General features: G+C 41.1%; 2 protein-coding genes across 2 annotated transcripts; one reads left to right on the forward strand and one right to left on the reverse strand.

Moving 5' to 3' along the window:
- Window positions 1-34,403: 34,403 nt before the first annotated feature.
- On the forward strand, window positions 34,404-93,883 carry CCDC9B (coiled-coil domain containing 9B). Its single transcript, XM_032213593.1, has 13 exons — window positions 34,404-34,424; window positions 43,245-43,358; window positions 50,242-50,346; window positions 54,037-54,195; window positions 57,269-57,418; window positions 68,926-69,000; window positions 75,820-76,004; window positions 78,509-78,564; window positions 79,343-79,396; window positions 82,158-82,263; window positions 90,204-90,261; window positions 92,837-93,352; window positions 93,806-93,883. Exons 1-13 carry the CDS (start codon window positions 34,404-34,406, stop codon window positions 93,881-93,883), a joined length of 1,677 nt encoding a protein of 558 aa, XP_032069484.1.
- A 31,822-nt stretch (window positions 93,884-125,705) lies between these two features.
- INAFM2 (InaF motif containing 2) lies at window positions 125,706-129,107 on the reverse strand. The gene has a single exon (XM_032209267.1). The coding sequence runs from the start codon at window positions 128,667-128,669 to the stop codon at window positions 128,313-128,315; it is 357 nt and encodes a 118-aa protein (XP_032065158.1). The 5' UTR covers window positions 128,670-129,107; the 3' UTR covers window positions 125,706-128,312.
- Between the last annotated feature and the right edge of the window lie 15,072 nt (window positions 129,108-144,179).

Raw genomic sequence — 144,179 nt, forward strand, 5'->3', positions numbered from 1 at the left:
AATAAGCAACATACATTCATCATTCGGGAGGGGCGGCTATCCTTATCCCCAGGCCTGACGGGCTAGCCAGTTCTTAAGGGCTGTGCGGAAGGCCTGGACGGTGGTGAGGGTACGAATCTCCACGGGGAGTTCGTTCCAAAGGGTCGGGGCTACTACTGAGAAGGCCCTCCTCCTTGTGGTTGCCAGCCGGCACTGGCTGGCCGATGGAATACGGAGGAGGCCCAATCTGTGAGATCTAATTGGTCGCAGGGAGGTAATTGGCAGAAGGCGGTCTCTCAAGTATCCAGATCCACTACCATGCAGGGCTTTATGGGTGACTAATAGCACCTTGAAGCGCATCCGGAGATCGACAGGTAGCCAGCGCAGCTCACGGAGGATAGGTGTTATGTGGGTGAACCGAGGTGCACCCACAATCACTCGCGCGGCCGCGTTCTGTACTAGCTGAAGTCGCCGGATGCTCTTCAAGGGCAGCCCCATGTAGAGCACATTGCAGTATTCCAGCCTAGAGGTCACAAGGGCCCGAGTGACTGTTGTGAGCGCCTCCCGATTCAGGTAGGGTCGCAACTGGCGCACCAGGCGAACCTGGGCAAATGCCCCCCTGGTCACAGCCGTCAGGTGGTGGTCAAACGATAGCTGTGGATCCAGGAGGACTCCCAAGTTGCGGACCCTCTCTGAGGGGTATAAAATTTGACCCCCCAGCCTGAGTGATGGAATATTGGTCAATCTTTGGGAGGGAAACACAACAGCCACTCGGTCTTTGCTGGGTTGAGCACAAGCCTGTTAACCCTCATCCAGTCCATAACGGCCTCAAGGCCTCGGTTCATCACGTCTGCCACTTCATTGAGTTGGCACGGGGCGGACAGATACAACTGGGTATCGTCCGCATATTGATGGTATCTGATCCCGTGCCTACGGATGATCTCTCCCAGCGGTTTCATGTAGATGTTGAATAGTAGGGGGGATAAGACCGAGCCCTGAGGCACCCCATATGTTAGGGGCCTAGGGGACGATCTCTGCCCCCCCACTAACACCGACTGTGACCTGTCCGAGAGGTAGGAGGAGAACCACCGCAACACAGTGCCTCCCACTCCCACCTCCCGCAGTCGTCGCAGAAGGATACCATGGTCGATGGTATCGAAAGCCGCTGAGAGGTCAAGGAGGACCAGGATGGAGGAATGTCCTCCATCTCTGGCTCTCCAGAGATCATCGGTCAATGCGACCAAAGCGGTTTCTGTGCTGTAACCGGGTCTGAAGCCTGACTGGAAGGGGTCAAGATAGTTTGCTTCCTCCAAGGACCGTTGGAGCTGGAAGGCCACCACCTTCTCAACAACCTTCCCAAGGAAGGGAAGGTTGGAGACTGGGCGATAGTTATTAAGAACAGCTGGATCCAGAGATGGCTTCTTTAGGAGGGGTCTCACCACCGCCGCTTTCAGTGCGGCGGGGAAGTTCCCCTCCCGAAGAGAGGCGGTCACAACCGCCTGGATCCAGCCTCGTGTCACCTCACTGCTGTTAGTAACCAGCCATGAGGGACACGGGTCCAGTACGCAGGTGGAGGCACTTACAGCCCTCATGGCCTTGTCCACATCCCCGGGGGTAACATCCTGAAACTCAACCCAGAGATGTTCTACTTGATCCTCTTGTGCCTCGGCTGGAACTGCGGGGATGGAGTCCAAGTCCGACCGAAACCGAGCAATTTTGTCCGCTAAGAATTGGGCATAATCCTCAGCTCTGCCCTGCAAGGGTTCCCCCGCTTCCCTTTTATTTAATAGGGAGCGGGTTATCTTAAACAGGGCGGCTGGGCGGGACTCAGCGGACGCAACCAAGGTGGCTATGTGAGATCTTTTCGCTGCCCTAAGTGCCCTGGTGTATTCCTTGGTGCAGGTGGTTACCATTGCTCTGTTCGATTCGGACTTATCGGACCTCCATCGGTGCTCTAGGCATCTCCTCCGGCGCTTCATCTCCCGGAGTTCCTCGGTGAACCAAGGAGGTCTCCGGGATCCGCCGCCTCGGAGGGGCCGTAGTGGCGCAATCCGGTCGAGGGCCTCCGATGCTGCCGAGTGCCAAGCAGCAACCAGAGTCTCTACCGGACTGTGGGCGAAAGTATCAGGAATGACCCCAAGCTCCGTCTGGAACCTTAACGGATCCATAAGTCGCCTGGGGGGAACCACCTGGTCGGTTCCTCCTCCCTACAGTGGGGGTTTGGTCTCCGTAAGTCGAGCCTCAGTAGGCAGTGGTCTGACCATGACAGGGGTATGATGTCGTTACCCCTCAGACCAAGGTCACAAATCCACTGCTCCGAGAGAAATACGAGGTCGAGCATGTGACCCGCCGAATGGGTTGGGCCCCGAATTACTTGGGTCAAGCCCATGGCTGTCATGGAAGCCATGAACTCCTGCGCCCCATCAGAGTTTTCACCGAGCGACGGCAAATTAAAGTCCCCCAGGACCATCAACCTAGGGAACTCAATTGCCAGCTCGGCTACCGACTCGAGGAGCGAGGGGAGGGCTGCTGCAACGCTGTTGGGAGGCAGGTACGTTAACAGCAAACCCACTTGACCCTTGAGGTCCAACTTTATCAGCAGAGACTCACACCCGACAAGCTCCGGAGCAGGGACCCTACGAGGAACTAACGACTCCCGGATAACAACGGCCACACCCCCACCCCTTCCCTGGGCTCTCGGCTGGTGCAGCACCTGAAATCCTTCTGGGCACAGTTCTACAAGGGGGACTCCTCCCTCTGGGCCCAGCCAGGTTTCAGTAATACATGCCAGGTCTGCCCTCTCGTCTAAAATTAAGTCCCGGACGAGAGGAGCTTTATGTACCACAGACCTGGCATTTAGCGACAGCAGCCTGAGTCCAGGGTCCTGATTACTTGCGCCATCTGGTCTCGGAGTGGGACTCATAGGGCCGGAAGGAGGGATCTCTGTAATGTAGCGAACCCTCCTTCCCCGGTAATGGCCTGCCCTAAAGTCCCCGCCGTATCTGCCCCTCCCTGTTACGACCGTAATATCCCGACCCTCTCCCGTGTCTCTGGTCCCCTCAACCACCCCCATGGCCCCCGCATCTCCCGGCAGGTCCTCCGAATCATACATACCCATGCACTCCCCCAGACAATCCCCACGTAAGAGTTAAAAACACAAAAATTTACAACAATATAATAATAAAAAGTGGGACATTCATTCATCTCATACGTATCTCATGCATATCCCATACAAAGAGAGAAGAAAAAGATGAAAGAAAAGAAAGAAACTAAAATAGTTGCGCAGTTGATTAAAATTTAAGGTGCGAGTTCAGATTGCTGCCATCGACTGTCCACCCGCAACCCAGGTCCAAAGTTTCCTTCTGGGGGTAAAACCAGTATAATAATGATGGTAACAGTCAGGGCTAAGAAAAACAGGATCACAGGCCCTAAATATATGGGTGAGGGAAGTCAGACAGTCAAAGTCCAGAGTGGCAGGAAACCAATGTTGGTAAAAAAGGTAGCGTTGGTAGAAAAGGCAGCGTTGGAGAAAAAGGCAGCGTTGGTGAAGGAAACAGTGCTGGAGCAGGGGGCTATGTTGCTGAAAAGAGCAATAGTAATACCAGTGGCAGCGTTGGTAAAGGGGACAGCATTGGTGAGAGGAGCAGCGCTGTTGAGGGCAGTAGCATCGCTGTAAAAGCTGAGCTAAATATGGAGGGGGGGGGGAGGCATCCGGAAAAGGCTCCAGCCACGGCACACACAGTCAGCCGCCCGCTTCGCCTAGTCCAAATAAAGCCCCCGTTCGAATTTCCCGGTTCCAAAAGATAGCAATAGACAGTTGACACAGTCACAGTCACTATAAGCTCCCTAGGCTCACCGAGCTGTTCACCAAGCTTCAGTACTTGTAAAGAAGGGGTTAAAAAACCCCACCGCTGCTGAAGCCGCCGCAAAACGCCCTCAATCGCCTCCGCTTCCACCGCCACCATAGGGCCGCTGCACCCGCCGCCAAGAACGCCCAGCCACGTCGGAGAATCCGAAGCCCCAGATCGACAGAAGGCATCGGCCTCCCTCAACTTCTGGCCCGCACACGTCCACCGAATCTCTGTCATCCCGGAGGACCCCGGCAAAGGCGGTAAGAAGCTGGTTCCAAGGGCTCCCAGCGCTTTTTTCGTCAGGTCGTCTACGACGAAGGAGCCCTGGCCGCCATTCCGATTCTTCGCACATGCGCACAAGGGAACCAACTTAGCACCTAGGCATTCTGGTTTGTAATACAGGCAATGTGTTTTTTTAAAAAAAACACCATCTTGTTGTAAAGATATTCCTAGCAACATTCTGTGTGCGCTTGAGGGAGCAAGGGACAGGCAGAACCCTCTAGGAAAAATTATCTATCTATGTATTACCAACAAAAGTCAGTCTTGTCTAAGAACAGGATCACAAGGTAAGCCCCTTATCAGTGGAGATACTGCAGCATCCTGGATTTCTTTCAGCGTCTTACCTCCTCGTGGCATTTTTGAAGTTGACGGATGAAAATATTACACTCTTCAGTATGAAGGTGAGGCGACAAGTTCGGATGCATCACGAATTAGAAGCCGCTCATCAGGAAGTGGGTAACCCGGAAGCGAACGCTTATCCATCCGGAAGTTATTCTGGGTTAACCTTTCGTCACGAGTGGTGTTCTGCCTGGTCGGAGGGGGGAGTTGCCAGGCGGCTGCTCCCTTGCGAATGGGCTCCCAAAGAGCCAGGCACAGCCTCAGGGGCGAAGCCTCCATGAGGTGACCACACTCACGAGCAGCCGACTGGCAAACCCCCTCTCCAGCCAGGCAGAGCACTATTCACTGACCTAGGAGGTATCCCTAAGGCGTCAAGCCACGTAGCGCTCTGCCCACCCCCCAGCTCCCACGCTTGTGGACCAGTCTTCCAGCAGCCAGCCCACAACCATACAGAGCACTCCTAGAGCAGCCGCTGCTGGAAGACTTGGCAGCCGAGTTTTGGAGTTTGGAAGCTGGAGAAGAAGTTACGCTCGGAGCGCAGCGGGGGCAGAACAAGTACTCGCGCAAACCCCCTCTCCAGCCAGGCAGAGCTCCATGCACTGACCTAGGAGGTATCTCGAATGTGCCAAGTCATGAGAACTGGGGAGCGGGCAGAATGCCACATCGCTTGGCACCTTCGGGAGGGGGTCTTTCCCCCCGCACTTAAAGCGGCGGTGGTGAGACCCCTCCTGAAGAAACCATCTTTGGATCCAGCCGTTCTTAACAATTATCGTCCAGTCTCCAACCTCCCCTTTCTGGGGAAGGTTGTTGAGAAGGTGGTGGCCTTTCAGCTCCAGCGGTCCTTGGAGGAAGCTAGCTTTCTTGACCCCTTCCAGTCTGGCTTCAGGCCTGGTTACAGCTTTGGTCGCATTGACCGATGACCTCTGGAGAGCTAGGGATAGAGGCTATGCCTCTATCCTAGTTCTCCTTGACCTCTCGGCGGCTTTCGATACCATCGACCATGGTATCCTTCTGCGACGACTGCAGGAGGTGGGGGTGGGAGGCACTGTTTGCAGTGGTTCTCCTCCTACCTCTCGGACAGGTCGCAGTCGGTGTTAGTTGGAGGGCAGAGATCGACCCCTAGGACCCTAACATATGGGGTGCCGCAGGGTTCGGTCCTGTCCCCCCTGCTTTTTAACATCTACATGAAACCGCTGGGCGAGATCGTTCGGCGGCACGGGATAAAATACCATCAGTATGCGGACGATACCCAGTTGTATCTGTCCGCCCCGTGCCAACTCAATGAAGCGGTGGACGTGATGAACCAGGGACTTGAAGCTGTTAGGGACTGGATGAGGGCTAACAAACTTGTGCTCAACCCAGATAAGACCGAGTTGCTGTTGTGTTTCCCTCCCTCCAATTCGGCAAATATTCCATCTCTCAGGCTGGGGGGTCAAACACTACACCCCTCAGACAGGGTCTGCAACTTGGGAGTCCTCATGGATCCACAGCTGACTTTCGAACACCATTTGTCAGCTGTGACCAGGGGGGCATTTGCCCAGGTTCGCCTGGTGCACCAGTTGCGACCCTACCTGAACCGGGAGGCTCTCACAACAGTCACTCGTGCCCTTGTGACCTCTAGGCTGGAGTACTGCAATGTGCTCTACATGGGGCTGCCCTTGAAGAGTATTCGGCGACTTCAGCTAGTCCAGAATGCGGCTGCGCATGCGATTGTGGGTGCACCTCGGTTCACCCACATAACACCTATCCTCCGTGAGCTGCACTGGCTACCTGTCGATCTCCGGATACGCTTCAAGGTGCTACTTGCCACCCATAAAGCCCTCCATGGTAGTGGATCTGGGTACTTGAGAGACCGCCTACTGCCGATTACCTCCACGCGACCTATCAGATCTCACCGATTAGGCCTCCTCCGAGTTCCATCTGCTGGCCAGTGCCGACTGGCGACCACGCGGAGGAGAGCCTTCTCGGTAGCAGCTCCGACCCTATGGAACGATCTCCCCGTGGAGATTCGTACCCTCACCACCCTCCAGACCTTCCGCATAGCACTTAAACCTGGCTATCCCGTCAGGCCTGGACTAAGATTGTAACCCGCCCGAATGGTATGAATGTTGTGTTCTTAAAATTGTATTTTTTTATATGTCCAAAGTTTTGTTTCTTCTCCCCCTTCCCTTTTTAAGTTGTAAGTTGCCCTGAGTCCCCCCAGGGAAAAGGGCGGCATATAAATTTAATAAAATACAAAAAAATAAAATACAAAAATACAAATACCCCCTAGGTCAGTGAATGGCGCTCTGCCCGGCTGTAGATGGGGTTTGCCAGGTGGCTTCTCATGAGCGTAGTCACCTCATGGTTGCTTTGCCCCTGAGGTGTGCCTGGCTCTTTGGGAGCCAGTTTGCAAGGGAGCAACTGCCCGGCAACCCCAAAACAATAAGCCCTCCCCCTATAATAAGCCCAAGGCCATATTTCATGGGGCAAAAAAAATAAGACCCTGTCTTATTTTCAGGGAAACACGGTAACAAAAAAACCCACTATGATATCTTGGTATTTACTTCCTGTACATGGAATGTGATAGTATCTTGGCCTATTCCTATTTTGTAATAAAGCATAGATGTCTGTGAAGTTCTTTGGAGTTGGGTAAATAGCAATATCAAAAAGTAGGTGATGGGACATTAGGCCAGCTAAAGGTAGTTCTGTTCTAGGCTTGCCCAAATAGCATGAAACAGATTCCTGGTCTCGACAAATTAAATGAATTTAATCTCATTCACATTGAGCAAAGGCCTGGTAAACAGTCTTTCAAACATGAAATTGCCTTATCTAGCTTGGAAAGCTGCCATGTAAATATTTTCCAAATGGGGTGCTGTGCAAAGAAAGACTTGGCACAGAGTTTCTGAGATTCACAGACAGAACTTCACGCTCCTGAAATGAACTAATGAATGAACGAACCAATTGTTTCCTGCAAAAGCCCACTCCTCTTTTACTCCTCTCTTATTTCCTATGGAAGGGGCCAATTGGCATGTGTATGTTGATGGATACCAAGCACCTTAATCGACTACCTGACTTGCGTCCAGAATCCTGACCTTGATTTTCTTGCTTCTTATGAATGACTTGTCAATCTTAAATATTGTTTTTTTTTTTTAAATATAATTTTTATTAACATTATTACCTTTAAAAAACAAGAAGAAAAATACAACGACATAATACAACAACATAAGCAAGACAAATCATACATAACAATATAGAGTAAAACGTACAGATACAAATGCCGTTTTAAACATAAAACCCCCCCTCCCCCCCCCCCACAGTGACAGTCTTCACAGCCCAGTTTTTTCTTTCTTTTCCTCATTATTAGGTCTCTAAGCCACATCTTCTCATTGCAAGATTCAGGGATCTATTACGGTACCTATGTTAACTTTCCCCATTTTAAGTCCCTGCTGTTCTCCTAGTCGCCCACATATACCATAGGTTCCAGCTAAGATAATGTTCTGTTTCTCCTTTGTCTCTCAGCCAGCCCGTCATTCTGTCCATTTCTGCACATTCGTAGATCTTTTAATTATAGCATCTTCCGACGGTATAGTGGTGGATTTCCAAGATTGTGCATAGGTTATTCTTGCAGCCACAATTATATGCAGGCTCAAGTGCCATATTGAACTGCTTATGTTATCTGGTTTGATGCTTAGTAACAGGTTCTCAGGTCTCCATTCAATGTTTGCCCCGGTAACCTCTTTTAACCATTTTTAATCCTTTTCCAATATTTCGTGGCCTCAGTACAGGACCACCAAATATGATAGAATGTGCCCTCCTTTCTTCCACATTTCCAACACAATGGAGATAACCCAGGAAACATCTTGGCTAACCTCATTGGGGGGAAGTGCCACCTATAAACCATCTTGTATATGTTTTCTTTGAATGCAGTGGATGTTGTAAGTTTAATGGTCTTACTCCATAGATCCCACCATTTGCCCATTTCAATTTCATAACCTATGTTTCTCTCCCTACTATTAGAAGGCTTTTGTCCATCTCTTCATTAGTATCTTGGCAGGTCAAAAATTGGTAGATCTTCGATAACATTTTCTTGTCTCCACCAAACAAAATCTTATCTAGCCCTTGAGGGTTTGGGTAGATCCCGAAACGTGCCTTATCACTTTAAACCTGTTTCTAACCTGTAAATATTCCCACCATTCCAAATTCCTTCCCTGTTGCTCTAATTCCATTTTTGTTTTCCATGTTGCCCTCTTCTGTCATGATATCTTTATATGTTATGTTTCTTGTCCAATTAAATAACTCGGATGCGTTAAGGCCTCTAATGGTGCCAACCAACACGGAACCCTAAGATAATATTTTTTCCTCATTTTTTTCCCAGACCCCCATCAAAATCTTCCGAATATAATGTCCCATGAAGTACCTATGGGGGTGTCTCTTTCTTGCCAGAGGGAGGCATGCCATCCCTGGGGGAGGTCATGTCCCTCTATAGCCAATAGGCGCCTTCTATTCAACATCACCCAATCTTTCACCCATGTCATGATTGCTGCGTTATAATATGCTTCCAGTTGGGTACTCCAAGCCTCCCAGTTCTCTGCGTTTTGCAAAGTTTGGGCTTTAATTCGTGCTTTTCTTGCCTTGCCATATAAACTGTGTCACTATTGTCTCCAAGGATTTAAAAATTTTTTTGTCCAATTTAGTTGGTGCCATTTGAAACAAAAACAAAAATTTGGTAATACATATGTCTTGACTGTCGCAATCCTGCCCATCAGAGACAATTGTTTGCTACTCCAATTAGTCATATCTTTGGATACCTGTTGTAGCAATTTCATATAGTTATCTACCTTGATAGAGGAACATCTCTCCGTCAGCCAAATTCCCAAATATTGTACTTTGTGGCCATGTTGATCCCTAACAGGCTTTGTACTTCCCTTTTCTGGTTCAGAGTCATATTTTAATTAACAGTTTTGTCTTCTCTTTGTTTATACGTAGCCCCCGCTATCCTGCCGTACTCCTCTATTTTACGTAAAAGTTGTATCCCAGACGCCATAGGGTCCTCCAGGATAAAAACAAGGTCATCGGCGAAAGCCTGGACCTTAAATTCCTGAGCTTTAGCTTGTAACCCTTTAATTTGTGTATCGCTTCTCACTATTCTAAGAAGGGGTTCTAATGTGAGGATAAACAATAGGGGGGATAGCGGGCATCCTTGTGTTGTGCCTTTACCAATCACAATGTCACCCGCCTCTTCTCCGTTTACCAATATTGTCGCGGTTTGTCGTACATAAAATCTTAATATTGTTATTAACAGATGCAAATTAGAGATAGCTACCGGATGCTACTTTGAGTCCTTTCTTGTTTTGCAACTGATGTCAGCAAGTTTCTTGCTACCAAGTTTTGATAAGGACTTTGAGGCTTGCAGGGGCATGGAGGTCACAGAATCAGCAAAATAACATCTGTACAGTAATTGAACCATTGAGGGAAGGTTCTTTCTTCCTTTTTGTCAGCCGCACTAGGTAAACCAAACTAGGAAATCAACTCCATAGGAAGACTAAAGCAACTGTAAAATAAAACAGAATCATGCAAGTCTAATTGTGCCTTGTCTCCTCTCTCTTCTTATGGTACAGTGAATTAAGAAGGCATTTGCCTGAGTTGCTTCCAAATGTTATCTGGTTGTTCCAGACTTTAAAAAAAATGCTCCAGTAACCCTTTTGTCCAGGCAAGAAGCTTACATATCTCCATCAAAGTCATCTTCCTTATTCCCCCCCACCTACCCACACACTTGCCTTTTATGGATTTAAAGAGCAAATATGACGAGGTTGATATTTTGCTTTTTAAAAGCTGATCCCTTTGAAATGGGGAAAAGATGTCCCAATGTTTGTGATCCATATCAGGATTTTTAATAGGTTCAATATGTTCTGGAAGCATCAGTGTGGTTTACTTTAAGGAACTTCTTTTGGCTCTTAAGTTCTCCCAAAGAGCCACTTCTTTGATCCATTCAGGAGATCCAAATGTTTTCGAAGAGTCAGAAAAGGTCTTGAGAACATACCGGGCCTGTGAACTAATAGTTTTCCATCTATTTTCTTCTGTATCTCATGGGCTAACTTTTGAAATGTTCAGCATTTTTCAGAATATCAGTAATATTAGCTCACTAAACCTTAGTCAATTCCTTGATTATGTCAAGAAGCCCTAAATGTTTTCTTTAGTTCCATTTTTTTTTGGGGGGGGGTGTAAAAACTACATTTTTGCTCATGAATTCCTCCACAGTACCCAGGGCATTTACAGATTGATTGAGAAACATTATTTTCCTGACATGTTGAATTAGGGGAATGATCATGTCAGTCCTGAAGCTGCCCCTTATCCTTCCCTTTCTACCAGTGAAGTAACACTGAAATAAATTTGTAAATGGCTAAATGTTTTGGACTTGATTCCTCTAAAAATAGCTAATGTGTGCAAGAGTGATTTTTAAAGACTATCTGCCATAATAAATCTTTTGATACTAAAAAGATCTTTTAAAAGGGCAAGGGATCTTTTTAAAATGAGAAGTTTCTCTGAAATAATCATAAAATCTTCTTTTCTCAACCCAAGAAGAGTAAACAAAGGAGAGATAATGTACCGAAAGTCAAGAAAATAGTAATAATAGCAGCAGAAGGTCTTTCCCCAACAAGGCACTTCCTTCACAATAACAATGAAATATTGATAGTTCCATCTCTGTCCTGGCCATCAGATCACCAAATGTAACCCAAAGAACTCTCTCAAACATTTCCAATTATTTCTTTTTTTAAATAGAATTTATTTTTATTTTCAAAACAAACACAACACATAAAATCTTCCTTCCTTACATATTGTAGAAAGTGTATCAGTTGGTTAAAAAGGGTTTTCATGCATCTCTTCCACAGTCATCAAGCATAATTCATGTTAACTCAAGTATTTTAACTCAATATTTATACATGTTACCCTTATATCTCCATTTTTATTTGACTATAATTATTTAAACGTCCTTCATCATACCAAGATTTCCCAACCATTTCTTGATCATATATATTTAGCCACTCAGTGATTCTTGGATATTTCCTCATTTTCTCCTTCCTTTCTTTTCCACATTCTGAGTACTTCCTTCTTTGTCTTCCATAATCTTTATGCTTCTGACTAAAGAATAACAGAGTTGGAAGGGACCTTGGAGTCTTCTAGTCCAATACCCTGCTCGAGCAGGAGACCCTATATCATTCCGGACAAATGGCTACCCAATCTCTTCTTAAAAACCTAGTGATGGAGCACCCATAAATAAAGAAGACACTGGTTTTCCTGTTAATTACAGCATAAAATCTTGAGTCCTGCAGATTTGGCATCCTCCCTCTGACATTATTGCCAGCAGTGCACTTTCCTTCATGGGAGAAAAGGAACAACCCAAATTTGGCTGGCTGCTTAGCATCCGACAGTGTCAAGAGATGTCAGTTCAACTGCAGCAACCTTTGTAAACAGCAGCCACCGCCAAAGATGTGTGAGTGGAAGGAACCAACGGATGCAGACACACAATCTTCTTCTCTGCTTCTCAGCCCAGAGTTATGTCATTTCTCAGCTCTCTGACTTTGATGGATGCCAGAACTCTGCAATCTAATAAAAGTCACATATACTCTCTCTCTCGGCAAGCTCTGAGTTTATAGCCTGTTACTCATTCCTCATTCATGACTCACTTAGCAAAGCACTGGCTGTTGGCCACTCTCTGATGGCCTGATAATAGGCAGTTGGCTTCCCCTTCATTCTCCCCCCCTTGCCACTCTTCTTGCCACATTTGCTTCTCTAGAAAGTTCAGGAACACTCTACCACAATTTCCTGCCAAGCAGAAGATCCATCTGCACCTTCTCTCTATGGTTGGTTATTACATCAGGTCTCTTAACTTGAAGATGTGCATACACAAGTTGTCAAGGGGAGTACAACGAAAACATTGACTTTCCAGATGGGTCTGAGGATTAAGTGTTACAATAAGTCTCATTCCAAAAAACATTGAAGTGAAGATAAAGGCTCAGTGTTAGAGCTAAAATTTTGGTAGGTTAAAGCCCCTACCATTGCTTGGCCAAAGATATTCTAGGGGATACATTACTCTGTGATTTAAAAAACCCTCACTAATTTATCACTGTCATGAAATATCTACTAGGAATTATTATTGTGCTCCCTCTTAAAATATATATTGATATACATTAATACAATGTAATGTTCATTTCAATGATATCAGTCTTACAGCAGAAATCCAAACATATGACATACGTAATGTCATATATGACAGACATATTTAATTCAAATATGATACACATATTTAATTCAAATATGATACACATTGGCAGAGATGCAATCTCAATTTCTGGAAAAATTGTAAATATTAATCTCTTACAATAAACTATAGCTATATTGCAGAGGCATAAAATAGATTTATTGCAATTATAATATAGTGAGAATATAAAGCATATTGTCATATTATTTCAACAAGTTTTCAACATTAAATCATTAGCAAGACTATCCATAAAATCTTTTTCATTAATACACCATAGTAAAACCTAGATAGACAGTGTATATCATCAGCAAAAGCAAATATCACAACAAATTGAACAGTCTTCAAACTTCCCAATATGTAAAGATATAAGGCAAGAATGTCGACTTTATCATTTATCATTTGTAATTGCTTTAGAAGAACCAGCAACCAAGATGCAAAATGGTAAACATGCGATAAAAATTCAAATAGAAGAATACAATATGAAATGCTATGCAGATTAGCAAATATTAACAATTATGCAGTCACAAAGCTCCATATAATAGTCAATGCAAGAAATGGCTGTCTTTCTGGATATAAAACTAATGAAAAGAAAACGAGGATAATAAAAAAAGGATTTGCTATCTGACAAAGAATCCTTTGTCAAAAACAAAAACAAAACAGCAGACTGGCTGTGAGAAAAGAAAACACTTGGTGAAATACCCAGGACCACACTTGACACACACACACACACACACACGACAATTACAACAAAAATTATGGGGAAAGCTAAAACAAAACCTGGAAAGGTAGTAATATTAAAAACTTTACTTGTTAAGTGGCATCTATCACATAACAAATATGACTATAATAGCCAACATACATTTTTAAAAATTCATATGACACCATCCCCAATTTCAGATAAAAACCTACACGACTGGCAAATAATTAGACTTACAAGGAAGAGGGGAAAAAATGAGAATATGATTCAAAACTTCCAGCCTGAATGAAAGGGGCAGATAATCACTTCCCAATCTGAGACTGCTTTATAGACCAAGTTGCCTATTATTGAGTACAGAATAGATTCCCCCCCCCCCTAGCTGAGCAGCAATAATACAATGGGACTACTCTGGTAACTGAAAATGCAATGGATCTGCAAACCCTAATACTAAAAGTCAAAGAGCACATGAAAAAGATTGGATTAAAATTAAATAGAAAGAAGTTCAAACTAATGACAATAACAAGCTTTAGAATGGGAGAATTTGAGCTTCCGGGGGAGGAGGCTGTCATCGTCGGGGCTCAACGGAGCTCCCCCCAGAGTTCTGGTCTGTATAGCTAAAAGATCTATAGATATCTCCCCTTTTAGGCAGAAAGGGGCAGGGAGGAGCTCAGTCATTAGAATCTCTTTGAAATTCACAGCCTTTTGTTTTCGCTGTGAACGGAGAAGAGGTTCAACACAAAGCTGACCTTTTTTTTTTTTTTTACTCCAGCCAGATCTTCTCAGCTGTTTTTTTCAGCCCAAGGCATGTCATCCTCCCCCCTCAGAACAAATTTAAGCTATTTAAAATCGGTCTGGGCAGTGACCATTCCTGAAATTCTTTTTTGTTTATCACTATTTAAAATACCAGCTTCAATTTAATCAAAAACTCCTTTGTTTAACTCTTTTTCAAAATGGCGATTTTATAACCTTCGCAGTTGATATATTTAATCAGCCCTGTTTTTCTGAAGACTTCTCTTTACTAATTGCCAAAGTTTACTCAAAGTATTTTATCACAAATCAAGGTGTGTAGAGACTTTGTTTGTTCGCTTTTGTTTTTTTTTATAATGGCTCCTAAGTCCAAAAATTCCAAGCGTTTTCTTAACAATACATCCCAAGTAATCGCGATAAAGCCACAGTCTTCGCCTTCTACGCCCCCTACTGGAGATTTGTTAATGAAAGAATTTCTTTTTGAAACTCTCAGAGAATTTAGAGAGGAAATAATGCAATTTATTTCGGAACTATGTGATAAATTTGATGCTAAGATTGCCCAAACAAGGAAGGATACCATCGGAGTGATAACCGTGATGACAGATTACATTGCAGGAATGGAGGATAAATTGGAACTTTTGGAACAAGACAATTTTAATCTGACATCTAAAATCGAAAAGTTGCAACAGGAAATTGAAAAGGCAGAGAGACAACTCGTTATGACAAATTATAAAAATACTGCGTTTGTAATAAGAGTTAGGGGTTTGCGTGAAAACGAACAGGAGAATTTGAAGCAGACCTTTTTTGAGGCTTTCAGTCGTGTGGTGGGCGGTCCGGGATTCAACTTTGATTGGCAGATCCAAAAAATTTACCGCCATAATTCATGGACAGCAAAACAGAGACAGATTCCGAGAAATGTGGTTATATATTTTGCTACAAAAGAGTCCAGAAACGCGATGCTGCAAGAGTTCTACAACAACAGGCTGCGAATTGATGGACAGGATTTGATCGTTTTTAAAGAGGTGCCTCCCCAGATGTTAAAAGCCAGGAGAGACTATGCCTTTTTAACTAAAGAACTTAGAGATAATCGGATACGGTACAGATGGGAAGCGCCATTTGGTATTACAGTCACACTTAACGATCAGAACATCGCCTCAACTCAGCTTGTGAAGCCCGAGACTTTTATCATAAAATTTTAAAGGCGGGACTTCCTGAATTACCCGGACTTGGACAAATACAAGGAGAAGTACAACAGAAAGAACCAATCACACAACTACAAGGCGGGAGCTATCGTCTTTCCCCTTTGGAAGGGCAGCAGAGCGGAGAACAAGGACTTAGTTATGCTTTCAAAATATTTCTTAATCTTAACTTGAATAACACTCTGTGACTATGTTTTGTAGAAAATGGCATAGCGCTATACCGATCAAGAGACATTAAGGCTGTAAGAAATGATGCTGATCATCTCGGAAATATATTGTATGGGACTTTAAAAAAAAAAAGACTTGACGGACAACTTGGAACCTTTATAAACTGCTTATGTTTTATTCTCTAGGGCAGTGGTCCCCAACCCCCGGTCCGCGGACCGGTGCCGGCCATGGAGTACCTGGCACCGGGCCGCGCAGTGGCCGGGGGCCATGCAACGGCCGACTCTTCACTCATGCAGTGCCGTCGCCGGAGGGGGGGAGCTGCGCGGAAGCACAGGAGCAAGTGAGGCGAGGAGGAAGAATCCCCCCTACTACCCACCTCCGCCCCCTCCCCCAGTCAGCCGTCCCCCAGTGAATGCCTCCGCCTCTTTCTCCTTTCTCGCCTCATCGGCTCGCCTGGAAGCGAGGTGAGGAGGGGGCGGACCATGCGCTGGAAGCGGAGCCCTTGTAGGCCGCTCTCTTCTTTTTCCCGCCCGGCCTTGGCTTGTGGAAGGAACGGCGGAGAGAGAGAGAGAGAGAGAGAAGAGAGAGAGAGAGAGAGAACGTCGGGCAGCCGAGGGCGGGGGGGGGGTCTTTTGAGGGGAGATGGGGGTGTGCGATTTTGGCACCAGATTCAGGCTGCTGCTGCCGCTATTGCAGCGCACGGTGGAAAAGCGGCGGTCTTGCCCACCCCTTCCCTGCCTCCCGCTCGCTCCAGTTGCCGCAGCCAGGGTGGGGGCTCGGTGCCTGAAGTCTCTTGCCTCTCTTCCAAAATTTCGCCAACGGGCATCGGTGAAGCGCGCTCTTTTCTTCCTCACAAAACACATTTCCTTTCCCCCCCGCGTAGTTATTGGCGATATGGACTCTTGGAGGCTGCGCTCCCGGGTCGCGTTTCCTTTTTGCAGCCCACGAGAATGCCTGGTTCTGAGCCTCAAAAAACGAGAGTTCTCTTAAGGCTGCAAAAAAGGAATATACTTTGGTCCTTGAAGCGCTTTTCCTGTTATTTGGCATTATATATATACGTACTACATACGTCGTATGTATATATGCAATATATAATTATATATGTCTGTTAGTCCATAATATAGTGATGATTTAAAAAAAATTAGTTGAGCACATGGAATCTTTTTTCTTTTAGTATATTTTGGAGGTGGGGGCCCACTTTGTTATTTAAGATAGTATCTCCTTTTATATATGGTAGTGAAGATACCTAATACTCCCACCCCCTATTTCCCCCACGACAACCTTGTGAGGTGGGGGGCTTAGATAGAGTGAATGGGCTTAATACTGTATTCTTTTTACATTGCTATCCTCTGGCTTATTTAATTTTGCCCTTGCTCTTTTTATCTTTGACCTTGATTAATTCAGCTGTTTATTCCTTAAAATCTACATACAAAATGGAAGGTGGGATATGATTCAGGTGTTGAATTGGGAAGGTGGATTTAAAAAGTATGTTTGTATTCCCCCATTTTCGCCCCCCCCCCCTGCGCACGTTCAGCGGGCCACGGTAAAATTATCAAAGGCTGACTGGTCCGCGGCGATAAAAAGGTTGGGGACCACTGCTCTAGGGTGAGGAAGGCGGAGATTGTGACGCTTTTGGATTGTGGTTTAGGTTGAATCGAGTTGGGAAGGGTGGCGCAGATGGGAGGGTAGTGAAGGATTAATTAGAGATTTTTGAGCCAGAAAGTAAGCTGACTTTTATAGTAATTTTATTTGAACATAAGCTCCTCTCCTGCGGGTCCTCCCTCGCCGCGCTGATGACGTGTGTGCGCACGGCATGCACGCCTTACCTGTTAAATATCAAGAATATTATAATCTATCGTAAAGGCCTATGCTGCCCCCTGATTGGCTGGACTGCCTGCCAGCCGGCCTGCAAAGCCTCGCTGCCTCCCGAAGAGCTGTCTGCCGCCACTGCCTGCCTTCTGCGAAGCCTGCCTGCCTCCCAACTAGAAGCCCGAGGAGCCCGGGAAGGCCGCCCGCCGCGGCCTCCGCCGGCTGCTACCTGCGTTTCCGCCTGTTTCAAGTGCAGCCCGAGGAGCCCGGGAAGGCCGCCTTCGATGCCTCACTCCCGACGCTGTCTGCATCTACCCGCCGCCTGCCACAACGACCCTGCAGGCTTCCGAAGTTTATGGGCCGCCTGAACTTTTCTATGGGCCTTTTCCCTGCAAGCGGACTCACTGACACTCTGCCCACCGGGCCCTGTTACAGTTAGAAGAGCCTGAGCCTCTCACTCAGCTCCTGGCTTGCAAGGCTGGGCCGCCCCACGCTCACCTGGACCTCCCGACGAGGACAGCCCTTCCCTCACGACCGTGTGGGCTGGACTCGGACGATGACACAGAGAGCCTAGCCTAGGCCGCGCTCCACTCCCGGCCGTCCTGACCATATACGCCGTTTGTCTCTCCGTTTCATGCCGCCGCGGCCTCCGCGCTCCCCTGCCAGCTCTTTTCCGCCACCTCTGCCAGCTCTTTCCCCCCGCCTGACCTCCGCGCTGCCCTGCCAGCTCTTTTCCGCCGCCTCTGCCAGCTTCTTTCCCCCCGCCTGACCTCCGCGCTGCCCTGCCAGCTGTTTTCCGCCGCCTGGCACGCCACGAAGAGCCTTCCGACGTGACCACCGTTCGCTCTAGGGGGGCGAAGTTTCGGGCCGCCGGGACTCTCTGGGGGTTTGTTTCCTCCAGGCATACTCACCAGCACTTCCAACGAATAGGCCTGGTCCGAGGTCGTCTGCGCATGCGCAGAACTGGGGGGATGAATCGCATGAAATCCTGTGCGTGTCACCCCAAATGGCTACGCGTGCAGCACTGCACGCGTGTCATAGGTTCTCCATCACTGCCCTATATGTAGGGGCTATGCAGAAAAAAGCCTTCTCAAAAATATTAGAAAGAATGCATCAAAATATTTTTTTTTAAAAAAACCCTAAAAATAAAATTTGAATTTTTTGCTAAATAGCTTGCAATACATCTATACTAGTCTCCCTTATCTTATTGCTCAGCACAAACACAACAACATGTGTGTGGTGTGTGTGTGTGTGTGGTACCACCACACACACACACATGTGTGTGTGTGATATATATGTAAAAGAAATCATATATATATATATATATATATATATATATATATATATATATATATAATTATATATATATATATTATATATATATATATATATAGATTTCTTTACAACCCCTGGTATGCCCAATTATGGAGGAGAGGTCACACTTCACTGTCCTTCGGCCTCTGTCACAAGAGACATCCAGCAGAAACCCAATATTTTACTGTTGCCTTTTTGTTACATTTTGTGCGTGTTTGTGCTGATAAATAAATAAAGGGAGACTAGTATAGATCTATTTCAAGCTATTTAGCTCTCATCAGCTAGCCATACCATTTATTTATTTATCAGCACAAACACACAAAATGTAACAAAAAGACAACAATTATATATATTATATATATATATATATATATGTATGTATGTATGTATGTATGTATTGTATGTATGTATGTATATTATATATATATATATATATTATATATATATATATATATATATTATAATTTTTACAACCCCTGGTATGCCCAAATATGGGAGGAAGATCACTACTTCCATTCTCTGCTCCTTCGGCTCATCACAAGAGACCATCCAGGCAGAAAACCCAATATTTTTACTGTTGCCTTTTTGTTACATTTTGTTGTATTTGTGCTGATAAATAAATAAAGGGAGACTAGTATAGATCTATTTCAAGCTATTTAGCTCTCATCAGACAAGCCAATTGACAGACGATGGAAGCAGTTAGCTTCCTCCCATAATTGGGGCTTAACAGGGGTTGTGACACTAAATATATACCTTCTTCCCTGGCTTCAGCTGATAAGGAGGAGACCTGTGGTTTAATGGCTAAGACGTTTGCCTAAGATCCAATACAGCACAGGTTCGAATCCCAGTAAGGGTATGGCTAGCTGATGAGAGCTAAATAGCTTGAAATAGATCTATACTAGTCTCCCTTTATTTATTTATCAGCAGTAAGAACAAAACTGACACAACATTGGAAAAGAGAAACACTGCTGATAATATCAAACTGGGAGACCAAAATCAAAGAAGTGGCTGCAATGGCAAAAGTCACAATATAAATCTACAACAGAAGTTAACCAAATTCAAGCAGGAATGACTACAGCACCTTATATACCATAGAAAGGAGATATTTGGAATAATGTTTCTAGGCGTTAAACAGACATCAACAATTAATATTTAATGTGAAGCATAAATATTTAAACTGTGGTTAGCGGTTGGGCACACAAATGGGAAGGATGGAGAAAGTGTGTTAACAGAAAATGTTCTTACTATTTACATATTTTCGTACATTTAACAGTATATTCATTTGTGCCAGCATATTCTTTTTTTTAACCTATTTTGTATTCTGTTATTATTTTTTTTAATAAAAAGAACTACATTCAATGGGATTCGATCACAGAAGAAGCCAATGGTTCAAAAACCAAATTGAAAATGAAGGGAGACAACAATGCCCAGTGAAGAAGTTAATATTATAAAGTTTACTTATGAACAAGTTGAATTCGATACATTACAGATGGAGCTTTTTCTCTATGTTGTATCCTCTGGATTCTTTCTATACTAGAAAGTGGTGGTGTGAACAAATTTGTCATAACTCCTGTTCAAGGAGCTTCACTAATCTGAGTGTTATGCTGGGTAATTAGTAACATTTGCTTTGAGATCTGAATTGATAATTCAGGTAACAAACAATTCCACAGTACATTACATAATTGTATATTGTACTGTAAGCATGTAAATCTGCTTTTTCTAAACTTTATTACTGTAGGTTGAATAAACCACAATTATCTGAGTTGTTACAGCATACCATAATTTATAAAACACAGTATCTGGGTTTCCAAAACACACAATCAAAATCAAACAGATCATATTTATAATTTTGCAGATTGTGAGAACCCAGCCTCTCTGTTCACATCACTTTGTACTAGTCTACAGAGTACATTCTTGGCCACTTTAAGATGTGTGGATTTCAGCTCCCAGAATTCCCCAGCTCTGAACTGTGGACTTTGGAAAGCTATTGGTACCATCCTCTGCATCCTGATCCTTTAGAGTAAAGATTTTTAGAAATTGAGCATAGAATAGTCTGCATACAAAACAAGATCTCTCTAAGCTAGTTTTCTCATAGATCTCAAATAATTAACAGAAACGAAGACTGCAGAAAATCATCTTGAACTGCCAATTTAATGAATCTGAATATAGGAAGAATTGGGCAACCATACTGGCATTTGAGATTCCACACACACATTCATGCAAATTCATTAATTTTATGCCAGAAAGCGCAATCTGAACTGGAAAACCTGGTAAGCACATGCATGTTGTTTGTTTTCTAATAAATAGGAGGTGGAACCAAATGTAATTCCACTCCCTTCAGTTGGGTTCCCTCTTGTGGCTATAATATGTCTTTCAGGATATAGGAAATAGTTACATTCTTACATGGAGTAGAGGAAAGACACCCACATTGGAGAGCTAAAATGTCCTATTGAAGAATAATATAGGAAGAAGTGGTCTTGCCTAGATCTTGTCATGAATTATATTTGCTGAAAGAGCACATTCCCCTAAATTTGAATCTTTTAGTTGTTTTGTTAATGATATTTTTTGTTCCTAACATCTAATCTTGTAAATAAATGAGTAAATGAAATATATTTGTTCACGTGGTTAAATTTCAGCTAAATATCTTCAGTTGCAGTTTTATGATGTGCTAAACTGGACTTGCAGTTCAAGCGAGATGTTTGTGATGATATAGCAGGAGTTGTGTTTGTTCTGGATAGCTATCAAGGCTTCTTTTATAGGGACTTGTGTAAGATCTGACAGCTGCTGACAAACCCCCACTTAAAGGGGAAAAAAAATGTCTGCAGCAGAAAAAATGGAATGCTTCTCCTCCAGTACCATAGCTCAATCAGGTCAAAAACAGTCCACGGCCCAATACAGTTTCAATCCAGGTAGATGGCAACCTAGACATTCCCCTAACATTCCATACAAACATATAAACAAAACACTAATATGAGGACTGTCCAAGTTTTGTCTGCTCTCTCCGCCATGTTGTAACTCTTAACTGCTGCCCGATCTCCAGTCTTCCATAAGAAGCATTGAATAGATGTATGAACGACAGCTACAGAGAATTCTGGATGAAATGAGGAATAGATAACCTTTATTGCAGGGACGTGCAGTCAGGGGAGGCAGGGGAGCAGGCCTCACCAGTGTCATGAGGAAAAGAAAAGAAAAATTAAAAGGAAAAAGGCTAAGGTAGTTGCTGCCAGAGTCACAGTGGATGACTCTGCTTAGTGCTAACTGCAGGAGGAGGCGAGATAACCACGTGCCTCCTTTGCATAAGGAATTTTCAACTTTTAAACCCTTGCTTACTCTGAGCAAGGGTTTAAAAGATGAAAAATTCCTTATGCAAAGGAGGCACGTGGTTCTCTCTCCTCCTGCTCTGGCAGCAGCAGGTCTTGCCTTTTTATTTTTTACATTTTTTACATTTTCATCATGGCAGGTGGGCAGAAGAGAGTTGAATCCTCTGTGACCCAGCTGGAAAAGATATGTGGGTCAGACGGAGGGAGGGGGGAATTCAAAATATTGTAATTTAATTTGTAAGTAATTTTTATTGTGAGTTTTTTGTGTGTGTGCATGTGTTTCTTTCTTCACTTCAGTCAAACAAACTCTCTCTCATTTGAGAGAGAGTTTGTTTAAGAAGACAGGGAACAGAGACAGAGGCAGGGTAGGGCAGCCTTGTTTGAGAGAGAGGGGCAGCCCTCTCCCCCCTACCGGGACCCCCCGTCCTTCTCCCCTCTCTCTTTCCTCCTCCCCTCTCTCCTTTCTTTGCTGGCTGCCGCCTCGCCCCCCGCCGTCTCCATCCCTGCCTCTGTGTCCGACAGGCGTCTCATGTTATGTCTGCCATACATGTGAGACGCCTGTCGACACAGCGGCGGGGTCAGAGAGGCATGGGGCGAGGTGGCGGAGCGCGGCAGAGGCAGGGGAACGTACTTGCTGCTGTGACAACAGGCGTCTCACATTTATGTCCGCCATAAATGTGAGACACCTGTCGGACACAGTGGCAGGGTTGGAGGGGCGGGGGTGAGGCGGCAGAGCTCCTTCATGTTCATCCCTTTCAGGGCTTTTCCCGCCTCCAGGACATTCCTGAACTGTGTGAAGGCAAAGCCCCGGCGCTTCCCATCGGACTTCCTGGGCAGGGAGGCTTCCAGGACTGTCCTGAGACAGCGAAGGTGCACTTCAGCTCCTCTTCCATGCACTTGAAGCTGAGGTTGTGAACGATCAGTCGGGCCTTCTTGGGGCCCCCCTGGCCTTGGAGGGCTCCGGCGCTTCCGGGGGCCTCTTCACTGCTGCTGCCTTCTCCTGCCACCCTCTGCTTCTTCTTGGGCCACGCCAGCGCCAGGCTGACCCAGCAGCCGCCAAAGATGCAGATCTCGTTCAGGGCCCACTGTGTGTCTTCAGCAGGGAGAAGCTGATGAAGCCCAGCCCGGTGCACGTCTCTCCGCCGGGCATCATCACGGCCACTGCCCGCCGCATCGGCCTCCCCGCCTCCTCCGTCCCTGCCGCTGTGTCTGACAGGCATCTTGCATTTATGTCCACCATAAACGCGAGATGCCTGTCGGACACAGCAGAGGGGATGTTGCTTCTCGCCACTGCCGCGCTCTTGCCTCACCAACCGTAATCCTCACTGCTTTATTGACATTTTTTTACTGTGAGCACACAGGCACACATTAAAAATGAAAACCTGTTGCCTGCTCTCAAAAAAAAGTATATAAGGGTTTGCATAAGCGCACCAGCATGCCTACCGTCCCTGTCTTATTGTCCCCTTATATCTTTATTTACTTCCTTTCTTCATGTTTATGTTCATACCTATAGTTGTTATCTTGTACATGTTTAACAAACAAACAAACATCTGCCCATACAAACATACACATCAGTGGTGGATTCAAATAATTTAACAACTGGTTCTCTGCCCTAATGACCAGCAGGGTAGGCGGGGCTCAGTGGTCATGTGACTGGGTGGGCATGGCCAACTCAACATCACTCAGGTCAATGGGCGCTTCGTCTTAGCTGTGACAATGTAATAAGGGTTAACCAGGCAGGCAGTTTTTGTAAGCAGGGCAATAAAGATTAGGCTAGAAACACCAGAATGTTTCCTTCCTGCCTTCCTTACAGGATTAGCCCTATAAAGTGTAAAAAAAAGAAAAGGAGATTTCTTCCAAGAACCAGTTCTCCGAACTGCTTAGAAAGTTAACAACCAGTTCTCCCGAATAGGTGCGGACTGGCTGAATCCCACAACTGATACACATGCTATATACATACACATATATTCTCTCTCTCTCTCTCTCTCTCTCTCTCTCTCTCTCTATCTCTATCTCTATCTCTATCTCTATCTCTATCTCTATCTATCTATCTATCTATCTATCTATCTATCTATCTATCTATCTCTATCTCTATCTCTATCTCTATCATCTCTCTCCCTCCCCTACACACGCTTTTTAAAATCACTGTCCATTTTGAATATGTAGTGGAAAGAGGAAGCTTGAGCGTTCACAAGGTTGATGCTATATGAGACAAAACTGTGACTAAATCAAGATGTTCTGCTTTGGATTCCACAAAGCTTCTCCCAGAAAGTAACAAGGAAAACAAGTCGTGAAGAGGAAGTGTAGCATCCCAGACAATCTTGCGGACTCTACTCAAATATTGCTTATATGCTATATGGATAGAAGGTAGTGAACTACCAATAATCTATTCTGTCATCCACACCACTCTCTGCACCATCTCCCTGTCTGAAGCAGTAATGCTTCCAGACAGTAATACAATATGACAGGATGCTCTCTGGACCTTTTCCAGTCAGTATTCAGCAACGGCACAAATTGTTTTTGTTTTTTTGTCCTGTAGCAAACCAGGATAGGGAAATGTGGGGTGTGTGTATGTGCGTTTGTTTTCTTGGATTTTTTGCAGCTTTTGTTTTCATCAAAATTAAAAATCTCCGCAGTTCTAGACAAGATGCCCGTATTTCAAGAACCACTCCATATATTTTTCTTTCACCCAAAAGTTTTTCTCCCCCCAAAAGAAAGATACCAAATCTCTCTTCAGCCCTCTTTTAGAATATTTGTCCGCCTTTTTCAGGAAGGCATTGTGCATCTGCAAAGAGCATCAAAGGAAGATCCACGTTCGGTTCCCTGCTTGGCCATTGAGTTCACCGGATGATTGTGGGCCAGACACTTTTTTTCAGTGCAAAGTACCTGATAAGCAGGGATGGGTTCTGGATTCTTTGACTGCCAGTCCACTCAGGGATGTGCTCCAGGCACTCACTGGGCGTGCATGCGCAGTAGTGAAAATCAAGATGGCGGCCCCTATGGCGCTGCCGATAGAACCAGTTCGGGGGCGTGGGAGGCCAAGTTACTACCTACTCAGCCAAACCGGTCTGAACTGGTAGGAACTCACTTCTGCTGATGAGGATAAAAATGAAGGGAGACTATTTTGAACTTTTGAGACAAAAAGCAGGATATACATGCAATAAGGAATGAATGGACGACCCATCAACCTAATTGATTTACAGTCCTCTGCTTTATAGGGCATCTTAGAGCCTCCAGAATGAGAAGATCAGATTCAGCTTGGAATTATTCCCAGAGTAGTGTTATGTTCAGTCACTGGAGAAAAAAGAGAGTTTACTGGGATCTTCCTCCCATCAAGCAATAAAGTGAACCATCGATCAGGATATGAGCTGTGCTATCTTTTCCTTAATGTGTCCCAGGCAAAAATAAAGCAAAACAAAACTGGGGAGCTATAAATGTCTATGGAGATTCTCAATCATCCAGGTTGTAGTTGTTCCAAAGGTGCTTTTTCCAAGGGGCAAAAAAAACTTTTTTTCTTTGAAGACGTTTCGCTTCTCATCCAAGAAGCTTCTTCAGCTTCTTCAAAACTGGGGAGGCTAACTAGAATGTCCTTAGACTTCTGGAACCTTATAATTAAACCCCTTACAACTGAATGAACTTTATTTCTCTTGGTGCCATAAAATAACAAAACAGCAGTGTACATATCATCCAGAGCTTCTGATGTGATGCACGGTCTGACGTGCATGATTTAAGCTACAAAGAAGCAGCCATACAAAAAGCCTGAGATGTGCAGCATTGCCTACACAATTATTCCCAGGCGTTACTGGGCCTGCCATGTATTCCCACTGTTATGTGGGCCCTGGGATTGAGTCTCCTGCTATTCTGAAGAGTCTTTCAAATCTCTGGAGCAGATTTTAAAGAGGGCGTAGGGATTTGATGAAGTTTATCTTCCATAACAGGATTGTTTGTATTGTATTTATTAGTTTGTCAAACATGTACAAGATAGCAGATATAAATATAAACATGGACATGAATGAAAGAAATGAAATCAAATAAATGGGGGCAGTAGGACAGGGACAGTAGGCAGGCTGGTGCGCTTAGGCATGCCCCCTTTACGGACCTCTTAGGAATGGCATGAGATCTATGGTAGACAGTTTAAGGTTGAAGCTGCGGGGGTTTGAGGATGTAACAACGGAGTCAGGTAGAGCATTCCAGGCATTGACCACTCTGTTGCCGAAGTCGTATTTTCTGCAATCAAGTTTGGAGCAGTTTACCTTGTGTTTGTATCTATTGTTTGCTAGTATATTATTGAGGTTGAAGCTAAAGAAGTTGTTGACAGGTACGACATTGTAACAGACAATTTTGTGTACTGTGCTTAGATCATACTGCAGGCGGCACAGTTCCAGATTGTTCAAGCCGAAAATTTTGAGCCTGTTGGCATAGGGAATTCTATTGTGAGTAGAGGAGTGGAGGACTCTTTGTGTAAAGTACCTCTGGACCCGCTCAATCGTATTAATGTTGAATATACAGTGTGGATTCCAGGGAGATGAACCGTATTCAAGAATTGGTCTAGCAAAGGTTTTGTATGCCCTAGTTAGAAGTACTATGCTACTGGAGAAGAGAAGAAGCTTTGCAAAATTAGGTTGGCTGTCTTCAAAGTGTCTTATTACACAATAGAAACACATTTACCTGCAGGAGGCAGGTAATGACAAGATGGCTACTGTACACTTTAATCCAACCTTTTCCAGTTTAATGCCCCCCAGAAGTTTCAGCCTTCATAAACTCAAATCTTTGAGTTAAAACTCCCACATCTGGAGATTTACTTGGGTGAGAAAGTCTGACTAACAATTTCTCATGTGAAAGTCCATTTCAAGAGAAAAATGCTGTTTGTTCTTTGTTGCTAGACTTGCAAAGGAATTAGCAAAGGCTTTGTTTTAGAAGCTATGTTGCAGATTCAGAAGATGGAGTGCAACACTGAGACAAAAAAATGGCACCTTATTACAAGCAACGATCATTGGTTCATAAAAGAAAGAGGAACAAGAACAAAAGAAGGAGAAGGACACTTATAGGAGTGGGAAATTCTCAGGCTCCGGTTTCTATGGCGACATAGGGTGGGTCAAATAATATTTATTTCATACCTTTTCAAAGGAGAGAGAGCAGTGCTTGGAAATACCCTTTGTTTCCCATGCTAACGAATGGTGGGAGATTAGATGTGTGGCTAGAACTCATCTTAAACTAGAACGAGAAAATCTGTGATTTTCCACCTAGCACATTGTTGCATTTTCCTTAGTTGGTTCTCTTGCTGGGTGACTGCAGAGACTGACTCTTCACTGTCTTTCCTTTGCCCTGGTGAGTGATATAGGTAGTCCTCATTTACTGACTGCTTGTTCGACGTACATTCAAAGTAACAATAGCCCTGAAAAAGGAGATTTATGACCACTCTCTGAACTTGTGGCTGTCCTAGCATCTCCACAGTCAAGTGACTGCAATCCGTCCACTTGGCACCTGGTGCACATTTATGATAGTCATGGCATCCCATGATCAGGTAATCACCATTGGTGACCTCCACAGCCAATGAGCAAAGTCAATGGGGAAGCTGGCAGGGAGTCACAAGTTGTGGTCACATGGTATTGTGCATAATAATCATGGTGATTCACTTCATGACTGCAATCAATAAGTGGGGGCTACCTGTGCTTCTTTTTTAATTTGACAGCTTTATTTTAGGATGGGAATAATGTCTTCAGGTCTGATGGGATTATGCAAAGCTAGGGTTCGAACCTGATTTTATTTCTTAGGTTTTAGAGTTTGGCCCTGACCTTGTTCCTGAGGTCCTGGGATGGATACTCTGTTTCTGATTTGCCTTCTGAAGAGCTCTTTTGACGTATTTAATACAAGCAAGCAGTAATCAATCCCAAAAGAATAACAATGTTGTTCTGAAACATAGTGTGACCTACAGACTTTAAAATTTGCTGCTTCCCTTCTACTTGCATTCTATATGATACAGTGATGTCATTTTTTAAAAATGGGTGGATGTATTTTTCCCACCTTTCATTTGCAATATGTATAATTAAAGCCAGGCTCCTAAGGTTGGGACTAGACTTTCTGGATCTTCTTCTGAATACACTTAGTTCTTGGTATTTTCGCTCTAGGGTAATTAGAAGTATAGCTTGCTCAGAAGAATGTATGTAGGACTGGAATCTTAATTAACTACAACTAGTCGATTTGGCAGAAGAAGCTAACAACAGCTTAGCTACTGTAAATGAAGCAAAGTTAGGCAAGGTACAAGCAGCATTTACAAGAAAATCAATTTAAAGATTTTTCCTCCCCTTATCATTCCCATTTTCTTTTGCAATTAGAATTGAGTAACTGGAAACATTTGACAGCTTACAAGGAACAAAGCATCAGCACAAAAGGAGAATAGCCATAACTGGAGTTGCATTCTTAGTTGCCACATGAAGAATTGTGCTCTCTCTCTGGTTTGACTTCATGGCAACAACATATAATGACACCCAAAGCCACATCAGAGTTAGGGCACTGTTGGAGTACATTTTTAAAGAAAAACATAGGGGCCAGAGGTGGGTTGCTAATTTTTTGACTACCAGTTTGGGCGCGATTTTGTATGCACTTGTGCACGCTCGTGACACTTCTGCGCATGCACAGGGTGGGTGGGCGGAGCCTCCCATCACTGCTACTACCAGTTCGCCAAATCCAGGCCGAACTGGCAGCAACCCACCTCTGATAGGGGCCCAGCAAGAGGTATCATGAGTTAGCCTAGTGATCATAGTTTGGTTTAATGGTTAAGGCTTCAAGCTAGAAACCAGAAGACTGTGCATTCTAGTCCTGTTTTAGACCTGAAGTAGTTGGCTGGGTAACCTTGGACCAGTCACTCTTCCCCAGCCCACCTCACTTCACTGGGTTGTTGTGGATGAAATTAGAGGAGGAAGGAATATTAGGTATGGTCATCCCCTTGAGTTATTTATAAATAATAATAACAATGGGATAAAAATAAATAAATGAAAATGGTTATCAATGGTACTAAAAGCCATAAGGCTTTTATGAAGACTGCAATTAAAAATAACACATAATCAACACTGGAACTAGAGGTTCATTAAAAGCACAGCAGCCCTTTTGAAAATGTGGAATAATTTTGTTTTTATACTTTAGCGAGCATATTCTGATTTGCTTAAAATATAGCACAGTTGGGATATAATTTAATGATTAAGCTTTGAAATCCTCATATTAACTGTAAGGGGAATTCTACAGGACCACTTTCCTTTTTGGATTTGTTTGTGTATGTGATTATTTTTAGTTTCCATCTGCCTGACCATTTCATCAAGTTAATTCTATATTTCTTTGAACTACCTTTCATCCTGTTTTTCTTTATCTTCGTTAGAATCTGATGTAGTTCTTCCCGTTATTACCAGTCAGAACATAATTAGTTAGACCTCAGCACCCAATGTATGCATCAAGATGCAGATTGTCTAAATGCTTTCAGCAAGAACCATGGGGCAACTGTGCTATGAGACAGACCTTGGTGGCGTAGATGTTCGTTGTAGCGCATGGCTGTATGCCAGTCTGGACTATGTGAGGGCAAGTGAGGGCAACAAGCAAATAAGTGTCCAAAGGAACCCAGATTGTAACAATGCTTCCAAATTCTGTTTTTCTTTTTCTAAAGATGATGTCTATACCATCATCACCAGGAGCTGTGGTGGCGTAGTGGTTAGAATGCAGTATTGCAGGCTAATTCTGCTAACTGCCGGCTGCCAGCAGTTTGGCAGTTTGCATCTCACCGGCTCAAAGTTGACTCAGCCTTCCATCCTTCCTAGGTCGGTAAAAGGAGGACCCAGATTGTTGGGGGCAATATGCAAACTCTGCAAATTGCTTAGAGAGGGCTCTAAAGCAGAGCTAATATTCAGCAAGTTCTGACTAGTTCTGGAGAACCGGTAGCGGAAATTTTGAGTACTTCAGAGAACAGGTAAATACCACCTCTCACTGGCCCCGATCCCATCTATTCTCTGCCTCCTGAGTCCCAGCTGATTGGGAGGGAGTGGGGATTTTGCAGTAACCTTCCCCTGGACTCCCCTGCCATGCCCACCAACCCACGCCCACCAACCCATGCCCACAGAACCGGTAGTAAAAACATTTGAATCCCACCACTGCTCTAAAGCACTGTGAAGCAGTATATAAGTCTAAGTGCTATTTCTATTACTATCACCACCATTATCACCATGACTGTGGTGAACTACCAGGCCAGCGGGTGAACAAATAAATGCATAAATAAACTGAACTAAGAAATAAATAAGGCAGTGGAAAGGATAGAGATTTATAAAAATGTATTCATGTAGGTCTCAAGTGAGATTCCCCATGAAGTAACATTTTAAAATTTGCCTGAAAGTCAGAGTCAAGACTTCCATCCAAATACTTGCCCCTGGTGAAATGTAATCGGAGCCTTCTCCTCTGTCCCTTGCAGGATTGAAGAGTGAATACACCGCCTGCCTGCACCTGTTTCTGCCAATACATTAGATGGAGTGGGGAGGAGAGTAGTAAGGGTGTCTAACCTTGGGTCTGAATTTGAACACCGGGTTGCTTCTGCAGGATTGAAAATCCAACATTTCTGCTTCCATCCTCTGGTCCTTTTAGTTACTGGAAAATGACAAAATGTCATTCTATAATAAAATGAAAGTCAATGTGACTGTACATAGGATCAGTTCTGGTCATCTGAAAGCAAAATAAAAACAGAAAGAAATCTCCTGAGAAATAGGAAAAAAATCCCTTAGAGCTAGTTAGTTAAGCTAAGTAGAAGTTCCTGGTGATATATTTGAGTTGAGTTTTAAATTTTAGTGGACGAATGAAGCAGGGAGAGGGCAAACCTAACCCATTCTGTCTGTGGAGATTCTCAGTCATCCAGGTCATGGTTGTCCCAAAGGTGCTTTTTCAAGAGGCAACTGGACTTTCTGGTTTTTCTGTGAAGACCTTTTGCTTCTCATCCAAGAAGCAGGCAGCCAAGAGCTGAAGAAGCTTCTTGGATGAGAAGCAAAACGTCTTCAAAGAAAAACCAGAAAGTCCAGTTGCCTCTTGAAAAAGCACCTTTGGACTCACCCATTCTGTTTCCATATTTCCACTGGGAACCAATATGAAGACTCGCATCTTCTCTCTATGTAGAAAATCTGATGGAGGTGATATGGGTTGAGAAGGGTAAAGGAAGCCTACTTCCTCCAATCTAGTGACTTCCAGCCATGTTGCCATGTTGGGTAACTGCTCCTTTAATTTGCAGCCAAACACAGTCCTTGGCTGCAGTGTCTCGCAACCAGGGCCACCTCCCCCCCTGCATCTGGAATACAAATTGTGCAAGGCTGGGTTAAGCAGGCTTCTGCTGATCCCACATGTGTCCTGGGGGACTCTGTGGCACTCTTGTCAGCCATGCAATATCGTAAGAACATGGCTGAACAAAGATATGAGAAACAAAGATATAAAAGTAACATTCAAATAGTTATATTACAGTTTGCAAAGCTTGCACATAAAAACAACCTGAACTAACACTCAAGATAAAAGATAAAGGGTAAAAGGAGATTTAGAAGGATGAAAAAGCATAAAGAAAAAGAAAGGAAAGCAAGAATATATGCAAAGAATGATGTTTATAACATCACTTAGCAGGGAAGAATACAACTGATACCATGCACACACTATTTGGTTTAGAAACAAATGCCTCTTGAGAAACTTATTTTTTAAAAAAGAAAGGGGCAAAATTCATATATCTTGTGAAGCTTTTAGTTGATTAATGAAGGTATCTAGAAAAAATCATATATCTTGTGAAGCTTTTAGTTGATTAATGAAGATATCTAGAAAAAAATCATATATCTTGTGAAGCTTTTAGTTGATTAATGAAGATATCTAGAAAAAATCATATATCTTGTGAAGCTTTTAGTTGATTAATGAAGATATCTAGAAAAAAATCATATATCTTGTGAAGCTTTTAGTTGATTAATGAAGGTATCTAGAAAAAATCGTATATCTTGTGAAGCTTTTAGTTGATTAATGAAGGTATCTAGAAAAAAATCATATATCTTGTGAAGCTTTTAGTTGATGAATGAAGGTATCTAGAAAAAAATCATATATCTTGTGAAGCTTTTAGTTGATTAATGAAAATATCAAGAAAAAAATCATATATCTTGTGAAGCTTTTAGTTGATTAATGAAGATATCTAGAAAAAATCATATATCTCGTGAAGCTTTTAGTTGATTAATGAAGGTATCTAGAAAAAATCATATATCTTGTGAAGCTTTTACTTGATTAATGAAGATATCTAGAAAAATCATATATCTTGTGAAGCTTTTAGTTGATTAATGAAGATATCTAGAAAAAAATTATATATCTTGTGAAGCTTTTAGTTGATTAATGAAGGAATCTAGAAAAATCATATATCGTGTGAAGCTTTTAGTTGATTAATGAAGGTATCTAGAAAAAATCATATATCTCGTGAAGCTTTTAGTTGATTAATGAAGGTATCTAGAAAAAATCATATATCTCGTGAAGCTTTTAGTTGATTAATGAAGATATCTAGAAAAAAATCATATATCTTGTGAAGCTTTTAGTTGATTAATGAAGGTATCTAGAAAAATCATATATCGTGTGAAGCTTTTAGTTGATTAATGAAGATATCTAGAATAATATATTGGCATTGGATTTCATGACTTCAGGCAACTAAGCAGGGATTGACTGGGCCACCTGCATAGCGGAACAACTTGCCTCTAAAGATGCCATAGACCACAGTCATTAAATCCTGAAGCTCAGCACTGCCCATTTGTAGAATAAGTTCATCTATTGGGCTGCATCATAACCATATGTTATCCCTTAGGGTGTTGGGAGAACTAGGGAAATGTCTATATTATCTATGACTCTTGCATGTAACTAACCTTCATACAGATGTAGATTCCATCTGAATTGAATGAAGGTGTACTGGGCATGTCTGAACCTGGTCTGCAAAGAGGCTGAAGTTTTATGAAAGCAAACTAGGCTAAAAAAAAACACACTTTACCAACACTTGTGCCTTTTCAACTTGCTATTAATCTTCCTAATTGTTTCATCCCAAAGTGGACCAGGGACACAGAATAATACATTATCTTAAATACAGGATATCTTATGTTAGGTGAATTGACCTGTCTAGTTTGATTCTGTGATTTTTAAACTTAGGGGAGGTGAGGTAATCATAGGCTCACCGAATGATGAAATGGAATGTGTCTTTATACCTCGAGCAGGATTTTATTAAATCATCCCAAGCATCTGAAAAACTCTACTGCTGCATTAGCCAGATGGTGTCATTGCTTAAAACCTATTACCTATCACACCGTCTCCAGTTCCCCTTCTCCATCTCTGTTGCTACATCCTGTTGTTAACTACCAAGTGGCTGATGTGCATACTAGCAGCAGCAATCCAAGTCCACACCCACCATTGACCATCTGGATAGTCTCCTCAGACACCTGTTCCTGCCTGCATCCAGGAAGGATGGACACTTTTACCCCTCTAATTTGCAGAACTCTTTGGAGGTGCTTGCTCAACCAGTTGCAAACCCATCTGGCTGAATGTTATTTATTTTGTTCCATAATCTTCCCAGAATTCCTGTCAGATGCTTCACTGAGAGCAATGTGCACATCATCTGCAGCATTTCTTTAGTCTACTTTGTTGGTTGGTTAGTTAGTTAGTTAGTTAGTTAGTTAATTAGTCCTTCTGTCATAAAAAAAACGTTCTGCTTAGTCTGACACAACATGCTCCTGAAAGCCGAGCTGGCATCGAATAATGAGAGCATTCTTTATAAAAGGCTTGCAAATGTGCTCCTTGACAATATGTTCCTGTGCTTTGCCAAATATAGACTTTTAGCTGGCCTGACGACTGATCCTCCTCCGTCCCCTTTTTTGAATGTAGGTTGGATGTAGGATTCTGTTTTTCTTCTTCAGGCTTCCAGCACTTCACCATCTCTGCTGACGTAAACTTTTACCAAGGAACAAAACAAAAACCTCCGATTGACAGAATCTTCAGGTCTCAGATTGACAGAATCTTCCAAACTGTTGTGAGCATTCATCTAACACTCATTTGTACGTTTAGCCCACGATGCAAATAAGTGCCAAGAATGTGGAGCCGAGCTCTTGATGGTCAAGGAGACTCACCCTCCCAGTCTTTCCAGTTCCTGCTAGTCGGATGCGCCATGTGGGGACTCTGACAACCATAATTGCAAAGGTAATCACAGGAGAAGCAAAAGGGCATGTACATTCTCACTGAAAGGCGAATGAAGAGGAGGACACAAGCGCTTTGATTGCCTGCCTCTGCTTTCGTATATGAGGCAGCCGGTGCTTTTGGCTGGGAGCCCAGGCAGGGCTTTTGTAATCAAAACATGATCCTGTATGCAGTGTAACCAGTACTGAGAAAGGCCGACGGATGGCTCTCCTCTTTTAGCCCTGCTGTGGAATCTGCCGAGCTTCACCTCTGATGTCCAAAATGCACCATTCTGTGAGTGCCGCCTTTGTTGTAACCGGGAGGGATGTGGGGAGCCATTCTTGCATTCTGAAAAGCCAAGGAGTGACTATATTTTCTCTGCTTTTTCTTTTTTAAAATCGCATTGTCGTCTCAGAGTCTTTTGTTTTCAGCCAAGGGATTGTTAGCTGGGTAACTGGGGAGGGCAAAAAAAGGTGGCTTCCTTGCAGTAGATTGTTATGGGACTCTCCTTCCAGGCAGGCAAGTTAGATTCCCTACTCCCCCTCCCCAAACAGAGGGAAGACGTATTTTTTTTAGCAGAAATCAAAACAAAACAGAATGCTGGGTAAGGAAAGATGCTTTCCACCCAAAGACTAGGAGGCTGGAGAAGATGCACCCATCTGTGCAAAGGCTGGCAGTGTGCTGCCTGATTCTGGGAAGTACTGGGCTGAGGCCCTGTCTTGTCACTTCTCATCCCCTAGTGTCCCCACCCCCCAGCCCCACAGCATTTCTCTTTCTCTTTCGGCCTCATACCACCAACAACTGATTTGGGAAGCACCCCGGGAAAATCCTAGTCATAGCCATAATCTGGATACTTGAGAGACCGCCTTCTGCCAATTACATCCCTGCGACCAATAAGATCACATAGATTAGGCCTCCTCCGCATTCCATCGGCCAGCCAATGTCGGCTGGCAACTACAAGGAGGAGGGCCTTCTCAGTAGTAGCCCCGACCCTTTGGAACGAGCTCCCCGTAGAGATTCGCACCCTCTCCACCGTCCAGGCCTTCCGCACAGCCCTTAAGAACTGGCTCTCCCGTCAGGCCTGGGGACAAGGATAGTTACCCCTCCCGAATGATGAATGTATGTTGTTTACTATTTTATTAAATGTCTCTATCTTAACGTCTGTATTCCCCTTCCCCGATTTTATGTGAGCCGCCCTGAGTCCCCTCAGGGAAAAGGGCAGCCTACAAATACTAATAAAATCTTAAATCTTAATCTTAATAATCTGAGAAAAACATCAATAGTATAGAGTCAGTGGATCGGGCAAAATTTCTGTGAAACTTTCCTTTCCCACTTCATGCTTGGTTCTGACTCCCTTCCCACCCCCTCCAACATTTGTCTGATATCAATAAAGGTATTTCTGACTGATAGACTCTCTCTCCCTCCTCATCTTCCAGGGGCCTCTAGGTTGTTGTTTTGTTTTGTTTTTTACCCCCAGCGGGCCAGCAAACAAGCCTTCTCATTCACAGCCACTGCACGTTTCTTCTGCTAGAGCCATTTATAACTCCCTGCCTGAATCACTGTACCATACGGCTTTCTGCTGGCAAGGGCAAAGGGGGTGTCACCTTCCATTTCCAATGCCCACCAAGCCAATGTTCTTTCCAGTAGCCTGGCAGCAAGAAGATCCCCTGACTGCAACACAGCAACAAACAGCCAGAAAGAGAAAAATGCTGACTGTGTGGCAATGCCTGGATCAGTGTGCACCAATCAACGAGTAGCTGGGTTTAATAGAGGGCCTCAAATTCTAGGGCATTTCATTTGAGTCCTTGTTCTCATTGTTTTGGCTCCTGCTGCTGCTGCTATCTCTCTGTGAATCTCCATTCACTGGCATGAAATAATTAAATAAATGATGGGACATGCGATCTCAGGCTGCAATACTGTATATCCTGCTTTCCTGAATAGAAATACTCCTGTTCAGTGTTACGCTAATCATCTAGTTATAAATGTGATATTATATTACATACATACATGCTTGCATGCATACATACATACACACACACACACACACACACACACACACACACACACACATATTGTATCTCCTAGCTGGTTAGATGCGAGAACAGTACTTTTCTTGCAAGGTAATCTCGAGATTGTAGAGTCTAGTTTGGGCAGAAAACTGTGACAATCCTTGAAGTTAATCTGGTTTTTAGCTGCACTTGTAGTATACTGGCTGTAGTAGACCAAAAGTAGCTAGTGTCGTCATTGTTATTAGTAGGAAATGTTGTCTGTGGTAGAGATACCAGTTTAGCAGTTAAGGCTCATAAGCTGGACTACATCTTCTTTGTTTTATTAAAAAGTTTTATTTGAAAGCCTCAGTTGACCAATACAATGCACAAGGGAGTCAATATCTAAAAGGCCTATTTAGTGATTACCATGATATCAGAAAGTTTGGAAGAGGGATAAATATAAATCTGAATTCACCAATGAATGAAAAAATATGTTTTTGTGTGCGTGTATGTGTGTGTGTATGGAGTGTAAGAAAAAGCACATAAAAGAACTCGAATGTGTGTTGTCTCACCTTGAAGCGAAGGTGTAGGTTTATTTGTGAATGAAAAGGCTAATATGTGTGTCAGACAAAATGAATTTGTTTTCTCTAGGTGATTGTGGGTGTGTATGAAAGTAGAAATCTGTAGGTTAATTATAGCCGAGTGTTATGCTTCAGTGAATAATGATAAAGGAAAACCCAGATATGTTTTTGGAAATATTGTGCAATAATATGAATTAATGCAACCCAGAGAGAACAAGTGATCTGTTAGGGTGACAAAAATATGTAGGTGGGACTGAGACAAACACATGAACAATGAGCAATTATGAGACTCAAGAATACATGAAAAAGGTGACTGGTGAATATCTGTCTAGAAAGGTAACGGATAGGAGATTCAGTAGTTTGCTATGAGGAATGAATGCTTGAAAGAAGTAAAAATAGTATGTACTATAGTATGCTTCATCAGTCTTGATACATAGAATGAGAGTTGCGTAAATCAGAAACAACATAAGTTAAATGCAATAGGAATGGGTGCAGGTGATTCTTGCTTTATGACTACAAATGAACTGAAAATTTCTGTTGCTAAACAAGAAGTTGAGTCAGTTTTTGTCCCATTTTATGATCTTTTTGACCAAAGTTGTTAAGTGAATCACTGCAGTTGTTAAGTGAGTAAGACGGTTGTTAAGTGAATTTGGCTTCCCCATTGACTTTGCTTGTCAGAAGGGTGCAAAAGTTGATCACATGACCCTGGGATACTGCAACTATCATAAATATGAGCCTGTTGCCAAGCACCTGAATTTTGATCACATGACCATGGGGATGCTGCAATGATTGTCAGCGTGAAAAACGGTCATAAGTCAGTTTTTTCCCATGCTGTTGTAATTTTAAATGGGCACTAAATGAACTGTTGTAAGTCGAGGACTACCTGTGTTTAAGAACTGTATGGTGAAACAAGAAGAGAGGGTCACGCATGAATGAGTACTGAGTATGGATAGGCTATAAAAGTGAATAATTATAGTAGTGATGTTATTTGATCATACAGGGACGGAAGATCAATTGGCAAAACAAAACTATAAAGGAAGAGTGAACAAATTTAGAGGGAAAAAAGCCTGAGAAAATTGTCATTCAATGGAATTAATTGTAAAACTCCTTCCGTGCCAAAATGTTATGGTTTTGAATTCTTTTCTTTAAAAAAAAAAAAAATCTTGATTGGATGGAACTTTGAAAGCTGGACACTAGAGGGCACCAGAAGGAACTGAAGATTGCAATTTAAAGAGAAGTACATTTAAATTCGACTTACTAGAATGGAGCAAAATATATTAACATTCAACATATTGAAGTGTAGTTTTTGAACAGTGGACCCAGAAATAAATTTTAAAGCATCCGCCTCTATGGATGCAGTAAATTTAAATAATGTTATGGAAGAGGAAGAAGTTTAAGGGTGAAAACCGACATAGACTGCAAGAATAATATGGAGAAAGATGCTACACTGGATATACAAATGAAACCTGTTGATGTCTTAATAATTAAAAGTATTAATTGATTTAAAATAATTAAAATACAAATGATTATTTGTACCTTATGACTATCATTAAGTGTTGTACCTTATGATTCTTGAAGAATGTATCTTGTCTTTTTATGTATACTGAGAGCATATGCAGCAAAGACAAATTCCTTGTGTGTCCAATCACACTTGGCCAATAAAGAATTCTAAAACGAATATACAGATAACAAACCAAAAAAGTGATTCAGATTACTTTCTTATATTAAATTTACACTTATTTGTTAACACTTTGAAGAATTTTGTGAGAAAAAAAGACCTTCATGGCAATTAATGTAGATTTTCATATAAATATCTCCTAAAAGGTGCATTTTTCTAACGTACACATCTTTTGCAAACAATTTCCCTTAATTTAATGAATTTCATACATAATCTTTCTCTACAATCTTTGTTATATTTGGTCCTTATGTGGTGTGTACATTTCATGTGGATTTCTGATTATTAAATTGCTTTGCAAAACTTAAGGGAAAATGTTGATTTCGGGTTTTAGCTTCACCTAGGGTTGTGAATAGATTTCAAAAATTTAAATTAGGTAAGTCTGCATTAGCACGCAAATTGAACATCCTATCCATTGTAGACAAATACCAAGACCTTCCTATATATGTAACAGACAGTTTTCTATATAACTTTAATAACTACCTCTGCACAAGAGTCACAATATTTTTCATTCTTATGGAATGTGGTTGGGCCACCCTATATTTTTGCATTATGTGGCATTAAAAAAGCATCCTTCACAATGAACATTGCTTCAGTTCAATTCTGCATATGTACATACCTAATACTCACCTTCCCATTTCATGATGCATTGCCTGGAGCATATCCACATAATGAATATACAACAGATTTAAAAAATATCTGACCAAGTAGTATTCAAATCAGGTTTGAAGCAGTTGCACAAAAAAATGGTCATGAAAATTCATCAGCTTGCAGAAGTGACCAATTCACTCGTCTTGCAAGCCTGATGGAAGATAATAAAGAATCTTGTATTTCATTCTCCTGTAGGGAAAATTATTCAGCCGAAATAAAATTTGCATATTAAGCTGAAACTCTGTCACCATCAATTTAGGTATCTTTTTATTAAGCGCCAGGCTTAGAATTAAATGAAAAATATGGATGTGAAATTTGCACTGACCAACAATGTTCTCCCAACTCTGTAAATCAGGAAGGGTCTCATTGCAGCCCCTAAGTCTACTTGGCTGTAACCCATCTAGCTCCATAAATCCCCTGGCCGCCTCTTATCCTTGTTTATTTCTTCACTCTAACATTTCTTTGGGGTGACTATCAAACAATTACTCTGAGATAAGATGGATTTAATAAGCAGCTTTAGAAATACAGGTGCATTTCATAGTAGGGGCTCAGCAGTTTGACGTTCATTCTTTGGGCTGGTTTACATTTTTTTTTGTTCCCAACCACCCTTTACGCTATTCCTTTTCTGCTAACCACTCATATTTTTAACTGGAGATTTTCTTTTAGCAATTTTTAAGTGATTTTTATGCTTCCTACCTGGTGTCCACCTGATGTACAAGGAACAAAAGTTCCAGATTATTTGTTTGTTTATTTACATTTATTATAGCCACTGAACTCCAATAGGTAACCTGTGTAGGATTTGGGAAGCTTTTCCTTACCCTGTTTTAGTTTTTTTTTGTTTTAATATGACCTTCATCCTGCTCAATTTTTTCATCTCTCACTGTTCCCTTTTCCTGAATTTATATTTAGATACCCTTTTTTCAGATGTGGGTACCATTATGTGAATTTACATGATGGAATAAGGGCTTAAAAATGAATAAACAAACTAATCAATTAAAAATTGATTCACTTTTATGAGATTGCCAGATCTTGCAAGATTTCAGTCTTGCCATCCAAAATCTCCCAATACTTTGGTATTATTGCCCTGAAACCTTCCAAAACATTTGCCTACAACTCTGTTTCACCTGTACTTTGCAAAATTTAATATCTATCCCTCCATATATGAACATTATCTGTGGACAGCATACCATCTAACAATGCTGCAGTGTTAAACCTGGTTGTGTCTCTTTCCACCTTATTTGGCTCCCAATGTTTGTTTCCTTTTCCCATCAAAGCTGTCAAAAAGTTCACTATAAACAAATGACTAGTGGATTAAGTTCAGATGCAATGGAATTGTAGTTTCTGACTGCAAACATTTGTGTTTAAAGGAGATCCTGATATTTCTATACATTCTGAAATGGTAGGTGTTTCAAATGCTATGTATTCCATATGTGATAGTGTACGATTTCTGAAAAGTTTGAGGAAAATTTACGTACGTTAGTTACAGTCCGTGATGTAAACGAAACTATATTGTTCTACTAGAGGCTGTAATAAGAGACCTAAAAATACAAAATTGTACAATATTTGTGCCTCAGATGCGACCATTTTGCAGCTTAATATATGAATATATGTGACTTTATCTTGATAGGGTTATCTGGAGAAAAAAATCCTTAAAATGAAAAAAATAGTATATTAAAATGTAGACAAATGATTTCCTAGTTGCTGCAACCAAAGTACATCTGTATTTGAGATTCTGTATCAGCTTTTTAACACAGATACTTCCTTTTGCAGACTATCTTGAAAAGATTATGTTCTTTGAAAGCAAAATTAAATTTTGCCTTCAAAATTCAGTAGCAAATTAAAAAAATTAAGATCTCAATGAACCTGGCTTTTAGGCCTAGATATAGTATGATCTCAATCTATTTATAGAGCTCTCAACAACAATCTGTAAAGCCTGCCTCTTGCGGTCAAAAATTTTAATATTTTATTTGTTCAATTGTGCCAAATTGTTTGAGGCTTTATAGTTTAAGAAACAAAATCAAGTTAATAATTAGTGTTTGCCAAAGAAAGGAAGCTTTTCTTCTTTATTTAATTCATTTAATTTACAGGGCTTACAGGCTGCTTCAGTTGTAAACAGCTCTCTGTGTGGTTACATTCCAATCTCTGCAAATTGGGTTTAAACAATATAATAAAAAGAAAACAAATCAATACTATGATGCAACCCCCAAATAGCACTGGGAGCAATCATTAATGCAATTGCAAACCAAAATAAATAAATAAATAAAAATAAACCAAAAGATCTTCCACTGTCAGAGAGAACATGGTCATAGCACAACAGCTCCAAGGCCTGTTGGATGAACTCTGTTTTAATGGCCTTACTAAACATCAGGAGGAAAAGGGACATCTGGATGGCACCAGCACCATTGTGTGGCTTGTCCTGTAAGATTTTTGCCTCAGGGCTCACAGTTTTTAAGTAGCAATAGCAATAGCAGTTAGACTTATATACCGCTTCATAGGGCTGTCAGCTCTCTCTAAGCGGTTTACAGAGTCAGCATATCACCCCCACAGTCTGGGTCCTCATTTCACCCACCTCGGAAGGATGGGAGGCTGAGTCAACCTTGAGCCGGTGAGATTAGAACCGCTGAACTGCAGATAACAGTCAGCTGAAGTGGCCTGCAGTACTGCACCCTAACCACTGCGCCACCCCAAGAAGAACATATAACATCTCCATAATACCGTTTGGCCATTGGTGGCAGTGGGAGGCTCCGCCCACACACGCACGAGAAAACCAATAGTAAAATAAATTGAAACCCACCACTGCTTCAGAAGCTAACAACTTATTCAGATCTGTCAAAGAATTACATCGGTTGGAGTTAATCCTATCATTGCGGGTAGTTCTTAACTTACAACAGTTTGTTTAGTGTCCATTGAAAGTTACAATGGCACTGAAAAAAGTGACATAACCATTTTTCACAGTTATGACCTTTGAAGCATCCCCGGGATCATGTGATCAAAATTCAGATGCTTTGCAACTGGTTCATATTTATTACTGTTGTTGGGTCCCACATCTCTTGCGATCTTTTGACAAGCAAAGTCAATGGGGAAGCCAGATTCACCTAACTCAGTGATGGTGAACCTTTTCTGGCTCGCGTGCCAAAAGCGGAGGAAGCGCAGGGGGGTCATGTGCGGGCTTGCCACACCCATAATGTATGCATAAGACCCCACTGCGCATGCGCACATGTCCAGCGCTCCCCCATTTTTGGTGTGCCTTTTTTGCCATGCCCAGGCTCCAGATGATTTATAGGAGCCTTGGGAGGGTGAAAACAGCCTCCCCCGCCCCCCGGAGGCCCTCTGGAGGCTTCAGAGATTCCCTGAAGCCTCCAGAGCACGAAAAACCGGCCCTATGGGCAAACTGGAAATTTGGGAATGGACTTCCAGTTTGCTCGCAGGGCCGGTTTTAGCCCTATGGAGCCTTCAGGGGCCTTCAGGAGGCTTCCCTGAAGGCTCTGGGGGGCAAAAAATGATCCTATGAGCAAACCGGAAGTCACTTCGGGTTTGCTTGTCGGGTTTTTTTTGCCCTCGGGAGCCTTCACAGAAGCTTCCTGAAGGCCCCTGAAGGCTCCATAGGGCTAAAACTGTCCCTGCGAGCAAACTGGAAGTCCATTCCCGAACTTCCAGTTTTTCTGTAGGGTCGGTTTTTTGTGCTTCTTGAAGCCTCCAGAGGGTGAAAAATGGCCTCAAAAGAAGGCCAGAGTCAGCATGCCCTACGCAACGCCTTGCATACCCTGACAAATGGCTCTGCGTGCCACCTGCGGCACGCGTGCCATAGGTTCACCATCATGGACCTAACTTATCAACTGCAGTGATTTACTTAACAATTATAACAATAAAGGTAGTGAAAAGGGGCAAAACTCACTTAACAAATGTTTCACTTAACAACAGAAATTGGAGGCTCAATTGTGGTCTTAAGTCAAGGATTACTTGTAGTTAAAATGCTCCTGGGGAATAGCAATGGAAAAGTCCTTCTATAATGATACTTTTATACATGGTTTTTTTGTTTTTAAAAACAAGGTTTAATTTTGTTCAGAATGAATTACTGAAGTACTAACAAGTACTTGTCACTGACATGGTCTCAGTAGAATGACAGATATCACACTGGTCATATAATGATAATAATAAATAATAGTCTGTATTTTTGGCCATTGGTGGAACACCACTAAAGATTCTCTTTGTATTTTAGGATGTTGCTATGGATGATGCAGTGTTGCAGAAAAAAGAAGAGAAAGATGTTGAACTGGATAAAAAAATTCTAGCTCTGAGAAAGAAGAATGAAGCTCTCATGAGAAGATATCAAGTATGTATGAACTCTAGCTTCTCCTTTCTAATAGTGTTGCTTAATATAACACTAAGCACTTAGACTTATATACCATTTCATAGTGCTTTACAGGCCTCTCTAAGCAGTTTATAGAGTCAGCATACTGCCGCTAACAATCTGGGTCCTCATTTTACTGACTTTGGAAGCCTGGAAGGCCGAGTCAACCTTGAGCCAGTCAGGATCGAACTCCTAGCATTCGGCAGAATTAGCTTGCAATACTTCAGTCTAACCACTGCGCTCGTAATGTGGTTTCAAATCCTTTAGTTAAAACTTTCATTCAATTTATAACAAGTTGATCTGAAAGCTGTATCTGTTTAATTACCACGAATACTTCACAGCTCAGTTGGTGGCGGCGTAGTTACTACTGGGATTGGAATTTCAAATTACCCTTTTAAAACAATAGTTCTTTACAATAGAATTGAAAAAAATATTAAAAGTATATAAGAATCACATTTTAAAGAACCAAAGCAAACAGATTCACAAGTTCCTCTGCTACTGCCTCATCCCTCTTAATGTTAACTCTTAATTGCTATAAAGCTATCTTCAGGAAACAGAACAATTTAGAACAATTAATCAGTGGAACAACTTGCCTCCAGAATTTGTAAATGCTCGAGTACTGGAAGTTTTAAAGAAGAGATTGAATAACCATTTGTCTGCAAGATAATGGCCGGGATCCAGATTCACAATGTGGTTTTGGGTTTAACATTTTGTACGAACTCATTCAAGTGCAATGTGTTCAACAAAATGGCTAAACATGGTAGGATTTGCTTAACACTCTTACCCACTTTTACTCGATATATTTTATGCTGGTCTTGATTCCAGGTGACTACCTGCGCAAGGCTGCCTGCAGTTTTCTTGGCAACATTTTTCAGAAGTGATTTGCCATTGCTTCTTTCCTAAGGCTATGAGAGAATGACTGGCCCAAAGTCACTCAACTGGCTTTGTGCTTAATGTGTGACTAGGATTCAAAGTTTTCAGGTTTCTAGCCTGATGCCTCTAATAAACTAGTACCCCAACTGGTTCTCTCTAATGCAACTTTTCAACTAGACTAAACTTTGCATGGCACCCTAACTTATAAATCCAATCACTTCTACTGATTTACAATAATACAATAGCAGAGTTGGAAGAGACCTTGGAGGTCTTCTAGTCCAACCCACTGCCTAGGCAGGAAACTCTATACCAATGGTTCTCAACCTTCCCAATGCTGTCACCATTTAATACAGTTCCTCATGTTGTGGTGACCCCCAACCATAAAATTGGTTCCTAAGACCATTGAAAATATGTTTTCCGATGGTCTTAGGCGACCCCTGTGAATGGGTCATTCGCACTGTTCCCTCTAAGGTGCGCGCCTGCGCGGCCGCGCACGTGGCTAGAAACCCCCGCGCAGAGATTTCTAACTGCCGCGCAGAGCTTTCTACCAAAGCAAACGTGGGGAAGTCCTTTGCAGGCGGCTAGAACTGGCCGCCTGCAAAGGACCTCCCCAGACTTGTTTTGATGAGCCGCCCGTGGCAGTGGTGCCTCTCTCTCCACGCGGAGCACCTGAGCTGGCCTCCGCGTTATCCCTCCCCCTTCCTCCTCTGCCGTGCTTTTGAGGCCGCGGGAGCTAGTAGGAAAGCGGCGGAGGTGGAGGCGATGGCAGGGATAACCCAGAGCCCAGCTGAGGTGCTCCGAGCGGAGGGGGAGGCACCACCGCCGCTGCTTTGCCGGTGAAGGAGAAGGAGCAAGAGGACTGGCGGCTTTGAAATGGTCCCGCCGGCTGCAGATTTGATTCGGCGTAAGCAGGGGCCGAACACATGCTGAGCCGACTTTGCGCAGTGAGGCGGAGTAATTCAACCCCCCCCAAAGAACATGTGTGTGTGTGTGTGTGTGTGTGTGTGAGAGAGAGAGAGAGAGAGAGAGAGAGAGAATTGGATCAAAATTGGTGGCCAAAGGAGTGGAAGGAAGGAAGGAAGCAAGCCCTGCCCCCTGTGAAAAAAACTGAAGATGGAGCAGTGAATGAATAAGCCATAAAAGCAACAAACAGTTAATGCGTAAGTAAGCTGAGGAGGAAGTTCTCAACTAAGGAAGCAATATTAGAAAGAAATATAAAAATAGAATATAAAATATAGAAAGAAATATAAAAAGGATCCAGATTCACAATGTGGTTTTGGGTTTAACATTTTGTACGAACTCATTCAAGTGCAATGTGTTCAACAAAATGGCTAAACATGGTAGGATTTGCTTAACACTCTTACCCACTTTTACTCGATATATTTTATGCTGGTCTTGATTCCAGGTGACTACCTGCGCAAGGCTGCCTGCAGTTTTCTTGGCAACATTTTTCAGAAGTGATTTGCCATTGCTTCTTTCCTAAGGCTATGAGAGAATGACTGGCCCAAAGTCACTCAACTGGCTTTGTGCTTAATGTGTGCCAAAAGTGCCAAAACACTTATTTTAGTCTTCATTTAATTACTTGTATTGTAGTCTGATGTAACATGTTTTTAAAGTTAACGTTAGTTAGAAAAGATAGGGTACAAAACTTAAATAATAAAAAAAAATCTACATTCATTTTGAAAAATAAATGCAATACTTGATTAATTTCATATCTTTATTTAAAATAGTTTTGGCATGGCATATCATTTTATTGACTCAGTTGGAAATGATGTGGATGTTGTATCTGATTCTGAGGCATATATATTCTTAAGTAACATAACATATAGCATATTGTCCAAACTTGCTAGACTATTTAATTGATCTTATTACTTTAAAGGGGGAGAGTTTCATGATAAATTATTTTATTACATTTATGTTGCATTTATATATTATATTTATTACATTTATATTCCACATTATATATTTGTATTGTTATTTTAGTGTTTATTGTCAATTTTGATAGATATATTGATATATCAATACTGATTTTAATCATACTAAATAACAATTACTGCTATTATTTATCAGCATTAAATATTTACATTTTTAATATCGAGTTAGTCATATTTTAGAATAATAGGATTATCTTTTAATAGGATAATTGGCAAAATCTAATTCAAATGTGATGGGTTGCATTCCAAAGGAATGTGAGAGGACAGGTTGCCTGCAAAATGCCAGGACCCAGGACCTGTTGGTGCCATGTCTCTCTCTAGCCAGTCTAATGATCTAAAAGCTGAGCAGAAGTCTTTTTTTTTTCAGGGTGAGCGGAAAAGTTTAGTGTTTGAGTAGCACATTTTCATGCCTGGCATTCATCAGGCTGAAACCTCGCTCACAATTGGTGCTTGGCGCTTGGAATGTTGCGCAAATGTCCAGCAGACGAGACAGAAGTTCAAACTGTTGCTCTCTTAGGTGCTCAGGCATGAAACTGTGCCGCTCAAACACTATACTTTTCCGCTCACCCTGAAAAAAAATTAGAGGGAACATTGGTCATTCGACCTCCAAAGGGGTCTCGACCCACAGGTTGAGAACCACTGCCCTATACCATTCCAGACAAATGGCTATCCAACATCTTCTTAAATACTTCCAGTGTTGGGGCATTCACAAATTCTGGATTGATTAATTGTTCTAACTGTCAGGAAATTTCTCCTCAGTTCTAAGTTGCTTCTCTCCTTGATTAGTTTCCACCCACTGCTTCTTGTTCTACCATCAGGTGCCTTGGAGAATAGTTTGACTCCCTTTTTTTGTGGCAACCTCTGAGATATTGGAACACTGCTATCATGTCTCCCCTAGTCCTTCTTTTCATTAAACTAGACATACCCAGTTCCTGCAACTGTTCTTCATATGTTTTAGTCTCCAGTCCCCTAATCATCTTTGTTGCTCTTTTCTGCATTCTTTATAGAGTCTTCACATCTTTTCTCGTGGTGACCAAAACTGTATTCCAAGTGTGACCTTACCAAGGCATTATAAAGTGGTATTAACACTTCACATGATCTTGATTCTATCCCTCTGTTTATGTAGCCTAGAACTGTGTTGGCTTTTTTGGCAGCTGCTGCACACTGCTGGCTCATATCCAAATGGTTGTCCACTAGGACTCCAAGATCCTTTTCACAGTTACTACTATTGAGGAAAGTACCACTTATACTGTACCTGTGCATTTTGTTTTTCTTGCCTAAATGTAGAACCTTACTCTTTTCACCATTGAATTTCATTTTATTAGATAGTGCCCAATGTTCAAGTTTGTCAATATCCTTCTGTATCTTAAGCCTGTCTTCTGGAGTGTTGGCTATTCCTTCCAGCTTGGTGTCATCAGCAAATCTGATGAGTTTCCCATTTATTCCCTCATCCAAATCATTGATGAAGATGTTGAAGAGTACTGGGCCCAAAACAGAACCTTGGGGTACTCCACTGCACATTTCCCTCCATGAAGATGCAGTTCCATTGAGGACTACACATTGAGTACGGTGGACAGCACAAATCCATCTGGTGGTGATGCTGTCCAACCCACATTCTTCTTTATCTAGTAGTAGGTTATGGTCTACCTTATCAAATGCCTTACTGAAGTCCAAGTAAACTATATCGATAGCATTCCTCTGGTCCACTAATTTTGTCACTTTGTCAAAGAATGCAATAAGATTAGTCTGGCATGATCTGTTTTTGACAAACCCATATTGGCTTTTGGCTATTACCTTGTTTACTTCTAGGTATTCTCTAATTCGTTGCTTGATTATCTTTTCCAGACTCTTTCCTGGTATTGAGGTCAGGCTGATAGGTCTATGGTTTCCTGGATCTATTTTTTTCCTTTTTTGAAGATGGGAACCACATCAGCTTTTTCCCGTCCTCTGGCAGTTCCCCGGTGCTCCAGGATCTCTGATAGATATAGTTCAGTGGCTCTGAGATCTCATCTGCCAGTTCCTTCAGAACCCTGGGGTGCAATCCGTCCGGTCCTGGTGATTTGAACTCGTCTAGGGTAGACAGGTGCTCACTTACCATTTTCTTCCCTATTTCAATTTGTGTTCCTAATCTGATTTTTCTGGTGCTGTTTTTGATAGGTTTGACTGTTTTATCCCTTTGTGTAAAGACAGATGCAAAAAATGAGTTAAATAGTTCTGCTTTCTCCCTGTTGCTTGTCACCTTCTTGCCACTTTCTCCCAGCAATGGACCAATTGTTTCCTTAATCCTTTTCTTGTTTTTAACATGTTGGAAGAAGCTTTTTTTGTTATTTTTTATTTTTGTGGCAAGCCTTTCTTCATTGTGAGCCTTAGCTTTCCTTACTTCATCTTTAGAGGCTCAGGCTATTTGCTGATATTCTGCCTTAGTTATGTCCCCCCTCTTTCCACTTTTTATACTTAACTTTTTTGTCTTTCAATTTGTCAGGGAGTTCTTTATGCAGCCATGCTGGTTTCTTTTGGGAGCTGTTATTTTTCTTCTTCATTGGTATTGTGCTAGACTGATCTTTTGTAATCTCATTTTTCAAAATTTCCCAAGCTTCTTGAGTTGTTTTCCCCTTGAGGATTCTCATCCATGGAATTCTTCCCAATCTCTCTCTAAGTTTATTGAAATTAGCTCTCTTAAAATCCAAGACTCTAGTTTCACTTTGTTCTACTACTTGTGTTTGCATAATGTTGAATTACAATATTGCACTGTCACTTGCCCCCAGGGTTCCTATGGCTTCAACAAATGGATTTCATACCCTATGGTAGAGTATATCATACAAATGACTCTCGGGTTAATACAAGGTATAAATCAGACCAGAAGATTGGACAACCATTTGTCGGAAATGGTATATGGTTTCCTACCTGAGCAAGGGATTGGACTAGAAGGGTTGGAAGAGGTCCCTTCTGTTATTCTGTTATATTAATTGATAAGAGCTAACTTGCCTGGTGAAGGTTTTGCGGGGGGATTTGCAACTATTTGATGAAATGTCAAGGACAAGGATTCACATTGGCTGTATATGGATAGCATACTTATCCGTTGATATTTTGATTATGGTTTATTCATTAAACCATTTTTCTAGATTCAGGCAACCTACTGATCCATGAACAGAAAACATGAAGTATGTCTGCACAACATGCTGATTAACTATATGATTGGCTAGGTTGTGCCATGTTGAGAAGTGACTATTGCCAGTCTATCAATGTGGAAGGCAGAGTCTAAAAATTGGGGTAAGAAGTGGTCCTCAAGATCCAGGATATTCAACCAATTAAAATATGGGGAAAATGAAACTAAATTAATGTGAGTTTTCCTGGAAACTATAAGCAATTGTGTAAAAGCAAAGCTAACAATAGTCTACTGGCCTAATCCCATTTGAAGAATATCCAGAATATATAGCTGTAAGTCTATTGTTCCAGGGCCAGGGTAGATGTTCTACCAGCCACACAAATTATGCAAATGCCATGTTATAGAGAGAATAACATGCCCAGGGTCCACAAATACAGATCACTAATACATTCAACTACAAAGTAGCTAACCACATTTTAGCTGAGCATGGTTGTGCAAATACAGCTTTTTGTGATTTTTTTATCCATGCACATACAGTGGTAAAGCCTTGGTGTGTATCAGAGGTGGTATTCAGCAGGATCTGACCAGTTCTGGAGAACTGGTAGTGGAAATTATGAGTAGTTCGGAGAACCGGAAAATACCACCTCTGATTGGCCCCACCCCCATCTATTCTCTGCCTCCAAAGTCCCAACTGATCAGGAGGGAAAGGGGATTTTATAGTATCCTTCTCCTGCCACACCCACAAAGCCATGCCCACAGAACTGGTAGTAAAAAAAATTGATTTCCACCACTAGTATGTATGTATATTTAATGACAGCAAGAATTCTTTGTGGGGAACATGTAATTTTTTTAAGCTTCTTTAAATTTCTCCCTTGGCAATGCTGTTTCTAATGTTTACTTGTTTAGCTGTTGACAGCTGACCTGGTAAAAAAATTATATGTCACTTTTTCAGGAAATAGAAGAAGACAAGAAACAAGCAGAACGAGAAGGAATGGCTGTCACGTCAAGGAAGGCTAGGCCAGATGGCCTTACCATCACCATCACCAAACCACATCATGTAAACACACTCTGCCTTTTCTGCTGAAAATGAAATGTTGGAATAGTACAGGAGATTCTAGCTACATTAGATTATTTTAGTAACAGGAAACCTTTGCCTTTTCCCAAACATTCTTGCACTGTTAGGATGTGGTGCTGTTTCAATGTAGTTGCTCCTTTTCTAGTTACTACTGGGCTCCAAGTGGGACTCCCAATCAGCTTGTGATCCTGGTGGTTGAATGCAAGTCTTCTTGCCTGCTTGTAAATAGCTGCCAATCTACAGATGTCACCTCCACATCTTCATCTGTAGGTTGCTTGTTTTTACCTTTCCTGCTACACACTCTTTTTTTCTATTTTGTCTTAGCATTTGCTTTTGTAAAGTCAAAAGACTGGATGGGGCGAGGCTGCCTCTGGACATCAGTACATCCTTCAAAACATCAGGGTGTGACTCAATTAGCCAGGCAACTGGGATACTCCTGAGAAAATGTAGGAGTGAACATCTGGATGAATGTGGGAAGTGCAAATAATGTATTTCTGATGGCTGCAGTTGCTTTTCCAAAACACAGGCAGCAATTCCAACTTTACTTTCTCACATTTCCTAATCTAGTGCCTATGTGTGATGAATTACTATTTCTATCATACTTCATCATTTTCCATAGGTAAAGATGGAAGAAACTGACCTGAGAAGGTGGGAAAACCTGAATAATCATATTGGTCTTGAGAGAGAAACAGGGTAGAAAGTAGGAAAAACATTACAGAATCAGACACAATGGAAAGTTTCTCTTGTAATGCTGCCAAGAAAACTATATTGATGTGTACATGAAGCTTTCAGTAGTTGAAGATGACTTGACACTTCTTTTAAATAGAGGTGGAAGAATTTGTAGAGCAACAGAGCACAAGGTTGTGGGCAGCTTAAATTGTAGTAAGAAAAATATAAAGTAGCAAGTTTTAGGTTAGTCTCTTAGGAATTTTTAAAAATATAATAGCAATACATAGGTGCACATAATTCTTCTTTCTCATCTTCTGCATAAGGTCATGGCCCACTATGGAGGAAAGGAGATAACTGGATATGCTTAATCTGAAGACAGATGACTGAGAAGGAATATGATGTCACAGTACAAATATCTGAAGGGGTATCATACAGATATACATGTCTGAATTCCATAGCACCTACTCTGGGGTTATATTACCCTACATTTTTTGTAATCTTAAATTACAAAAAGGGGGTGACCTATCAAAATGACCTATCAATAACAGCAAGTTGATAGGAGATTGAAATATTAAATGAGGTGGTGAGATCTTTTCCAGATGTGTTCAAGCAGGAGTAGGACTGCCATCTCTAGCCTGAACAAGAGATTGAGCTCCAGGCTCCTTCTAAGTCTGGAACTCTGATTCTAAACTATCTCCAGAGCTACTGCAGTCCTGATAATTATTTACACTCTTTCCCTAGGCTAATAGAATGTTACAGTATAAGAAAACCTGCAAAGTAAATGCAAAGATATACATATTGTCTCCACTAATTATACTTTAGACTTGTCCCCACTAGGGAAAGACTTTCAAATTATACAGCACATTTAAATAACAGTAGCACTTAGACTTATATACCACTTCATAGTGCTTTACAAACATCTCCAAGCGGTTTACAGAGTCAGCACATTGTCCTCATTTTACTGACTTGGAAGTATGGAAGGCTGAATCAATCTTCAACCAGTCAGGATCAAACTCCTAGCAGTCGGTAGAATTAGCCTGCAATACTGCATTCTAACCACTGCTCTCTTAGTATAGTTTCAAATCCTTTAGTTAAACCATATAAAACTCTATCCTTTCTACTGCCTTATTTATTTATTCAGCTTATTTATGTATTTATTTGTTCACCCACTTACCTGGTAGTTCACCACAGTCATGATGATGATAGCAATAGCACTTAGACTTATATACCACTTCACAGAGTTTTAGAGCCCTTTCTAAGCGGTTTCCAGAGTCCATATTGCCCCCAACAATCTGGGTTCTTATTTTACTGACCTCAGAAAGATGAAAGTCTGAGTCAACATTGAGCTGGTGAGGATCGAACCCCTGGCAGTCAGGAGAATTAGCTTTCAATACTGCATTCTAAGCACTGCATTACTACGGTTCATGGTTTTATGAACCAACTCAATAGATTATACAATCCAGTGATGGGTTCCGGATCCCGTTCCAACCGGTACAGTTGGAAGGGGTCCAGCAGCATCCACATGGACGCACGCAGCGCACACATGTGTCTTAGCACCTCCACAAACTTCCGTGATGCTCCAGCTGCTCAGCGGAGCGTCGCACAGGCGCTGTATGTGCCGTGTGCATGCACGGAAACACCGAAGACTTAAAATACCGGTAAGGAGCTTGGGCGGGCGGGTGGGCCGTCCGGAGCATTGTATTGGAACAGTATCCGGTGCTCCAAGCAGGCTCCAGGACGCCTGTACTGGGGCATACCGCCTGCAACCCACCACTGATAATCCCTTCAACACAATTGAATGGCCACAATTCAATTTATTTCCTTATCACTCTAATACATGTAGCATAATCATTGCATTGGTAAACATGTGGTATTATTTGTAATTTGCATTGGTAAACATGTGGTATCATTTTTATTGTGTAGTGGGCTTCAGAAGGCAGGAACAGACCAGCATAGATATAACAGCATTTATTGACTCAAAACTGGAACTGTGGAATAACAGGAAAATCCCTATAATTTATACTCTGGGCCCACAAGGCCTTAATTACAATACTTGAAAAAGCCCACCCAAATATGAATGTTCTAAGTTTCCCTCCAAAACAGTTGCAGTTAATAGTTAACATCTTCTAAAGGTTAGTTTCACTTTAGCAGGGCTTAACACAAAGCCCCAATTATGGGAGGAAGCTAACTGCTTCCATCATCTGTCCTTTGGCTCGTCACAAGAGTCCATCACGACAGAAACCCAATATTTTTACTGTTGCCTTTGTTATATTTGTGTTTTTTTTATTTGTGCTGATAAATAAATAAAGGGAGACTAGTATAGATCTATTTCAAGCTATTTAGCTCTCATCAGCTAGCCATACCCTTACTGGGATTTGAACCTGGGCTATATGGCATACTAGGCACACTAGGCAGAGATCTTAGCCATTAGGCCACAGGCTCTTATCCGTTTATCAGCGAAGCCAGGGTGAAAGGTATCTATTAGATTTTTTACAACCCCTGGTAAGCCCCAATTATGGGAGGAAGCTAACTGCTTCCATCATCTGTCCTTCGGCTCGTCACAAGAGTCCATCACGACAGAAACCCAATATTTTTACTGTTGCCTTTGTTATATTTGTCTTTTTTTTTAATTTGTGCTGATAAATAAATAAATAAAGGGAGACTAGTATAGATCTATTTCAAGCTATTTAGCTCTCATCAGCTTGAAATAGATCTATACTAGTCTCCCTTTATTTATTTATCAGCACAAATAAAAAAACCCACAAATAAATAAATATATATTGAATATATATATATATTCAATACGTAACAATTTTATTATTTGTTTTTCCAGATTTGGGGCTCTTCTTCAATCTTAAAAAAAACCCTACAGTGTTTATATTGCTGGCAAAGAGAATGTTGGGGCAGATTTTTCTTGGATAAGTTCATATTTTGCTAAAAAAATAAAAAAGTGAAAAATAGTACCGCTCCTAATTTTTGTAACCACCTCCCTTCCGTTTGCAGGAGAAAAGGATTGTGAACGAGAAGTGGGGAAGCAGTTGCTCTTCTGCCTCAAGCTTTGGGGTTGGTAGCGAGGAAGACGATGAAGAAAGTGATCACGTCTTCACATTCAGGATGGGGAAACGGGTTCAGTTGGCCGTGACCATGGACAACAAAGGCAAGGTGGGTCTAAAGACCTTTTGAATCTTTAGAGGTGGCACTGCAATAAAGTAGTTGGGAAAAACCTCTTGCTTACTTTCCTACAAACAAAACTCTGCCCACCTTGTCTGTAGTATTTTTTCCTTTCCCCCCCCCCCCCCAGTTCTCTCGGATTTTGTGTTAATTTTAAAGATCTTATATTATGTATTCAGTAAAAAAAAGAAATAGCTATTACAGATTTCTCTGTATGTGTTTCAGCAGCATCACAAATTCAAGAATAGATATATTAACACATTAGATTATGCTATAAATACTTTAGCTTTTCTTTAGTAACTATCACCTAGGAATTAATTTCCATTCATAGATATACTGTATCGTTCTAGATTAATTAGCTCTTCAAGTTTATTTATTTATTACGGTGCTTGTGACTCTGAATTATGCAATAAAAAAATGAAAATAATAATCAATCAACATGATTCCTAAACACGTTGCTTATCCACTAGCTAAATCAGTGCTAAAGGCATGCTGGAATACATACTTTTTTATCTACTTGGTCCCCAGATCATGTCATTCATATCCACCTCCCAGTTCATGTCTCTATTTGGCCAGTTCTTGGCAGCACATTGTATGGTGATCAGGACTGAGGGGGAAAGACATGGTTCTGGGCACTGTGGATCACATGGGAATATAACTGCAAATCTCATCAAACCTAGAAAAAAGGCTCTCCATGACCTTTGATTAATACATTATTCCTTGTTTAAACAATAGTGGTTAAGAAGGAGGACTACATCAAGAAGACCATATTCAAGTCCTCTCCAACTATGGAACTTATTGGGTGACTTTTAACCTGCCATTATTTCTCTGCTCAATATCCTTTACTTGGGATAAAATGAAGGGAAACTCCTTGTAAATTCCATTATACCACAACAAATAATAAGGTTCTAGCACTTGTAGTAGAGATTCAGACTAAACCAATTCTAGTCCTGCCTTAGCACAAAACCAGGTGGGTAACCTTGTGCCATTCAGTCTGTCTCTCTCAGTCCTAGGAAACAGGTATTGTCAAACTACTTTCAAAATCTTGCCAATCATCAACTATCTCGAAGGCATCAAGTAAAAGCAGTCGTAGTATTTTTATATTGCTCATATCCAAGGATTAATAATACATACCCGTGTTTTCCCCAAAATAAGACAGGGTCTTATTTTCTTTTGACCCCTGAAATAAGCGCTTGGTCTTATTTTTGGGGACATCTTATTATTTTTGAGGTGCAGGAGGCAGCGAGCATGGTCACCTCATGGCTGCTGCTATGTTGCAATATTTCAGGGAGAGCTTATTTTGGGAGGAGGGCTTATTTTAGCACATGGGCTCAAAAGCCCGATTGGGCTTATCTGAGGAGGTCTTATTCTTGGGAAAACAGGGTAGCACAAAATCACTTTTATTTATTATATTTAAAATAATTTACCCAGGCCAGCAGAGACTCTAAGTGATCTTTATAAATCTAAATTATAGGCAATTTAGCTTTCTGGAAGTACATTCTGCTGTACTTGGAAATATTCTGCTTCTAAGGAAATATGCACAGGATTACGGTGGAAATATATTACCCAGTGTCAGCCTCCAGGTAAACCAGACATAGAAATCAATTTGACAAGACGGCTAAGACTACTTTTACTGAGATTATTACAATAACAGAATCTTGCAAGTTTAATTGACTGTACCTCTTCTCCCTTGTTTTGCTCCAATGAATTAAGGAGGGGGCCTATCTGAGGTGCTTCCAAATGTTATCTCATTGTTCTAACCTAGGAATGATTCAGTTTAGGTAATGTTTCTTGCATACAGTATTTCGTCAAGGTAATAATCCTTACTTTCTACATCTAAAGACCTCCAATGAGTTTGATATGAAAGCAGATTTAGCATCCTTCTGTATACTTTCATTTAGTTTTTCAGCGTTTCTGCTAGGAAAGATTCACCCAAGCTTCTTATTTCAAAAAGTTTTAAAACTGATTTCCCAACACAAGTTAGAACATGACCCAACACACTTTATAACAATGAAATCGAGTCATAATGTAGAACACCATTTATTCAAATGCCTTTTAATAGAATCTATATAATTATTAGGAATACTATAATTATATTTGATAATAACCTATTGGTGGTGATCTTTATGTGAGAGTGTTCCACTTATTCAGTGGAGGAAGGTATGCTATAGATTAGAATATATTAGTAGATTTTTTTTCATTAGAACAAAAAGGATCCAATTTGGGTAGGTCACCGGGACCAGAGGTTTAGTCTTCCGAAGCTTTGGACTCCTGCTGGAGCCCATCTTCAGGGAACTTCTCTCTCACCTGAATGTAAACTTCTCTCACACACATTCTGATGAGACAGAAGTTCCCTCAGGATGGGCTCCAGCAGGAGACCGAAAGCTTGGAAGATTAAACCACTTGTCCTGGTGACCACTCAGATTAAATCCTGCAACATTATCCTGGGACATGTATATTTAACTTCATTTGTGAGATCAAAAACAGTTTCTAGCTTGTTGACTTAACAGCAAACATGGAAGATCTGCCCCAGTAATCAGACCGATTAGAGAGAATAGATTTCTGTGGAGAATTAGTTGTGGCAAACTGTGATACAGAAATCAGATTCGTGGCTTTAGCAGTCTATTTTATTTCTCAGCCTCATATCCATTTTCCAAAGCTATTCTTTGGCACCCATCAGAAGTTCAAAAACCTCAGAATTTTCGTAAAACAAAGTAGATGACAATTTATTGTTGACAGGCAGCAACCCAAAACAAGGTATTCTTAATAAAAGGTCAAACCCCAAAATGACAGTGTCCTAACACTACCACGTGTTTGTTGTAGATTGATAGATAAACACTGTGAGTTTATCAGGGATTTTTCCCCCTCCTGGTTTATTGTGCCCGAGCTTTCAATCAGAACCTCTCCAAGCAGAAAAGAAGTGTGACACTTCTACTTATGCTTGGCACCAAAGTTAAGCTCATTTTCTAAGCCACCACACTTCACATGGATTACAAGGGATGCGAAATGGGGTGTGGATTTGTCTGTCGGGAAGAATATGTAATTCTCATTCGTCCCTTTGCAGGGAAAGCGGGTTGTCCAAGAAAAATGGGGATCTGAGGATCCTGGGAATCCAGCAGAGGACCCAGATATCAGCGAAGAAGAGAGGGATAAGCGGCTTGCTTTCTGTAGAGGAAGAATGCAGATTGCTATTACAATGGAAAACAAAGGCAGGGTGAGCACTTTCCAAATTCCTCCCAAGAGTTTCCGTTCTTGTCTAGAATTTTTGTGCTAATTTTAATATATGTTGACAGGGGAGCCAGTTTCTGATGCAGAGACAGCGGCTGTTCTCTTAACAGCTTCTGGGAAGGGGAACCTTTGGAACAGATTCTGCATCTAAATGGCAATAATCCATTTAGCCAGCTGCTTCTTCCCTGTATGGTAGGACAAAATCGATGTCCAGCTTTATTGCAGTTGCACAAGGAGAAAGGGGAGGGAGCTTTTTGCTCTCAGGGACACTTGGTGATCATTTTTAATGATGGCGACTGGTTAAATTTACAGCAATCCTCTTTGGAGTGAGGAAAAACAAGGGTGCTACTAAAAACACCATAGAGACCCCTTCCTGGGACATTTTAGCAGACCTCACTTTATTCCTCTTGTTGCTGTGCTGCACAATTTTGTCCCTCATTGGTTGTAGTGGATCATGCTACTTAGCCTAAAAGATCCCAGGATAAAAAAAAAGGACAATTCATACATCAGCCAGGCTTCATCTCTCAAATCCTTTTGGATTAAGCTTTGTGGCTGTCCCTGGCCCCTCCAGTTCTTTTCCACACCCAGTTTTGCTGAGATGGGAAATGGGCAAAATGACAGGACTCAGCTCTTTGAAAAACTGGTCCATCCCAATGACAGCCTAGAAAGAGATTCATTATAATATACAGTGGCAGAAAATCAGGAGTTTGGTAGCATCTTTTATGACTAACAAATTGTAATAAAAGGCATAAACTTTCATGAGTTGCATCTGATGAAGTCAGTTTTAATTTCAACTTTTAATAAAACATTTTAGGTGGAAAAAGTGCTACTAGATTCCTGCTTCTCCCCGCCCCCCCCCCCAAAAACCCAGAATGATAGGATTAAAATCTCCAGTATAGAAAATGGCAAAAAAATGACAGTCAATATTTATAAGCCAAACTTATGCATACAGTAATTGTGCTTGATATAATTTTAATTTTTCAATTTTATGTGAATTGAAACATTTAAATTACTTTTATAGCTTAGCATATTATATGAACTCAACTGACTGTAGGTTGTTCAATAAATCACAGCTAAAACAGACCATGACTTAATGTACTAATCCAATCAAGTCTATTGATTGTATTCTCTTGAAATAATAATTGCATGATTTTTTAGCTCCAAAATTTCAAGCTCTTACTGAGTTTGAGGATGGAAGACATCAAATTTGGATCTGTTTTTTTTTAGCAACAATACATACAAAGGATAAAGCCCTTTAGGAACAAATGCTAAACATTTTAATTGCTTGATTTTATAGCTTTTAGGTGATTTTGGAAAATAACAGAATTGGAAGGCACCTTGCAGATCTTCTAGTCCAACACCCCGCTTAAGAAGGAAACCTTATAACGTTTTAGTGAAATTGATGTCCAATCTTTTCTTAAAACCTCCAGTGTTGGAGCACCCACAACTTCTGGAGGCAAGTCACTCCATTGATTAATTGTTGTAGTTGTCAGAAAATTTATCCTTAAGTTCTAGGTTGGTTCTCTCCTTGACTAGTTTCCATCCATTGCTTTTTGACCTGCTTTCAAGTGCTTTGGGGAATAAGTTGAATCCCATTTTCTTTGTGACAGATATTTGGAAAACTGCTATCATATCACCCTAGTCCTTCTTTTCATTAAACTAGACATACACAATTCCTGCGACCATTCTTCATGTTTTAGCCTCCAGTCCCCTAATCATTCTTGTTACTCTTCTCTGCACTCTTTCTAAAGTCCCAATGTCTTTTTAATACTGTGGTGGCCAAAACTGGATGCAATATTCCAAGTGTGAGCTTATCAAGGCACTATAAAGGGGTATTAATACTTCATGTGATCTTGATTTTATTCCTCTATTAATGCAGCCTAGGACTGTGTTGGCTTTGCTGGCAACTGCAGCACACTGCTGGATCTTATTTAAGTGATTGTCAACTAGGACTCCAAGATCAGCCTCCAGTCTCCTAATCATCTTCGTTGCTGTTCTTTGTACTCTTTCTAGAACATCATCATCTGTTTTTATATTGTGGCGAGCAAACTGGATGTAATATTCCAAGTGTGATCTTATTTTTCATTGGCTGCAAGTGTCTATAATAAGTTGAGAACATGTTATCCTACACGAGGGAGGATCTGACTCAGAGCTGTTGTTTTTGCCATTACTTGTATGTGATGTATATGTTGTCATACTTAAAAGGCATATCACTACTGGATTGTGAGCAAGTAGACAGAATGAGTTTCTTTATACATATGTATACTTGTGCATCTATATAGAAATGCTTTTGAGCACTTGTGATAAGAGAGAATAATCTGGAACAGCAGATTTGACGTTTTTCACTACCTCCATCCTCAAGTTTGTAAGAGCTTGAAAACTTAAGAGCTAGAAAATGCAATAATTATCCCAAAAGGTGGCAATCAGCAGGTTTGATTCCATTTTCTGAGGCTTATTATACCTAACCTCAGCCGGTAGCAGCACCTGCCTATCCTTGAATCGGCTCAGAAACTAAAATGGGTTATATCAGGCCATGGTTTTGATTTGACATCATTGGGAAATGGGATTGCTGGTTAGCCTAGGAAATGACAACAACAATAAAAACCCAAGACAAGGTAGTGAACAATTATTTTGAAATGGCTCCCGAGAAAAGTATAGAAGTGAAACTTTATGGAAGATTTTACTTTACCAAGTGGTTGCTGCTACTTTTGGTCAGCTGGAGTTTTGCAGCCCAGATATAGCTTGCATAACCAGGCAATAGGTAAACGTTCAAAAATTCTTCAAGCAGAATTGTTCTAAATGACATTTTGTGGTTATGATCAGGGGACAGTTCTAGTCTTATAATGATTGATTGACTGACTGTTTGATACCAAATCAGTGTCAATTCTTAATGACCATACAGATAGATTTTCTCCACAATGTTCTTTCTCCGGCATTTTCCTTCAGATCAGAGTTATAGTAGTAGTCATCACTGTAACACTATCCCCAAATCATGGAGCTGCTTTTCAGAGAGAGTGTTTCCCCTTCTGGACCCATCACTGGAGCAACTAACCAACCAGATCTCTTCTTACAGGAATTCATTTTTCCAACCAGGCATCCATTGCTGTTGTAATTGAATCCACCCACTTTATTCTGGTGGTCCTCTTCCCCTCTCCCACTCTTTCCTTTTACTTTTTCTGGTATTGTAGATTCTGTAGCTCTTGATGTACGTGATGTATCCAGAGTAGGATAGTTTGAGTATGGTCCAGGGGTGTGTTCCTGCCAGTTCTAACCTCTTCTATAGAAGAGGCTCCACAAATCTACAGTGCTGTTTAGAACCGGTTCTAGCTCCCTCCCCCCACCCGTCTGCACATCATCAAGATGAAGAGCGAGAGGAAGAATTCTGGGAGTGGAAGTCCAAAAGTCTTAAAGCTGTCAAGGTTGAACACCCCTAGGGTTTTTTCTAAAGGGCTAGAGGTGCAAGGGTCTTGTAACTTGACAGCTTTAAGACTTGCACACTTCAATGCCAGAGTTTCTGAATCAACATTTTGGTTGCTAAGCAAGAGCATTGTTAAGTGAGTTTCACCACATTTTACAAGTTGGCCACGCCCACCCAGTCACATGGCTGGCAAGCCACTCCAACCCGGTCACATGGCTGGCAAGCCACTCCTACCCGGTCACATGGTTGGCAAGCCACTCCCACAAAGCAGGCCACACCTACAGAAGAGGTTGTAAAAAAATTTGAAACCCACCCACTGGTATGATCATTAGGCAAGAATTCTGGGCTGACTTATTTGGTTATTTTTTTCGTTCTTTTCTTGACATTTGTGTTTGTTTCCTTTCATGGTATTCCCATGGCATTCCCAAAGGCATCAATAACTTTTCTGTCCCACTTCTTCAAATTTTACTTTCACTTCCATGCAGTGGTGGGTTTCAAAAATTGTTCGAACCTACTCTGTGGGTGTGGCCTCCTTTGTGGGAGTGGCTTGCCACCCAGGTGACTGGATGGGAGTGGCTTGCTGCCCATGTGACCGGATATGAAGATGCTGATGACACTTGTCAGAACCACCTTAAATTACCTCACACACAGCACTGGCATGCATAAGAATAGGATGTAAACTTGTTTTTTAAAAGGCATCTTTGGTTTGCGTTAAAACAACTTCAACACACGCAATGTTCTGATTGCACCACAAATGCAGTAATCATCCTTACCTTTCACAGAGGCACTGAGTCATATAAATATGAGCATGATCGTGTAGAATAATCATATCCAAGGACCAGTAGTGGGTTTCAAAAAGTTTTAGAACCTCTTCTGTAGGTGTGGCCTGCTTTCCGGGTCCACTGGTGGAATCTCTTCTAACAGGTTCGGTAGATTTCACGAACCGGTTCTACCAAATAGGTGCGAACTGGTAGGAACCCACCTCTCCTTCCATGGAAAGTCAATCTTGTAATAGTAATAGCAACAGTCAATTTACTGTCTTAAACCATAGTAGGTTACAACCTAAGCTTCTATGCAGAGGTGGGTTCTGCTGGTTTGGCCTAATTCAGCCAAACCGGTAGTGGAATTCAGGCCTGGGTCGCAGAACCGGCATCAACCCAGGCCTGCCACACCCCTGAATTGGTTCTCTTGCTGCTGCTTGGCCGCCGCCATTTTGGATTTTAGTGACTGTGCGTGCGCAGCTCAGTGTAAATTGTTCTGCACCTGCACACAGGACAATTTATATTGTGTACAATTTATGCATGTTGCGCATGGGTTGCGAACCAGCACTAACGCCGGCAGCAACCCACCCCTGGTTCTACGGTGGGAGGTCTCCCTCTGACAGTACACGTCTTAAAAATGCTGCTTTTTAAAGAGTGTATTACTTTAGGCTTCCTGAGCCAAGATTTCCAAACACATTTAAAGCCGCCTGAAACTGATGAAGTCTAAGTGATGTGCTGCTGACAGAGAAGATTAACCCAAGAATAGCACAGTTTGTGTGTGTCCTTTATGCTCTGCAGGGTGCAACGCAATGGCAGTGGGAGAGTGCCCTGGCCTCACTTTTGTCTGAAAAGGGAGAAAAAAATGTTCCATGCCTATAGAGCTGTGCAACCTTAGATGGACCTAGACTATTTTTTTTCATGTGAGATGTTTGATGGACCTGCTGGGAATCAAATGGACACACTGAATCAAAGAGTGTAAATCATGCTGGGAGAGACAGCTAACAGAGCCGGCTCAGGGTTCTCCCTAACGGCCAGTATTTTCCCAGCAACAGTGCGCCATTGTCCCTGAGCCCAGGGCTCCTGGAGGGAAGAACACAAACATTTGATCCTGGCATTTCAAAGGGATATAAACAGTACATTTGGCAGCAACTGCCTTTTTTAATGCAAGTCTATGTGTAACCTAGTGCTGTGCAGACTCTGCCAGATGATTGCAATATGTTAGATAAACAACACAAAGCTGGCAGAGAGAAAAGTGAAGAGGCACAGAAGGACAGGAATCCTACTTTATTTCTAATTGGATTTGCTGCATCTACGGTTTACACACTAAAAGACACTTCATAAAAACTGCTATTCTCGATACCGTCTAGGCCAGAATGGGACGCAGGCAACTCGCAATGGCCAACTCACCACGGAACAACTTGCCACGGCCAACTTGCCACAGGACAACTCACTGCAGGGCAATTCAATTTAATTATTTAAAATAATTTAAGAATTATCTTAATTGTAGCTATTCACATTTTATTTAGTCCCTCCTTTGGCATCCCTTCTTTAAAGATTCTATTGGACTATTTCTTTGATATTAGTGTAACTCCTGTCCCATGGCAAGTTGGCTGCAGGAAGTTGGTTGTTTGAATCGCTGGAACAACGTGGAATTTTTCTGATGGAAGAATACTCTGTAAGACAGAGTTAGCAACAGGCAATAGCAATATATCCCTGACCTGCAGGGGGAACATTGTCCTCTCAGATTCTCAGACTTTTCAGATTTTGTGTCTGCACTCTGCATCAGTGGTGGGACACGAACGGTACGCTCCGGTACGGGCATACCGGTGCCTGCTGGGAGCACCAGGTACCGTTCCGGTACAGTGCTCAGGAGGGCCTGCCCGCCCACGCTCCTTGCCTGTATTTGAGCTGTTCGGGGCTTCCGCGCACGGAGCGTACAGCAACTGTGTGATGCTCCACTGAAGAGCTGGAGCGTCACAGGTGATAAGTACGCATGCACGTGCTGCACATGTGTGCACATTCATGTGGTGGACACCCAGCCCCATTGCACCCTTCCGGTTGCACCAGGATCTGGAACCCACCACTGGCCTGCATGATGCGGTGTGGCTTTTCTTAAAGTAAACAGCTGTTGATTAATTAGTGCCAACTTTTTTACTGAACATTTTAACTGCAGTTTTCCTGAACACATTTTATTTATCAAAATCAGAACAGTCCGACTTGTAAGATTCTTTTATAACCATGCTCAATAAAATCTGCTTTAGTCATCCCATGAAGTTGATTTCATGGTCTAATCTGTCCAATGAGATTGACATCCTCCCCTTACAACTGCTATCACTTATTCAAGAAGGAAAGAAACCACTGCAAAACAGTGTCTTTAATTTCTAATTCTCACAGGCATTCTAAAGGGCACCATAGAAAGACAAAAGAGGACCAGGAGAGGTACATTGTCCCATCAAGTTCCTGACAGAGATCATCCATAGGGTGACCATTGCAATTCTAGCTGAATATCCAGGCCTGACTGAAAGTGGTTTAAATAATTTGTTTTCTCTTCATCAGGTTTCTGTAGTTATACTTCTACAATTAATTAATTAATTAATCAATCAATTAATTAATTAAATTCTGGCCCATCTTGCCAGAAGGCAATTCTTTCCCCTCTTTTGTAAAAAGCCTTTTCTAAACGGGGAAGATAGGGATGTTGCGGCTCAGTGGCTAAGGCCCTGAGCTTGTTGATCAGAAAGGTCGGCAGTTCGGCAGTTAGAATCCCTAGCACCGTGTAACGGGGTGAGCTCCCATTACGTGTCACAGCTTCTGCCAACCTAGCATGTAAAAATGCAAGTAGAAAAATTGGAACCATCTTTGATGGGAAGGTAACAGTGTTCCGGGTGCCTTTGGCATTTAGCCATGCCGGCCACATGACCATAGAGATGTCTTCAGACAGTGCTGGCTCTTTGCCTTTGAAACGGAGATGAGCACTGCCCCCTAGAGTCAGGAATGACTAGCACATATGTATAAGGGGAACCTTTACCTTTAAATGGGGAAGGTTAGAGACTGGGCAACGGTTGCCTAATTAACTAGAGAAAGTTCTCATTTAGAAGAGATATTCAACCACATTCTGCAAGGTTTCTCCTATCCTGAGATGGTGTAGACCAGTGTTTCTCAACCTTGGTCACTTGAAGTTGCATGGATTTCAACTTTCAGAATCTCCCAGCCAGCAGAGCTGGCTGGGAAATTCCAAGAGTTGAAGTCCACAGATCTTCACATGGGCCAAGGTTGAGAAGCACTGGTGTAGACCATATCACAGATTGAGACATTCATCCCCAATTCTTGTGTTTCCCAAAGAAGCCAGGTAAGACATGGATTTAGCCTACATGGGATAGAAATCATCTATCACATTTTAGAATTTAGAATTTAATAGAATTTGTATGCTGCCCAATCCCGTGGGACTCAGGGCGGCTTACAGAGCAAGATAAAAACATTTAAAAGTTTAAGACTAAAAATACAGTTGTTAAAAATTACACACCATTCCATTCTATCTAAGTGGGGCTGGAAATTAATCAACAGCCCCAGGCCTGCCGGAACAGCCAGGTTTTGGTGGCTTTTCGGAAGGCCGGGAGAGTGGTAAGGGTCCAGATCTTTACAGGTAGATCATTCCACAGGGCCGGCGCAGCTACAGAGAAGGCTCTCCCCCGAGGGGCCGCCAGCCGGCATTGTCCGGCCAACGGCACCCAGAGGAGGCCCAACCTGTGAGATCTTATTGGTCGTTGGGAGGTATGTGGCAGAAGGCGGTCTCTCAGGTAGCCAGGTCCTAAACCATGTAGGGATTTAAAAGTAACGACTAGCACCTTGAAGCGCGTTCGGAGACCAATAGGGAGCCAGTGCAGCTTGCGGAGGATGGGTGTAACATGGGTGTATCTAGGTACACCCAGTATCGCTCGAGCGGCTGCATTCTGGACCAACTGTAGTCTTCGAACACTCTTCAAGGGCAGCCCCATGTAGAGCGTGTTACAGTATTAACAGTATTGCATTATCTTCTTCCTTGGAACCAATAGGTCAAAATGAAATCCAGATAATATTGAGGGATGTTAACCACTCATCTCCCGTAACACCATTTATACAAAACCCAAACTATCTCATTCATATCTTTTCACTCACCCATTCATTTTTTGTTCCATTTTCAGCAAAAGACCATAAGACGTTTCCAACCTTTATAAAAGTATTTATTGCCTTCTCCCTGATCAACAGTTCAGTTTCACCATTTCAAAAGTTCTGCCATCTTTATAATCCCAGACTTGGTAGCTTAACAAGGCTGGTTTCTCTATGGTCAAAACATGTCAGCTGATGATTCCATACTTGTTATTAAAAGAACATGACATTTTTAGTGAATTGACAATCCATTCTTTTAATCCAAAATCATGGTACTCTAAGGGAATCCCAGAATCTAGCAAACCCTGATTTTAGCACAACCATCTAGCATCTGATGCTGTTACTATGAGGAAAAAAAGAGAGAAGAACTAGGTTAAAAACTGGCCATCTGCTGATATCCTGGAGGGAAACAAGGAGGACTTTCTTTCTCTAAACTAGAACTAATAAAAATCTGAACAAGGGATTGAATTGGTATATTGGTCATTGGAATCAATTAAAAATATCAGCATATGCAAATCAGTGCCATCTTCTGTCTTTCTTCCTTGTCCCTCAACTTCCTAAGTTGCCCTTCCAACATTATGGATATTGTAATGTAGTTTTGCTGCAAATGTAAGAACAATAAAAATAAGCATTATGTAAACCCATACTTTATGAAAGAGAGAGATTGAATGTAACCCTGAAATGGAATTTCCATTGCTCTGTGTCTCTATGTAAGAACTTTGATGTTCAGATAAAAGGGTCCCAGCCCAGACAATTAGCAGGAGTAAAACTTATTCGTTCCAGCTTGCTCATCTTCTCAGCATCCTGTGTTTAAAAAAAAAACTCCAGGGAATTGAGGTTCTTTTGTATTTTAGTTTTCAAATATAAACCTGGAGGAGGGATTGATTTCACACACATGCAGCTTTCAACCAGGGTGTAAAAATTATAAGAAAGATGTAAAATTGGAAAGACTTTTATATAGGGGGCTTTGAACCAGCTTAGTAGATTGATTTATTAATTTGAGGGTAGGAAGCGTGTTGATTTTTTTTGTCTCTTGCATGGCACAAAATGTACTATATGCTCAGCAGCTCAGCCAGCCAGGAACAGGAATTATAATCATACTGCAGCCCCATTTCGTGCTGCATGTGAAATTACATGTCTTCACCAGCAGCTGACTAGAAACTAGATTTTACCTTGGCAAATGCATACTCCCAGCCTTGCTAGAGAAATATGGGGATGGAACAGGTTTGCAGGGATGCAGCAAGATGTAAGGACATCCTGAGTCCACAAACCCCTTTTCCTGGCTGTCATTGTCCCACCCTGCATATTCAGCCTGTTTTTCTGGCTCAGCATCTGTAAATAAAACTGCTGCTGCCCTTTCTTTACTGCTGTTATTGCCTGCTAACTAGCCAGCCACTCAGCTAACCCAGAGGAAGACCTTCCTTCCCTGCCATTCAGATCTCTGAGGGTGCAGCCATGTATCCCTTTAAAATTGGGGTTTTTCTCTGACCTAGCAATAAGATGAACTAATTGATCATTGTGTTGGAAGGATATGGCCAATGAAGGCATTTTAACTTTCTTATTGGTTGTGCAGCCTCCAAGTAACTGTTGATTTGTTCAACTGTTTTATCAAAGAGATAAAATATTTATCTAATATTTATATTTATACAGCTGCCTGTTCTGACCACCCCCTCTGTACGCCGAGACACTCTGATACAAGATTACTGCCCAGACAATTTATTCACAGTAAATTAAACACACTGACAAGACTTTGGCAGCAATCCAGACTTCCAAGATAAGAAATACACAGGAGAACTTCTCCAGCGTTGGTATATTAGTTGAATCCTGCAAACAGCCTCCTCCCAAAGTCTCTCCTTATGTACTCTCTTGGGAGGAGCCTAATTACAACATAATTGGGTCCAATTATCTTCTGTATCTGCATAGTTGCTGTCGGCGCTTATTTGCCCACCTTTGCCTGGCGTCCGGGACCAACTCCCTTAGTTCCTCCCCACTACTCCAGGGCCTGATCTCAGGGACCAACTCCCTTTGGCTTTCACTGCGGCTCCATGCCTCCGGCGCCTCCTGGTGGCCAACCAGCCTCTCTGGTCCCTGCTCGGAGTCTGAACCCTGTCCAGGGTCCTCCACATCTTCCAGAGCTGACTCATAGGGCCCCTCGCTGTCAGAGTCTGTTTGCAGCTCCAATGGCTCCTGCTGGGCCACAACAGCTGCCCAACTCACCACATGAATCAGGACAATGGCCATCATCAATAGCAATAATAGTCATCAAAAATAATATTATAGCAGAAAGTTGTATGTCTATAGTTTCAACTGACAAAGATAACACTGTGCTGGCTTTGATACTGTGGCCATGATATCCCATCATCTGGGATATATTGGGAATCTTCCAAATCCTAGAATTCCTCATTTGGCCCTGTGGTCCATACCTGGACACACCATTTGGCTTTGTGAAGACTGTAGAGAGTTACTATGTCCAGGATTTTAAAAGTATCTTTCAACTAGTGAATCAAATCAAACGGGAATGCCTTAAGGCCATGTGGAAGCGCTTTCTCTCTATGCATTTTTAATAAATGTGCTGATATAGATAAAGGCTAAGCTTTTAGTTACAGCCCTGCTCTTACTTTCTGCCGGCAGACTGGAACAGAAGGGATTTGCAAGAAGCTTGCTCGTTTTCTTCTTATATGACTTTTTTCTCCGTTGCATAAATTCATGAAACAACCTCGATGGTCCCTTTTAGAATAGAATGGAATAGAATAGAATAAATTCTTCATTGGCCACGTGTGATTGGACACACAAGGAATTTGTCGTTGGTGCATATGCTCTCAGTGTACATAAGAGAAAAGATACATTAGTCAAAAATCATAAGGTACAACACTGAATGATAGTCATAGGGTACAAATAAGCAACAAAATCATATTAGGAAACAATCAATATAAATCGTAAGGATATAAGTACCAAAGTTACAATCATAAGTGGGAGGAGATGGGTGATAGGAACGATGAAAGATTAATAGTAGTGCAGACTTAGTAAATAGTCTTTGTTCTATCCATTCCTAATTTTTCTTAAAAAAGGCTTGATTTTTTTTCTTGCAAGCTCTGCGGGTTTTCCCCATGTTTGTGGTAGTCTATTTGTTTCTGAAAAAATAAATGAGACCTTCCTTCTTTATTTCTTTAGACAGATGAAAGGAAAACCACAGAGAGGAAGTGGTCTGGTGAAGACAACCATCCAAAGACTACGCACCTCAGAAAGGTGAGGGTTGAACCCCACATTCAGTTTTGTTTACTCTCACACACATATGTATTATAAACAGGATCTATTTGAAAGTACCTTATTTTGGGTTCTTTCCCAGCTACAAAAACCATGAATTTAACCAGAATGTTTCTGTTTTGATGTACTGGTAGAAGGTGAATTGAAGGTGACCATGTTTCTTTTCTACACATGAACACCTGAATGTGAAAGTGTTCACTTGTTTTCCAGTTTGCCCATTTTATTTTATTTCTGTTATTGTGCCACTGCATTTTTTCACTTTATAAATCATGTCTATTTGTGGCCAGTAACAGATCAGACAGTGAATAGATAAACCAGTATTTCTCAACCTGACTTCAGTTTCCAGAATTCCCTGGTCAACATATTGCCTATTGTCTGGGGAATTTTGGAGGTTGAGGTCCAAGCATCTTAAAGTTACCAAGAAACACTGAGATAGTCCATCCATTAGTTTACAACCAGTTAGATTTGATTATGAGATATTGTTTTTGATGGGCAAATGCCAATTTACAGAATTCTAGAAAAATCATCATCATCATCATCATCATCATCATCATCATCATCATCATCATCATCATCATCATCTTTGCTCATGCATGGGATATTGTATCATTTTATCCTGACAAAACTACACTGTGAGGCAGATTGGGCTGAGAATGACTGTCCCAAAGTTATGTGATGAACTTTTATCATTGAAGATAGACTTGAATCTGAATCTCCCTTGTCCTATTCCATTAACTTTCTTTACCCTGACAGCTTAATTGACAGGTAATCAATTAATCAGCTGGACAGTACTACACAGCTAGTCAAACATAATTGATGTCAATAAGGTGAATACATTTGTCAATCTAAAGTGTTCATGCTATGGGTTTTAGCATTACCATTTTATATGTTTAAAAAACACCACTTTTATAACTAATTACTCTAGTGGTAAGGCATTGGGCTAGAAACTGGGAGAGTTTGAATTCTAGCCCTGCCTTAGTCACAGACCAGTTGGGTGACTTTGGGCCAGTCACTTTCTCTCAGCCCTAAGAAGGAGGCAATGGCAAACTACTTTTGAAAAATCTTGCCAAAAAAATCCCAGACTTGATCAGGCAGTTTCCAAGAATCGGAACAAATGAAAATGGCATTTATATACTGTACATACACACACACACATCCAACGAATGAAATAACCCAACAAATTATGCGTTCATTTTAGTCATATATATACATGATTGGATTAACAAAACAAATTTGTAGCTGTTCTGAACGAACTTTGTGTGTTCTATTTTCTACAAAAAAGGCACAAATGAAACCGGTGTCGTTCGTAATTACCCATAATACTTATGCTTCTGAGAAATGGGTGAGAAGAAAAAGTTGTAGTCTAAGAGTGATTGTGACAGAATTCAGCCTTGATGGCTTCTGAGCATATTGCAGGTCTGCTTGTAGTCTCTTTCACCACATCAGTCCTCAGCCCTGAGTTAACTATTAGCTCAGGCTGTCACAATGCCATTCAGTACATGTCCACCAGAGGGTGCAAAATGCACGGTATGGCCACTGATAAGGTATCCTTAGCTGAGTGTCACAGTTCCACACTTACGCTTGCCAAATCAACTCTTTAACTTAACCACACTGCAGCCAAGATGTGCCAGGAAGGGAAGGATCCACTTCATTTGATCCATTTGCCCGAGATTTGAAATGTTTGATTCACCTTAGTAATTGAAGGACGATAAAAGGCTCATCTGTGAGATTTTGTGTAGGCTGAGACTCTTTGTACAACGAGCAGAACAGCTTTCCTATGCCATCAAACCATGCATACCAGGGGTGTCATATTTGATTTCACTGAGGGCCACATCAGGGTTGTGTTTGACCTTGGGGGCTGGGGTGAGTGTGATCAGGGTGGGCATGGCCAGCTTGACATCACTCATATCGTGGGCACCTGTGGTGGCCCAAGCGGTCTGCTCCTGAGGCTCCGTTTTCACTGGCAGAGACACTGTGAGCCAGTCTGCTGTTTCCAAGGGATCTAAGCACCTCGCGGACGGGATGTGACCCACAGTCCTTGAGTTTGACACCCCTGATGCAAACCATTCCTTCTCCCAGCTATGATGAGTTGCTTTCTTGGATCTGACATGCTGGGGTCGGCTCAACAACTAAAACTAAGCTGGATTCAACATGCAAGGACTATGTCCTATGAACCCAGAGGGAGAGCCTGGCTCCTTTGAGCCAAGCAATGCTCTTAATTAACTGAGCAGAAATTGAATCAGCCTCCCTTTCCTAGAGATGGTGACTCATTAAGCCAGCACAGATGAGCTCCTTTGCCTGTCCCAGCAGAAGTCAAAGGAGTACAATGAAGCCGGCTAATTTCACTCCCTTACGGCCTAGCAGGCACAGCTGTGGCCAAGCTGAGCTTGAAAGGTAAACAACTCCTTTCCTGACACTGATACTCTCCTGTTCCTATCATTGTCAGAGACCTCCTTCCAGTAAAGCTGCTGTGCTCCTTCTCTCTCATCCAGCCATGTGTGTTCAGCTGAAGATGTGTATACAAAAATATTTGTTTCCTATTCTAAACCCCTTGAAAGTTAATGCTATGTTCTGTAAATAAATATTGTCTCACCCAATAACAACTTATTTTTCCTATCCCTTTTATACTGGGCCTTGGTAATATGCTTGCACGCCGAGATGCCTCCACTTCAGTCCCCGGGGCACAGCTCTTCATTTTTCAATAGGGGAAAAATATTACCGTAAGAGAAGGTTACAGCAATGCAGTTCAAATACAAATGCAAAGAAGGTGGATGCCATCAGAAATGGTTGCAATTGTCACAATTTAAAGGAAACATCTCCCAGTCCTTGGCTTATCGTGGGAAGGGAGCACTTTATTCTATTATTTCCAAGACTTAGAGCAGGGATGTCAAATTCGCGTTATCACGCTAATGTCATGTGACATATTGGGATTTCCTCCCCCTTCACTAAACCGGGCATGGGCATGGCCAGCGTGTGACACATTCGGGCTGTGGGCCGCGAGTTTGACAGCCCTGACTTAGAGTGAAGTGGGACCGAGTGTCTTTTGCATTATTTCATTAGATATTTTTACCTTGCCTTTTAAAATATGTAACTCAAGGTGACAGGCATATCTAATGTTTGCCTGCCTCCTCTCAAATGTGCTTTTTCAAAAAGCAACTGGACTTCGTTTTTTTCTTGAGGAAGACATTTCGCTACTCATCCAAGAAGTTTCTTCAGTTCTGAACTTTCAGAGCTAAACATTCAGAACTGAAGAAGCTTCTTGGGTCTTCCTCAAGGAAAAAAACAAAACAAAATGAAATCCAATTGCTTTTTGAAAAAGCACATTTGAGGTAATCATGACCTGTGTTATGTGCATATAGCAATGATGGCTAATCATTTTATCCTCGTGTGCTGAAAGTGCGTGCACATAATACAATGCACCCCCCTGCAGCCCCGCCCCGCATGCACGTGCGATCCCCCTGTGCCCCATTTTGGGCCTAGGCCTCCCTGAAGCCTCCTGGGACCAAAAATGGAGCACAGGGGGGCGCACCCCCGCGCTCCGCCCTGTGCATACCTATGCTGTTACAGGAGTTATGTTGGCTCTGTATGCAGCTTTATTCCTCTCTAGAATTCATCTCCATTGTTCAGAGAAGCATTTCCTGCCTCTCTAGGATTTATCTCTATCTTCTCCTGTTAGATGTATATTGATGGCTTGTACAGCGTTTTGCAAAGATCCGAAAATCAGCTTGCCGGCGGCGCAAGCTTGGTCAAGGTCAACTGGGGCTTGCGTGCCAGCAGAGAGGCCTCCACATGCCACCTCTGGCACGCGTGCCATAGATTCACCATCACGGATATATAGTGTAGAGTCATCAGTTGAAGTCTTCATTCTGGTCCGCTGTTGGACTGGGAAAATACTCTCTCTTGATTGGTTGTTTGGCTGATCAGTTTATTATAAAAGGAGCTGTGTCAGCCAGGGAGTTCAGCTGCCTCACAGGCAGTATTGAATAAAGAGCTGTTAGCAATCACTCTGGCCTCACCTCCATTCTTCGCCCAGAAATTAACAACCTGGCTGACTGAGAATCTCCAGGCACTCCTGTTTTGCCCTCCTTTTGTTGGGAATCAAGAAGGGAACAACCTGTGCCAAGAACTATTACCAAAGCATAAGAGTAGTTCAACTATGGATTTCCCATGAAAATACCATAGAGATGGCTAGCAACATGGTTTTTCTTGAAGAGCCGATTGTGGCGCAGTGGGTAGAGTGCAGTACTGCAGGCTACTTCAGCTGACTGCTAGCTGCAGTTTGGCGGTTCAAATCTCACCGGCTCAAGGTTGACTCAGCCTTCCATCCCTCCGAGGTGGGTAAAATGAGCACCCAGATTGTTGGGGGCAATATGCTGACTCTGTAAACCGCTTAGAGAGGGCTGAAAGCCCTATGAAGCGGTATATAAGTCTAACTGCTATTGCTATTGCTATGTGTGCCTACAAAATGAACCATTTTAATCTAGCTTGATCAAGTTACCGTCTCAGCTTGTAACCATTAAGACCGAGATGGCCCTTGGGTTGCTTTATGGTTTATTTCCAGACTTGAAATGTCCTAACTGACTCTTCCCAGGTGAGTCTTTATACACAAAGTATTCCTCTGCAATCAAAGTTTCATCCTATACTATAAATACCCCTCTTATTTCTCATGCTGCTTGCTTACTCCCTAAACTCCCAAGTCTGGTAGGTGAGGCATTGTAGATTATGAGAAACAATTAGGAATCAGACAGAAATCAGGATGCCAGAGGGAGCTTTATTATAAATTTATCTTGGGGCTTTTAAACTTAGCAGAGTTTTTCCAATCATGACCTGTCAAAACCGCGCTCGACTAAGCCGCGCCTGATTAAACTGTGTCGCTGACATCATCAACAGGGCGACAACAGCCAGCGCGGAGAAAGAAGGGCGCTTTAAATAGCGCTTTGAAAGCAAGCCGATTCAACTTAAGGTAAGGGTTAGGGTTAGGGTTAGGTTTAGGGTTAGCTTTAGGGTTAGGTTAAGGGTTAGGGTTAGGGTTAGGGTTAGGTTAAGGGTTAGGGTTAGGTTTAGGGTTAGGTTAAGGGTTAGGTTAAGAGTTAGGTTTAGGGTTAGGTTTAGGATTAGGTTTAGGGGGGTTAGGTTTAGGTGTTAATTTTAGGTTTAGTGTTTACAGCGTGCTTCTGTCTCCGCGCTGTTGTCGCCCTGTTGATGACGTCAGCTATGCGGTTTCGTCGAGCGCGGTTTCGTCGAGCGCGGTTTTGTGGTGGAACCTTTTCCAATAGTTCAAAAGGATCTCTTAAACAGCTGCCTTCCCCACCTACATCTGGTTCAGTTTGTCAGGCACTGCTCTGTCTTCTGATAGCAAAGTGAAGCCTTCTTGTTCCTTTCCCCTTGGCCCACCCACACAGGTGAGTCTCCTTGGAAACAGGTTTCCAGGTCTTTAATTTTCCTCCCATCTATTTTGATCCGCAATAAAATAGAAGGAGATTAATTCTTGTTTGGAGGAAAAGGGGGGGGGGCAACCTTTGAAGGGGAAAGAGATGGGATATTGAATTACCCATGGGAAAATAATGTTGTAGAACAAGCTGTATATTTGGGTCCCTACTGGATATCCTTGACTGGGTAGAAAATTGCTGGTTGGCCCCAACTTCAAATGGATTGCAGCAAACTCTTGCTGTGTTGATAGTTTTTCCTTCAGATACATTTTTTTTTGTTTTGAGTTGCATTTTTCACTCTTTGTTGTTATTAAAGTCTTTAAACATTTCAGCAAGACTAGCATTCGGCAATTACAACAATAAATCACAAGGCTACTGGAGGCTGGCAAATAATTATCTCCTCAAGGAACATTGCCCTGGCTTGTGTACTTGTCTACTTGATGGTGTTTAGTACACAGGGCCATCTGAGCTCCCTACAGTGGAAGAAGTTGGCTATGTACATTTAAGGGCAAGAGAATAGTTAAAGGTGTGTGAAGTTCCTGGTTCAAATCCCACTTGCAGCCAGAATCACTGAAACTATCTCGCTATTAAAAAAAAAAGCTTGGGAAATCCACTTTAATTACACCTCTCCTTCGATGTGTCATGTACAAAATCTGAAACATTTCCAAAGTAGGGCCAGCCATTTAAACTTTCAATTTACCATTTTGATATCATAAGAAGTGTCCCTAGTTTTGTACATGTGCATTTTGGAAGTGCAAGTTAAATCCCACTTGTATACTGTAAGTATGAATGGTTTGAATAATTCATGACAGATAACTCAGGCAATAAAAACTTTTCCTCATTACTTTAGGATGGGGTTTCCCAATGTGAAAGTTTTCATATATGGTAGACTACAATTCCCATCTTTACCAGCTCTTACAAGACATGGGGATTGTAATGCAATATAATTGAATGTCACCAGGATAGGAAAGGTATGCTAGGCTCCTAATTTTGAAAAATCATGACACATATTTCTTTACCTCAGAGCCTCCCTATGCAGTTTCATACTGCAATGATCTTTTATAAAACCATTACTATTTATTTGCTGAGCACTCAATGTTCCACGTTTTAAGAACTGTGTCATATTTTGAAATGGCCATGTCCTATAAAATTGACGATAAAAGGGGAAAAGATCAACAGAAGACAAATCAAGTTGTTGTTGAGATTGATAAACCGACTTATTTGATTAGAGAAATTACAATGTTTAAGTCATAAATCAAGTAGAAGCTCCCAGTACTACTAAAAATTATTCCAATAAACCTCTCTTATAGGTCGTATTTGGCATACCCAGGGAATGCTTTCATATTAATTACTCATTCTTTTTTTCTATTAGGAAAGAGAGAACTCTCCTCAGGAGACCCCGGAAGAGAAAAACTGCACCCTGACTGGGAGAGAACGGTCAGAGTACATGCAGTGGAAGAAAGAACGGGATCAGATTGATCTTGAGCGGCTCACCCGCCACAAGAATGCAAGGGGTGAATGGCGACGGGCTTGGGATGTAGAGAAAACCAAGTGCATGTATGTTATCTTCATGTTATCTCCCTTTATGGCATAGGTCCTGGACATCTGACGGACCACCTATCTCCAACTGTTTCTGCCTGTCCAAGATGTTCTGGCAGAGTGGACGTGCTCCAGGTCTCCTCTATTAAGTGTTGCCATTTTAGAGGACCAAGAAAGCATACATTCTCTGTCATGGCACCCATCCTCTGGAACAGTATACCCAGAGAGAGGGACTGTGCCAGTGGTGAAATTCATTTTTTTAAACTACCAGTCCTGTGAGCGTGGCTTGGTGGGCATGGCTTGGTGCATGGCAGGGGAAGGATACTGCAAAATCTCCATTCCTGGCATTTGCTGGTTCCCCAAACTACTCAACTTTTTCCACTACCAGTTCTCCAGAACCTTCATAACCTGCTGGATTTCACCCCTGGACTATGCCCCCTTTCTTGGAGTCCAAAAAGCTCCATTTGGTTGGATTTATTATGGTCTGACTGTTTTAGTACAAGCTGCCTATTTTTATTGTTTTGCATTTTTATGTCACCCAGAGTCTATGAGGGTGGGCAGCTACAATAAATTTAAAATAATAATAAAGCAAATAACAATAAGACCTGGCAATGGCTAAGAGTAAGAAAGTTGAAGAAAGATACAGAGAGGCTGAGTTTGGCTACATAAGACTAAGCCTTAAGAACATTCAACTGGAGGCTAAAACATATGAAGAATGATTGCAGGAACTGGGTATGTCTAGTTTAATGAGAAGAAGGACTAGGGGAGACGTGATAGCAGTGTTCCAATATCTCAGAGGTTGCCACAAAGAAGAGGGAGTCAAACTATTCTCCAAAGCACCTGAGGGTAGGACAAGAATCAATGGGTGGAAACTAATCAAAGAGAGAAGCAACTTAGAACTAAGGAGAAATTTCCTGACAGAACAATTAATCAGTGGAACAGCTTGCCTCCAAAAGTTGTGAATGCTCCAACACTGGAGGTTTTTAAGAAGATGTTGGATATCCATTTGTCTGAAGTGGTGTAGGGTTTCCTGCCTAAGCAGGGGGTTGAACTAGAAGATTTTCAAGTACCTTCCAACTCTGTTTTTCTAAATACATTCTGAGTACAGTACGAAGCCAGAATTGAGAAGACAGCAACAGACAGCAATTGTAACATCTGCAAAGAAGCTGAAGAAACAGTTGACAACCTAGTCAGCTGCTGCAAGAAGATCACAGGGATTGACTTCAAACAAGTGGCAACATTGTTGTAGTGGAATATTCTCAAAAAATGCTGTTTGCCTACAATCAAGACCCAGAGGGACCACAAAATAGAGAAAGAAAAGGAAGAAACTCAAGAGCTCAGAAACTCTAGAATTCCAACAGATAGGCACTTGCCACATAACATGCCAGAGTTAACAATTGTCAATAAAAAAGACAACGAAGTCTGCAAAGTGGATGTTGCAGTACTTAGTGATATGAGAATACAAGAGAAAGAACTGCATAAAACCACAAAAACCAAAGACCTGAAAATAGAAGTAGAATGACTGTGGCATAAGAAAGCAAAAATAGTATCAATAGTAATGGATGAGGGCTGTCAAACTCGCAGCCCACAAGCCGGATGTGTCATATGTTGGCTCCACCCATGCCTGGTTTAGTGAAGGGGGAAAAAGTCCCCATTCATCACGTGATGCCATCATGACAATGTGAGTTTGACACCCATCCAATAGATGCTTTAGGTTCAATCCGAAAACAACTGGAGCATCACTTGAACACCACCAGCACTGACAGATTCACCATCAGACAATTTTAAAAGGCAGTTTTATATCCTGAAACAATACCTTTAACACCATCAAACAACTTCTACCTGTCCCAGGTCCTTGAGAAGAACTCAAAAGGTGGATAAAAATGCCAAATCCAATACAAACATCTGGCTGACTGTGCAACCAGTCATAATAATATCAGTCTCTAAGCATTCTTCATGTTGCAGATTATACAAAGAGGTCATTGGTAGATTTTGTAATCTGGTAGACAAGAAATCACCAAAATTTCAAGAATACATTTACTGGCAAATGGCTTATGATTACTGGAGAAAGGCGATAGTACATCAATGTCTCTTTCTCAGTAAATGCCTTAAATTCAGCAGTCCATAGTGGATATATTATACTGCCAGCTATATGAGAAAAAGGATATCTCAGCATATTTAGAAACAAGGTCTTCACAATTTATTTTCTATACAATTTGTAAATCTCTTTTATTCTCTTATCAATAAACATCTCTCTTAAATCCTATAATGAATTTTTGGTATATAGATTATGGCAAACCGGAAATCATAACAGTAAGGGTTTTCCCTAACCAACTATTACTTCTGGAGACTAAATAAAAATGATTGGAATAGTTCAGAACAGTCTGAACAGAACATTGTATTATGAAACCCTTTGTAATTCAGATCATCATAGTCTTGTAATGTCATTGCCATAGATGGCTTTGAAATACTTAGAAAAGATCAATCTGTCAAAGTTCATGAATTATATTTTTAATTTGCAGGTTTGAGGATATAAGGGATGGAAAACCAGTTTTGGACTGTCCCCAGAATAAAAAAGGTTAGCAAAATGAGTTGAGTTGAGTACTGATTTAAATATATTGAAATTATGAACATTTCACTTCTTGACTATCTTCTTTGTTTTCTGTCTAATCTTTGGTTCTGATTCTACTTCTTTTTTTTAAAAGAGCCATTTTAGGTAATGAGTCATATGTTTAACATTATGATGACTTGAAACTCAAAAAAATGTCCAAAATAAAGGGTAGAAGGCAGTGATGGAATGTGTAGTCCCATGCCTCAAACCCTAATGCAGTCTTGCTTCTATGTGGTTCTATAATAAATAAATATGAGAAAAACTTTAATCTTAAATCAGTGGTTATTAGACCCAAATAACTTTGGAATTTAGTAATGTATCCAGTGTTTCAGAAAAGAAAGATTCCATCAGATGGAATCTTATGTTGTCTTAGAATACAAAAACCCTGATTTCCAAAGAGATACTTCACTTATGTATCTCGATTGCTAGCATAAATCAGCCTGTTTTCACAGTATACAATTTAGCTGCTATTAAAAGTGGTTAGTTTGACAGAGAAGATTTGAAGACATAATTTATAGAGCTTATACTGAATACTAAATGTGGTATTTAAAAGTTAAAATACGTATTCTAATTCATAAAAAGAAAAGATATTCCTTTAAAAAAATTGGAGGTTTCTACCCTGTATGTAGGCATATTGTATTGTCAAGCAAAAATATTTCCTTTGTTTATTCACTATTATCGCAGCTTTTTCACACCTTGCCCAAGTGTACAAATTTTTATATTATTCATGCTTTGTGAATTCAAGGGGGGAAAAGTGTCCGGAAGTCCCAGCTACGAGCTCTACCTTCTGATGGGAAAGGTGAGTAGATCCAAGAAGCAAGTTTGAGTCCTGTTCAGATATACTACCGAAGTGGCTGCTTTTCACAAGCTACTTATCTTGTGGGTGTGGGTGTCTTGAAAAAGAATTATATAGCAGAGGACATTTTATCCTAAGGTCATTATTCAACCCCTGGATGATTCCAGGAAAAAAACCATCAACTGCTACTTGTATAAAAGTCAGTAGATCTGTGATTGCTTTTCTCTTCCAATGCTATAATGCAGCTGCCATTGTTTACTGCACTTTGACTTCATCATTATTGGAGGATATTTGTGCTACTGCTATAAAAAAGAGAGTGATTTTTTTTCTTTCCCAGAAAGATTTATCACTCCTATATAGACTTTCTTTTCTCCCAGTGAAGGCATAACTAGATAGGTAGCTGGGGGAAAGGCTGACAAACAACAGACCATGAATGCAGGAATTGTGATGGTAGAGCATATGCTACCACCAGAAAGGTAGATAAGGATTACAGTTAGTTAGTTTCTCTCTCTCTCTCTCTCTCTCTCTCTCTCTCTCTCTCTCTCTCTCTCTCTCTCTCTCTCTCTCTCTCTCGCTATCTATCTATCTCTATCTCCATCTCCCTCTCTCTCTCTGTCTCTCCCTCTCCCTCCTTTCCTCCCTCTCTCTCTCTCTCTCTGTCTCTGTCTCTGTCTCTGTCTCTGTCTCTCTCTCTCTCTCTATCTCATCTCTCATCTCTCCTATATATTACTGTACTCTAAAATTGACTCCAAATCATTTACAAAATATAATATAAACACAGAAGAAGTCCATGATAAAGAATTTAATTTATTAACTTGCAATGTCTATTGTAAGGGTAAACATTAAAACCATACTAATTTCTATTACTGTCATAAGAACTAGAACTAGGCAGCATCATCATTATGATCAAAAGCTCTCTGAAACAGGCCTAGCTTAGCTTGCTTCTAGAAAGCCATCAACAACAGGGCCAACTTAATTTCGGGTGGGGGGGAGGAGGGGACTGGTTCACCGTCCTAGACCTATAAAAGAAACAAAATGCCTGCTGGCTTCACTGCACCTCCTATGTTTGGAAAATTGACAATTACCAGCAGTTTGTCCCAGAAAGAATCATTCCCAACTGTCATGGCACTCCCTCCTGCCAGTCATTACATCTACTGTTTGTGATTCAAGACCTTGGGGAAATTGAGCAACTTCATTGACAAAGGACTCTGCAAATCAGTCACAGTCAAATGGTAGAAGAGTGTCATTCTCTCCTGTTAAAGGTAAAGGGTCCCCTCACACATATGTGCTAGTCGTTCCTGACTCTAGGGGGCGGTGCTCATCTCCATTTCAAAGCCAAAGAGCCAGCACTGTCAGAAGACATCTCTGTGGTCATGTGGCCAGCATGACTAAGCGCATGGAACACTGTTACCAAAGGTGGTTCCTATTTTTCTACTTGCATTTTTACATGCTTTCGAACTGCTAGGTTGGCAGAAGCTGGGACAAGTAACGGGAGCTCACTCCGTTATGCAGCCCTAGGGATTCGAATCGCCAAACTGCCGACCTTTGTGATCAACAAGCTCAGCGTCTTAGCCACTGAGCCACCATGTCCCTTTTCTGCCCTGTTACAGGAGAGTATCTGGACATTCTAAACAGGCCTACTTCCTTTGAGCAGATGCAGACAATACAATGCAGTTGGCTGTGGTTGATTTAACCTGTTGTCAAAACCAATGATTCTCTGACTTGTTTCTGACTTCTTCTTCTGACCTGTTGTAAAACAACTGAACAAATCATGGAAGGGGCAATTTGTATAACCCAGGGAAGGAATGTTTTGTGACTTGACTTGTAACCCAAACCTTTTCACCCAGAGTCTTTGGGCAGGGTTGGAGTAGTGTGCATAGGCACAATAGTTTGTTTTTAAATTAGATTTTTTTAATTTTTAATTTATTATTTATTTCTGAACTATCCATCTCCCTCAAAGAAAGTATACTGTATCATCCGAACACGATCACAGGGAACATGTACAGAATGTCTCCCACCCAGATAATGGCCAAATTTATATTTGCTTAATTGAGGCATAAGTCTTCAACCAAAGCCCTGATATCTGACGAAAGGTGACATTTTTCATTTTATTCAACATGATTCTCCTATAATCATTGGCTTTCTGCATGGTCAAATGATCCTGTGTAGGCTAGTATCATAGGATAAAGCATGGCTAGTCTGATACTCAGAGGTGGGTTCCTACCAGTTCGCACCTATTTGGTAGAACCGGTTCGTCAAATCTACCGAACCGGTTAGAAGAGGTTCCACCAGTGGACCTGGAAAGCAGGCCACACCTACAGAAGAGGTTCCAAACTTTTTTGAAACCCACCACTGGTCCTTGGATATGATTATTCTACACTATCATGCTCATATTTATAAAACTCAGTGCCTCTGTGAAAGGTAAGGATGACTACTGCATTTGTGGTGCAATCAGAACATTGAGTGTGTTGAAGTTGTTTTAACGCAAACCAAAGATGCCTTTTAAAAAACAAGTTTACATCATATTCTTATGCATGCCAGTGCTGTGTGTGAGGTAATTTAAGGTGGTTCTGACAAGTGTAGTCGGCATTTTCATATCCAGTCACATGGGCGGCAAGCCACTCCCATCCGGTCACATGGGTGGCAAGCCACTCCCACAAAGGAGGCCACACCCACAGAGTAGGTTCGAACAATTTTTGAAACCCACCACTGCTGATACTGAACTGTTTTGGTTCTTAATCTGTCCATGTGGCTTATTTTTCAGGTGGAGAACAACGCAGGAAGAGCAGCACTGAATCAGTTTCCAGAACATTGCTGGTAGTGAGCAGTAAAGCCAGAGGGAAAGACAGGTTGACAGGCAGAGCCAGAAGGTAAGAGAGTAATATTTAAAAAGATTTTACATGTGTTAATCTGTGTCTTCTTTTAAAGGAATCAACCATCCATTTCAGAATGGTATTTCAGTTGCAAACATTTTCACGCATGTAATTTACATTTTAAATGTTCAGCTTTGTAAATGAATATTTTACTTGCTTAGAGCAGTATAATATTTTTCCCTATATATCCATCTAACTTCTTTCACCATGGAAGCAGTTTGCCATTGTCTTCTTCCTGGATGGATGGGTGGATTTCCCAGTTTAGCCTACAGACCTGAAATTTCCTGGTACAAATCTCCCATCCAGGTACTAAGCAGATTTGACATCAAATACTCTTTCATAAAAATAAAGTTTTAAGTTACTTTTTGCATTTCTAATTGTTTTTTTACATTGCCCCTATAGGAAGACCTATACATGCTAAAAATCTATAAAAATTGAATAGATACATGTCCAGGTGAGTAACTTTGTTACTCTTGAAAAAGTATTTGGTATCAAACCTGCTTAGTTATTTAAACATAGCTAAAGTTAGATTAAAAATTAATGTTCATAAATGCACATAAAGTTAGATTAATGATTCCCAAGCACACATTTTAATTTTGAAATAATTAGAAAGTCCAGATGTATATCTATCTGATCATAATTACTACAGCTAAAGTACAATGCTGAAAATCTATATTTTGTGACCCTCAGAGTTCCTGTAGAAAAATTGAACCCTCAAATTGAACATTTTTTCCCAGTTTTTAAATGTCGACTGATTAAACTACTTAAGTGATTAGGTGTTGGAGTAGTTTTAACTCATTTTTTTATCCATTCCTCCTTTAATACACTACTCTTTTTGTTAATAAGTATAATTAATATTTCTTTTTAATTTGTATGAAACTTGATGGGAGTACAGATGGCATTCATTCTCAAGGCACATATTACTTCATTTTCTTTGGTTTTATTTTAGTGCTTGGAGCCTTGTTAGATTAAGCTGCACATAATCTTTATACAGTATAAAGAAATAGTAGACATGATCGAAAGCAACAACATCTTTCATTGTTTAATTGTACTCATAAACAAATTATTGGGAATGGGGAGGGGGCATTTGATTACTGCCTATTTATTTAGAGATATCTTAGGAGTTAGACTTATATACTGCTTCATAGGGCTTTCAGCCCCCTCTAAGCGGTTTACAGAGTCAGCGTATCGCCCCCTCAATCTGGGTCCTCATTTTACCCACCTCCGAAGGATGGAAGGCTGAGTCAACCCTGAGCCGGTGAGATTTGAACTGCTGAACTGCTGAACTAGCAGTCAGCTGAAGTGGCCTGCAGTACTGCATTCTACCCACTGTGCCACCTCGGCTATCTTGGCCTGGTTAGCATGCAGTTTTGGATGCTCTGATCTCCAGAAAGAGTTTAGTATCTCCATAAACAAAGAATTAATTTTTCTCAGCCACTTTATATAGGAAAATCTAATATTTTATATCTGAGTTTGACTGGAACAGATTGTCCAGAAATAGAAATAATTCCTGACTCAAAGGCTGAAGATTTAAAGCTAGCAGGTGATTACTGTCTAGGCAGCAATCGATTTTGAATTTGTCCAAGAAGAGTAACAAGCTATGAGAGCTATGCTATATGGTTAATGGCAGTTCCTGTCCAACGTGTAAATTCACCAGGACAGATCTTATTGATTGCCCCATTTAGAATATTAACCTAGATCTGAATTACTGGGAGTTCTGCAAAATTATAGCATTTCCCTTTAAAAGAGCAAGCTGCAGGGGTGCTAGTAGTATTTACCTCTGCTTTTTTATTAATACAAGTGGCCATTTTATAAGGACCCATCTCATAAAAACTACCTCTTATAATTGCTGTTGTTGATGAGAAGATGGCTCTTAAATTTATTTACTATGTAAGTTAAGGACCCAGTTCATAACATTCTGTAACAACAGCAGATTCAGTGCTGCTGCTATTTATTTGGACCAAAGTAACACATGACATCTTAGTTTGTGGAAATAAAAATGCCACTTCTGAGGATGAGCCAATGTCGTGACGATATGGTCGTGCGGTCTCGATGCTCTGAGACCACAGCCAATACTTTTGCTGCTGGGTGGTCCAAACGGACCTAAACCATCCCGAAGAGACAGTGAACAGGAAGAATACGTCTTGCTGATCTCAGGGATATCAGAAAAGAGGACTTTGGACCACCGAGCAACAGGGCTTTTGACCACTGTGCTTCATTAAGACCAAGGTCAATGCAGCTGTCTACCAGGAGATTTTGGAGCACTTCATGCTTCCTTCTGCAGATGAGATTTATGGGGATGCTGACTTCATTTTCCAGCTGCCCACACTGCCAAAAGCACCAAAACCTGGTTCAACGGCTGTTGGATTACTGTGCTTGATTGGCCAGCAAATTCACCTGATTTGAACCCCATATAGAATCTATGGGGCATTGCCAAGAGAAAGATGAGAGACATGAGACCGAACAATGCATAAGAGCTGAAGGCCGCTATTGAAGCATCCTGGTCTTCCATAATATCTCAGTAGTGCCACAGGCTGATAGCTTCCATGCCATGCCGCATTGAGGTAGTAATTGCTGCAAAAGGGGCCCAAACCAAGTGTTGAGTACATTTGCATGCTTATACTTTTCAGAGGTCCGTTATTGTTCTATGTACAATCCTTGTTTTATTGATTGCATGTAACATTCTAATTTTCTGAGATGGTGGATTTGGGGTTTTCATGAGCTGTACGCCATAATCATTACAATTATGACAAATCATGGCTTGAACTATCTTGCTTTGCGTGTAATGAGTCTTATCTCATATATTAGTTTCACCTTTTAAGTTGCATTACTGAAATAAATGAATTTTTGCAGGATATTCTAATTTTTTGAGTTTCACCTGTAAATGCTAATAATCCTGAGCTGCAGCTAGCTAACATTGATATTTAAATTATTATAAAAATAGCTCTGCATGTGTGCCCCAAGGACTGGAAGAAAAGCCAGCTGCTAGTCACGCAAGAAAATAGGAAAGTTAGATAGTTAGAATCTAATTGTTCTGTAACAGCTTAATCAAGTTAATAAGTGGAGGATGAGCTTTATCAACGGAGTAAACAAAAAATATGATTTTTTAATTCTATAGCATGCTAAATGATGAACAACAAGAAAAAAGCAGACAAATTTATGTGTTCCTGAAAATGGCCTGTCATCAAATATTGGCATCTTTTAAAAGAACAAAATTGAGAATAGGGTTACTACCCTAACACATTTACCTGGGAATAAGTCTTAATAGAATATTCTCTGAATACACTTGTGCAGTAGTGTAAATATAACTCGTGACTTAGAAACCAAATTTGATGCATTAGAAGATCCTTACTTTGGATCTCATCTTAGCCTATTCTAAGACATCATGCTTTCTCCCCCCACCTAAGTTTTTTTTATTTTTTATAAATGTATCAAATCAATGCGTGAACAGGCTGGCACTTGAGTGTCATACATTCTAATACAAATAAAACTAATAAAGTTAATCATAATTATTACATTCAATCAATACGTATGTCTAATAATACACATTTATATTAGGTTGCAATCTATCATTGTTCAGTTGTGTATACATTAGTGTATAAATTTTTATATAATAAAATGAAAGTAATAATAAGAGAAAATGTAGAACAACTGAATCATGCTTTCTATAATGAAGAACAAAGTAAAGCTTTCTCATTCTATATATAAAGGCTGATGGTCAACTCAATGTAGCTCTACCCAGGTGACAATGTATTTATTGTACCCAAATTCACTTAGGAAGACAACATGACGCACCAACTATGTCTACTACCTTTAGTTGGCATCTTTTATGTGATAGTGCCTAAAATAATGCTGTACTGCAGGGGTCTCCAACCCGCAGCCAGTGATCTATTGCTGGACCATAGCCAGTTTGGAACTGAACTGCAGAAGTTTGTTGGCAAGTGCATATGCATTTGTGAAAGTGATGCGTGCACACAAAACCATCTCTCCCCGCCCCCCCCCCACTGCTGACTCCGCCAGACCACCAAGCCAGAAAGGTTTGAGACTGTTGCTGTACTGTATTTCATCAAGGATACAGAATCTTTAAAAACCATGTAGCATTGCTGCTATCATTACTTAAACTCTTCGCCTCGAGGAAATGTTTGAAAAGCAAATATCTAAACGATGAACCTGCATACCAGGAATATCTTGATCTGTCAAATTTCTGCTCATCCAGATCTCTGTTTTATAATTAGAGGCTAGAATTTGGCCCACCCAAACAAACACCTCTTCTGCCCCTTTGAATGAATGCAGTCTAAAGTGAATTTCACAGTAGGATGCCGTCGGATTTTGTACTACTTTGTTCTACGTTAAGTCGAGTAGATTTTATATTTACTAAACTTGCTTTAATTGATCTCAGATTAGTAAACTTTTTTCTGGAAGCAGTGACTCTTCTATTATTGGGGAAACCAGGCAAGATAGTACACTATGCTTACCAGGGGTGGGTTTCTCGCCCCGTTCCAACCGGTTCGGTTGGAACGGGGCCGGCGGCGTCCTCGTGCACGCACGTGGTGCACGCATGCGTACTAGCAACTGTGTGATGCTCCAGCTGCTCCCGGAGGATCGCGCAGGCGCTGTATGCATCCTGCACATGCGTGGAAGCGCAGAACTCGTCAAAACCGGGTAAGGAGCGCGGGCGCGCGGGTGGGCCCCTCGCCGTTCCCGGAAGTTACTTACTTCCGGGTTCGCCGACCAACCGGTTCGCAGGGACCGCCGCGAACCGGTTGAAATCCACCCCTGATGCTTACCCTAAAAACCAGGTATGCTTCTGCATTCTCTTCATGTTTTAGTTCTTGACAAGAGAAAAAGATCAAATGGAGGCAAGACTAGGTTTAGAAAGGAGGCTTAGAAGATGCTGTGAAGACTAGAGAGGCAGCATATCAGAGAGGTTCCTGCTTTGACCAACATTTTTTTATTCCTTGTAGCATTTGAAGAAAAAAAGACTCTTTCCATAATTCCTAGGGCTGGTGCTGAGACAAATCACCTATAGAAGGGACGGGAAAAGAGGCAAAGCAGTGACCATTTCCAGATCTCATACCTTTTGTCATGACAATGAAAGCAGCATTGTGCCGCTGTGGTGCAAACTCTGCCCTTTTTGTGCGCATCACAACACAATACATATTTATTTATTTGAATGTATAAACTGCTCAACTCTAATGGCCTCGGACATAGAAAAGGAGCAGGGCTCCAGTCACCCTGTTTCAATGTTGCTTTAGTTACTTACTTATCTTCGGCAGATACCACTGAGGAGAGGAAATCTTTGGATTTAACAGACACATGGTTTAATGAACACCTGCTTCTCTTATTCTGTTAAATTGAGATTTTACTCTTTCCTAGTTTGCTATCTTATGTACCATTTAAGTGGAAACATAGCTGACTATTACATAAAAATTACATAACTGTACATAACATATATAACAATTATTGACCGTTAACTGCCAGGACAGAAAGTGTGAATTTAGTTGCCAATTTTGTCTCACTACATTGACATACATTGACACATGTGTAATAGAAAGTGCATCACATTCCTCTTCTTCAGCTTGGTTATGATGTCTGGGTTGCAAAAACCTGAACTACCCCAGATGGCAACAAAGAGAAACAGAGCAGTCTAACTCCGTGCTGCCATCCTTTGATCCAGATTTTTGCAGCCCAGTTAGCATAATCCTAATGCATGAGGTAAATCAGATGACTGAAATCTGGAAAAACTAAATTATATACACTATTGAAATTGCAGCCAGCTTGAGATTAATGAATACAGATAAGCTTCTGGAATTTAGAGGTCTTTAAATTCCACTTTAGAACTTTAAAAGGGGATTTAGCTAGTCTGAGTCTGCAAATTCTTATAGCTGCCTCCTCCCTATTGCCATACTCCCAGGACAGGGAGAGGAGAGAAGTGTTCACCCTGCTGCTGCATCTTTTGTTGCTGGTGTTCTGCCTTGAAGATGGGGAGATTCCTCTTTTTCCTTTGGCATGAGCTCTGAAATTTATGTAGTCCCTGGACAGTTGGCTTTTCTACATTCCTTTCACAGGCAACCTTCATTCTGTCCATAGGCCTTGTTTGTAAGCATTGTTTAGCATATATATTTCACTTCCCTTCATTCTAGCAATGTGCAGCCATGGTTACACCTATTAGAAAAGGCACTTAGATGCAAAATTGTTGGCATGCTATCCTTTCATTAGCAATATGATTTTCAGTACAACTGTGGAGGTTCCACCTCCAACATTTTATCAATAGCTCTGATATTTCTATAGGTAAATGCATGTTCTAGAAATATGGAAGGAGTACATTCCTCCTCTCCTTTCCTCTCCTCTCCCCTTTTCCTTTCCCCTCTTCCCTTCCCTTCCCTATGAGAGGAATTGTATTACTCCATGAATTGCAGTCCCTTGGGCAATCCAATTGATTGAATTACCATGTTGATCTGATGCTGGGAGAACACAGATTGGCACATAATGCCTATTCTCTGCTTTCTAAGATCTGCAGGGAGGAAGACAACCAAAACGACAATTTGAGGAGGAAGAAAGGGCCCTTATATTTAAGTGTTCATTTACTCTTTTTCTCTATGCTTTTAGACTATAGTATAGATGCTTTCATTTTGAGTAGCCTATATCCCTCTTTGCATGTGGGAACTTAGAGTGATTCATTTCTCTTTTTGTGTGTGTCCATAAGTCATCTAGCTTTTTAAGAAGTGAAAGAACACACACCATGATGAAAGTGCCCCCTCCAGACTTTAATTGGAAAAGAATGACTCATTGGCAGTCTGAGGCGAGATGGGTTTAAAGAACAGTTTTAGCACCTTTTCTGCTGTTTGAATGAATGCAGTCTAAGGTGAATTTCACAGTAGGATTCTGCAGGACTTTGAAGCAAAGACCAAATGGTGCCTTGGATCATGCAAGGCATTCACATAACATCCACTGAAAATCCTTCAAATAGTTAACCCCCCACCCCCACCCCCAATGATTGTTCATCTGGCTTCTGCACAATATCAAGAAAAGATGTGTTTTGTTTATGCTGGCTTTGTTTCGTTTTCTGAAAACAATGTTTTTTTTAAAACTTAGAATGCAAATGTTGAGTGCATAGGAGGGTAGGATACAGAGCTAGCTAGGCAATAAATAATAAAGAATATTTGCTCTAGATGATGTTTTCTCAGGCTCTTTTCATTTATTGTAAACAATTATTGATACAGTTTTTAGTCCGTGCACCACTCACAATATATGGTGAGTAACTATTACCAGCTTGATTTATTCCAGATGAGTGAAATTTCAAATCTTATAATTCACAGATTTACACGGCTTGATGTGTGTGTGTGTGTGTGTGTAAGTGCATGTGTATACATGTGCACAAACACACACACAAGCACACACATATGTATACACAACTATATATTTGGGTAAGAGAGTTTGTAATTCAGTCAATTTGAGCCCAAATGTTAAAAGCAATTCAGCTGATCAGTTTTGTTCTGGAGAGTTTCAGATTCATGTTTTAAAATATGAATAGTTGGTTTTGCCTAATTAAATAAGTAAATAGGATCTGCTCAGAGAGTCACTTTATAGAGTTAAGATGGGTGGCATATAATTTTAATAATTTTAAAAATAAAATTGTCCTTATTCTGCTACAAGAGTGATCTACCCCAGTGTTTCTTTCCTGTTATTTTTACTTCCTTATCAATCATGAATTAGATAAAGTGAAGGCAAGCTAGAACTTTATGTAGATGAGTGGATGATTACTGACCAAGTAAAGAGAGTCAACTTGCAAGGTTTCAGCTATGCTACAATGAACATTTTGTTCACTTAGGGGCAATCCAGTTAAGATATGCAAAACCTTCCAACGAAGACCAGAATTTGTATTCTACTTTGTGAAAACTGAACAACATTCCCTATTTTATTTTGCTCTTTTACAGATGGGATGTTAAGGAAGGTGATGAAATGCCCTTTTTAAAAGATGAACTTGATAATCAGGTGAGTTAATGAAATATTTGCCCAGACAATATAATACCTGAATTGGATTCATGGTTGAGTTACAGCATGGTTTGTTTCGAGTCATATTGTATTGAATAAACTGGAGTAGCTGGATTCATACAAAACTTAATTAAACCAACAGGTTATGAACCCAAGATACTGAATCTTAGTGCAGTTTGACTCCATCAAAGAAAACTTATTTTAAAGATTATCTAGGCAAAATTCAGGATAAAGACAGTTACTGGGGCTATGAGGTTTTTGTCGATAAAATTAGCAATCATAAGGGTACTTGGCCCTGGTCTTAGTCACTAAGGTACGATGCATTACATTTCAATTTAAATTATATAAATATGTCCAACCATACATGCATATACTGTTTATTAACAAATGCACAATTTATATCAGCATTCATCCATTTCTCTCTTTTTGTTTGAACAGCCCATAACAGCTTGTTCACATATAATGCTAAACCATAAATCTTGGTTTTATGTCTGGGTTCATATATCTTACTGACACAATCACATTGTTTCTTTATCCCAATATTTTTGTGGAAATATATTGCACAGGTGGTACAATACAACATGGGGTTTTTGGCATAAAGTTGGCATATAAATGAAATGAATAAATATTGAAATGAATGAGTGAAAATAGAACACTGGGAAATGTCAGGACTGGTATGGAAATAGATCAGTCAAAGACTTGTCTGGTAAAACTTGTTCCTCCTCTATAACATCTTTTAGACAGTCTCCTTAGAGGCAGACACTCTTAAAATTAACTTCCGGGTCCACTGTTCAAAAATATTTTCCAAGTATTCATCTCCTTTAAGTGTAATCTAAGGATTTTTTTTAGTTCCCTCCAGTAGCCAATCATCAAAGTCCCATCCTATCATGATTTTAAAAAGAAAACCATTCAGGATTGAAGGAAATTCACCTAATGTTTTCAGATTTGTTGATCCAAAAGTTTCTAATAGCTGAAAAGAGTTAACAAGTTACCCAGTGTCTATTCCCTTCTCTCCCAAAGCTTTAAATTTGCTGGAGACTGCTGTCTTGTGGTCTCTTCACAAGAAGCTCCTGTCTGGAGTCTTGTGGGTGATCTCAAGTCCTCCCTCTGTCCAGAGAGAAGCTCTTCTACTCACCACCTCTTCGTTCCACCATTATCCTTTAGTAGAGCCATCTACATTTCTCCATTTTTTTCTTGGAAGCAATGTCTATGCTGGTTGTGATGAAGAAGGAAGTAATTTCTTTGTAATTTACTTTCTTTTGCTTTCTTTTCCTTTACTATATTCTGTTCTATTTGCCTTTTCTTTTTGCACTTCATACTTTTTCTTATTGTTCTTTTTTAGTTTGCATTGTTTTTTCATAAGTGAAATTTTTAATAAAATTACAATTTAAAAAAGGAATCGCAGGATGGCTATTTCTGCTGCTGCTATTATAATTAATTAAATCCACTTTTTTAAAGCTGCAAGGCAGATAATAAAATATTAGTAAAAAGGTATAAAGCATGTATTGCACATTATTAAAAATGGATAAAGTCATATGTATATTATATCAATCTAAAAAGCCCCAGTAAAAGTGGAAAGTCCCCAGGGAATTTCACAGTTTGAAAGCAATACAGTGGAAGATTTCTCTCTTTAAATCTGAAAAACAGATCTCAAAAACTAAGACATCTTTAAGATTCCTGCTAACCTTAACATCTGGACTTTAATGTGTCAAGGCAATTGTTTAGGCAGTTAGGTTTTAAACTGTTTATTGTTTTAAGAATAAAAACAACTTCTAAAATAGGGCCTGGAAAGCAGGGTAGATAAGTCTGTGTAATATGGTTCTGAATTCATATATTAGTTAGCAGTTAGTTGTCTTTTGCAAAAAAAATAAAATTTCTGGACTCCCCTCAAGGATAGCTTCATATAGTGTACAATGCAGCAATTAAGACATTAAAGCATAGGAAATTATTGCCATCTTTGCTGTTGAGGAGGTGATGACAAATTAGGGACATTTACTATCGCAGCTACCTGATCCAATGGATCAGAAAAAGTGGCAGATACACAGTGTAAAACAAACAATATCATTCTTTCCAAATAATGTGACCACATCTGTGGTAACTGGTGAAGTCATGGGACACCAGTATATGTTATGGAATAGTGCCAGAAATTGCAGCTGATGTGAAGATATGATTAAATCATATTAGTTAATTCTGCATATGCATTTTGAGGTAAGGTGCTATGAATGTATGATCACCGTTCTTCTCCACATGTATTGTTCACCATCCAGTTATATGCTTAAGTTGCACAGCTATATTTATTTTTATTGCTAAATAAATTTTTAAAATAAAATTCCCTAGTAAATTATTTAGCTGTGTTGGAAAATAAGGAGAGTCAATATGATAATGATCATCACTTCCATTTTGATATAAGGAAATTTGGGGGCTCTACTTGAGTTTTTCACATCAGTAATAAAGGTGAACTTCACTTCTGGCAGTTCATTACAGCTGACACCAACAGTTTTGAGTGGGTCACTTTAAATGAATAACACAATAAGATTTAATTCAAGTTATTTATTTTTTTCTCCTGTGATTTTAGCGATCAATTAATGTGGAAGAACAAAATAATCTAATTCTGGACAGAGAAGCAGAGAAAGAGCACCATTGCTTACCCGGTCTAGAGAATTGTATAAAGCTAAAAGAATCTAATGTTCCCATGGCAGAGACCAAAAGAAGTGAAATGGACGCAGCTTCAAAAGAAGCCCAAAGCCCAAATGAAAAAACCAGAAGGGGCCTTATCGAGGATGTCAGTAGAGATGAGACTGAGGTAAATCTCAAACTCAATAAGGCAATATCTGGCCCTGATTTGTCTCCTAAGACTAACTATAAGAATAGCTGTCAGGAAATTTCCAGAGTGAAGGCTTCTAGGGACGCAATTCAAGAAATCCATGAAAATTGCTTAGTTAAAAACACATGTTCTGAAAGGCACCCTGAGGAGAATTCTACTGACAATTTTAACAAGCTGCCGGATGTGATGGAAACAGGTAGCAGAGACCAGGAATTGTCAATAATGAGACAAACAGGAGAAATCCATATTGGAAACCTGAAGAAACAGGTAGCTCTTGGGACAGAAAAGAATAACACAACCTGCCTTGCACATGGGGAGGAAAACAAGACTTCTGTTGGAGAAATTTAAGGGGAAATGAATGAATGTGCACCAGAAGGAACAAAAATGTGCAACTTGAAGCAAGAAAACCCCGCGTCATGCAATAAGGAAGCATATAATTAATCTAAGGATGAATTGAGCACCTAGAAGGCTAAAGGTTAGCATATGGCATTTTGTTCATTTATATAGATTTTATAGTGTATACTATCTTAAGGCTCAGGGAAGGCAACCTACTGACATTTAAAAGGTATGGGGTGCAAGCCCCCACAATATTTCTAAAGCCCTATTGATATGAACTATCAAAATGCAAGATCTGAGTAAATATGCCTATTATAAGAACACTGAGATTTGAGAGATGAAGAAGTATGTTATCACTTTAAACTAAGGTGATATGGCTTACAGATTCAGAATACTCAAGGATATGTCAAGTTTGATGAAGACCATGTCTACAAGAAGGCAGCAACAATGATGAAGACTTAGAGATCAAAGCTTAGGAGGAACATCTGAAAAAAATGTATATGCTTATCCTAGAGAACATATCATCAAGAGGTGATAGGATAATTATTTCAAGTTATGTAAGCCTGAGAGATAGCTGATAGAAGAATCATTATTCTGCAGAGCAAGATGCAATCCAGTAGGGCAAATATTAGGAAGATCTTCCTGATGGAAGTGGAGATGAAAACTTTAAGAGATTTTTTTAGCAGAGGTTGGCTGCCTTTCTGTCAGAGTTCTTGTTACAATACTTTTTGCTTTGGTGAAGATTGCACTAGTTGATTTTTGAGTTTTCTTTCAAATATGGAATTGTTTAAATAAATGATTTTTAAAAAAGCTTTAAGCTTTATATTTGGCCTGTTCTGCTTATTTGCAGAGGGAAGATATTCCATTAAAAAGGATCAGATGTGAGAATTAAAAGAAAAATGCTTTCCCTTAATTTTTTAAAAATTAGATTATATTAATATGTCATTGATTACTCAGAAATTACTTAGTATTTTATTATTAGCATTTTATGGCTAGGTAGAATTCTTATTTTTGATTTTACATGTTTCTACATAAGACGGCCATTTCTCTTCAAACCAGTAGTGATTCAACCAGTTCGCACCTATTCGGGAGAACCGGTTGATAACTTTCTAAGCAGTTTGGAGAACCAGTTGTTGGAAGAAATCTTATTTTGTTTTTTCCCACTTTACAGGGCTAATCCTGTAAGGAAGGCAGGAAGGAAACATTCTGGTGTTGTTTCTAGCCTAATCTTTATTGTCCTTGCTTACAGAAACTGCTTTTCCAGTTACCCCTATTACATTTTAAGACGAAGCGCCCATCAACGTGAGTGACTTTGAGTTGGCCACGACCACCCAGTCACATGACCACCAAGCTATGCCTACACAGCTGGTCATTAGGGCAGAGAACCGGTTGTTAAATTATTTGAATCCCACCATTGCTTCAAACTGATACCCATCAGTAGAGTTTTTGCATAAGATTTCATATGGAGAACTATTAATAGTGGTTTGTTTTTAAAGTAGAAAAATGTAATGCTTTCATTCTTTCATTAATTCATTAGTTTAATTTTTTGCAGAAAATTATGAAGTCTAATGAGTTACCTAGTTGGTATGTTGTACCCCTGGGCTCATAAAGCTAAGTCCCCAACTTCATCTCCTAGCAGATTAAATGCACATTTGCTTAACTTTCAGTTTTTCCATCCATAAGAGGTCATAGGTAGGCCTTACCAAAGTTTGTTTAAAATCTCACGAGTCTCCATATAGCATGCTCACTTCTACTTATTTATTTATTTCAATGTTTAAATTGCCCAGTAGAGAAGAACTCAGAGTGTTCTTTTAGAAGAAAAATATATACAACAAAGTCAATAAAATTAAAAAAATAATAGGAAAAAAGAGTATATGTTTTAGAGTCAAACATTATTGTGTAGCCTTAGAAAAATCTCAAATTCAACAGAAATTTGTAAAAACAAGAAACTGAGACAAACTGAAATTGACAGTTTAATAAAAAGTAACCAAGAAAAAATGAAACGGATAGAGTTGCTTATATCTAGTTAAGTTTTCTCTATTGATTTTTTATCAGTAGGTACCCATAACAATCAGTAGGTATCCATAACAATGATAATAACATCAACCTACTGATATAATGTGATTATATACTGTATCTGTGTCGTGAGATCTGATACACATTCAGAAGATGGAGCATATGGGAGATGATATCATGATATATGTGTAATCATATGCACCCATGGGGGCAAACATTTCCTATGTTTTGTTTGTGTGTCTGTTCTACATTATAGGCCAAACAATGTTTCCCATGCTGTGTGGAAGGGAAAGCTTCTTAGAAGAGTGGAGTACAAAAATAGACTGTCTCACATTCCAGAGAATAATGGCAAGTACATGGCATGGCAGGCAAACAGAGGAAAAAGAATATTTTCCTTCACATAGTCCATAAACTGTGACACAGTAGTGACTTGTAGTGTTAACTGTTGATTTGTTCAGCATTTTAACATGATTTAGGGACCAGAGAAGAGAAAGTCATTCATGAGAATGAATGTGAGTGAGGAAAAAAAGATGCTGAAGCACCTAAACATTAATTTTGATTTTGCAATTGCATGTAGACTTATATAACGCTTCATAGCGCTTTACAGCACTTTCTAAGTGGTTTACAGAGTCAACATAATGCCCCCAACAATCTGGGTCCTCATTTTACCAACCTTGGAAGGATAGAAGGTTGAGTCAACCTTGAACTGGTCAGGATCGAACTCCTGGCAGTGGAATGCAGAGTTAGCCTGCGGTACTGCATTCCAACCACTGCACCACCACAGCTCTTTTCCTAAGCCACGATGGTTAACTTAAAACCAAAAGCTCTTCTTTATAACCCCCACAAACCAAAATGGTTTCCACCATTGTAGGGCAAGAATTACAAAGGCAATCTGTGTTATGAATCCTAAGGTAGGTTTAACACATTTTAATAAAATGAACTGTGGGGGGGGGGGAATCAGACATAGAATATTGTCAGGTGCAAGCAACCAGAACCACTCATGGCTAGGCCCAAACAGATATTTTATTGTTGATCTTCTTTATTAGAAGAATTTTGCCAGACTGCCTGCCTTCCATTGGTAAACGGTAGACATAGAACTATGGGTTTGATCTCAGATGCTTCTCCCCTGAATAGACTTTTAAGCTGTAAAGTCTCTTTACTCCCCTCAGAGGTGGCATTCAGCAGGTTCTGACCGGTTCTGGAGAACTGGTAGTGGAAATTTTGAGCAGTTCAGAGAACCAGTAAATACCACCTCTGACTGGCCCCGCCCCCATCTAGTCTCTGCCTCCTGAGTCCTAGCTGATTGGGAGGAAAAGGGGATTTTGTAGTAACCTTTCTCTCTAGTGGGGAGGGAATGGAGTTTTACAGTATCCTTCCCCTGCCACGCCCACCAAGCCACACCCACAGAACCAGTAGTTAAATTTTTTGAATCCCACCACTGCTCCCCCTGGTGGGGGCCCATCTCCTTCACCCAGTGGTTCCACTACAGATAACTTGGCTTGCTGAATTTGCATTAGTATGTGACTCATTAAGGCCTTAATGCTTCCCAAACAATGATTTCATAAGTATGGTCTCTGGAACCCAAAGGTTGACGTAATCAAAATACAGTGTTTCACAATGTCATGCTAACACTTTAAAAACTGACCAAGAAGTCAAAAGGACACAATTTTATATATGATAACTGGAAATTACATTTCACAATGTAAATTTTACTGAAGCCAAAGTCCGCAAAAAAATATTTATTTATTTATTTATTAGACTTATATACCGCTTCATAGGGCTTTCAGCCCTCTCTAAGCGATTTACAGATTTTTAGCAAATTGAGTCAGCAAATTGCCCCCACAGTCTGGGTCCTCATTTCACCCACCTCGGAAGGATGGAAGGCTGAGTCAACCTTGAGCCGGTGAGATTTGAACTGCTGAACTGCAGATAACAGTCAGCTGAAGTGGCCTGCAGTACTGCACCCTAACCACTGCGCCACCTTGGCTCTATCTTCTTTCTTCGTATCTAGATGATTGCTTGGGAAGATTACTATATTATTACCCTTCATTCTTAATTATCGTGTAATTTTTAACTTCATGATTTGCAGAGAACTCTCAGAGAAAAGGTGAGTCTAAGGAATCTATGCTTATCCAGAAGCACTAGGTGAATTCCTTGCTCAGGAACACACAATGTCATTATCTCTAGTTTTTCCACTGACACTTTTTCTCCCAGAAATGTTATTATCTTCATCATTCTCCTCATCTTCTGCTTATGATTGACAAAAAAAATGCTTTCATCCAAAATGGAAACCTAGAATCTTTTTCAAGAACTCCGAAGGACTGCTGAGAACTTATAAAGGAAAAAAACAAATACCCACAGAGACTTTGTCATTCATTTTTCTCAAAATGATTGATTTCAAGAACCAGGCAACACAGCTGGGAAAATATCCAAATGCCCTGGAATTGACTTCAGCCTCCTCTCCTGATATAAGCAAGAACGAGATAGCCAAAGCCTTGCACAGAATGGATCTGAGGATAAATGTACAAAATCAGCTTTAGAATAAGAGAGAACATAAAAGGTTAGCATGATTGAGCAACAATAAATATAAGAAATGGTGGTTTTGCCTCTCCTTAACGAGGAGCTTTGGAAAATGTGAGTAGCAACACAATCCCTTGCAGAATTTAGCTGGAGAAACAAGTGTGATTTGATTTGACCAAAGAATGTTTGAAAATGACTGAATAATTCAAAAGAAAAAACTCTGAAACAAGAAACACAGCTCCAACTGTGCTTCTCCAAAGGTTCTGCTGATTTTTCATCATAGTTAGTTGGAAATTTATACACACAGAGAGACCCAAACACAATTGTTAAATTTTGTATTGATTTCTATTAACGAATGCTGGTTTTGTCCCATCTGGCATTTCATCTAGCTTTGCTTTGTGATTACTGAGCATTAAACATCGGTCAGCAAAATGCAAGCTCTTGCATTTGAAACATAAATACTGCTAAGTGCTAATTCAGCAATTCTGAAAAGGCACCGTGCAGTATCCTGAAGAGAAATCCATTTTCCTACCCTCTCTCTCCCCCTTTCTGGTATTCCACCAAACAGCTTTTGCATGCACATAAACATAAAAGCAGATCTTAGAAGCTGCTAGTAACTTTACAGTTTGAAATAAATAATTATTCTCAGGATTACAATTTCCAAGTTAATACCTTCTTGAAATACATTTGCACAGCGAATGAAATATATTATGATACAGTGTGGCATAATGTTCTAAATAAATATGTACTGTAACACACTGGTTCTAGCTGTGCAAATGTAGGAACAGAGAACAAGAGAAAACTGGCCATTATTTATAACAGGCATGTCCAACCCACAGACCATATGCTATATGCGGCCCTCATGCTCATAAACCTTTAACATTATTAGGTGATTTATATACATTGACTATATATTTTATATGCAGCCCAAGGCAATTTCTCTTCACTCAATGCAGCTCAGGCAAGCCAAAAGGCTGAATACCCATGATTTATAACTAAAGTTCTTCCAATGATTGGGGTGTTTCCCCACTTTGATTCTGAGCTTGAATAAAAACAAATCCTGTACGATTCTGGAAACCTTTGCCCTGTCTTACATGAACACTCTCCTGTGATCCATAATGCAAATCAAGATCTGTTAGTTAAAGCTCAGAAGCCAAGAAGCAGCTTACAGGGGGAAAGAAAGTCAAGAAATTTAAGGGAATAAGAGCAAAGAACAATATAGGCTCAACACTGGCTCACAGACAATTACATTTATATAACAACTGGCAACACAACCACTTGGATATTCTGAGTCTTAAAGGCTATTTTGGACTTAAGGGCTCTATTTTCTGTGTCTAGAGAATAGGTCTAGGTACAGGGCAGTGATGGCGAACCTTTTAGACACCGAGTACCGAAACTGTGCCACGCATGCCCAAACTGAAAGGTGCGTATGCACGGGCATGCATGCAGACATGTGCTCACATGTGCAGCAGAGACCCAAAGACCATCCGCCTGGCAGGAAGCAGGGTATCCCAATATCGGCAGCGCAGCAAGAGGTAAGATTCTTTTCATGAGCTTCTGTTTCTGTGTTTGCAGGGAAACAGAAGCTCACAAAAGAAATGCCACATAGACCTGGGGCGATGGCACGCATGCCAGCAGAGAGGACCCTGTGTGCCATAGGTTCGCCATCATGGGTATAGAGTGAACTACTTGCAGAACAGATGTCAAATAGATTTATTGATCTTGCATCCTGTTTAATGAGATGACTCTTCTCAAGAGATATTTTTAAGATCTATGCTTCCCTCAAACATGATACATGTTCCTTCCTCTTAAGAACAAGATCCCTTTGTGATAGGGAAGAAGGGGAAGTCAGTAAAATAGAATAGATGATTATTCAAGGAAGATATGTTTCAGGTTAGTGGTTTCCCTTTCCTTAGTTTTGTTGCATGCATAGGGATCATTTAGTTAATCATTTAACCAATGCCAAGACGCTATTCACATAACTAACTATTGTATTAGTGGTTCATATATAAGTAAATAGCAATAGCAATAGCAGTTAGACTTATATACTGCTTCATAGGGCTTTCAGCCCTCTCTAAGCGGTTTACAGAGTCAGCATATTGCCCCCACAGTCTGGGTCCTCATTTTACCCACCTCGGAAGGATGGAAGGCTGAGTCAACCTTGAGCCGGTGAGATTTGAACCACTGAACTGCAGATAACAGTCAGCTGAAGTGGCCTGCAGTACTGCACCCTAACCACTGCGCCACCTCGGCCCTTAAATAGGAAATGTGGTGGGCTTGATCTTGATTGGAATCCTAGTTTTCATAAGATTTCTTATTTAAATAATCTATTTAATCACCCCTTTACTTATCAATATTATTTAGTTGGGAATAAGAAATTTTATTCCAATAAATATAATGAAAAATTCATATTTTTGATAAGGACTGTTGCAGGGGACAAAGTTTAACTTTCCCTGGCCTGTTCTCTGGACTCCTAATCTTCATTGGATTTTCAAACGCTACTTATGCCAATGCTAATTGTATAGCACCTTCTCATCTATTTCAAAGGAGACTACTATATGTATACGGTATCTGAAATTGCCAATCCTTCAAAGTTGTCTAGGTCAGGAAATAGATTCCATAGGGAGAGCTATACTTTATCAAGATACTATATTGAGACTATATTAACAGAATATTGCTAGTCTGTGTTTTTTTATTCCTGCTCTCTGTATATCTCACTGAATCAGGGAGGAGTCAGTCTAGGTCTCCTCCTAATACAATCTTCTTTCCCAGAGGTCAAGACATGGCTTCTGTCCTTCTTCTCCCACCACCCTCCAAATTCTCAGAGAAATAAAGCCAAAAATAATCTGAGAGGGAAATATGAAAGTGGCTTTCAGTTTCTTTGATTAAGCACATTCTGTTTTGATCTGGAAAAAAAACACCTTGCGGTTTGGATCAAGCAGGCACATTTACCTCAAAATCAAGTGCAAGTTTGAAGACATAATAAAGTTTTGATAAAGGCTTTGGGTGAATGGAAAAGAAGTCCAAAGACATTGATCATCTTTGTCCTCTCATTCCAGTCCTTAGAAACAGAGCCTTTGGAACCAAATTGAAAGATTTGGAAATGGGAATTGTCTCCCTTCCACTGAGATGCCAGCATGCTAGTTGGGGAATTCTGGGAAGTGAAGTCCACACATTTAAAGGATGAGTTGAGAAGCACTGATGTAGCTCTTTAAACAAATTCTTCTCGTGATGCTCCAGTTTATTGAATGTTTTGCAGTACAAGCATGGACCTGCAAGATTCAGTTTTGTTGACTAGGGACCTATCAAGGGACATACTCCTGCAGTGAAATGCCAATGCCAAATCCGGAGTAATCTGGCTCAATTGCTGTTAGTACCTACGTGAGAAAAAGTATCTTTTGTTATTTTGCTTCCTGGTAGTTGTATGAACAACTCCTATAGTAGATTGCTTCAGTGACTCTATCCAGCCACCTTATTCTTTGTCGTCCCCTTTTCCTTTTGCTCTCAATTGTTCAATTATACAGTAGGTTACCCTAATTACTTTTATATATTTACCTGTTTTTAGATATAGGAAAAGAAAGATTACTACAGTGGCTGCCTTATTACATAACTCTTAGAAAACCTAGGCTTCCTGATACAGTAAAAAGCACATGCTTAGTCCCCAAAACCTTCTTTTTATTTCAAAGGTTGTGAATTATGTTCATTCACTGCCTGTAATGAGTCCCAAATAGTTGTAAAGAGTCCTACAGTAGGCTGCCAAAATCTTTCGGGATAAGGCTGATAAGCACCCACCTTTATCTTCCTTGAAACGCTGCCAAAGATTTAATTGGCAATTAGCTTGGCAAGGCTACATGGAGCAAAGAGTCAAAATGGAGCTTCAGAAGGTAAACTGACCAGCATGAACCAAATTGCTTCCTGCAAAGGCTCACGTGCCTGTGCTCTTCCTTTATGTCATATGGGAGGAGCCAATCACCTCCAAGCCTTACTCCCAAGTCGTCCCTTTTGTCTTAACTGTTCTTGCCTTCTGGCAACTCTGCGCATGTGCACACTGGGAACAGGGGGAGCCTGTTCCTCTGCCTCACTGATATCTGACTCTGGAGGCTCCGGAGGCAGCACATAACTCCCAGATGGCCCTGGCCCACTCTCTGTCTCCGACACAGAGCCCTTGTCCGAGCCTTTCCCAGACTCCAATATTGCCCCATGTTCCTCCCCAACCCCCTCGCTGTCCGACTGCTGCGAGCTCCGCAGGCTGCTGGCGGACCACAACACAGGGATGATATAAGATCTCCAAGACCTCGGAGATCCCTTCCAGTCCTATGATTCTGTGTCTATTGTTTCAGAGTGTAGATTAACAATACTTTTGACCAGCTTGTAACTTATGTCACTTGGAACCAATCCAGCAAGGTTTGATCTCCTCTCATTTAGAAGAATCTCCAGACTTGGCCACTGCAAATTTCTGTTACATAGGATTGCCTTTAAAGGTAGTTCAGAATGTTCAGCAAGCATAGAATGTCACTGCCTTACATCTTGATGGAAGCCAGACAGTCGGTTCTTGTATCACGTACAGTATGCAAGCTGTTGTTTTTAACCTTTAGAAACCCTTCACTTAAAATTGTGGAACTTTTATTCTTCCCTTCCAGCCTGCCTAACTTTCAAATCAGCAACACAGATTCATCTCACTTTGTCAGTTACCAAAGCAAAGGCATTAACAAATACAAGTGAAGGGGGAGAAAAATGACATTAGAGATCTTGGCCTTTGCTTTGAAGGTCCCCATTTGTTTTCCTTTTCATTCTACTGAATAATGGTTTAGCTATCCCTCTGACATTTTGTGTTGGAAAATGGTTTGCGATATTTCTGACCTGTACCAATTTGGGCTAAATTCGTTATTATTTGACTATCTAAGATGCCAATTCATAAGAGAGAATAAATGCCCATCATCAGGCCAAGGTTATGAGTCTGGGGTGAGATTATAACAACAATAATAGAGTTTCCTCTATCGTGACACCTGTCCAGAGGTGGGTTCCTACTGGTTCAGACCAGTTCAGCCGAATAGGTAGTAACTCGGCTGGACATGTGACCGAACCGGTTCTATCCTCGGCAGCGCCATTTTGATTTTCTGTTCTACACATGCGCAGAGCAATCTTAATTGAAAAAATGTAATTCCCACCCTTTTTAAATATTGTGCACATGCACAGACCATTTAAAGTGCAAATGTGCAGGTGCCGAACCGGTAGTAATGCCGGCAGGAACTCACCCCTGCACCTGCCCCCTGGAATAACATCCCCCAGAAGTCCTGACTATTCTCCCTAGTCTTGGGGAAGGATGAGTGATAAACCCTGCCAGTTGCTTCTTTGGGATGCTATAGATGTTTTTTCCTCCTCTGGAACTCTATGAGTCTTTTCACTATTATGTTTTTTTTAAAGGGTAAGACATCCAGAATTGTTAGGAGTTGGACAGCCTCTAAATTTAATTATTTAAGTAATCAAGTAACTTAATAGAGAAGGTATCGCAGAGATTGAAATCAGGCCTGTTTGAAGCCTGGGGCCTAGTAAGGAGATGGATCTATTCAAAATACTGATGGGGCCCTGAACATATTTGATTACTGAGCCTTCTACTAGACAGCTGATGGGCAGCTGACCCTAAAGCCTATAATGGATTAGCCTCCTGGTTAATATAGCTTTGAAATGTTTCTCTTCTTATAATTGTACTTTTAAAAGTCATTAAATGATAGGCCTTGAAAACTAAATTTTCCTTGAAAACCCACATAACAAAAGCTAGCCAAGTGCCCTTCAGTTTTAAATAATTTTTATTTGCTTCAAGAGATACAAGTAGTAAAATAAAGGGGGGATATAAATAGGAAGAAATAAATAAATGTCAGTTAGATATGAAGGGGGGGGAAATTCAGTCTATAATATAGCATTAAACTTTGACCATGTGAAATAATATTGCCCCCTCTTTTCTTGATGTTGATAGACAACCAATTCGTAAGACAGAGCAAACACATCATTATGTCACATTTATGACATGACCTTATCTACTGTAGCAAAAATGAGTTTCCTTATAATGTCTCAGACTTGATAAATTCAAAATTGTCAGTATACAATTCATCATCACGTTGACACCTTGTCCCTTATGCTTTTTCCCAGTACCAGGTTAAGAAATTGTACAGCTCTTGAAGCCCAGTCCAGATTTTCAAGACTGTAACTCCACAGTCTTACTTGTGGTTATACTAACTGGGCAGTTATGAAGTTGCATAATTCTCTTAGGGAGGAATAGCACAGGGTAAACGGGTAAGAGAGGAAAAGGTAAATATTAGAAAAGAAAATCCTTCCTGTTTGAAAAGAGAACATAAGACTGCATGGATCATGTTAGTCAGAAGGGAACTTCACCAAGTTAGTAAAGTGAGAGACATTGTACTCCCAAGACCAAAAATCTCCATTCTGGTGATTAGCACACCCAGACTCCCAAAGTCAGAATCAGGGCAATAAAACCTGGTCCCGGAACAACTGTTTCATTCTGTCAGCCTTTGGCAAGTAACTGGTTTTGTTTTGGGTGGGTGGGGAGAGGAATAGAAAAAGTTTCAGACCCGCTTTTAGTAGGGGCCATTTATATAACACTGGAATTTCTAAGTCAGCTTTCGCCAGCTTTCCTCTACCCATATCGTAATCCATTGCACTAGCTAGACATAATGGGAGTCGAACTCCAAGCCATCTGAAGACCACCAAGATAGAGAAAAGCAGTGATAAGAATCTATAACATTTCTGGATTCTGGATGGGGAAAAATCCCAACTGTTCTTTCCATTTATAATTCAGCAGTCTTTTGTAGACAGATCATTTGGATGGTTTCTTTTGATTTTGAGAACAAATAATTGATAAAGCAAGCCTTTTTACAAAAGGCCAAGAGCACCATCTCCCTCTTTGCCACTGTAGGCAATGTTCATCTGTCAAGCTGGACATACATGTCCTGAAATTGCTTGTTCAATTTTAGCAGCATTCCCTAGCACACATCTCTCTCTCTCTCTCTCTCTCTCTCTCTCTCTCTCTCTCTCTCTCTCTCTCTCTCTCTCTCTCTGTGTGTGTGTGTGTGTGTGTGTGTGTGTGTGTGTACAGCAGGGCCTTCCAAAAAAGAGATGAAACCCTGATACATGTAACGGTATGTCAGAATGATCTTGAAAGGTGAATTGGGGGGAGGGGGGAGAAGGAAGGGATGCTGCATGAGGAATGATCAGATAAGAGGCGACATAGCCCACAACTGCATAACAGGCAGAGAGAGAAAGTCAGAAAGGAACTTCCTTTACTTACCAAACTGTAAGGGCAGTTACAACTTACCAACAGAGATGGGAGGAAAGTTCAGTTTTGCAAGATTCCACTAATGTAGCCTTACAATAAAATAGAATTATCTCATTGTCTAATCTGCCTGGGAACACACTTTTATGCTATCCCAAACTTGGATTTCCCACCTCATATCCATATCGCAGGCATATTACCTGCTGTATGCACTTTATTTTAATTCATAATTAAATTTAATTAAAAGGCAGGGACAATGGATAAACTGTTACTTCTGAAATGAACCAACGTTTCTACTGAGTGTGTTTCTGCTTGAGTTTTATAAATAGTGGACAAGTTCAGGACAATTAGGAAGAAATAATCAGTTTAGTGATAAAATCTTTGAGGTACGTCCGGGAGGCAGGAGAGTTATATTGGGGCTTTGAAGAACTGTGACAGTATGGTGGGAGTGGACAGCAGTGGGCAGAGCAAATTTAGGAGCATAGTTTATTTAGGTTTCCCATAATACTTAATTCTCTTTAACCTCCCTGGTCTTATGCTTGTGATTTATAATTAAACTTCCTAATTTAATGAGGGAAGCAATACTATTAAACGTGAATAGATGTTCCTTGCCTGGCAACTCATCAGAGAAAATTGATGGTTGGGTACATGCACAGGGGACAGACAGTTTAGTACAGTTCTTGGCCATATCATATGATTGATGGATAAATCAGATATGTTTTATATTTACTTTGTGGGTGGCTTTGATATAGATACAAAGACACGGGCATTCCAAAAAAGCAGTGTCAGCATTTCTAGGAAACATTAAAGTTGCCAAGTTTGAAAAATACACTGACTTAGACTTTTTTCAAGAATTGCAAACAAATGTATTGTGAGGGTCACAGTCTTGGGCAGTTTGAAAAAGACATTCAAATGACCAATTCCCCTAAATGAAAATCCTGGCTTCAATGATGTGTGTGACTGATGTGTGTGACATGACTTTGCCCCCTTTGTACCATTATCTGCATTGCCCTGTCCTCCCCCAATTCAAAAAAAGTCTGAAATATCTGCAAGGAGGGAGGAAATAAAGAAGATGATTTAAGGGAGGTGCTTACCCTATGAGCTGTGTATTATATTATTTATTAGAAATAAATTTACTTATTAAAGTTTGATTAAAAACTGATAAAGCAAGTCTGGTTACAGAAGACCATATTCCTACTTAATGCTAGCTTTCTGCATTTGACTGCACCTTCCTGATTCCTGTCGGCCCACCTTCTGCAGAGAAGTCCACCAGGGAATGTCCTGAAATTGTCTATTCAACCTAGGCAACATTCCCCAGAGCATGTTTCTGTGCCAGGAAGAGGCACAAGCAGTGACCATTTATTGCAATCCTAAGCATATTTCCCATCTTTTGCTCTTCCAACGATACATTAAGGTATATTAATTACGTTGTATAGAAGGCTTGAACCAGCCAAGTTGCTTCATTAGATTAGGCTGTTGGAGAATATCCCAAGAGCCCTGGAATATAGCAAGTCATCTTCCTTCAAGTTTTATTTTACTCTAAGTGGAGAGAATTTCGAAATGTTTCTCATGGCTTTTCTAGAAGCCTAAAAATGGTTCTAGGTAATATATCAGTTTCAGAAAGGGAGAAAAGGAAGTCTAGTGTAAAAAAATTCTTGGGTATGAACCTGCTCTTGCTGACTCTGGTCTTGCTCTCAAAAAAGTGCTGTGGGTTTCAGTCTAAAAGATGTTATCCATTAATTCAGTGGTGGGATTCAAATTTTTTTACTACCGGTTCTGTGGGCATGGCTTGATGGGCATGGCTTAGTAGGCATGGCAGGGGGGCACTGTAAAATTTCTATTCCCTCCCCACTCCAAGGGAAGGTTACTGCAAAATCCCCGTTTCCTCCTGATCAGCTGTGACTCTGTGTTAAAATGTTTTTATTTTCCATTTTTCATTTTCATACAGTCACATATATACTGTGCATAACCGGGGCCATACAACATTAAACAATAATCACAGCAATTCCTCTTGTCAACAATACCCCCAGAAATATAAATAAAATGAAACTCAAACTCAAATAGAAACCCAATATACCTCTTCCACTCTCCATACACCTCTTTCTTCCTCCCCCTCCAACTTACTATCTTCCCTCCATCATTCCCCTCTACCCTATTTCCCCTCCCCCTCTACCACTCCTCTCTCCCAGTCCCTCCCTTCCTTCTCACCCTCCCTCCCATCCTCTCTCCTGCCCTCTCTACCCCTCTTTCTTCTATCCCACTCCTCCTCCCCTTGGTGTATTTCCACTATATGTCAATGTATTCAGCTTGTCCTATTTTTACAGAGAAATTAAAGAGAAACAGTATACATGTGAATCGCATTACATTGAAATCTAACACATAGTATATATCCACCCTCCCCCACCCTCCCCCCTAACACCCCACCTCCCTCCCCCCCCGACTTCCCAGAGCCCGTACACGGTATAGATTTTTAACAAACACAGTCTAAAATATATTGAGACAAAAGAAATTTAAAAAAGAGGTTAATAACATCTCTACATTGATCTTAGCTTCTTCCTGTTACACTAACTTTGAACAGTTTAACTCATTCCTGATCTTAAGCATAGACTATCTGGAATTTCTTAGTCCCGTATTTGTTTTGTATATAGTCAATCCATTTTTTCCAGTCTCGTTTATATCTCTCATTTCAATGATCTTTAAGATATGCCGATATTTTAGCCATCTCGTCTAAGTTTGTAACTTTCAATGTCCATTCTTGAGTTGTAGGCAAGTCTTCCTTCTTCCAGTATTGCACCACCAACAGTCTTGCCGCCGTTATTAGGTGCAGAACCAAGTTAGTCTCTACCACTGTAAAGTCAGTACATATACCTAGTAAAAATAACTGAGGAGTAAACTTTATCCTTCTTTTAAAGATATTTTGCATAATCCACCATATTTTTATCCAAAATGCCTTAACCTTTTGTCAGGTCCACCATATATGAAAATATGTAGCATCGAGAGAACCACACCTCCAACATTTAGGCTGTACATTCGGATACATAGAAGCCAGCTTTTTAGGATCTAAATCTATAGAACATCTTATAAAAATTTTCTCTCCGGTTTTGAGCTTGTGTAAATTTCACATTTCTTACCCATATTCTTTCCCATGTATCCAACTTTATTGGTTCTTCAATATTTTGAGCCTACTTTATCATACAATCTTTGACTAATTCTGTTTCCGAATCCATCTGTATTAGTACATTATATATCCTCTTTATATGCATTAAACTTTGTTTAAACAAATTATCCTCAACTTGGATAAAACCAATTTTTTGATCTATTTTCCACCTGGCCTGTAATTGCCCATACTGGAACCATGTTTGAACTACCTTCTCCTCTTTTAATACCTCTAAAGATTTTAGTTGTAGAACCCCCCTTTCCAAAATGAGAAGCTGTCTGTAGGTAGTTCTATCCTGTTTTTGTGCTGTATTCATATTTTCAGTTGCATGTCTAGGAATTGCCCACATGGGTATCTTGTCATTTAATTTATATTGCTATTTTTTCCAGACCCGCAGTAAAGCATTTCTTAAAATATGACTTTTAAAATTCTTATTCAATTTTTTGTTGAATAACAGATAAGCATGCCAACCATATACCAGATCGTGTCCCTCGATATTCAGTATTCTATCATTAGTTAAATGAGTCCAATCACTAATTACAGATAGCGCCACTGCATCATAATATAGTTTTAGGTTAGGTAATTTCAAGCCTCCTCTCTCACGTACATCTTGCATTATTTTCATCTTTACCCTCGGCTTCTTTCCTGCCCATACAAATTTGTTGATACCCTTCTGCCATTCTAAAAGATTCGCATCTTTTACCACCAGTCAGAGGTGTTATTTACCGGTTCGCTGAACTACTCAAAATTTCCACTACCAGTTCTCCAGAACTGGTCAGAACCTGCTAATACCACCTCTGCATTAATTTCATATTGGTTAAAAATGCTGCCTTCTTTGCTTCTGTCCTGCCAGGAACCTGGCATATTCTTCATTTGTGGACATGATTGTAGACATGCCCTTCGACTGTGTAGCAGGCTCCATTAAGTTCCAGGTGAAATATACTTTTGGAAAAGAAAATCGTATTCAGCCTTTTATCCCCAGAGATTCAATGGTAGAATTTAAAAATAAGATCACCAGTAAGAGATTTAAAGACACGGGATGCAATATAAGATATTGCCTACAAGACTCCTGATGCTTGCTATGTATTTGTGCTCCCTTGTTTTTTGCATCACTGCACTATAAAATTGTATCGTTTTACTGCAGTTAAGTTGTTATAACCTTTCTTGAATACTGTAGTTGTGACACAGGTACCAATGATTATATGTCAAGATCTTGACCTCTATACCCTGTCCTACTGTTCATAAACTATAGCTTCCCGAGGAGAAGCAAATACTATAAAATCAATTTTAAGCTACAAGGTTAAATTGATTTGAAGAGCCTGCATTAACCCGATGTGAAGCTTTTATCTTTAGAAAACTACGATGCTGGTTAGTTTGTTTTCCAAGGTTTAATTGAGACCGACATAGCTGACCAGCGAGGGAAATATGGGAAATATTTTTATTGAATAAATGTTGTTTGACAAATGAAGAGTTATGGCTTTTTTAAAAAAAAAAAAGAGTGCAGAAATTTGAGATTAGCAATGTTCAATTAATGGATAAATATAAATTCAGTTCCATGAAATTAAAAGCAAGCTTAACTTGTTGGCGTTTACAGAGGGATGTTCTTTGTCTTCTTCCTGTTCCCAGATACAGAAATAAAGTAGTGGCCCTGCAATTCATCATCCAGAAATCCTTTCTTTGTCCTTGAAAGCAAATGTGCAGTCCCATTTTGGGGTTTTCTCTGATGTATCAGAGGCAATTCAGGTGACCATGTGGTTGTGCTGGCCTCAAAAGATCAAAACACACGATAGCAGTCGATAGAAGCAGTTGAAGGGCCACGGTGGCTCAGTGGCTAAGACACTGAGCTTATCGATCAGAAAGATTGGCAGTTCAGCGGTTCAAATCCCTAGTGCTGTGTAACGGAGTGAGCTCCCATTATTTGTCCCAGCTTCTGTCAACCTAGCAGTTCGAAAGCATATAAAAATTAAGGTGACCAGACATCCCGCTTTTGGCGGGACAGTCCTGATTTTTCAAAATTTGTCCCGTGTCCTGCGGCATGTTCAAAAAGTCCTGATTTTCCAAAAGAAAGAAAAGATGCCAAATCATCAATTTTAAAAAGGATGCCGTTAAAAAAAAAGTTTTTATTTCTCTGAAATGTCGTTCCTGATGTGGCCTTTAGAGAGCAGTGGTTTCCCTCCCTCCACTTGGCTCGATCGCAGTGCCCGACGAGGAGCGAGGCTCCCTCCCCTCCTGCACATGCATGCACTGATGCGCGACATTTTTGCGACAGCCGTCCGGTGGGGGGGGGGCTTTCTGGTGGCAGCAGCGCGGCCAGGAGGAGGCTTGCTCCCGGGCCAAGCGGCTCAACTGTCGGAAGGGGTTTTTTTTTTGCTCACTTCTCTCGGGCGCCGCTCTCCCTGCAGCCATGCCATGCAAGCTGCCGTCAGCAACCTGGTCCGGGTGAGCCAAGGGGAGGCAGGGGGGGATCTGGTTGGGAGAGGCTGTTGATGGGGGTGGCTTTTGAAAGGGTTGGGGGGCATTGGGGGAAGGCAATCGGGGGAAGGCTGCTTTGCAACCACCAGTGAAGTCCCATCTAAACTTCTTGGTTCGCCCTCCCCAGCCCGGAGCAGATCATTCTTGGGAAAGCCGGGTTCTTCCTCCCTCCCTCCCCTCTCTTCCCTTCCTCTCTTTCACCTCTTTCCCCTCTTTCCTTCCCTCCCTTCTCTCCTTCCTTTCTTCCTTACGTCTCCTCCCTCCCTTTTCCATCCTGTAAACTGTTCAGAGAGGGATGTAAAAGCACCATGAAGCGTTACCCCTGCCGCCGTCGCCTCCTCCCCCTCCGCCGTGCTTTTGAGGAGCAACCAACCTGTGGGAGCCAGTAGGAAGGCGGCGGAGGGGGTGGGAGAAGGAAAAAAAGGCCCTAGGGGTTACGCTTCATGGTTTTACAGCCCTCTTTTTTTTTTACAGCTCAGGTGCTCCGAGGCCCCCTCCCCCATCAATGGTGTCCCGCTTTACCCATCTTAAAATCTGGTCACTTTAATAAAAATGCAAGTAGAAAAATAGGAACCACCTTTGGTGGGAAGGTAACAGTGTTCTGTGTGCCTTTGACGTTTAATCATGCTGGCCACATGACCACAGGGACGTCTTTGGACAGCTCTGGCTCTTTGGCTTTGAAAAAGTCGGGAACGACTAGCACATATGGGTGAGGGGAACCTTTACCTTTACCTAGAAGCAGTTCTAGGTCAAGAAAGAGGTTAACCTATTTTTTTAACATCTTTTGATGAGTCCAGACACAAAATGACAAGTGGCTGCTGCAGTGCTCTTGATTAACTTCCTTATAATTGCTGAGTCTCAGTGACACCACCCGTTCCAAAGTTCGCTTGAGAAAGCACAGGCCCTTCCAGAAGGCTTCCAAAAGGGAAGAGCAAAGAAAGATTGGTTTGTGGATATCTATGTATATTTTCAATCATCCAGACTGTGGTTGCTCCAAAGATGCTTTTTCTAAGAGGCAACTAGACTTTCTTGGGGGAGGGGGGGTCCCCCTTTTTTCCCCAAGAAAAAAAAAGCCCCAAGAAAGTCCAGTTGCCTTTTGGAAAAAGCACCTTTGGGATGATCTGACTGTGGACTCCTACTCAACATTTAACATCTCAGGGGAAGAAATTTATCACGTATTTTCTTATCCTGCTCTTTGCGGGTGAGCAGATTATATTTGGAACAGAGGGTTTTGTAAGAATTCCATGCACAGATTGTCCTCGCCTTACAACAGTTCATTTAGTGACTGTTCAATGTAACAATGGTACTGAAAAAAGTGTCCCATGACAACTTTTCACACTTGCGACCCTTGCAGTATCTCCATAGTCACATGATCAACATTTGAATGCTTGGCAACTGACTCATATTTATGACAGTATGGGGTCATGTCTTCACCTTTTTATGACTTTCTTACAAGCAAATTCAATGGGGAAGCGAGATTCACTTAATAACCATGTTACTAACTTAAAAATTGCAGAGATTCACTTAATAACTGGGGCACAAAGGTTGTAAAATTGGGCAAAATACTTGTATTTACTGGCCATCCATTGGTCAAGGATTGGCTGGTAACTGAGTAAAATTTAAGTCATGAAGAACCGTGTTCTCCAGTAGCCTTCCAAACAGCATTGCACTAAGGTGCTGCTCTCAAAGAAAGCAGAATCCAGTAAATTTACCCAGACAACTGCAGGTGCTATGTTGTCAGGTCTTCCGCCATCTTTTCTTTTGGATCTTAGTCCTGCCACACTTTCTATTATTCTACTATGCATTTTCTACTGTGGGAAAATGGGAGGGGGGATTGTAGGAGTGAGATGCGATGTAGCTATAACAAAATTCTTTCTCAAATGCCAAGGTCATCCTTTGTCTTTGCACCTCTGCACCTGACTGGAACTGGATGGCTGGAACTGCCAGCATGGCAGTGGAAGATTGGACCATGTGATGGACTAGGTGGAGAAAACTGGGAAGCTTTCAGATCCAGGTTTTTCCAGATGTGCCAACATGGCTCTCTTAATAAATTGGAACTTTGAGCAATACTTTGATTTACTTTTGGATGCTATATGGAACCCTGACATATGTTTTCCCATATAGCTGTGGCATCATTTTTGTAGCCAACCAATGTACACCCAGCCTGAAAGTAGGAACTTATTCAGTAACTCTCAGCCCAGCCTATCTCAAAGGCTTATTGTGGAGACAAAATGAAAGGGTGAAGGACACCAGCCTGTAAGGAACCTTTTGCTCCTGGAAGAAAGTGGGATTGTAAAACTAATCAATAGGAATGAAGTGCAATATTGGGGAGAAAAATAGCATTGACTGATGCTCTGCATCTAATGCAGACAAACGCTACACATCTACTCTGCAATTGGAAACTGATCATACTTTTTAACCAGGCACTTTGGAGGCCATGGAGGTACTTTCCAGCCACCCACGATCTTCCCTTCTCTTTTTTCTCACTGCATCTTCTCTCAAGATCATTATTTGTCCATTGGTCTTAGCCGACTGAAGTCAATGGCCTTGCAAACTGGAGAATCAGGGGAAAGCCATAAATAAATAATCTGAGCTAATTAGTTTTAATGACTTAAATGAGAAATATTGCTCCATCTAAGTTTTACATTCCAGGACCAGATCTTGGATAATAGGCCCTTCCTTTGCAAGTGATTACATCCTCCCACAAGACTCAGTTCTTCTGTACACTGATAATCCTGCTCAGAAATCTGTTGTGGAGAAAGCAACATCTTCTTGTTTTTCCTAAGACAAGTAGTGAAATCTAATTTCCACCCCCCACTGGTTCTGTGGGCATGGCTTGGTGTAGGTGGGGTGGTTCATGTGGCTGGTGGGCATGGCTAACTTTTTTTTTCACTTTCAGCTATTTTTTTTTAGATTTTTAAAGCATTTTTGCCCAAACAGAAGGGGAAAAATGCTTTATAAATAAAAAAAATAGCTACTGACAATACTCAGAAGCTTTTTTTTTTTTTTTACTACCAGTTTGCAGAACCAAGAGCAATCGTCCCTACCAGTTCGGCTGAACTGGGCCAAACCAGGAGGATTTCACCCAGGAGTGGGTTCCTGCCAGTTCTAACCTCTTCTATAGAAGAGGTTCCACAAATCTACAGTGTCATTTAGAACCGGTTCCAGCTCCCTCCCCCCACCCGTCCACACATCATCAAGATGAAGAGCGAGAGGAGGAATTCTGGGAGTTGAAGTCTACAAGTCTTAAAGCTGTCAAGTTTGAACACCCCTGGGTTTTTTTTTCTAAAGGGTTAGGGGTGCAAGGGTCTTGTAACTTGACAGCTTTAAGACTTTCGTGCTTCAAATGCCAGAGTTTCTGAACCAACATTTTGGTTGCTAAGCAAAAGCTTTGTTAAGTGAGTTTCACCACATTTTACAAGCTGGCCACGCCCACTCAGTCACATGGCTGGCAAGCCACTCCCACCCAGTCATATGGCCATCAAGCCACTCCCACAAAGCAGGCCACACCTACATAAGAGGTTGTAAAAAAATTTGAAACCCACCACTGATTTCACCCCTGGATCAGATTTAATAGAGGCACACAAACTGAGTAACAGAATGGTGCAGAATGGTGCAGAATGGGCAGAGGCAGCCATGCAAAGTCATTCCTTTCAACAGATAGATTGTAGTCCAGAGGTTCTTACCCCTCTCTCCCTTCCCTTCCCCCCTGTGCAAAATGTGGAGGGCAGCAGGGATAATGGTATTGAAACAAATAGTTGTCTTCAGTAAAGACAACTCTTTACTGGCTGGGACCATTCAGAATTAATGAGGTTATCTTTTGGTCAGGATTAAATTAGAGCAAGTTGTTTCTGATCTTGGGAAGTAGGGAATGCTAGAAAATTTCAGAATGAATGTATTTCTGGGAAACAATGTAGGAATACTAAGATGACTAAAAGACAGAAAAACCAGCTATCACAGCATTATTTTTTTAAAAAATGATTCTGCTAGTTGGGCTAGAAACAAGCAAAATCCCTATTTCCTCCCAATTAGCTGGGACTTGGGAGGCAGAGAATAGATGGGGGCAGGGCCAGTTAGAGGTTGTATTTACCAGTTCTCCCAACTCCTCAAAATTTCCACTATCGGTTCTCCAGAACTGGTCAGAACCTGCTGAATACCCTCTCTGACTAAAGGGAAACATTATACATTTATTTTCCAAACATTTAATGCATCTTTTTTGTAGGAATTCCAATCTATTTCAATCTGGTTTTTGAAAATTGGCCCAAAAGATGATCACATGACCATGGGATGCTGTAACGGTTGTAAGTGTGAAACACAGTTATACGTTTTTCAGTGCCATTGTAAGTTTGAATAGTCACTAAATCAATTGTTATGTGACACAGACTATCTGTATTACATAAGCACAGAAAGCTATACAATAAATCAGTTCCCTCCTATTTGCTGTCCTTCTTATGTTGGATTACAGCTTCCATATGTTCTATATGTTCTACTTATCCACTGGCCCTACTGACCCAGGATTGGAATTGTAGTCCAATTCCTTTGGGGGAGGGTGTTATAAAGCATGCATTGCAATGCTACATGCTCTTTATAACTGAACAGTACATCCAGTACGATCCCACAGAGTTGGCCTCCTCAGGGAGCCATCGGTCAGGCAACATAGGCTGGCAGGGGCTCTCCCCAGGGGGAGAGCCTTCTCTGTGGGAGCGCCTTCCCTTTGGAATGAGCTGCCCTCGGAGCTTCGCATAATTCCCGACCTCCGGTCCTTCCGGCGCACCCTAAAAAGTTGGCTTTTCCAGCAAGCCGGCCTGGCCTGAATAAAATTAATTATTAATTTTAATTGTTAATTTTAATCTAATTTCTAATCTCATTGTAAATGTCTATTGGTTTTTTTTTTTTTGAGATTCTATTTACTCTTTCTTTTAACTTTTGTAATATGTGTTTTTATGTTGTACGACGCCCTGAGTCCTTTGGGAGAAGGGCGGCATATAAATCCAATAAACCATAAACCTAAACAGTTGGCCAGTGTGCCTTGAGGAAAGGAGTTGCCAAAAGAACAAATGAGTGCAAATGCACAAGACACATCACACACCTCTTTCCATGTTCCAGTCAGTCATTCCTTATGATTGCTACCAGGTTTCCTTAAGAGAAACTTGATTCACTTCAAGCCTGATAGAAACTGTCAAAACTAGAACAGTTGGTTTCAAAATAACTGCTAATCCTCTACATTCCTGAACCCTGATTTTGACCTTTTCATTTTGGTAAAATAATAATAATATAGTAATCGGTGGAACAGCTTGCCTTTTGTGGATCATCACTGGAGGTTTTAAAGAAGAGACTGGACAATCACTTGACTGAAATGGTATAGGGCAGGGACAACTAACCTTTTTGTCGTTGCATGCCGAAAGCGTATGCACATACGTGCAACAGCCTGCCCGCACCCCCTCACTCATAATACAATGCGTGTGCAACCCCCCGTGTGCCCTGCCCCCCGTGCATGCATGTGTGACCCTCCCATGCTCCCTCCGCCCCCAGTGCATGCACACACGACCCTCCTGTGCCTTGTTTTGGGCCTAGTAGGCCTCCCTGCAGTCCCCTGGGAGCAAAAATGGGCCACGGGGGATGCGTGTGGCATCCACCCCCATGCATGCACAGCAGAGATCCAAAAATCAGCTGTCCAGTGGGAGGCGTGTGCGCATGCACAGTGGAGCTGAGCTGGGGCGACGGCTCGCGTGCCCGCAGAGAGGGCTCTGCGTGCCACCTGTGGCAGGCATGTGATAGGTTTGCCATCACGGGTATAGAGTCTCCTCTAAGGTCCCTTCCAGCTCTATTTTAATTCTGATTCAAGATAACCACAACTCCTGTTTGCTTCATGTTTATTTAGTTTTTCTAATCACAGTATGCAATAGGTTTCTTCTTGCCTTTTGGCAGGATGATGATGATGATGATGATGATGATGATGATGATGATGATGATGATTTTATTTTCTGATTCAGCTAAATAAGGTGAACGTTAACTAACCCATTCCTGCTTATTTTCCAGGCTACGACAAGATGAAGGAAGGGCTACTACATGCTTTAGTTATTCAGCAGAGTCTTTCTCCCTCTTCCTTTTCAAACATTCCAGCAGATCAAAATCTAATACAAGAAGAAAAAACCCTGAGCCAAATCCCAAAGACAGCCATGTGGTAGAGCAAAGACTGAAAGAACGCAGTTATAAAGCACAGGTTACCTTCTTTGAAATCTCCAAAAGAAGAGAGGTTTTATTGCCTTACTATTGAGAAATAGTGCTCCATCTAATGTGTAATAAAAGAAGTATCATCCACAGTAATAGACCATTGCACATCAGTCATGAGAAATGACTGGTAGTTTCTAAAAAACTACCACACTCCTAGCCTGCAGACTCCCACCCCCATGAACTGTGACAAGGTCTAATGGTGTCTAATATCTAAGTTGGCCTCTTTTAGAACAAAGGTGCTCCAGAAATTAACAGATGAGAGGGAAATCCAATTCTGATGTACCAGCTAAAAAGAAAATAGGATGCTAGGCTTAAATTCATTATTTCACCAAGTGATAGTTCAAAAAGCAAGGAGATCAATACTGTTTCAATTACAGTTACACAGTTGGAGCACATTGGCAAAATCTTGTTTTGGAACTCTTGGCTGCTGTGCTTTACATTCAATTTATCTAAACGTGAACTACTGTAGAATTGGATATTTCATCACACCAGAAAAAGATAGCTCTTTTAGGGCACTTTTACAGCATGACGCCTTAGTAGAGTTATGTTGTAAAATTACAATTTCGTTGCATCAATTTCACTGCAACTGTGATATTAAATCATTTCCCTCCCACATCATTTCCTCCTTGGACAAACTGGCACTAATGGGTTTGCTAGCCTGGAGAAACCTATAAAGCCTTTAATTAAGGAGCACTTCAGTATTTAAATGTCAAAACCTTAAGTAAAAGACAGGAAGGGCTATTGAAAGCTGCCAAAGCTGCAACAATGCTCGGTAAGGCATAGCTACTCCATTTGCCATGCAGGAAAGTAGACAGCAACTCAGAGAGGAAGTGGTCTTATCCAACTCTAACAGACATGTAGTACTCAGGGCTGATTCCATTTTTTTGCAATTTAATATAAACTGCAGAATATAAAAATGCACATATGCAGTAGGTAATGTATATTTCTTTCTGCATTCTCCCCCTTGCCCCTCCCAAAAATAGATGCAGCAGGCAGGAAAGGATGAAATCTGGAATTTCACCACCGTTGACAAAGAACACCTGTATTTTGCATTTGGGGTCCTGACTCCTGAGTAAAACCCAGGACATCAGAGCCTCACCATCATCTTAAAGCAGTGTTTCTCAACCTTGGCTACTAATTGAATTGAATTCTGGGAGTTGAAGTCCAGACATCTTCAAGTGGCCAAGGTTGAGAAACACTGTCTGAAAGGAATGCTAGTGCTGCTTTATGGTTACTCAATCAAGCCAAGCCCTGTGTCTAAATTAAAGAAAAATAAGAATTAAACATATTTTTAAATGCTTTGAGGGATGAAAGATTGGGAGCAACAGTGGTCCAACAGATGCCATAAGTAAGAATTCATTATGATGGTTCCATGATGGCTGGGAAATTCTGAGAGTTGAAACCCACACATCTTAAATTGACCAAGGTTGAGAAGCACTGCAGCAATAATGTTTGCAACATTGGATAATGCCTGAGCTTGATACCCGAGAATTCCTTTTAAAATACCAATTCGGAAGAGAGTCCCCTGGCCTTTCACCTTTCATGATAGAGGATTGTATGAAAGTTAAATCAGCAATTATTATTGGTACTACTGTATATACTCGAGTATAAGCCTAGTTTTTCAGCCCACTTTTTGGGCTGAAAAAAGCCGCCTCGGCTTATACTCGAGTCAGTGAAAAATTTGCCCGAAATGGAGGAGAAAAAGGGGCGGGGCCATGCCGCTGGGTGACACTCGTGAATGGCCCAGTGCCCCTGTGAGTTTCCCCTCCCTCTGTGTCAGTTTGCTGCGCAGCGCGCACCGCACCATCCCCCCTCCTCACGTTCTAATGTAATGCAGGGCTGTCTTACGATTCCCCTTCCTCCCCCTCCTGCTGCTCTGCAACGATGTCCCACCTCCTCCTTGTTATGGCAAGCAGCCACATAGCGATGTCCCACCTCCTCTGGTACAGTGATCCAATGATAGGAATCACTGTGCCGTGTGTCATAGGAAGCGGGACATCGCTCCCGCGGCTGCACGGGACATCATCATCACAGCGGGACATCAGCATCATGAGGTGAGTGAAGTATTTCATTGAATACACCGCTAGTTTACTGTTTTTCTTTGAAATAAATATTCAAAAACATTATTGGTATCTATTTTTATTTTTGAAATTTACCGGTAGCTGCTGCATTTCCCACCCTAGGCTTATACTCGAGTCAATAACTTTTCCAGTTTTTTTGTGGTAAAATTAGGTGCCTCGGCTTATATTCGGGTCGGCCTATACTCGAGTATATACGGTATATGAAGAGTGAAGCCGTCCTTTAAAGTGGGATCCTTTTGTAGACAAAACCTCATTTGGAACTGGAACAAAATACCATATTTGCAGGAATGCCTGGCTGTAAGGGTAGGAGCAAATGCAAAATTACAAAACTAAAAGAAAACACTTGTTTTGGAGGAAAAAATATTTTGGAAAAAGGCAGACAAAATGTTTGATTTAACAATGTAATGAGCACTTCATGGCCTTTGTTTTTTCTTTCAACAACCATTACACCATTGCTACTACATGTCACCTGGTTACAATATGAGTCCCCCCACCCTTTGTAATCCAGTTGATGCTTCCCTTTAAAAATCAGCTTTCCAATTAACAGTTTTGGCCATATTTATATTCCCAATTTAGCAACTGACACTGACTGGGTAAGTTTATAGGCTGAATTATAAATGGCTGTTTCTACCGGAGACTGCTTTCATATGTCACTGTCACTATGTAGGGACCGCTTGACTGATTTTTCTTCATGCCATCACAATTTCTCCTCCTTGAATGTTTCCAGCAGTAGAACTCCTAGCATCCTGTACCACTGATTTTCCCTTCAAGGGATGCTGGAAAGGTCCATCTGGAAAACTACAGGTTATTTCTGTAGGTCTGAAACATATGGGATGCTATAGGTTATGCTTACAGTTATTTGTTGGTTAGACAACAATAGCCCATAATTAGATCAATAACTTGGTGTGCTTATTGCACCTGGCCCCTTAATTTTCCCTACAACCCTGTAAAGTAGGTTGAATTGAGAGTAATGGAAAAGCACCTACTGAGGTTCTGTGGTTGAAGATGGACCAGACCCTGGTTTTCCCTGGTGCCTATGACACTATGGCACTAAGTGCTGCACAATGGCACATTAAGTACTATGCCGCACACTGAATCAGTTCTGAACAACACGAAGGGATTAATGTATCCCTGAAGATGAAAATGTACTATTTCTACTTTGAGCTATTTTATCTTTGATCCAAAGCTGAGCTATTTCAAAAGCAACCCACCAAAACCCTGATGTTTTTTGTTCTTTGTTCTCCCTAGTCGGTTGTTTCTCTTGATTGATTGAGCAAGGGCCAGAACATATGTCTCACAGGGTATCAAAATACATCACTTATAAGCCTTTGTATTACAGAATCTTCACATCAGCCCTGCAGGCTCTTGATGGATTCTGAAACTAAGGCTTCTAGGCACACTGTGGCCATCCCTATTATAAGCGCATTTCAGTTTCTACAATCACCTTCTGAAGTTCTGGGGAGGTAATTTCACAAATTTGCCTTCTGTCTCAATCAAGCTAAATAGTAACTAAAAACTACACATAGCTGCCTATAAAATTGGGAATCTCACATCACACAATTTTCTGCATCACACAATCTTATTCCTCACTTGTGCATAACATCATCTAATTATCTCTGTTAAAAGCTGCTCTTCTATTGCAGGAAATATCACCATTTCCCACACTGGGTACCTGAGAAAATACATTTTTCTCCTGGTATTGCCTTTTGAATAGGGTACACAGGGCAATTGCAATGGCCAAGTAGAAATTCCTTATACATAAGGCACACGAGCATTTACTGGATATTAGTTTTGATATTATTAGTAACAAGCAGCATGACTCTCTTGAATATACTTCTGCACAATTCTTTGTTTTTTTAATTTAAAAAGCAGTATTATAATTTTATTAGAAACATAGATTTCAGTGTTTATCCAATAGAGTATAGATACATTAGTGCAGGATAAATGCCATGTTGTGTGATTCACTGATTGGCAATACTCATTTGAAGCTAGGAAAAGGGGTAAGTGAGTAGGTAGCCAAAATTTTGCTTACAAATTCAACATTTTCCAAATTGCAGCTAGTTCTTATTTATTTACTGACAGTCTGGAATTGTGATGCATCATCATCACCATTGTGATCTGGATATTTGGCAACCTATTTGCACTTATGATCGGTTAACAAATGGTCATATGATTGCTATTTGCAATCTTCTCCTGCTGGCTTCCCCAGAGGAGGAAGCTGGCAGGGAAGGTTGTAAGCTACGGCTGCCTGCCGCGAGGACTTCCTCTCATGTTGGGGCTTTCTGTTGGGGCTTTCTCCAACTCCTTTGGCTAGGGTGCAGAAATGGAACTGAAATCCTGAAGATTTTGGCTGTGTTCCTGTAGCCCACCAAAGGACTTCCTTTCTGTGCATGGATGGGAGTTGCAATACTTTGGCAGGCAGGTTTTTCAGCCAGCCCATAGAGATGAGAGGGAGATGAAATCCAATCCAGTGCAGTACGGTAAAGAGGATGGGTTGCCTCAAGCAGATGGGGGAGGCCGAGGGAAGCCTGGTGCACACCTTGTGTATCTCTTTGCTCAGGGCAAAGAGGATGTTCAGCTCCTGAAAAGAGCCCCCCCCCAGGTCTCCTCCACCCGCCATCCCCCACCCTTCCCCAAGATAATTCACATTTGCTCTGTCTGGTTGATGACCCGCAAGATCGCTTAATGACCATAACTGAGAGAGCTGGGATTGTGATCATCTGATCGCTTTGTTCAACAACCGAGATTCCTGTCCCAAGTGTGGTCATAAGTCGAGGAATGCCTGTGCAGGCTACATCTCCAAAGGGGAAAAAAAGTAGGCAAGTCCAGGTGAAGGAAGAGTCGGAATAAGGAAAAATACAACTTCAGATCTGATTACATTATATTTGATTAATTTAATTTATATGCCATTAAACCAATGAAAAGTAAGTAATTTGATTATTCACATATATTTAAATGTTGTCTCCTTATGACATAATAAAGTGAAATATTTTTGGCTTGGGGTCTCAGACTATGCACTTTGCTCAAAAGGACTACAAAATTATTTGGGATTTTGGCTATAATGGCAACAATCCAAGCTGGAAGAACAAGATACTTCAATGCTCGTTTATCTCTAATTCTGTACTGTTTACAAGTGAAACGAATGGGGTGTTGTTATCATTAACAGAAAGGATTCTTATAAACATCAACAGAGTAATGTGCAATTGGATCACTGGGTCCAGGATCACAGGAAGCATTGCACAGGTCCAGTGGTGGGAAGCAACCTGTTTAACAACCGGTTCAATGAGTCCACGCTTTGGGTGCAGCGTTCAAAAAATGATCTTTTAAGCTCCAAAACTTACCTTCTATGTCAGCACCTGTGAATAAAACAGCTGACGTGCTGCAATCCGCTTGCCACATGAATCAGCTGAGCTAATAAATAGGGGAATATAGGATAAGAAAGCATGGGGGGGGGTCAAATGCTCACCAGAACTACTGCTCCTAAACCTGTCTGAACCGGCTTAATCCCACCCCTGCACAGGCCCCATTCTTTCTCTGATCTCAACAGGCCATTCATGGGTTTCTTGAGCTACCAAAATTCTCCATTTAGCTTTGACAATTTACAGTTAGATCACCTCCTATGAACTAAAACATTTGGATGTGTTAAAAAATTAATAAGCAGACAGACTATTTCAGTCACATGAATTGTTATAACATGTCCCTGGCTGCTTGAAACAGCTGGGACCATAAGAATGAACACTCCATTTGCTAAAAAAGGTGAGGCATAATCCAGATGTCTGCACAATAGCATTGTTTCGAGCGGGACTGGGGGTCAGAAAAGATGGTTCTAGCATTAGGTTTTAATAGGCTTCATCATTTCAGGAAGTCATGAAATGCACCGTTGATAATCTTGGGTGTCTAACACAACATGCCTCAACCTCTAATCTGACAACATGCCTCAACCTTTAATCTGACTAGAATAAAAATAGCCAAGCTCATAAAAAAATCATTCACATAATTGCATCGTTAATAACAACCTGGAAAATGTACCTAAATGGCTACAATTCAGTGGGATGTCTGTCGTTCAGACATCTTTGACATTCCATCCCCGATTGGTGTCATGTTGTTATATGGCATTTCACAGGGTAAAAAAAATATGTTCAGCTGATTTCTTAGAGATATTTCAAAATGGATTGTACTGTGGTTGTGAGTAAAGTACTTTATCAGGATTTTGGTACTTGAGATACAACCAGTAAATATTGTTGAAATAGTTCAACAGTCTAAATGTGATGAAATAAAGCCCATTCAACTGCTAAGAATAAAATGAAGGGAGGAAGGGAAGAATGGCACAGGAATCAAGAATGATTACTTCTACCGGTATGTTCCAGCAGAACATCTCAGCAAATGCAAAACAAAGACATGATAATCACAATGAATTCCAGTTCTGAAGCCTACTATCCCCCCACCTTCTTAATATGTAATTTTAGCCATTTTGCTATGATATGATAATCCATTCCAATGTGAATTGCATTCTAAAAAATAATTTGTGTAACTCTACTTCCCCATAAGTGTTGCCATTAATTGTAGTTCCATCATGAAGCATGGGAGCAGATTTTTGTTTTTAGATGAAGAACATAGCTTGGAGATATATTTGGACTGTATTGAGCTCAGGAATGTGTGGAACACTCTTTGTTTCTGGTTTAAAACATGCAGTTGTTTATAGTTGGTCAATGGGTTTGACCCCGTTTATAGTGGGTCAAATTGCTCTCTAGCAAACAGCCTTTCTGGAAGTATCTCAGAGTGAACATATTCCATGTTGGGTAATAAAACATCTGCAAGAAAGCAATCAAGTTCAGGGAACACCAAGGACCCCAAAACTCAACCCTGAGTTACAAATATTTGCTTCTAATTGATTCCATCTATCTTGCTTAAGAGTCATTTTTAAAATGGAATGTGCATATGGATAATCCTTGTCTTATGACCACAATTGAGCCTAACATTTCCATTGCTAAATGAGACATTTATTAAGTGAGTTTTGCCCCATTTTACAACTCTCCCTTGTCACAGTGAATCATTGCAGTTGTTAAGTTAGTAAAACGGTTGTTAAGCAAATCCGGCTTCCCCATGAACGTTGCTTGTCAGAAGATTACAAAAGATGATTACGTGATCCTGGGACACTGCAACCTTCATAAATATGAGTCAGTTACCAAGCATCTCAATCTATGTCATGCGACCATAGGGATGTTGCAATGGTTGGTATGAAAAACAGTCATAAATCACTTTTTTCAGTGCTGTTGTAGAACAGTCAATAAACAAACTGTTGTAAGTCAAGAACTACTGGTAGCAAATGCCACTGATTGCATTTAATTCCCTTTTTCTGTCATTAACTGCTTTGTTGACAACTCTTCAGAAAGCAAGTTGTTACCTATTAAGAAGAAATATGCTTATCAGCTCCTGCTGCCCAGAATATCTACTCCCTCTGTGGACTCCCAGCCACAATGGAATCCCAGCTTTAGCAGACTTCATAAAACATATCAGAAGAGCATAAAGTAAGCTGCAACTTGGGAGGGCTGACTTCTCCCACAGGATCTTGGGAACATACATTTCCTGGAAACTGATGCTCCAATGGGAGTGACCCGTTCTGGCTCCTGATGAGTCTATTTCCTTTCTTTCCCACTCAAATCTCTTTTGAGAGCAAGAGGATACGTATTCCAGATCATTCAGGCAAAATTTCCCAAGAACGGTTTCTTGTCTGAAATGTACAAAGATCTAATAATCCTTCTTAGAACATAAGTATACGTAATGAAGCCCCATTTGTGTACAATATCAATTTTTTTTGCAGAAGAAATAATGTTGTTTTAACAATTATCTTTGTGCTCCTCCTTTCCTCAAAAGTCCCTGGAATAGCAAACTGTTTTCCTCCTCTTTTCCATTTTATCTTCATTACAATCCTAAGAGGGAAGCTGGACTGAGAGCCAGAAACTGGCAGAAGATGACCCAGCAATCTTCTCATGTATTCTCTTCAGACATGTGTTGGGAAACAGCAATGCGCTCCTCCATAAATTCTACAGGCTATTGTATTGTCTGAAGACATCAGCATTTTTTGGAAGGCAAATGGAATTAAGTATCAATGTCTTTATTATTCTTTTGATTATGGCTTGCAAAGTAAGCCACAACCTACAGGTCAGGGGTAGGTTAATTCCATCTACCAAAATGTAACTTCTTTTCAAGCGCAACTCCCCCCCCCCCCCCGCCCTTGACTCTAGCATTGTTTGCTCTCAGGACAAAAGAGGACCTCTCTCCTTGCATGTGTGTCCTCTCCACAATAACAGAAATACCCTTTTGCTTAGAGTCACATACAATATTAAAGTGGGTACAGTGCGGTATGTGTGTGTTTTTCAGATTCAAAAATTGAAAGAGCAAGCAATTTGCTCCTAGTGAAGAAATGTGCTCCCACTTACTGTAGCTGTAACATTCTCTGAATGAAGGCGATTAGAAAAAGAAAACTAAAATCCCATGATTTTTTTTAGGCAGAAATCTCTCAATGTATTTTTTAACCTTAAAAATATTTTTTTTAAAAATATACAGAACTTCTGAATGCAGACATAGCTTACATGGCTGAATTAGATATAGACAACATTAGAGCATGTTTACAACCTTAAAATTAAATCTGATGTTCAGTGATAACAATACAAAGTAAAGTGGCTGGATGGCTTAGACATTATAGCAATTTTCTCAACATTTTGCTTTGTTCTTTCCAAGAATGGAATCATTCCCAAAATCACATCAAGTGTCTTTGCTTGTTTAAAATACATCACTAATAGTTTTAAATATACAACATATAAAAAAATATAGTGGAAATTCCTCTAAGGGCACATATTTTTATTTACTAGAATAAAGATAGCATTTTTGTCTTTTATTTTCCCTTAAAGGCCTCTGGCCTTCCTTTGTAACACCTACTAGCATATTCTTCATTGCAAAATGTTGGCTTTGGGGGATTTCCTAGTTCAGTTACTAGTTATGGAATAATATGCTGAATTCAAGAAACCAACCCCCACAGACATACATATATCCAGACAGGATCCCTGGTTTTACTGGGCAACAAACTGCAATGAAAGCAGCCATACTAAGTTTATAAACTTGTGGCAGTAAAGTCCCAGGCTTGCTTCTAAATTTCACAATGTGTTTTCACTGTCTTATTTACTGGTGCCCAGTGAACTAAAGGATACTTCATAGGTTACATTTTTCTAGGAATATTTTTTCTGCTGGAATTCCACAGATTAGTAGCTGACATTCAGAGTTCCAATCTTACTTGAACACTTGCATCAGTAAAACATATCTGTGACACATTAAAAGTGTATACATTCCAGAGGGGCAGCCATATTAGTTCGCTTGATCCAAAATAGCAAAGAGCCTTTAATTGATCACAAGATTCATTCTGCAATTGTGTGTGTGTGTGTATTTGATTGATCTGCCTATAGAACATTGCACAAAGTAGCCTTTAGAAGGACTTCCCACTTTCCCATGACAAGAAAATTAACCCAGCAAAATGTACACTATGACTTTTGTAAGAAAAAGATTTATTTCTAAATAAGCCTGAATATCAGCCATGCCTGAATGGTGGGCTTTAGCCTTTCAGCATCAGTAATCCTTCAGCTATATCACGAAAGGTGTCAGCTCATACTGTAAGTTAAATTTCTAATATATAAGATAAAAATATAAAAAACAAGGCTTCTAAAGCTAGTCCAAGGGAAGCAGTAGGCTAGCCTTATTCAGCCTATTACCTCTAGTTGTCCAGGACTACAAATCTCATCATTCCAGCCAACCCAGTCAATTGACTGGGGATGACAAGAATTTTTACCCAACACATCTGAAGGCGCCAGGTTGAGAAAGGCTGAACTACTTATGAAGGAGGTTGCATAGCTGCTTTACTACTGATGTAATGCTGGAGCTACTAATAGGGCTGGCTTTCACCACTTCTGGTCTGCAGCTCCAGCAGATATACCAGCATAGTATTAAATATCCAATTTACTTGTTCCAAGAAGCTCCAGCAGTTGTCTCAAACATCAAGGTGAATGAAAAAGAAAGATGGGTGTCTCAGAAGATATCTCTATTAACCCTTTTTTACTCACTGCTGGAAGAAAGAGTGAAGTTGATCCAAATAGAAAATGGTGATATCGGAAGGTCTAAAACCTTAGGGGTAACCTAAAGTCTCAAGATTTGAGACTGAATAGAGGGAGCAACTATCACACAATGGAAATAGCACAGAATTAATTAAATCATCAAATCCAACGTAGCTTTGCTAAGAATGGCCAGGAACCGATTTATTCTCCCCTGTCTTCAGACATAAAATTGGGGTGTAAGTAAGAACATTAACACTTCTGAAATAAATTATTTTCTGACCATGTTTACAGCAGATGACACCCAGTGTTCACTCTGGTTTAAAATCAAGACACCAGTGTCTAAGAAAATACATGTGAAGCGAACAGGAATCAAACTTTGGGTCAAGTCAGAATTAGTGGCCTGGGTCTTACAGAAGCGGCTTCAACCTCTGTCCCAGGTTGGATGTGAATTTCATAGTAGGTTTCCACCCAGCAATAGCCCTTTGAATACCATTCTACAATTGCTCTGCCAATATATGTGTGTACAGAATATAGACTCTATAGCTCTTTTCTATGCATTAATTAAGTGCATCTGTATACAAAGAATTTATACACAAGAATACAAAGGAAATGCATCGGGTACATTTCAGAGAGGCTGACATACCTGAGCTCCATTTCACGTGGCTCCCCCAGTATTTATTGATTAATAAAGACATATTTGGAAAAGGAAGGGGAAAAAAGCTAACACCGTTACAGTCTTCCCTGCCCGAGTCTTGCCAAGAGGGCGAGGTAAAACGAAAGGCGTCTCTGAGCCCCAGGCCCTGGGAGTCCAGAATACGGCTGCGGGGTCCTGTGGCGGGGCCGGGCGGTTGCAAGAGAGAAAGAGAGTCCAGTCGAGTCTGGGGTCACGTTTCCCGCGGCGGCTGCGCGATTCTCCCACTGGCGGCCTCCTGCCCTCCGCGATCAGGGGCTCCGATGCCACCGGTGCTGTCCGATGAGTTGGGGGAGTTGTGCCTCCGGCCTCCTGGGCCGGAACGACTCCTTACGGCTTCGAGCTGTCGCCGGGATTGACCGAAGCAGAAGAGTCGCCACCTCCTCCTTCGATCGGCGGCGCCGGGCGCTCTCCGTTGCTGGTTCCCGGGTTGACGGGGCTGGGGGGCGCTTCGGGCGGCTGGGGCTGCGGCTGGGGCTGACCGCCGCCTCTCACCGGCTGCCAGATGAGGCTGTAGTAGACGGCCAGCACGATGGCGGCCAAGGAGACGGACAGGACGTAGGCCAGCACGGTGGCCAAGCGCACCCACTTCTTGTTGGTCTTGGCCGCCATGCGCGCCTTCTTGTCCCCGGTGTAAGTGGCCGGCTTGCCCCGCTCCCCGGCCGCCCCCGCCTCCTTCTCCTTCATGGGGGCGCGGCCCTTGGCCCGCTGCTCCACCACCCTCTCCGTCGTGCTGAGACTCCCGCTGGGGATGGGCCTCCCCAAGGGACGCGCTGCCGATCACATCACGACCTGCCCGAGGCTACCGGAGGAGGAGATGGCGGAGGAGGAGCAGATGCGCAGCGAGAGGGCCTCGGGGGAAGAGAACCGCGGTGGTGGCCGCGGCAGCGGTTCCCAGAGGCGGCCGGACTAGCGGGGCCGAGAGCTGGAGTCAGTTGCAGCTGAGATCTTCAACCGGCCCCGGCAGGATCCCTCGGCCAACCTTTCTCCTCCTCCCGGCTCTTTCCCGGGAACCTCGCCCTCTGCCCGCGCCTTTCCGTCTCGCGGCGGCAGGCGCGAGGAGAGAAGGGACCAGCGAGCGAGCGGCTATTAAAGGGGCGATGCAGCGGGAGCTGATAAAGGAGGGGGGACGCGGAGGGGGGGGGAGAGGGAGAATGCAAAGGAGCTCCCGCCTGCGCCTTAAAAAGGCAAGGGAGAACGGGCGTACCCCCCAACGCTGAGCTTTTCCCGGGGTGGCAGACCGCCAGCCGGCAGAGTCCGGGGCGGGGGGGGGGGTAGGTGGGAGGGACAAGAGGCCGCTTCGTCTCCGGCTTTCGCGGGCGCGCTTTTTGGAAGCCCCCCTCCTTCCACCCCCGCTTCTCCGCTCCCTTCCCCTTCACTCCGCAATCTCGCTACGTGCAGCCTTCGGTTCCCAGCGCAGGGCTTGCAGCTCTGCGGCGAAAGATGGAGAGGGAAGGAAAGCATCTGAGGACGAGGGGAGAGCAGATCCGCCACCCGCGGATTACTCTTAGTTGAGAGTATTGGAACGCAGGATACTACTTTAGAAACCCCCCTCATGCATTAACGTCTCCGGGTTCAGAACGGTCCGGTTTAGGTTTCTAGTGATTTAAATGACTCGCGCCCATTTATGGCGGGGGAAAGTAGGGAGAGGGATGACCAAAAAACGAAATCCCTGCCTGGAAGTGCAAAATAGGTAGCCGCGGGTTATTGCTTCGTTTCCCAGGTTCTCCTGTCATAAATCCAGCTCTGGTTGGGAAGGAGGAGAAATTTGGGACATGTTTATCTGCAATGTGGCTGGGGCAGGTGGGTCCCTACCAGCTAAATCTTCGGGGGGGGGGGGAATTATTCCTTGGTAGCCTTGTTGTGTCTGGACATAAATTGCATTTGTCCTTTTTTATTTGAATGCTTCAGCTATTTCCTGACAAGCAGCTCCTATTGAGTATAATGTTACTTCCAGGTAAGGATGAATGAGATTGCAGTTGGAATGAGGAATAGCATATACTTAGCCCATTTGCCTTTATCCACACTTCCCATGGATGCTCAAAACTATTATACATTTGACTAGCAAAGTTATACATGATGGGAAAGTTAGGAGTCAAACTTTATTATTCTGGTTAGTTTCATTTATCTCCAGTACTATTGTATTATTTCAGTACATAACTCATCTCTCTATCTGTAGGATCTTTAACATAGCTTAACAACACTGCCTTTGAGCCAGTGTTGATTTTTGATTACTGTTTTGACAAGTCCTTGGTCATCTTTCTTGGAAATGGCTTGCCACTGCTTGCTTCCTAAGACTGAGTCACAGTGACTGACCCGAGGTCACCAAGCCGGCTTAGTGCCTAAACTAGGATTTCCAGTTTCTAGCCTGATGCTTTAAAACAAAGTGATTTATACCGAAGTGGCTCTCTCAAGAGCTTGTAGTTTAGAGCTTGTAGTAGATTGTAGTTGGCAATCCAAATTTTTGTGTATTATATTTGTGCTCCATGACAGCAAAGGATTCAGGTGGAGAATACTAGAATAACCTCACCAGTTCCTATCCAAATTATGCTTCCCAATTTGAGAAAGGTTTTTGACTTATACTATACCTGGGATTTGATGCTTAATAAAACAAGTTGTACAGAAATAAGAAGAATAAACACTCCATTGCAAATGTTAACATATAAGTACTGAAATGATCCTTTATCCTACAGACAAAATGGGGATAAAAAGCACTTGACCAGTCAATCTCAGGCTTTCTTGCTGTTGTGTGCTACTAAAACAGGATAACAGTGGTTTTTGTTTTTTCAGTTGCAGTCGCCTAGACTCTACCCCGAATTAAGGGATCAGAGGGTTGTAAAAAGGAAGTTGCTATGATACTTCTAGAATCTCTATGGAGATTCTCAGTCCTCCAGGTCATAGTTGCCCCAAAGGTGCTTTTGGAAGAGGCAAATGGACTTGTTTTTCTTTGAAGGCATTTTGCTTCTCATCCAAGAAACTTCTTCAGCTCTGACTGGGTGGTGGGGAATGGAAGGATTTATATTTCTTGAAGATAGCTGGTCATTTGCAGTCTTTTAGAAAGTCGTTGAGGCCACCTGGGTCCTCAGGGCTACCTGAGTAGGGCAAATGGGTGTGCAGACTTCTTGGAACTGCTCAAAGGTTTGTGTTATAAACTGGAGATAGATGTCACATCCCTCTCCCTCTGTTGAGAGAGGGCTGTTCAACATTGAAAGTTCAGTTGCTTCTTGAAAAAGCACCTTTGGGACATTTAGAATTCCTGGTCAACTTTAACTTGAATGTCCTGTCACCTAGTGGAGCCACCCCTGGTGTCCAGTTACTCATTCTCTTCCACCTTTTTTTTAACCAATGGTCATAATTTTGCCAGGATACGGTGCTTTCTTGAATTCTTGCCCTTGCTTTCATTCTTTCACTACTTAAGATAGAAGTTAGCTTTTACCACCGTGAAAAAAAAATACCATCAATTGTCCCAAAACAATGGTGGTTCCAGCTGTCAACATGAATGGTAAATTAATGGAACTCAGATAGAGAAAATCATTTCCTTTAAATTCCATTTGCCCTCCCTATGGAAGCACAAAGCAGCAGACTAGCATCTCGCATATTGTAATAATCCGGTATGTTAGCTGTAAAGGAAATGATTGCATCCCAATGGAAATTAATTAGTTTAGGTTTAAGGCAACATCAGTTTTACTCTATGGTATGCAGTTCTGCCATTCTAAACATATAATTCTGTAGAAATAGTAGGCTGTCTTCTTAATTTTATTCTATTTTGCCTGTTAATGTTCCCTCTTTTAATCTATCAGTTTCACAAATAGGCATTTATCTCTTTTAATTGACTCTTGCATTGGACATATGTATAAATAAGAGCTGTTGGTTCTAGTTTTATATTTTATTGTACATTTTCTTGGTCTTAGTTGCCTCAAGCATCATTTATTACAGAAAACAAATACAAGGTAAATTAAATAAATAAGCATTGGCATACACAGATTCTTGATCATATATTGAATTATTAGAAATGAACATAATGTTGAATTCTGAACAGTTGATTGCTGTCAAAAAGTGGTGTTAAAACAGCTATCTTTTAATATATGGATTTTACACATGTAAAGTGTCCCACAAGGTCTACCAAGAACTACTTCCAGATGGTGTACGGTAAGTTTCTTCAGTGACATTTAACTGATTTGAAATATCAGTTCTTCAAAGCAATTAGAAAATTAGCTAGTGAAAACAGATGTCATTGGACCACTGCTCATTTAAAAATCTAAATAAATAAATATACGTAGGAAAAGAAGGTAAGCAAATGCACCCACAGACACAGGGAAAGCAATGTAATCACAGATAATAAAGAATGGATGTTGGAAATTTGTATTGTTTCCTATAATTTGCTTAAGAAGGCAAACACAATCAGCATAAAGCCTCGTCTCATGCTTCCTGGGAAAAGAAACTCTTAATTGAACTGTAATTTGTCTTCCGGTTCTCAGGAGCACCATCAAATCTCTCTTAAGTGGGCAATGTTGTTGAAAATAAGAGCGAGAGAGGGGCAAGCAGATGCTTTACTGTAGGATTTTATTTTCCAATAGCGCCACCCTTACAAGGCTTCACTGTTGCTAAGCAGCAGCTAGGCGGCATGACAAAATGAGATGGACTTGTACTTGTGGTGTAGGATAGAATAAACTGAATAACAGAGTTGGAAGAGTATTTGGAGGGGGTCTTCTAGTCCAACCTCCTGCTAAAGAAGGAGATCCTGTATCATTTTAGGCAAATGGTTGTCCGATCTCTTCTTAAAAACCTCCAGTGGAGCATCCACAACTTCTGGAGGCAAGCTGTTCCATTGATCAATTGTTGTAACTATCAGGACATTTATTTCTAGATTGGTCCTCTCCTTTATTAGATGAGAATTGTTGAACAAAAAGTTCATTAGGTTTGGGTAGCCTTGTGCTTTCCAGATGTCTTGAATAATATCCATAAATTCTGGAATTTGGCCTGTGGTGGCTTTTGAAAGATAGGTGCAGAACAACAGGTTATACATTCCTTTTGGCTGTACCTATTATTTCCAATCATTTGTAGGCAGCATAGTCAGAGAACTTTAATTTTTGTGTTATTGTGTAATTGGCAGAATCAGAATTCTTCAATGATCAAAAAATCCCCTGAATATTTCATTTATATTAGAATAGAGGGGAAGAGGCATAGGCTTATAGTCCTAGACCTTTTTAAAAAAATCAAATACCATCAGTGAAGTTTTATAAAATGATCTAATTGTAAAGTATAAAGTAACATTTCCTTAAAATTGAGATGATCTGGTAACTTCATGGACTTTATCTGCCATTGCAGTTTTTGAAACTTTCCAGTCCAGCCTACAGCCTTGGCATCAATATTTAAGAAGAGATGTGGTGTTTTAATAGAATCCCAAGAGAAAATATGGGAACAAGTAATTCTTGTTGCAGTTATGATGGTGATAAAAAGGAACTGTATGACCAGTCCTTGTATTTATGCCCTTTGCAGATCTATAAGGGAAAGGAAAGCTGAAATAAAATCATAAGCACAGTCTTGATTTCACTTAGAAATTACTTCCCGACAACCAAGTTGCTGGTTCCAACTATAGTTGTTAAATAGGGACTTCCTGTGGTTATAAACGATTCAATGATGCAGTTCCTAAAGCCTACAGGTGAGCTTCATTTGACAACCATAATCATGTGACCACATCAGTTAGTGATGGCAATCCCAGCACTTCCCATTGCTGTTGTTAACCAAATTCCACCAGTTGCTGCTGTGACTGAGGGCCATTTTGCTGTACTGCAGCTCTGAGGGCTCCAAGAAGCTCCTGAACACCATTTTTTTGCTCCTGCTACTGATCAGATATGCCTGGCCTGGCCAATTGTGAGGCAGCTGATGGTCATGTGAGGCCAATTTCCCCAGGTCTCATGAGGAAACTACCATGTGTGAGCTGGGGGGGAAACCGTCATATGGTCAGAAGTTGCCTCACAACCAGGTTGGGCATGATTAGTCAGCAGCAGGAGCAAGAAGATGGCAAAAGTTATCTAGGTCAGCAATGGCTGTGGAGGGCAAGGGGCCAAAGGGACTGTCAGTGTATGAGAGAGTTCATGACTTGGGAGACATGGCAACTGGGTCAGCCAATGAGGGCTGTTTAAAAACTGAAACAGTATTTGCTGTGTGAGCAACAAGGAGACAGCAAGGAGCCTGGGCATGGCTTAGTTCAACTGTTCTGTACTAAAGCTCTGAGTCTGTGCTGAGCTCAAAACTCGTCTGCTGCTCTGAACTAAAACTGAAACTATTCTCTCCTATGCCTGTGTTTGCTTGTACTCTCTGCCACATTGGAAGAACCAGTTTTGGTATTTTATATTTACTTCATGAATTATTTATATATAAAGAGAAGTTAATGAATCCTGCTGAATCAGTTACCCATGTGTGCTTTCTGGATGTGATTTCTTCTGCAAACTCTGACAGGGACATCAACAGGACGGAAGATAGGGAGTTGAAGCACCCTTACAGACTTAAGTGCAGATAGGCTTCCAAGTGTCTGGATTTTGATCATGTGACCATGTGGGCACTGCAATGGCCATAACTTTGAGGACAAGTTGTAGGTCGCTTTGTGACTTTGAATGGTCACTGAACAAATGATTGTAGGTTGAGGATTACCTATATATTTTGGATTTCTTTTAGGGCTTTTTCCTTGAGATAGTGATGTATATTTATTAAGGATATGAAATGGCAACTGATGTATTTTGGAGCCTCCTTCTTTAGTTAGGAGGTAATCTTGAGATTTTCCTTGAAGTTTTTTATTTAAAAAACTATGAAGGAACAACACCAAGTGTTTTTTTTTTTAAAAAGATTACAGAAGCTAGCTTAATTGAACTTTGGCTTCACAATGAAGCTTTGATTCCAGGTGCCACCAGCCAAGGCACAGTGGTTACCATGACATAAGGTTTTACAAGTGTCAAATCAAACAAGATTTCATATCTGCCAGAAAGAAATTTCCTGTCTCTGCAGACAGCATAGATATGGTAAATTAGCAAATCCAATCAAAGACAAAACATTTAAATGAGAGACTGATGGTATAGCACCATATAAAGAAAAAATATTGACAATATTTTTGTGAGCTTTCCTGTATCCCTTAAAATGCAGAGGGAATTAACATTTTCTTTTGAATTATTATTCTTATTATGTTGTCATTATTTTTGAAGAAATAAAAAAAAGACTAAACAGGCATGAAAAACTGAAGCTATTAACATTTGACATACAAAGAGAAACAACTTAGGCCCAACATAAATTATTCTAACTAAAAAGAATCAATATTTTTAAAGGACTGAATTGCTAAGTATTTATACATAAAGAAGAAATGCACTAAGAATGAAGATGGAAGGGGTCATTAATCTGCATATTTGTAACTGCAAAAAATATACACATTTATAAACAGAGAAATACAATGGATTTCCAGAAAGAAAGGCCTACGTACCTGCTCGGATCAATGCCCCTTCTTCTTTATCATTAATTGTGATTTAGAATAGCTACTTGCCAGCCCTTCAAAGAACAAACATTTGTCCTAATCTCAACTACAAGTAAATGGGGGACAGGGACAGTAGACACGATGGTGCGCTTATGCACACCTCTTTTATGGACCTCTTAGGAATGGGGTGAGGTCCACAGTAGACAATTTAAGGTTGAAGCTGTAATGGTTAGAGGATGTAACGACGGAGTCAGGTAGACAATTCCAGGCGTTGACCACTATGTTGCTGAAGTCATATTTTTTGAAATCGAGTTTGGAGAGGTTTACCTTGAGTTTGTATTTATTGTTTGCCCATGTATTATTGAGGTTGAAGTTGAAGAAGTCATTGACAGGTAGGACATTGTAGCAGACAATTTTGTGTACTACACTAAGGTCAGATCATAGGCGGCGTAGTTTTCTAGGTTTCAACCCAAATTTCAAGCCTGGTGGCATAAGGTATCTCGCACATACACATATTATCACTGACCACAGACTTCAACTAATTTCTATTTATGTTGGCATTATAGTGCCAAAATGGTCGGAATAGAAGAACGTCTATTATGATTAGAACAATTCACCAGTGGAACACCTTGCCTCAAGAAGTTGTAAATGCTCCAACACTGGAAGTTTTTAAGAAGAGATTGGATTTGTCTGAAATAGTATAGGGTTTCCTGCCTAAGCAGGGGGTTGGGCTAGAAGACCTCCAAGGTCCCTTCCAACTCTGTTATTCTATTCTCTGTTATTCTATTCTATGATGTTGCATACCTAAGAGAACCCATACAGGAATCAGACAAAATCTAGTCTAGAATCCTCTTTCCCCTAGAATTAGCCACATGCCTGCAGAAAATGCATAACCATAGCAGGTTGCAACTGTCTTCTTCCCACTGCAGTTAATTCTGATTCATTAATGTAGTAGTTTATAGTCTTCATTCTGATTCATTAATGTAGTAGTTTATAGTCTTCATTACTAGCAGCCATTGGTCCTTGTTTGGGTATCAGTATCATTATTTGATCTTAAAATCTAGAGCACCTGAATAATTATAAGACCAATATGTATCCTAAGTATTATGGAACCTGGATATCTATATTATTAGAAGATTATTTTATGGCTTGGATATTAAGGATCCTACCTTCTGTCAATACTTTCTGGCCAGCTGATTAAATCAGGAAGAGCCTTCTCCTTGTTCCCACTCTTAAAAGAATGTCAATTGGGTCCTTGGTTGCATTGTAGGCAGTGGTGGGTTTCAAATATTTAGAACCTCTTCTGTAGGTGTGGCCTGCTTTGTGGGAGTGGCTTGCCAGCCATGTGACTGGGTTGGAGTGGCTTACTGACCATGTAACTGAGTGGGAGTGGCTTGCCAGCCATGTGACTGGGTGGGAGTGGCTTACTGACCATGTAACTGAGTGGGAGTGGCTTGCCAGCCACGTGATTGGGTGGTGAAACTCACTTAACAACACTCTTGCTTAGCAACCAAAATGTTGGCTCAGAAACTCTGGCATTTGAAGCACACGAGTCTTACAGCTGTCAAGTTACAAGACACTTGCACCCCTAACCCTTTAGAAAAGAACCCCTAGGAGTGTTCAAACTTGACAACTTTAAGACTTGTGGACTTCAACTCCCAGAATTCCTCCTCTCGCTCTTCATCTTGATGATGTGCAGACGGGCGAGGGGGAGGGAGCTGGAACCGGTTCTAAACGGCACTGTAGATTTGTGGAACCTCTTCTATAGAAGAGGTTAGAACTGGCAGGAACCCACCCCTGATTGTAGGCCTTCTTGATTCTGATCCCCCTTCTCTGGAACATGATCTCCATCAGACATTTCATTTGCAATAAAAATATGGTTATTTCAGCAAGGGGGAGATTGTTTGCGATTCCTCCTGTTTTGGGTTAGGACTATTTTACCAAATAAATGTTTACTGATTTGTCTATGTTTCTGTTTTTTAATCTTTTTACATATAGTAGGATTGTAAAATATTGTAAGATTATAATGGCATGTAAGCTTAATTAAAATATTGCATTGCCTTGCATGCATATTTTAAGTCTAAAGGACTAAAACTTTAGTTCTTTCTCTTTCATAGAATGATAGCTGGTTTCCCCCAAACAGTTTTATTATGGGAGATATATGGACCCTGTTGACTTTTAAAAAAACATAGTTTCCACCTAGAAGCCAGATGTTGTATTTTAATGTCCTTTCTAACGTCAAAATAAGAGAAAGATTATTAGGAGGGGAACTTTGGAGAACATAGTTAATACTTACCAGTGAATATTTTAGGAAGGAATTCTAGGCATTGACGTATTAAATGTTCTACATCTTTGCTGCCCTTTGCTGAAAATAAGAGAAGCAGTCAGGGTCCTCTGGATCAGGACTTGAGGTATTTTTAACTTTTGTCCCCCTTAGACTTGATCAATTAAGCAAGGAATTGATTGGCCATAAACTAATTAAAGAGTTTTAGGTGAAATAAAGACATCAGACCTTCACAATGAACCTTTACTTGGCTTTGATAATTTTATCTTAAGAAGCGCCATTTCAATAGATCATAGGCTGTCAAGGTCTGTTTTTGCATATTTTGTATACTGGAAGACAAAAATTACAAAACTGTGTCTCGCTTACTTTGGACATGTCATGCAGGGGAATTCACTGGAGAAAGCAATTATGTTTGGAAGAGTTAACAGAGGAAACCAGGCCATCAAAGAACACAGTGGCTGGACACCATCAAAGCTGACAATAGCCAAAGCAATTGTTGTTGTTACGTGTCTGACCCATTGCGACCCCATGGACAATGTTCCTCCAGGCCTTCGGGAACAATTAGCACATATGTTGGGCTGGGATGGAACCTTTATCTGTACACTTCCTTGAGCTTGTTAGAGAACCTGTCCTTCAAAAAGAACAATTTCTATGATCAACAAAACTGTAGGCTTAATTTTATACTTCCGCTTCTCTTCTACTTCTGTTCAATATATATATAGTATAGTTCTACCTGTGGCATTTAGGAATTTGAAACTGCAAGAGAGTTCTCTGGGTGTGAATTCCAGTTTTGTTATTTAATTTAATCTGAGCACATAGAAGATTACACTTCACTGAACCAGTGAACCAATTCCCAACTCTGAACTGTTGCCCACATATCTTCTTGTTAGAATGGACCCCAATTTAATGTATTGCTGAACACTGGCAGCCATTGAGACAAAGCAGCTGGTCAAATTGCTTGAAACCTCAAAAGCTAAAATTGAATTGTCTTCATAAAGTTGAAATAAAGAATACAGGTTGGGGATTTAAAAATTATTCAAATTTATAGGAGCTCATACTCAGAATTCAATGTACTGCCTTCTGGTAGCAATGTAACTTCCAAAGCATAATTATAGTGTTGAACAGCTATTTTTTTCCCTAGATACAAAAGTGTTATCTTTACATTTTACCAAATTGCTTCTCTCTTTAAATCACACTGCATGTCTCCTGATTCTGAGTTCTTTATGTTCCTCAAAGATCTAAACTGCCAAACTGGAGGCAAGGTATAAATGCCTAATTTCAAGGACTTTGCATTGTTGCCATTGAATTATAGATCAATAAAAACGTTTGCCTCCTGTTGTTTTGTATATTTTATTTTGCTGCTTAAAGCATTTACATGTTGCTATTTGATTTGCCATCATTATGCTTTTAAGGTGGTCCAGGCAGTTCTAATTGTTTCTGGAAGGAAATTGTTTTTCACTGACTGCAACCACTAATATTTCATATGAAAAAGCACAACTTTGTATCAGCAAACTTGTGGCTTCAATTTGGTTCTGCACATTTCCTGAGGGATCACCTGTTTTCCCACTTTTCAATTTTCTTTCGGTTCTCAGGTTCATTAGAAACTGGTTTCCATAGTCTTTGTGGTTCCCCCTCTCTTTTTTTTTAGCTACTGTATTTTTGGAGTATAAGACGCACCAAGATTTTGAAGAGGCAATTTTTAAAAAAAAGTTTTTGCACCCTGCAGACCTCACAAAACTGGCCCATTTTTCACGAAAACAGGCCCATTTTTTGTTTAAAAAGGGGCATGCATAGCCTTTAGGAGGCTTATAGAGTGCTCCTGGGTGCTGCAGAGCAAAAACAAGCAAAAAATGACCCACTTTCTGCTCATTTCTGCCCCTCCCCAGCCTCCAGGAGCACTCTGGAATCCTCCTAAAGGCTGTGCATGGTCATTTTGGTGAAGGAGGCCAAAAATGCTGTATTCGGTGTATAAGATGCACCCAGATTTTCACTCTCTCTTTTGAGGGAAAAAGGTGCGTCTTATACTCTGAAAAATACGGTATGTTGGTCAATGGATTGACTAAGAGCTAAGAGGTCCTGAAATTGACTAGCTTATCTCTGACTTAAGGAAGTACTTAGCAGTGTACAGGTAGTCCTCAGCTTACAACAGTTTGTTTAGTGACCATCCAAAATTACAACAGGGCTGAAAAAAGTGACTTACAATGGCATTTCAACTTGTGGCTGTTGCAGCATCCCATAGTCAATTAGGATGCTTGGCAACTGGCATGTATTTATGATGGTTGCAGTGTTCCGGGATCATCTGATCACCATTTGTGACCTCTGACAAACAAAGTCAATAGGGAAGCCAGATTCACTTAATAACTATGTTACTAACTTAATAACTGCAGCAATTCACTTGACAACTATAGCAAGAAAGTCTGTAGAGATTGTCAGTCATCCAGGTCATGGTTTCCCCAAAAGTGCTTTTTTCAAGAGACAACTGGACTTTCTTGGTTGTTGTTGTTTTTTTGTTTGAGGACGTTTCGCTTTTCATCCAAGAAGCTTCTTCAGCTCTGACAGGATAGTGCCCATTCCATTCTCCACTATATCTTGTCAGAGCTGAAGAAACTTCTTGGATAAGAAGCAAAATGTCTTCAAGCCCCCCCCCCCCCAAGAAAGTCCAGTTGCCTCCTGAAAAAAACACATTTTGGATATATAGCAATAAAGGTTGTAAAAGGGCAAAACTCACTTAACAACTGTCTCACTTAGCAACAGAAATTTTGGGCACAATTGTGTTGCAAGTAGAGGACTATCCATAAGCAGGAGGACTCCTCTTTTGAATTTCAATAGCCTTCCTGCATGAACCTCCCTTCCTAATGGCTGCTACTCCCAGGAGCTCTCACTTCTACCCACTTTCACATAACATTCTTTGGATAATTTATGGCTCCCACACATATTCTCACAACTGTTTCTTCAAATTCAAATTCCATTTCTTCAATAGCACTTATTCAACAACTGCAAACAGCTGCGGTGGCACAGTGGTTAGAATGCAGTCCTGCAGGGCTAACTCACTACTTGAAGAAATTCAATTCCAAGTGGCTCAGCCTTCCATGCTTCCAAGGTGGGTAAAATGAGGACCCAGATTGTCGGGGGCAATATGCTAACTCTATAAACCACTTAGAAAGAGCTGAAAAGCACTGTATATAAGTCTAAGTGCTATTACTATCTGGCCAAATACTAGATGGCAGCCAAAAGATGCCAAAACCCCTCTAATTGTTTGCTGCCCTTAGTGTTCAATAGGCTTCAATCCATAGTTGTAAAGAATAAGAAGTTTTGAAACTTCATTCCATTGATCCCACAACAAGTAAGAATAACAAAAAATATAGTGCATGAGGGCAGTGGGGTATTCAAATTTTTTTTACTACTGCTTCTGTGGGCGTGGCTTGATGGGTGTTGCGTGGCTTGGTGGGCATGGCTTGGTGGGCATGGCAGGGGAAGGCTACTGCAAAATCTCCATTCCCTTCCCACTCCAGGGGAAGGTTACTACAAAATCCCCTTTTTCCTGCCAATCAGATGGAATTCGGGAGGCAGAGAATAGATGAGGTTGGAGCCAGTCAGAGGTGGTATTTACCGGTTCTCCGAACTACTCAAAATTTCCACTACCGGTTCTCAAGAACTGGTCAGAACCTGTTTGAATACCACCTCTGAACCAGGGCACTGAGTTTGCCAAATGAAGCAGGCTTTCCATGGAGTGCCTGAGTTTGGGCAGAACTAGAGAGCAGTGCTGCAAAATCCCCTCCCAGGCATATGGTGTAGGCATTCTGTGGGGCAGCAAGATTTAGGAGAGCAGGATTCCCACTGGCTCTGGGAAGGAAGGGGACACAGAAAAAGAGTTGCATGGATTCCCCCCCCCCCCCCAAAGTGGTAGTGGAAATTTTATATACAGTGCTTTTCAGCTCTTTCTAAGTGGTTTATAGAGTTAGCATATTGCCCCCGACAATCTGGGTCCATAAATCACACTGAATTGTGACTTTTATTTTCTCACCACTTTGGGGTGGGGGGGGGGGGAATCCATGCAACTCTTTTTCTGTGTCCCCTTCCTTCCCAGAGCCAGTGGGAATCCTGCTCTCCTAAATCTTGCTGCCCCACAGAATGCCTACACCATATGCCTGGGAGGGGATTTTGCAGCACTGCTCTCTAGTTCTGCCCAAACTCAGGCACTCCATGGAAAGCCTGCTTCATTTGGCAAACTCAGTGCCCTGGTTCAGAGGTGGTATTCAAACAGGTTCTGACCAGTTCTTGAGAACCGGTAGTGGAAATTTTGAGCAGGATTCCCACTGGCTCTGGGAAGGAAGGGGACACAGAAAAAGAGTTGCATGGATTCCCCCCCCCCCCCAAAGTGGTGAGAAAATAAAAGTCACAATTCAGTGTGATAGTTAAAAAGCTTTTTGTGATCCCTTTGGCATTCAATACTTTTAACAGTTGTGTACTCCACACATCAGTGTATAACAAGTTGCTCAGTGCACTCATTTTGCAAAGTGCTTGTATTGGAAAAGCACAACATGTAATGCAACATCTTTTTATACTTTGGTCCTGGGCAATTTCTAAACTGTATACTCCTGTCTTCTGAATACCCCAGTGCCTGGAAGCTGCTGAGGCCTGGCTGGGGAGAACAGGCTCAAACTCAACTCTAAGAAGACCAAATAGCTGTAGGGCCTGGGACCACTCCATTCTAGGGATCCTTTGTCTCTGGTCCTGAGTGGAATCGCATTGCTTCTTTCAAGACTGGTACACAATCTAAGGATATCAGTTTCTGCTTGAGGAGCAACTGGCAGCTATTCCCAAGAGGCATTTGCAAGAGAACCTCCTTGCAACCATCCATGACCCTCTCATCTTGCAGCTACGTGGGGCTTCCCTTGAAGACCACATGGAAACTGCAGCTGGTCCAGAATGTAGTAGCATAACTAATGATGGGTAAGCCTGAGACGCCTATGTGACACCTCTGCTCTGCGAGCTGCATTGGCTACCAATAAAATCATGGGTGCAATTCAATGCCGATTATCACCTTTAAAGTTCTAATATGACAGGACCTAGCTTCCCCATTGACTTTGCTTGTGAGAAGCTAGCAAGGATCATCTAATTCAGGGGTGACAAACTCGCAATGACATGTTATCATGTGACGTTTCACAAGTTTCCCCCTCTTCGCTAAAACAAGGGTGGGCATGGCCAGTGCATGACGCATCCAACCTGTGGGCCACAGGTTTGACACCCTTGATCTAATTTATATGGCTGCCATGGTGCTGCAGTAGCCACATTTTTGTAAATATAATTGGCTTGAAGATCCTTGAAATGTTAATTCCACAAGAGTAATGGCTCCCAGATTTTGTAGGCATCTTTAAGTTAGCTCATTTGAGGTACCTTGATTCAAAAATTGTTGCCCTGTGATGCATTGTTTTGGCTAATTGAAGGTTACAAATAGATAGGGGAGCTTTGATAGTAGATAGGTAATTTTCATTTGCTTTTTTCATTGCAAAAAGGATGGATTAGATGAATAAATCTTTTGTTTCATATCACAGAAGTGAAAGAGCTGAGGAATGAATAGGAGAAATGAATATAAAGGGATGTGGCTAACTCCTCTCTGAATTTATCCATATATTTGAAAACATAGCTTCAATGTTAAGGATGTAGCTAAAATAACTAATGTACAATATCGGAAAGAAAACTGGATATGTTATTTATAGCTTTAGATTGTTGATATTCTATGTGCTTTTTGTCAACAATGCAATTTGTCATTTTTTGAAACTTAAAAGAGGATTTTTTTTAGCAATAAGATAAAATTTCCCTGAATTGTTTTATCTATAACATAAAAGTGACATAGTTACTTTTCTTCAAATGTCGATTGTTAAATATGACATTTATAATGTTTATTTTTAGTTGAAACCATATAATTAGCTGCTGTTTTTAGTTGAAACCATAGAATTAATTGCTGCTAATTATTAACTGTTAATATTTTGCTTGTTTTATATGTGCATAAAGGATTCTGCCAAAATAGAAATGAAAATGGCAAAAGAAATGTGCTGGCATTTTTCAGCTAGAAAATTTAAACTTTTGTCTACTTTGAGAAAACAGAGGCAAATCAATGTGTATCTGGAACAATTTGCACAAGGAAAATAATTATATCTAATAATTTAATTTAGTTTAATAAAGCTTATTTTTGAGAAAATTGCATAGAAAATGCATATTATATTATTTTTGCATACAAACACTACAGAAATTATAAGCAGTTACATAGGTTGCATACAAAAACCATGCAAAATTTCATTTATGGTAGAAACATATTTAAAACCTTTGCAGCTGCAGATTTGGGGGATACTTTGAAATTGCTGATTATCACTCAAATACATTTCATCCTGATGTGGCCATATTAACTTTCTTCCCTATATTTCTACTCTAGATTGACACCTGGCAACTC

The sequence above is a fragment of the Thamnophis elegans genome, chromosome 1 (genome assembly GCF_009769535.1).
Source record: "Thamnophis elegans isolate rThaEle1 chromosome 1, rThaEle1.pri, whole genome shotgun sequence".
Classification (NCBI taxonomy): Eukaryota; Metazoa; Chordata; class Lepidosauria; order Squamata; family Colubridae; genus Thamnophis; species Thamnophis elegans.

What these genes read in the sequence shown, in the direction of transcription:
- CCDC9B (XM_032213593.1), top strand. Translation starts at nt 34,404, where the DNA reads ATGTCCAAAATGCACCATTCT. An exon ending in CCATCACCAAACCACATCAT is followed by an intron (nt 50,347 to 54,036) that starts GTAAACACACTC and finishes TTCCGTTTGCAG; the next exon opens with GAGAAAAGGATTGTGAACGA. An exon ending in GTAGAGAAAACCAAGTGCAT is followed by an intron (nt 76,005 to 78,508) that starts GTATGTTATCTT and finishes TTTAATTTGCAG; the next exon opens with GTTTGAGGATATAAGGGATG.
- INAFM2 (XM_032209267.1), bottom strand. Translation starts at nt 128,669, where the DNA reads ATGAAGGAGAAGGAGGCGGGGGCGGCCGGGGAGCGGGGCAAGCCGGCC.